Here is a 123,727-nt window from a genome sequence, read left to right as displayed (position 1 = left end):
CGATGTGAAATACAGGAACCATAGCCCTGGCCTACCAGCAGTGTGGCTCAGTGGAAAGAGCACGGGCTTTGGAGTCAGAGGTCATGGGTTCAAATCCTGTCTCCTTCAACTGTCAGTTGTGTGACTTTGGGCAAGTCACTTAACTTCTCCGTGCCTCAGTTCCCTCATCTGTAAAATGGGGATTAAGACTGTGAACCCCCCGAGGGACAACCTGATCATCTTGTATCCTGCCCAGCACTTAGAACAGTGCTTTGCACATAGTAAGCGCTTAATAAATGCCATCATGATCATTATTATTATTCTTACCAGTCAGGGATGTTGTGTGGATGGATAGTGAATGGCCCCCATTAATCCTCCCATTTTAGAGCCCCCCCTGACTCTCCCTCATCCTCTGAGAGCGGGGAATAGAAGAGGATAGAGCTGAGACTGGAAGACTCAAAGGAGCATGGGAATGAACCCTGGGCCCCGAAGCCTCTGAGGGAAGGAGGTGGTAAGCACACTGGGAGTTCGTTCCTGGCTTAGATGGAGCTGGGGGCCTGGCCTGGCTTGTTGTCTTCCTGCCCATAGACAGTGTCCCACAGATGCCAACCCCTGGCCCCACTGCAGAGTACAAAGGGAGAGGCAGCATCCCAGAGGATGAGTGGTGCTCTGGTGGCAGCAGCAGCGGGCGGCAGGGATTGGCCATAGCCATTTCCACCCCTTGGCCGGGGTCCGGGAAAGATGGCCCTGGGCCGAGCTGTCAGAAAGGAAGGTTCTGGTCTCCTGGGGACGGCAGGTGCCTCTGGGGTGATGGGCCCCCTGGCCGGTGACTCAGGTCCCAGGCGTCAGCTAAGCCTGAGACCTGATCCCCGCCCGGGCTCACACCCTGATGCTTCAGCGATAAGTCACAGTGACCTTCAACCTGACTCAGCCCTTGGAAACGCTGGGGCAGACAGGAGGGGGTTGGGGGAGCTGGTCCCCCTGCCTGAGAGGGGCAGGTCCCCTTGAATACCCCCTCTGGAACTCCTTGATTCCCAGTTCCCTAGCTGAGCAGCAGTCACCTCCAACACCAGGAAAGGAGGGGCACTGATGCCAATAGTGTCTTTTGCCCATGATCCCCAATGCTTATACCCCTGATCCCCAGTGCTTATTTTTAGCAGCACTGCCCAGCTAAGGGGCAGCATCTCCAGAGAGAGGAGCTGACTGCCAGGGACTTCCAAGTCCTTAGCCACTGTGGGTGACCTCCCCTCTTCTTCCCTACCTCCTCACCCCCCTGCTTGCCCCCTGACTTCAGACACACCCAATGTGTCACCACCTGCATGGCATTCACTTCCCTGATCAAACAAAAGTCATGGTTCCACCATGGGACATCACAGACCCTCAAAGGTCAGGAGAAATCCTTGGCACCAGAGCCTGAGTCCTATCACATCCCCCTCCATGAGGCTTGGGGCCAAAATCCCAATTTCTCCAGGCCACCCCAGAACTGGGAAAAGCAGCTCCTTAATAATTAATAACAATTATGGTATTTAAGTGCTTACTATGTACCAAACACTGGGGTGGATACTAGGAAAGTGGGATAGGCACAGTCCCCGTCCCATGTGGGGCTCACAGTCTCGATCCCCATTTTACAGATGCGATAACTGAGGCACAGAGCAGTGAAATGACTTGCCCAAGATCACACGGCAGACAAGTGGAGGAACTGGGATTAGAACCCATGCATGACCTTCAGACTCTCAGGCCTGTGCTCTTTCCGCTAGACCAGGCTGCTTTTCAGCTCCTTCCCTGATAGACCTCAGGAGTCTTTAGATTTTGGGGAAGCAGCATGGCTCAGTGGAAAGAGCCCGGGCTCTGGAGTCAGAGGTTATGGGTTCAAATCCCAGTTCCGCCGCTTGTCAGCTGTGTGACTTCGGGCAAGTCACTTCACTTCTCTGGGCCTCAGTTCCCTCATCTGTAAAATGGGGATTAAGACTGTGAGCCCCACATGGGACAACCTGATCACCTTGCATCCTCCCCAGCGCTTAGAACAGTGCTTTGCATACAGTAAGCGCTTAACAAATACCAAAATTATTATTATTATTATTATTATTATTTATTGGGAATGGGAGGGTCTTCCCCCTCCTCTGGACCCCCCCTGACATTAACACAGGCATACACTAGTCCACCCCACCTTTGACCAGCTCGGCCCCTGCCCTGAGCCCTTGAAGTGAGCAGCCTTGTTCTATCCCAGTTGCTCATGGGTTACTACAAGAGAGTGACCAGGGGAGACTTTCATGCCCTCCCAGCTGATGGTGACCTGGGCAAGGGAAAGGAGGGTTTTTAGAACTGGCCTTCGCAGGAGAATGGCCTGAGTCCTCCCAGCTCCTCACCAAGTGATAGTCATCTCCCCGAGGGCTAGGTGCCTGGCCTCAACTTTGACCCTCTAACCCAAGCCAGCCCGGAAGGTGCCCTTGCTCTAGGTGAGCTCCACACCTTGGATTTGGGTGGGACTGGTCCCCGGATGGGGAAACGTACAACCCGCTCTTTTTCCTCAGATGTTTTCCTGTTGGGGGCTGCCCAGGAGCAGAGGAGGCTTTTCCTGCTCCAAATTCACACTGCTCCCGCTGCCCCCAGTAATGCTAGGAGATTTGGGGATGACCAGGTGCCAGGGTAGCTATAGCGGGGGGTAGGATGTGTGTGTGTTGGTGAGGGTTATGATGAGTTAGGCCTGGAAAAAGGATCCAGCTCTCCAGCTGAACTTGGGTGTGGCATCTGGGGCCCCCACCATGGCAGGGTCAGGCTGCATTGGACCCCTCCAGGCTCGGACTCAAACATTTTGACCAAGACAGTCCCTTCAAAGCCCTACTGAGAGCTCACCTCCTCCAGGAGGCCTTCCCAGACTGAGCCCCCTCCTTCCTCTCCCCCTCCTCCCCTTCCCACCCCCCCCCACCTTACCTCCTTCCCCTCCCCACAGCACCTGTATATATGTATATATGTTTGTAGGTATTTATTACTCTATTTTGTTTGTACATATTTATTCTATTTTATTTTGTTAATATGTTTTGTTGTCTGTCTCTCCCTTCTAGACTGTTAGTCCACTGTTGGGTAGGGACCATCTCTATATGTTGCCAGCTTGTACTTCCCAAGCGCTTAGTACAGTGCTCTGCACACAGTGAGTGTTCAATAAATACGATTGAATGAATGAATGAATGAATATTAACCCCCAGCAGGGCCTGGTCTGTAGGGCTCCCAGGGACTCACGGGGACTGCAGGGGATCAGTAAATTCTTCTCAGGGAGGAGGAAATTGACTCATTCTGAGAGGTCTGTGACTCTGTATCTTCAGCACTGAGATCGGGCCATGGGCTGTGCAGTCACTCCTATCCAGGCCCTAGGACCCCATTAATGCCAGGGTGTTAGTCTGAATTGGCCAATCCTGTCAACCTTCCAGAAAGACAGGTTATGGGGCTGGAGGCCCACCAGAGGCAAACTTGGGAATTCATCCAATTAATCTGGGATTAAACTTCCCAGATGTCCTGTCGCTGTCTCAGGACAAACAAAGCCTTCCCCACTGCCCCGACATTGGGCAGGGAGGAACAAACCTTGGGGATCGGGCAGACTCAGTCACGGGGAGAGTGTATCTACAACCCCGGAGCAGAGGCTGGGATAGATGGGAGAGAAGGACAGATGAAAAACTGGGACGAGAAGTCTGACCAATGGTTCCTTTATTGTTCATTAGAGGCGGGTACCCGAAGGATGCTTGCAGTTGGCATTCAGGGAGGTCGAAAGTGCTTTCCAAGGGGACTGAGGGAGAAAGGAGGAAGTCCTGGACATCCTAGGTCCCTCTCTGTCCCTCCGAAGACAGGCCAGGAGGCCCAGCCATATTGTGGAAGATTGGGGTTTCAGCCCGGAGCGGGCCACAACCAGCATTAGATTGGAAGAGAAGTCAGCAGGCCCACTTCCATGGCAGACTGTGAAGCCAGCCTGTACCCTGAGCAGAAGCAGGAAGTTGGGAAAGGGAGGGACAGCCCCCGGAAGTGTTAGGCTGAGCGCAGTGTGTCTCGGATGGTCCTGATGAGTGGATATGGCTTCTGGCCACAGAACTCTCCACGGAAGTCATCCAAGTCCAGGGCCCAGACCATGGCACCGGCCAGGCCCTTATCCTTCAGAAACTCAGCCTGAGAAGAAAAGAGAACAATCCCCACCCCGATCAAGAATGAGATGGATCGACTCCTTACGGGATACCCAAGGGGAGTAGGAGAGGCAGCTGACAGTCTGGGAGTCCCAGGACACTGCCTGTCTGATCATATTTCCAGAATAGGTGAGGCAGAGGTGGGCCAGAGGGGCAGGTGAAGTGAAGAGGGGCAGTCTGGGTAAATGAAGATGAGGTTGACATGGATGTGGGTAGGGGCCACCAATAATAATGATAATGATGGTATTTTATAAGCTCTTACTAAGTGCCAAACACCGTTCTAAGTGCTGGGGTAGATACAAGGCAATCAGGTTGTCCCACATGGGGCTCACAATCCTAATCCTCATTTTTACAGATGAGGTATCTGAGGCACAGAGAAGTTAAGTGACTTGCCCAAAGTCACACAGCTGGCAAGTGGAGGAGTCAAAATTAGAATCCATGACCTCTGACTCCCAAGACCATGGTCTTTCCACTAAGCCATGCTTTTTAAAGATTTCTGACTGTGGCCTCGTCTTCTTTGACTTGGTTTATCCTAGCCCAATTACCACAGCCCACGGCCTCTCTGCTCACCCTCCCGCCCCTTTGGGTCATTCCCAGGAGCACTGACCTTTGCTTTGACACTCTTTGGGTCATCGTACCCCACCCACTGGTTGCCCTTGGTGGCATAGGGGACTCCTTGCCCTGGGATCACAGAGGTGGTGGCTCCCTGGAGGAAGGTGCAGATCTGAAATAGAAAGATGGAGAAGTAGGGCAAGGCCTTACAAACCATTCCTCTTCTCCTCTCCAGCTACCATTGCTCCCTTGGAGAACTCTTTTACTCCCATGGCTTCAACTCCCATTTCTACTTGGATGATTCCCAAATCAACTTCTCCAGCCCTGCCCTCTCTCCTGTGTGGTCTCACATTTCCTTTTACCTTCAGGATGTCTCTGCTTGATTGTCCCACAGACATCTCAAACTAAACATCCAAAACAGAACTCATCTTTCCACCTAACCTCCTCCTCCTCCTTTAGGCTTTTCCATCACTATCCAAAACAGAACTCCTCATCTTTCCACCTAACCTCCTCCTCCTCCTTTAAGCTTTTCCATCACTGTCAAAACCACAATACTCCCTGTCTTCCAAGCCTGCAAACTTGGTATTATCCTCAACTCATTTCTGTCATTTAACCTGCATATGCAGTCAGTCGCAAAAACTCTAGAATCTGCCCCTTTCTCTCCATCCAAACTGCTACCATACTGATCCATGCACTTCTCATAACTTGCCTCTACTACTGCATTATCCTCCTTGCTGACCTCCCTGTCTCCTGTCTCTTCCTACTCCAGTCCATACTTCAATAAACTATCCAGATTATTTTTCTAAAAAAATTCAGTCAACATCTTCCCACTCCTCAAAACCTCCAGTTGTTGCCCATCCGCCTCCACATGAAACAAAACATACTCCCCACCGGCTTTGTAGCACTCTCATTCAGCTCTCTCCCTCCTACCTATCCTGGCTCAACCCAGCCTGCACACTTGGCTCTTCTAATGACAACCTACTCGCTGTGCCTCTATTTCATCTCTCTTTCTGCCGATCCCTTGCCCATATATTCCCTCCTGCCTGGACCACCCTCCCCTTTAGATCTGACAAAACACCACTCTCCCTTTCTTCAAAACCATCCTAAAATCATTTCTGCTTCAGGAAGCCTTCCCTCTCCTCCCCTTCTCTCTCTCCATCCTGAGTTGCCTATGCACTTTCCCCTACCCTCAAAGCACTTTGATACTTGCCCCCACCCTTATACTCTGTTGCTTCCTTTAAATGTAATTTGTTTTAGTGTCTGCCTGCCATATCAGACTGTAAATTCCTCCAGTGCAGGGATCATGTCTACCAACCCTATTGTGCTCTACATGACTGAGTGCTCAATAAATACCATTGATTGATTGATTTGAATGATAGGTCATTTGGCTATTAAGGTCCTATTCAGGCTCTCAGGTTGGGCCCAGAAGTCCCTCAGTGACTGTGGAAAGATCCTCCTATTGTCATCATCATCATCAATCGTATTTATTGAGCGCTTACTGTGTGCAGAGCACTGTACTAAGCGCTTGGGAAGTACAATTTGGCAACATATAGAGACAGTCCCCAGTGGTTAAGCAGCTTTCAGCTAATCAACTGCTTTCATTCCTGGCCAATTCCATCTTTTTGAAGACTCCTCCAGACAGGTGAAGCCTAAGCCATACAGGATAATTGTCTCCCTGATCTTCAAGGATCTCCAACCTTTAAGGGTCCCCTGTAAACTCTAAAGTCATCCTTAAGCCTAATTATCTGGGCCTCAGTTGCCTCATCTTTAAAATAGGGATTCAGTCCCTCCTATTTAGACTGTGAACCCCATGTGGGACAGGGATGTGTCCATCCTAATGATCTTGTACCTATCCTAGCATTTTGAACACTGCTTAGCACATAGTGAATGCTTAACAGGTACATCATTATTGTTCTCTTCTTCAGGCCTCTGTGGGCTTGAAGAAGAACTGGTCAGCATATGTTCCATAAACGCCTGAAGGTCTGAAGACAGTTATTAAATCCTCCTTCAGCAATCTCCTCTCCAGACTCAACCACCTCATAAATCACTTTCTATCACTCTCTATGGAAACCTGTCCTGTTTTCTGCCCCTTTTAAAAATACGGTGATGAAAAGTAGACACGATTTACTATATTAACAGCCAGGAGTTGTGTGGTTGTGGGAAATTTATGTGCAGGCATCAGCAGTGTCTGACCAATCAACATCTATCAGTAGAAAGGGCAGGAGACAGCTGGTTGGGGAAGAAGTTTTGGGAGGATTAAAGAGAAACCAGTCAGATGGAACAGAAGGAAACCTGTGCCAGCTTTTTCATGCAGTTCCTATCAATCAATGGTATTTACTGAATGCTTACTGTGTACAGAGCATGGTACTAAGCACTTAGGAGAGTACAGTACAACAGAATTAGCAGACACGTGTTCCCTGCCCACAGTGAGCCTCTTCCCTCCTTTTTCACCTCTTTCCAGCTCCTTTACACCCTGCCCCGCCTGTTCTCTGGCTGCCTCTTCTGCTGCCAATGCCCTGGCTCCCGCTGCCCATGCCCTGACTCCTGCCATCTAATGCCCTGGCTTCTCTTCTCTGCCCATTCCCTAGCTCCTGCTTCCCAAACCCTGGTTCCTCCTATCAGCACAGTTTCCCCCATCATTTTCTTCCACCTCCCCACCACTGCCCACATATCTGCCATCTTTTCTCCCACCATTCTTTGGGGTCTTTTGCCCGGTACTCTAAGGGTCTGACCAGTGCAGAGTAGAACGGAAGGATTTTTCCTAGCCCAGTTTACACATTCCAGTATTATGTTGGCTTTTCAAATAACTGCAAGCTCAGCATCCTTGTGGTTCACTATGACCCTTAGATCATTTTCTGTTGAACTTATGTTTGGGCAGGTTTTCCACATCATGTATTTATGGTGTTTGCTTGACGGGGTCGGGGGTGGGGGGTTTGGTCTCTTGGGCATGTCCCATTGAAGCTTATACTACTGTCTCCTGCTCCCATTTCAATGGGCTCAGAGAGCACAGCTAACCCTATTAGAGATCCTCTCTGCTCAGCAGCCCATGGAAACCCAACCCTGGGGGATTAGAGAGGCAGGAAGATTCCATTTCAAGAAGGCAGGGAATACTTGGGGAGGGTGTGGGGAGGGAAGGAGCAGGTGGGGAGAATTTATGGGTATTTTGACATTAAATAAAGAACAGACAAATATTACAGAAATTGAGCTGTTGGGGAGACTCTGGCATTATCCTAGACTTTTCTCTTTTATTCAACCCACGTCCTCCATCTGTCACCAAATCCTGTTGGTTCTAACCTTCATAACATCTCTAGAATCCACCCTTTCCTCTCCATCCAAACTGCTACTTCGCTGGTCCAAGCATTTATATCCCACCTTGACCTCCCTGTCTCCTTTCTTTCCCCTCTCCTCTCCTGACTTCATTCTGCTGCCCAGATCATTGTTCAGTTCACGTCTCCCCACCCCTCAAAAACTTTAAATGGTTTTCCATCCACCTCCACATCAAACAGAAACTCCTCACCACCAGTTTTAACACAATCATCTCTCCTCCTCTTATCTTGTTGATCTCCTACTGCAACTCAGCTCACACTCTTCATTCCTCTAATGCCAACCTACTCTCTGTTCCTTGATATCATCTATACCACCGCCAACCAATTGCCCATGTTTTCCCTTCTGGAACTGCCTCCACTGGCAGACCATCACTCTCCGACCTTCAAAGCCCTCCCGAAGTCACACCTCCTCTCCAAGAGGCCTTCCCTGACTAAGCCCTCATTTCCCCTATTTGCTCTTCCTTCTGCGTCACCTATGCAATTGGATCAATCAGTTGATCGATGGTATTTGATTGAACACTTCTGTGTGCAGAACACTGCACTAAGTGCTTGGGATAATACAACATAACAGAGCTGTTATATATATAACTGTTATATATAACAATAGAACAGAGCTGTTGGACACATTCCCTTCCCACAAGGAGCTTACAGACTAGATGGGGAAGCAGACATTGATATAAATAAAGAAATTACAGATATGTATAAAAGTGCTGTGGGGGTGAGGGTGGGGTGAATGAAGTGTGCAAATCCAAGGCAAGAGTGATTCAGAAGGGGCTTAAGAATTGATACTCAATCCCACCCCCAGCCCCACAGCATTTATGTGCATATCTTCATACTCTCCCATTCCCCTATCAGTAATTTATTTTAATCTGCCTCCTCCTCTAGACTGTGGGCAGGGATTGTGTCTACCAACTTAGTTGTACTGTATTCTCCCAAGCTCTCAGTCGAGTGCCCCACACACTTGTTGTTACGGTACTTGTTAAGTGCTTACCATGTGCCAAGCACTGTTCTAAGCACTGGGGTAGATACAGGTTAATCAGGTTGGACACAGTTCCTGTCCCATTTGGGGCTCACGGTCTAAGTAGGAGGGAGTAGGATATAATCACCATTTTACAGATGAGGGAACTGAGACTCAAGGAAGTTAAGTGACTTGCCACAGGTCACAAAGCAGACATGTGTTGGAGCTAGAATTAGAACCCAGATGCTCTGATTCCCAAGCCCATGCTCTTTCCACTAGGTCTCATTGCTTGCTGCTTAGCATTCAATAAATACCACTGATTAATGGATTTATTGACTTTGGGACAGTAGCAGCAGCCTGCTCTCTCTTCCCCTCCCCCCATGAACCAGTTAAGATCCAGTCAGTCAATCAATGGTATTTATTGAGCTCTTACAGTGTGCAGAGCACTGTACTAAATGCTCCCTTTCCTGGCACAACTTCCTCCCTGGAGACTCCCTCCATTTTCCATCTTCCTGTGCTTGGCAGGTGCAGAGGGTGAGCCTTATTTCAGCAGGATCCTGGGGGCCTTCCCTCGGGTTCTTCTTACACTCCCTTCCCTCACCCCTCACTGGTACTTGCTTCTGCTATGGGTTGGCTGGCATTCCCCAGGTGAGGCCCTCTCCCCCCCGACCCTCCCGAGCAGGGCCCGGAGACAGACTGCTTCCAGTGGGGGAGATGGCCTCCCAGTCCCAACTTACCTCGTAGTAGGCCAGCTTCCCTTTCTCTGTGGTGAAGGGTCCGGGCAACCCTGGGCCCAAGGCCTGGGCCCCGACGCCAGAGTCTGAAGAGGCCAGGGTGAAGGTCCGTCCAAATGTAGGGATCCCCATGAGAAGCTTACTGGCTGGGGCTCCTTTGCTCAGCACGTAGCCCACCGCATATTCCTGGAGGGAGGAACGGCAGCCCTGACTTGGGGCTGGGAGGCAGGGCGAGGGGCCGGCAGCCAGGGAAGAAATCTCCCAACCCAGAGGAGCTGGGTGGATGCTGGGAATGTGCCTGCTTATTACTATATTGGACTCTCCCAAGCTCTTAGAACAGTGCTCTGCACATAGTAAGCGCTCAATAAATACGATTGAATGAATAAATGAATGAATTCCGGGTTGCTGGCAGGGCTGTTAGTGCACATGTGACCCAGATCCCCAGGGGAGGCTGAAGGATGTTTGGGTGTGGGCTCCCAAGGGCAAGTTCCTTTCATTCCATGGGACAGGGACTGTGTCCAACCTGATGACCTTCCCTCTATCCCGGCACCTAGTACAATACTTGGCACATAGTGAGCACTTAAATACCCCCATGATTGTTATTATTATTAATGTTAATGTGCTGGGCTCCTTCGGGAAGAGGGCAGACTTGCAGAACATACATCTGCAGCAAGAGAACACACATCTTGAACTGATTCATCTCTAGCGTATTATTCTTTTCCCTCCCCTTTCTTAGAGAAACCCTCTCAAGAGGGTTTTTTGTTTTCTTTTCTTTCATTCATTCATTCAATTGTATTTATTGAGCGCTTACTGTGTGCAGAGCACCGTACTAAGTGCTTGGGAAGTACAAGTCGGCAACTATATAGAGATGGTCCCTACCCAACAATGGGCTTACATCTACCCCCGCCTTAGAAGAGTGCCTGGTACATAGTAAGTGCTTAACAAATGCCCATAGAAAAGCCAACAAACAAAAAAGAGAGAGCTCATTAGGCAGCAGGGAATGTATCTACCAACTCTATTTTACAGCCCCAAGGGCTCAGTGCAGTGTTCTACACACAGTGAGTACTCAATAAATACCACTGATTGAGAGCCCTTGAAGTAATATGTACCATCCCCTTTGTCTTTCAACTCAGTAGTATTTTAGTGTTAACACCTTAAGCCCCACAGTGCTTATGAACTGTGAACAGACTGACCCCCCATTTCCTCTCCTCCTCCCCATCCCCTCCCGCCCTACCTCCTTCCCCTCCCCACAGCACCTGTATATATGTTTGTACAGATTTATTACTCTATTTTACTTGTACATATTTACTATTCTATTTATTTTGTTAATGATGTGCATTTCGTTTTCATTCTATTTATTCTGATGACTTGACACCTGTCCACATGTTTTGTTTTGTTGTCCCAGCTTCTCCTCTAGCCAACCCAGGAAGCCTGAGCTGGTCTTCCTCACCTGTTTCTCTGGAATCCCAGACTCCTTATGGGCAGGGATCGGGTTTTGTGCTTCTGCCATATTCTGCCAAGCACCCAGTGCAGTGCATCCGGTAGTTCCAATAAGTACCCTATCAATCAAAGGTATTTGTTGAGGACTTTGACTACTATTGAAAGGGGCCTCTAAAGGTCAACTGATCCTGTCCCCTCCTCGAATGGAAGGGGACTGTGCTGACAATGCCAGTAGGAGAGAGAGAGTGTGTATGTGTGTGTGAGAGAGAGTGTGTGTGTGTTCTGTGATTGACTAGCTGCCCACCACCTTCCTACCCCAGATGTCCATCGACACGAGCTCAGGAAAACAGCTAGAAAGGCAGGATGGGTAATATTCATCTCCTCCTTCAGCTGTGCAAATTGGCAGGAGGCCCAGAGTCTAAAAGAAACCAGGCAGGGGCCTAAAAAGAAATCAGACTAATGATTGAGTAGGCTTTTCTAGTCCCTCTTCTTCTGTCTGGGCTAGGTGGACTTTGGTTCTGCCTATCCCGATCTCCCCTCCTAACCCCAAAGGACCAGGGGACCATTCATCCAGTTTTACCCTGACTTGCCAGTATTCAGCTGGTGGGTCCCATGCCTAGTATGGTAGGGGAGCCAGCAAAGGGGTGTCTGGTATTCTTGAGTGCTGTCAATGGCCACTCTACTAAGGTACTAGTGCCCAGCTTGAGAACCACGGTGCTAGGAGTACAGGGAGCATGGCAGGGAGACAGCTGGGATCTGATGGGCTGGAGGATTAAGCAGTAGCTCGTGACCTTTCTGAGGAGATATGAAAGTAATAATAATGATGGTATTCGTTAAGCACTTACTATGTGCCAAGATCCTCTCTGCTCTTTCCCAGCCCGTAATGTAATTACCCAGATGGAGCAGGTACCCAGGTAAGTCCTTCAGCAGGTGCTTACGGTATTGCTGGATCTGGAGGCCCCTTTATCCTGTCCTCGGAAGAGGGGGCTGTTGTGGCCTGTGACCTTTTCCCAGTCGCCGTGGAAGTCAAACGCCAACAGGCTGATCAAATCCAGGTACCTGTGGTGGGAGGGTGGGGGCAGAGAGAAGGGCATGGAGACATGAAAATGTGGTTTGGGGCAGAGAATGGCGAGCTGATAATCCAGAGTGCTAAAGGATTGAGGGCAAAGGCTTCTGGGAAATGAGAGGAAATATATAGAATATGGATGATTTTACAAGGAGAGGAAGAACAGGAGACTCACTTGGAGATTTTAGGGATGTCATAGCCATTGTCTAGGTTGACCCGTCCTGCAGGCAAAGGTGCACTAAGCAAGAGTCTCTCCTTCTCTGTTATTTTAGCTTCCTGGGTGAAAGCAGCAGTTATTTCCTGGGGGGAGGGAAGGAGGAGGGAGAGTCAGATGACCATATTTGGGGACCCTCAAAGAGAGTCCTAGGCAGGTCCAGAAGAAGAACAAGGGAAAGGGGAGAGGGATAAAGGGGAAAATAGGGAAAGGGACAAGGAAAGCAATGGAAGGATGGCATGGGGACACACTTGGCTCCTCTCCCATTCCCCTCTGACCTCCTCACTAACCTCTCTACTGATCTCCTCGCTGACTTCCCCCTGCTGACCTGCCCAGTTTCTGACAGAATTCTGTCAGAGGTCACCCACGGTGGCCCTGGGGGGACCAGGGGCTGGGAACTGGAGACAATCATGGCTACTTGGCCACATCAAAGCCAGCTCTCTGGACGGTAAATAGGAGTGTCTGGCATACACTCCATGATCCTAATGCCAGGACCTCGAATTGTCAGACCTGAGCCAGTTTGGCCATGGTGACAAAGGTGGTGGAAGCAGGGAGGAATGTCCTCCTCACTTCCAGCAGGGGCCATGGGCAGCCCCTGCCCCAGTCACGCTCCCTACTTCCCATGAGGGGGCCATCCAGCTGCCCCACCAGCCCTGAATGTCCCCTGCCTTAAGCCTATTGGGGCTGGAAGAGACCTTGGACATCCATTCAGTCCCACATAAAGTGGAACATCTGGTCTTGGGGAGGAGAAGCCCAGGAGAGTGACTCTCGGGGCTGGTTTGGGCTTTTACTGGAACTCTGTCACGGGAAGGAAACTGAGCAATCCTGGCCAGGGCTCAAGGTACAGAGGCCCCTGCCTCTCCTCACACTGTCTCAGCCCAAACCAGGTCCTGCTGATACACAGTCCTATGGTATTTCTATTCCTACCCTCCGTGGTGGGTCCTAGATTCAGGCTGCAGGGCACTGAGAGGTCATCATCATCATTCCCCTGCCTCTAGGTTGGGCCCCCAGGGAAGCAGATATCACTTCCTCCTTCATGGATCTTCTCCAGTGTCTACCAACCCTCACTGCCAATAATTTTTTCCTTAAATCTAACCATAGTCCCATGTGCTTCAGTGTTAGCTCATTCTGCCTTGCCTGTCCCCAGAGGAAGTGGACAGCTACAGAGCCCTGTCCATCTCAAGAGGAAGCTTGTTACATTTAATCATTGAAAAAGCCTCCCCGCCCCTCCCTAGCCCTTCCCACCCCTCTCCGCCCCTCCCCTCTCCTCTCCATCCTTCCCCACCCCTCCACACTCCTTCCCACCCCTCACCACCCCTCCATGCCCCTCCCCATCCCTCTTGGCCTCCTTTTTGCCCACCCTGGCTTAGGCTGTACCTGCAACAGAGTGACGTAGTGCTGCTTGTCTCTAATTCCCGGGTAGTGCCAGGCCAGGTCCAACCCATCGAAACCAAACCTTCGCAGGAACGGGGCCACCGACTGGACAAACGTGCTGCGGCTACTGGGACTGGATGCCATGCTGGAAAACCTAGAATCCAAAGCCGGTGCCAACCGTGCCCGGTCCCGGCCTTGGGATCCACCCCTGGCTTTGGGATCCAGTCCCAGGCCTGGGATTCAGCCCCGGGATCCACTCCTGGCCCTGGTATTTGGTCCCAGGGTCTAGGCCCAGCCCTGGGATCCAGCCTGGGCACCCCTTTGCCACCAGAGGACTTGAGCAAGTGCTAACTGATAGGACAGCTGGCTGTCTCATAGTCTCTTGGGCCAGATTCAACCCTGGCTGTGCCTTCCCTCAGTCCCGGTGCAGGCAGTTGGGTGGCACGCTCCTCTCTGGAGAAGCATGCAAGTGTTCCTTGCTGGGGCTTTTAAAATGTGTCCTACTTTTTCTATTACCAGTTATATCTCTTTTCCTCATGTTCCCTCTATATATTCCCATAGCTTACCTCTTCCAGGAGGCCTTCCCAGACTGAAACCCCCTTTTCCTCTGCTCCTCCTCCTCTTCCCATCACCCCTACTCCCTCCCTCTGCTCTACCCCCTTCCCCGCCCCACAGAACTTGTGTATATTTGTACATATTTATTATTCCATTTATTTTATTATTGATGTGTGTATAAATTCTAGACTGTGAGCCCACTGTTGGGTAGTGACCGTCTCTATATGTTGCCAACTTGTACTTCCCAAGCGCTTAGTACAGTGCTCTGCACACAGTAAATGCTCAATAAATACGATTGAATGAATGAATATCTATAATTCCATTTATCCATTTTGATGCTACTGATGCCTGTCCATTTGTTTTGTTTTGTTGTCTGTCTCCCGCTTCTGGACTGTGAGCCCGTTGTTGGATAGGGATTGTCTCTGTTGTTGAATTGTACTTTCCAAGTGCTTAGGACAGTGCTCTGCACACAGTAAGCACTCAATAAATGTGATTGAATGAATGAAAAAATGAATGGAGCTCTGGCAGGCTTGGAACCAGGAAGGAGGGCTGTGCCCTGCACTGGGCTGAACCACCCTTGCCCTGTTCCCCATTGGTCCTTGGCCTCGGGGTGCTCCCCGATGATCAGGAAAGCAGGATGGATCCATGGCAGAGTGTGGGATGGGGCAGCAGAATAACTCCCCTAGGTACCAGCAGGTATGGGGGTACAGAGAGCCCCCAACTTCAGCTAACAGCTCCTCTACTCCATTTCCTGTCCCTTCTGCTCCCTGCTGGGCTAGGGCAATTTCAGCCTGAACTGCAGGCTCAGCTTTCTTTCCCTCCCTCTTTTCCTTAGTGGTGTTTATTAAGTGCTTACTCTGTGCCGGGCTGGGGTAGATACAAGATAATCAGGTTGGACACGGTTCTTGTCTCTCACAGTCTTAATCTCCATTTTACAGATGAGGTAACTGAGGCACAGAAAAGTTAAGTGACTTGCCCAAGGTCATACAACAGGCAAGTGGTGGAGCAGGTTTAGAACCCATGTCCTTCTGACTCCCAGGCATGTGCTCTTTCCATTAGGCCACACTGCTTCTCAGTGGACCCCCTTCCTCTCTTTGGGCTGCCAAACACGGTGAAAGGGCGAGGCTCTGGGAAGGCTATTGCCCTCCTTCTTCTCCCTACAGGGCCACCCTCCTGACCCGAGGGCAGCAAATGACCAGTAGCCCTTGGGGACCCTTGAATTCATTTATTCATTCATTCAATCGTATTTATTGAGCACTTACTGTGTGCAGAGCACTGTACTAAGCGCTTGGGAAGTACAAGTTGGCAACATATAGAGACGGTCCCTACTCAACAGTGGGCTCACAGTCTAGAATTTGATCCATTACATTGCATCAGCCAAACCTTTGCTCTTTCCCCCTCTCCTCACACTAGAGTGGGGCGGCTCATAGTCAGAGCCTCTGCCCTGGATACAAAAATCCTGTTATTCTACTGAAACACACATACACACACACACACTGTCACTCTCTCTTCCTCTCTCTCTCTCTCCATTGGGAGTTGATGGGGAGGAGTAGGTCATAGGCTGTGAAAGACTGGTCAATAAGTGGATTGCAGAGCCCTTAGAGTCCCCTAAAGATCACTGAACTATCACCCTGCCTCAAGGCAGGGCCAAAGTGCTTCCAGCTGAATTACAGCTAGATCACTTTGGAAATCCCCTGGGGGTCTCTGGTGCTGGACTCTGGCCCTGGATTAAGCTACCCATGAGCCCTCAGTCTGGCCAGGCATCTGGAAAAGAAAGTCCCCTCCCCTACTGTCATGGTCCCCCCCGATGGGCCCTGGTGCACAGAACCATCCTCCGTTAGTGCTCCCTGGGGCTGGACACCTTACCTTTGAGTTCCAAATGCCCACCCACCAATGGACAGCAGTGTCTTCAACTTGGCATTCCTGTGGAGTGGAGGGAGAGCAGTTGAGAAAGTTGAGTTTCCCCCCTAAGAAGCCCCAGTGGCTCAGTTACAGCAAGGCTCACTTGCAGGCCTCTGCACAGCTGAGGCACAGGAAGCCAGGGCCACAAGCTGGGCAATCTCAATCCCTGAAAGCTCGAGATTCTTCTTGCCCCCTGCTCCCCAAAAGTCCAGGGACCTAGGAGAAGAGGGCTGTTTATTGAGTCCAGGTTAGCATCTCCTTGGGTACCCTGAGTCCACTGGAAAGAACTCCCGCATCAGTCTATACTTCATTCTGCTGCCCAGATTATCTCTGTACAGAAACAATCTGGGCATGTCACTCCCCTCCTCAAAAATCTCCTGTGGTTACCTGTAAACCTATGAATCAAGCAAAAACTCCTCACTCTCGGCTTCAAGGCTCTCCATCACCTCTCCTCCTCCTACCTCACCTCCCTTCTCCAGCCCAGCCCTCACCCTCCGCTCCTCTGCCGCTAACCTCCTCACTGTGCCTCATTCTCGGCTGTCCCGCTCCTCACTGTGCTTCATTCTCGGCTGTCCCGCCATTGACCCCTGGCCCGGAATGCCCTCCCTCCACACATCCACCGAGCTAGCTCTCTTCTTCCCTTCAAAGCCCTATTGAGAGCTCACCTCCTCCACGATGCCTTCCCAGACTGAGCCCCCTTTTTCCTCTCCTCCTCCCCATCCCCCCCACTTTACCTCCTTCCCCTCCCCACAGCACTTGTATATATTTATACAGATTTATTACTCTATTTTACTTGTGCATATTTACTATTCTATTTATTTTGTTAATGATATGCATAGAGCTATAATTTTATTTATTCTGACGATTTTGACACCTGTCTACATGTTTGTTTTGTTGTCTGTCTCCCCCTTCCTAGACTGTGAGCCCGTTGTTGGGTAGAGACCGTCTCTATATGTTGCCGACTTGCACTTCCCAAGTGGTTAGTACAGTGCTCTGCACACAGTAAGCACTCAATAAATACAATTGAATGAAATGAACTCCAAACCCCTAGAGCCCTCAACTCCCAAAATATCTGGAACTGAGGAAGTCACAGATATGTCCAGATCCCCAGGGTTTGGAGTCACAGACTGATCACCAGGACCTTTGGATTCAGAACCCAGTTAGATCTCATTCAGGACTTCAGGGAGAGACACAGCCCCAGAATGTCATTCTAATGCCTTTCCCTGTGGTTTCTTCTGAAGAACACGGGTGAATGACGAGATCCCCGATTCCCAGCACTGGAAGTTATTTTAGGAGGTCATACGGCCCAGCCCCCTGCCTCTGACCAATCAGGTTCATAAAATCCTCCAGGGTCCTGGAGAAGACCTAGCTTCTGTCTCAAACCTAAGCTCCAGGGTCACATCCTATTCCCCTTCTATTCCCGGGTTCCCCAAGTTACAAGTCCAGGCGGGTCTGTAGAAATCCAGGGTCCTTACTTTGTTTTGAGATCATTGAAGGTTTCATAGAGGGTGACATCGTTCCACTCCAAGGTGTCAATTTCTCCATTTGTTCCCAAACCAGCAAAGCTGTAGATGATGTGAGTGCACAGAGAAGCGTCGATGTCTTCCGGGAGGAAGGCCCCATCCCCAGGCCGATACTGGGACCAGTTGGTGTAATAGCAAACCAGTTTGAAGGCACAGCCTGCGGAGGGGAGGGAAGGTAAAAGGTGGGGTGGGAATAGTCGAACTCAGGGATGTGTCCAGTTATCTGGTCCTTTGTTGGCTCTGTATTCCAGCTTCTGTACCTCCTCCTAGCTCTTTTAGTTCAAGGAAGCAGTGGGCCACATGTCATACTAATGGGGTCTGCAGTGTTTAGCTCCCTCCTTCCTAATCCCTATATCCTTGAGAAACAAACGATCACAAGATTGGTCCAGAGGTCCTATAGAGGTCCAGAGATCTGGAAAAGGGCTTCCAGGTCATCTTGTCTATTCCCCTGTCTCAGGCAGGGCTTATCAATCAATCGATCAATCAATCATATTTTTTGAGCACTTTGTGCAGAGCCCTGTTCTAAGCATTTGGGAGAGTACAATACAACAGGATTAGCAGACACATTCCCTGCCATAATGAATTTATAGTCTAGAGGGGGAGACAGATATTAATATGAATAAATAGTAATTTATAACATATTATTTAAAGATATGTACATAAGTGCTGTGGGGTTGGGGGTGTGGTGAATATCAAGTGTCCAAAGGTCACACATTGAGGTGTATAGATGACGCAAAAGGGAGAGCAAGCAGGGGGAAAGAGGGCTTAATTGGGAAGGCCTCTTGGAGATGTGACCTAATAATGCTTTGAAGGTGGAGAGAGTGGGGATTTGGCATATATGGAGGGGAAGGGAGGTCCAGGCTAATGGGAGGATTTGGGGAAGAGGCTAGTGGCGAGATAGACAACACTGGGGAACAGGGAGTAGGCTGGTGCTAGAGGAGCAGAGTCTGCGGGCTGGGTTGTAGTAGGAGATTAGTGAGGTGAGTTAGGACAAGGTGAGCTGATTGTGTGCTTTAAAGCCAATGGTAAGAAGTTTCTGTTTGATGCAGAGGTGGAAGGGCAGCGTTTGGAGGTTCTTGAGGAGTGGGGAGACATAACTGATCGTTTTTGTCAATAAATGATTCATGCAGCAAAGTATGGATTGGAGAGGGGAGAGAGGAGGCTAGGAGGTCAGTGAGGAGGCAGGTGCAGTAGTCAAAGTGAGAGAGGATAAGTGATGATAGCATGATAGCAGTTTGGATGGAGAGGCAAGAGGCAGATTGAACAGTGTTGTGAAGCCACTCTGGACCATCTTCCTTAATTCTGAAAGATCTCCTGGGAAAGCAAACCCATAGCCTCCCTAAGTTATCTGTTTCAGGAATTTGCTGAGAGAAGGTTCTTCCTTCTGTCTAACCTCTCTCTAGTTTCCTGGAGCTTCAGCCCGTATACTTTCACTTGGTTCTCAGTGGAGGCAGAGACAACTTAGTTCCCCAACCTCCTGCTCTTTCTCTTGGACTCATTTTATTGGCTTTGCAATGGGACAGTGTGCTTGAAGAAAAAAGAAACTAAACTCAAATCTTGAGTCACCATTGAGGGGAGTGGATGCCTTGTTATACCACCCCCAATGCTTTCCCTTCTTCTCCCTCCCTCTCCCTCCCTCTCCCTCCCTCAATCCTCTGCCCGCCTTTTACCCAGGCATAAGAGGTTAGTTACTTACTGCACTGAAGAAGCACCAAAATGGCAAAACCTAGAGCAAAATCCAAACCAAGTGTCAGTGATGGAGTTCCCTGGCCCCACATACCTCCTCTCTGTTGACTTTATTTCAGTCTTCAATCAGGCTCCTTTTTTGCAAATTCAAGTCACTTTTTAAATTTCCCTTGGGACGCTTAAAGCACTTTCCCACCCCTGATTTCACCCCTCTTCCAGTTACTCTTGGAAGGGGCAAGGGGCAGGATTTCCATGTTACAGAAGAAAAAGTTCAAAGCAGTAGGTGGCTTGCCCAAGTTCACACCTAAAGGCCAGGACTCAAACCCAGGTGTCCCAACTCCCATCCACCAAGCCACCATATAAAGCATTTTGAAACTCCCGCTCCCATTCCCCCCCTCCTCTCCCCTTAGACCAATGGGGTTCAGGTTTCTCTCCCAAGCCACTGTACATGTCTCCAGCCTAGGCCTACCAAACCAAACAGTTCATCAAGAGATCCCAGGAAGCTGTTTAGCTGCTCTTTGTTCAGGAAAACCCTGTTGGTCGGAATACGTGATGACTCCAGATTAGAGTGACCCCAGACATGGTTCGCAGGGGCAGATGGGAGGTGGCGCCAGCCTGGAGAAAGCTCATCTGACATTCCAAGGACTGGTATCCTCCAAGAGAGAAAAGAAATCCCAACCCACAGGATTTATGGGCAGAAGGGAGTTGTGGGTTCTCGGGTCCAGAGGGAAGGACCCTGACTCTGACCCTTAAAGAAACAGCATGGCCTAGTGGACACAGCACAGGCTGGGAGTCAAAAGGACCTGGGTTCTAATCCCAGCTGCGCCACTTGTCTGTTGGGTGACCTTGGTCAAGTCACTTACCTTCTCTGTGCCTCTGTTCCTTCATCTATAAGCTGGGGATTAAGACTGTGAGTCCCATGTGAGACAGGGATGGTGTCCAACCTGATTGGCTTGTAACCAAGCCAGTGCTTAGTGCGGTACCTGACACATAATAAGCACTTAACACATATCACAATTAGTATTAATTATTAGAGAGGAGGAGAAAGGGGCTCTTACCCCTTCCCTTCTCTCCCCTGCCTCGCCTCCCTTTCACTAGAACCTGTCGAAGGCTGAGCAAGCTTATGCATCCTGCAAGCCCAAATCCCGGCTCTGCCAATTGTCAGCTGGGTGACTTTCGGCAAGTCACTTCACTTCTCTGTGCCTCAGTTACCTCATCTGTAAAATGAGGATTAAGACTGTGAGCCCCCCGTGGGACAACCTGATCACCTTGTAACCTCCCCAGCGCTTTGCACATAGTAAGCACTTAATAAATGCCATTATTATTATTATTATTCTTGTTATTATTACACCCTTAAGCACTTTAATATTCAGCCTTTCCTGGCCCCCAATCAGGCAATCAATCAGTGGCATTTATTGAGTGCTTACTGTGTGCAGAGCACTGTACTAAGCTCTTGGAAGAGTACAGCATATCAGAGTTGGTATACTTATTGTCTGCTCACAAAATATACTTAAACTCTGCTGTTTCCCTTAGCTGTAATTTGTTTTAATGTTTGTCTCTCCCATTAGATTGTAAACTACTTGATAGCAGGGATCCTGTCTACTGGCGCTGTTGTAGTATTCTCTCCCAATCGCTTAGTACAGCGCTTTGCACATGATTGATTGATTGAGCTCCAGGGTCCAAGGAGGCTTTTACCAAGGCAGAAGTGGTCCAAGCTGGGCACTGAATCCCCAGTCCAAAGGAGGCCTGGGCCATGGCCTGTGGGGCTCAGTCCCAGGACCCTCGCCATTCATTCATTCATTCATTCAATTGTATTTATTGAGCACTTACTGTGTGCAGAGCACTGTACTAAGCGCTTGGGAAGTACAAGTTGGCAACATATAGAGATGGTCCCTACCCAACAGTGGGCTCACCAGTCCAGCCCCAGATGGTAGCCCCAGCTGGGCACCTCTTCCCACCACCAGTGTAAGGCCCTTCCATCCTTAGTCTTTGACAAGTGGAGAATGCTTATTCATTTTCAAGTATTTGCCCTGCTCTGCCAATTGTCAGCCGTGTGACTTTGGGCAAGTCACTTAACTTCTCTGTGCCTGTTACCTCATCTGTAAAATGGGGATTAAGACTGTGAGCCCCCCGTGGGACAACCTGATCACCTTGTATCCTCCCCAGCGCTTAGAACAGTGTTTTGCACATAGTAAGTGCTTAACAAATGCCATTATTATTGTTAATATTTGCAAAGCATTTTCCTGAACTAAATGGGCTGAAAAGGACCTAAAGAGGTCATCTTGTCCATACCCCTGTCTATAGACAGGCCCACATTCAACTTTCCCAGACAGATGAGAATCTCTCCCAATTTTTTAGAGAATCAGACTCCTCAACTTCTCCTGGTCACATCTGTCCCTTGTCTAACACCCTAGCAGACAAAAAATAACTCCTGCTATGTAAAATCCCTCCTCCTGCCTTTTAATAATAATTGTGGTATTTGTTAAGGGCTTACTATGTGCCAAGCCCTGGGGAAGTTACAGCATAAACAAATTAGACCAAGTCTCTGTCCCACATGGAACTCACAGAACAGGTACCCCAATTTCAACAGGTGAGAAAACCCAAGCCTGGAGAAGTTGTGACTTGTCCAAGATCACATACCAGACAAATGGCAGGGCTGGGATAAGAACCCAGGTCTCCTGACTCTCAGGCTGGTGTTTTTTCTACCAAATCATACTGCTTCTCAGCAGATATTTAAGCCCAGATCAGGACAGATGACCTCAGTGGAAGTGGCAAACAGCTGGACTTCCTTCAGAGCTGAGGGCCCTTTTAGACTTGAAGGTCAATCAATCAATTATATTTATTGAGCACTTTGTGCGGAGCACTGTACTAAGCACTTGGGAAAATACAATAAAACAGAGTTATAAAATGCCTCATCACTCTCTTTGGACAGCTGTGGGGAGCATAAGCTTGAGGTCGGGATTCCTGGATTCTCTCCTAGGACTACCTAATATGTTCCCAGCCCATCTTCTCCCACAGAAGGGATTCAGGTATGAGTCTGACAAAAATGAGCCTTAATCCCCCTTACGTGATATAAATTTTCCCTCCAGTCTAGCACAGGAAGGGGAGCTATGGTCTGTGTTCTGCTCAGAGTCAGTGGTCAATAAATGCCATAATAACTGTGGTATTTATTAAACACTTACTATGTGTTGAGCCCAGTGCTAAACACTGGGGCAGATACAAGATCATCGGGGCAGACACAGTGCCTCCTCCCAGTCTAAGTAGGAGGAAGAATAGGTATTGAATCTCCATTTGACAGATGAGGAAACTGAGGCCCAGAGAAGTTAAGAGACTTGCCCAAGGTCATTTAGTTGGTAAGTGGCAGAGCTGGGATTACAACCCTGGTCTTCTGATTCCCAGATCACTGCCAGTGCTTCCCTGATAGTTGAGAATGACATCTCCGTGCCTCTGTTTGGGTAACCCTCTAGTCATTCCCCTAGAGGCTACAGGCACCCCCACAATGGAGAAACCCCCTTCTCCAAGCCCTTCCAAGCAAGCATCCCTTGTACCTGTCCTCATGGCTTGGAGATTCATGTCGTCGCAGCCTGGGGGAAATCTCTCTGCTCGGAGGAGGCTGGCTGGGTCTGCCTTTTGGGATCCCAGGCTTCCCCTTTTATATCTGCCCTTACCCCTCACCCCCCTCACCCCCCTCCCCAACTGAATTTACAGGAATTAAGAAGCGAAGAATAAAGGGAACTAAAGTCTAGTTATCTGAAAGAGAAGGAGTCCCTTGACTGAAGAGAGCTGGTTGGGAAATCCTCTTGAGTTTTGCAATCTGCCAAGTCTCATTTGGATAAGAACAAGGCTGTTTGGAAGGGTAGATTGTTTTTGGAAGCCAGTGACTACTTGCCCTCATCTCAGATGATGCCCAGGGTTGTGAGGAGTCGGGGAGGGTTGGGGGAGTCTGGCCTCAGAAAGTCCCTCAGTGGTTATTTTGTAATTCTCCATTTTGGCTGCCTTATCTCTGCACTCCTAACCTGGCAGGAGGTGGGGTGAGGGAAAGGAGGAGGGTGAAGGGCGTGGGGGCTACTGTGCGGGAATTCTCTGCCTAGGAAAATACTTCTCCTCTCCCAGAGGCCCCAGTGCCTGCAGGAATGAATGTCAATAAACAGGAGGCTGTTGTGCAACGCAAATTGGAGACTCACCCGCCCTTTTAACAAACAGCATTTTCTCCCTGTTCACCTGCTTCTCTTGGGCTGACGTTTTCCTGACCACTTCCTTCCCGGAGTTGTTGAGACAGCCCCATCCAAATGTGAAGCAGCTTCTAGAGAAATGCCTGGAATGGGAGGGCTTGATTCCCATCCAGAAGGGCGGGCAGGGAAGGAGGGGAAAGATCCCCAAGCTAATGCTTGCTTATTCCTTCTTGGTCTTTTATTTCTTCTCCTTTTGACCATTTAAGCCACAAAATAAAGTTGTAAGGCATCCTGTCGGCATCTTGGGAAAACCCATTAACCTCAATGTTGAAAGCAGATGTCAGTCTCCTGTCTGTTCTGAGTATTTGTGAGCATGCCCCTATACTGAGTACTAAGGGGAATGACAGAGGATGGAGAAGGCATTGTCCTTATCCTTGATGAAGTGGTAAGAGTCTCATAATTATTCTAACGTAGAAACACAATACTGAATTGGGAACTGATACATAAGAATGCAAGCACTAGAAAATGCCCAACATTTTACAGGGGAAAACAGAAAAGTGGGGATTAATCTGGGCCAACTTCCTGGAGAAAGTGGTTTTTAGAAGGAAAGGAGGGAGATGGGGCGGCAAAGAGATTGCTGCTACCTACTGTTGATTTTTCTATTGCAAAAAGAAGTTGGAATCCATTTCTTCACTAGACCTTCCATTCAACAGAACTGAAGTTGATCCCAGAGTCACAAACTGGAGAGGTCAACTGGTCCAGCCCCCTGCTTCCAAGCAGATATTACCTTATATTATCCAAGACAGATGGTATCTGCTGGATCCTCAAAGGAGAGAGAGTGAGGCAGCCAGAACACTAGATTGCCAGGACTTGCTAAGCATCTCTTTGTGAGTTAACCCTAGGAGATCAATCTGTCTCTACCCCAGTGCTTAGTACAGTGCCTGGAACATAGTCAGTGTTTAACAAAAACCATAAAAAACAAACAAAAAAGAACAAATGAAATCTCTTGACTGTAAGCTCACTGTAGGCAGGGAATGTGTCTACCATCTCTGATGAATTATACTCTCCCCAGTGCTTCGTACTCTGCTCTGCACAATCAATCATATTTATTGAACACATACTCTGTGCAGAGCACTGTACTAAACACTTGGGAGAGTACAACAGAGTTGGTAGGCACATTCTCTGCTCATAATGAACTGGCACACAGTAAGTACTCAATAAATGCAATTTATTGAAATGAAGTGAGGGCTTTTTAGTAGGTCTGTGGTCACCCATAAGTTGAGCTGGGAGGAGGACTTGAGAGGAGCTACTCTGGTAGAAATTTTTACACCTCTTCCACTCTCTGACCCTAAAGCTGACTGATGCCCAAGGCAGTGTCCTCTTTTCTCTCCCTTCTCCCACATCACAGGAGCCAAGTCTCATCCTTCAGAGGACCTAAGGGCAGGCAGAAACTACCTTCCTAACCAATCAATCATAAATCAATCAATCGATCATATTTATCGAGTACTTACTGTACGCAGAGCAAGTGATTGGGAGAGTACAACCCAGTAAGAGATAATGTCCTTGTCCTCAAAAAGCTTACAAACTAATGAAAGAGACTGAAAGGTACAGGGAATTCACAACACACTGATGAAAACAAAAATATTAATCAATTTGCAGTGTTTATTGAGCATTTATTGTTTGTGCAGAGCACCATACTAAGCACTTGGGAAAGTACAATACAACAGAGCTGGTAGACATATTCCCTACCCACAGTGAGCTTGCAATTTATTCATTCATTCATTCAATTGTATTTATTGAGCGCTTACTGTGTGCAGTGCACTGTACTAAGTGCTTGGGAAGTACAAGTTGGCAACATATAGAGACAGTCCTACCCAGCAGCGGGCTCACAGTCTATAGGGGGGAGACAGACAACAAAACAAGACATATTAACAAAATAAAGTAAATAGAATAGTAAATATGTAAAAGTAAAATAGAGTAATAAATCTGTACAAACATATATACAGGTGCTGTGGGGAGGGGAAGGAGGTAGGGCGGGTGGATGGGGAGGGGGAGAGGAAGAAGGGGACTCAGTCTCAGAAGGCATCCTGGAGGAGTTTAGAGGAAGGATCAATAGATAAATGCAAATTGGTAAGAGTCGATGTAACATAAAATATAAGTTGATATATTGAAAATATGCTCAAGTACTGAGGGGCTTAATGAATGTGCTGAGGACAGAAGTTGGATTGATGGAACTTGGAGAAGGAGAACTTTAATCAGGGATTGGCTCTTAGAACAGGAGGCTTTTCAGGAGGACTTTGAAGGGAAGGAGAGCTGTGGTCTGGCAGATTGACCGTGGTCAGGGAGAAGGGAGGGAGGGCATTCTCGGCAGGAGGCAGGGCGTGCGTAAGGGGCCAGTACTGGGAATCAGGCATCATGAGAGGATTAACCTTGGAAGAACCATAAGTTTGAGCCGGCATATAGGGAGAACAGTGAGTTGATTAGAGAGTGTTAATTGAAGTGCTTTGAATTATGCAATTAATCAATCATATTTATTGAGCACTTACTGTACTACATGCTTGGGAGAGTACAATATAACAGAATTGGTAGACAGATTCCCTGCCCACAAGGAGCTTACAGTCTAGAGAGGGAGACAGACATTTAAATGACTGGCGGATGTGCACAGAAGTGCTGTGGGACTGAAGGAGGGGTGAAAAAAGGGTACAGATCCCAGTGTGAGGGTGATGCAGAAGGAAGAGGGAGAAAGGGAAATATGTTTCTACTTGATGCATAGAGGAATGTGCTACCATTGAATGTTTATGGGTAGTGGAGAGAAATGGGCACAGCAGCATTTAAAAAAATGATCTGGGCAGCGATGGGAAGCACAGGCTGGAGTGGGAAGAGGTTGGAGGTAGGGAGACCAGTGAGGGGACTGATTCAGTATCAGAATTTTGGGTAAGATGTCTCTAGGGAGGTCAATGGTCCAGCAACCAATCTGGTTTTCAAGCCCTGTCTGGCCTGGCTGCATCTGGTCTTTTTTATCTTTGAGCATCCAGTCTCCCTCCACCTGAGCTCCTGCCCCCGATTTCCATGGCTTGGAAGCGATGCCCAAGTCCTGTGGACCTGGGCAGGGATGAGCTAGTCTATTCCGAGCAGAGGGCAGGGGCAAGGGCTCCCCTAGAGAGGCACTCTGGGTTCAGGTGAACTCCTTGCACTTTCACAAAAATCACACCGTGCTGCCCAACCAGCAAAACGCATTGGGTGTGTCACATGAGTCTCCATGTTGGCTCTTCCCGAGTGCCCTTGGGGCAGTGTCACCCACAGGCCTGGCAGGGTGAGGAACCCAGAGGTGCCCCCGTCCTACCCCTACTAACTGAAATGTCTTACAGGTTTTTTTTTTTTTTTACTGATTTTTTGCTGGTTTTCACTATGGTTTGTATTACTTTATTTCGTTACTGTATCCAGCCTTCCACATTTAGAATAGAGAAGCAGCTTGGCTCAGTGGATGGCTCAGTGGAAAGAGCCCAGGCTTTGGAGTCAGAGGTCATGGGTTCAAATCCCAGCTCCACCAATTGTCAGCTGTGTGACTTTGGCCAAGTCACTTCACTTCTCTGGGCTTCAGTTCCCTCATCTGGAAAATGGGGTTGAAGATTGTGAACCCCCCGTGGGACAACTTCATCACCTTGTAACCTCCCCAGTGCTTAGAACTGTGCTTTGCACATAGTAAGCGCTTAATAAATGCCATCATCATCATCATCATCATTATTATTATTATTTAGATTATCAGCCTTATGGAGGCCCAGGAGAGAGTCTTGATTAATTTTCCTGTAATTGCCCCCAGCACTTAGTCTTGTGTTTAATGCACTAAAGGAGCTTAATAGATGTTAGTAAAAATAAGGCCCAGTAAGGTGTCCCATACCATTCTGCACTTTGGCACCTTGGATCAGAACCCAAGAAGCAGCAAGTCAGAAACTGGTTAAGGGCCAGGATACATATTGTATTCAAGGGCAGGAAAAGAGAGACAGTAAGGGAATCGGGGGTGGCGGGGGGGGGGCGGGGGTTGGTAAAACAGGCTACTCACCACACAAATTCTTTCTGAGGGTTTGTCTTGGAGAGGAGAAGCCTGGTTATTTGTGCTCAGGAACTAAACTAGTGCTGAGGGGCGGGAGGCTATGGGAAAGGGTAGAGTGTTTGTGACATAGGAAGAGGTGGGGGGAATGTCAAGCCCAAGGAATAGACAAGGAGGCTGGCCCTCTTATCTGGCCTCTATTCCAGTACTATCACGTGCCCAGTTTTTAGGGTTGGCAAAGTCAGTCCTTGTATTTCTCTCAGATTCTTTGAGTCTGTTCCAGCCAAGAAAACCCCACCATCAAATGATTTGGACAGATCTCCCCAACCTGGACCTCTGAACAACTAGGATCACTTGATCTAGCTCTTTCCTGCTCGGGTCTTCTGTTTTATTTACGGAGTTTTCTTCTAATCCTCTGTGTATCTCCTTGCAACAGCAGTTAGCTCAGCCCCAGAGCATCTTGATTTTGGTCTCTCAGTCACCCCTCTTCACCCCTAGCTAACTTCACCATTAGACGGAATCGATCAATTTATTGAGTGTTTACTGTGTGAAGGGCACTGTACTAAGTGCTTGGGAGAGTATGCTATGACAATATAACAGACTTGGTACACATTCCCTGTCCCTCTCAGGGTCGCACTTGGAGAATTTCCAGTACTCTAGCAGTCTTGACTACGGGAGGGAGAGTCAAGCAGAGGCATATCCATTCCATTCTTAGCTTGGGCAGTAGCTAGTAAGTGGAAGGCAATTGGCTGCAAGACAAAACTCTCCTGTGCTGGGCAGCAGAGATGCTCATTCATTCATTCAATTGTATTTATTGAGCGCTTACTGTGTGCAGAGCACTGTACTAAGCACTTGGGAAGTACAATTTGGCAACAGATAGAGACAATCCCTACCCAACAATAGGCTCACATTCTAGAAGGGGGAGACAGACAACAAAACAAAACAAATAGATGGATATCAATACCATCAAAATAGATAAATAGAATTATAGATCTATACACATCATTAAGAAAATAGAGTAATAAATATGTACAAATATACACAAGTGCTGTGGGGCGGGGAAGGGGGTAGAGCAGAGGGAGGGAGTAGGGGCGATGGGGAGGGGAGGAGGAGCAGAGGAAAAGGGGGGCTCAGTATGGGAAGGCCTTCTGGAGAAGGTGAGTTCTCAGTAGGGTTTTGAAGAGGGGAAGAGAGCTAGTTTGGCAGATGTGAGGAGGGAGGGCATTCCAGGCCAGGGGAAGGATGTGGGCCAGTGGTCGGCGGCGGGACAGGCGAAAACGAGGCCCAGTGAGGAGGTTAGCAGCAGAAGAGCAGAGTGTGCGGTCTGGGCTGGAAAAGGAGAGAAGGGAGGTGAGGTAAGAGGGAGCAATGTGATGGAAAACTTTGAAGCCAATAATGAGGAGTTTTTGTTTCAAGCAAAGGTTGATAGGCAACCACTGAAGATTTTTGAAGAGGGGAGTGATATGCCCAGAGCGTTTCTGTAGAAAGATAATCTGGGCAGCAGAGTGAAGTATAGACTGAAGCAGGGAGAAACGGGGATGGGACATCAGAAAGGAGGCTGATACAGTAATCTAGTCGGGATATGAGAGATTGTACCAACAAGGTAGTGGTTTGGATGGAGAGGAAAGGGCAGATCTTGGCATGGGAGAGTTGAGGATCGGGGCCTCGAGTTTACTGAGCAGAAGGAGGCAACGGTAAACCACTTCCATATTTTACAAAGAAAACTCTATGGCTACACAACCAGAATGATTGCAGATGTAGGTGGGCATTCTGGGAGAGATGCATCCATGGCGTCACTATGGGTCGGAGACAACTTGACAGCATAAGACAAGGCACATTCCCTGCCCATAGAGAATGAAAAGGGAAATCCCAGTTCTCTAATGGGGAATGTATTCTTGCAAAGCCTAGAATTAATGAAAACTCAGGGCTCACCTCCTCCAGGAGGCCTTCCCAGACTGAGCCCCCATTTTCCTCTCCTCCTCTTCCCCTCCCCATCGCTCCCCCTCCCTCCTCCTGCCCAACCCCTTTCCTCTCCCCACAGCACTTGTGTATATTTGTACATATTTATTACTCTATTTATTTTGTTAATAATGATGTGTATATAGCTATAATTCTATTGATTCTGATGGCATTGACACCTGTCTACTTGTTTTGTTTTGTTGACTGTCTCCCCCTTCTAGATTCTGAACCCGTTGTTGAGTAGGGACCGTCTATATGTTGCCGATTTGTACTTCCCAAGCGCATGGTACAGTGTTCTGCACACAGTAAGCGCTCAATAAATACGATTGAATGAATGAATGAATGGTAGACACACCTAATTCTCTAACAGTGTTTTAATTGAAACAAGGAATGAATGCCCACATCATGGGAGAGCCGCGCGCACTTTGGGGAAGCTCTCCTCAACCCCTTTGCCCTGCTCCCCAGCTCCTTATTCTTTTCCGCCATATGGGCACAAAAGAATCCTCTCATATCCTGCTTTGCCCTGAACTCTAGAATAACACCCAGGCCAAATGGGAACGTATCTAAGATGCATATAAGATTTTAACCTACTTATCTAATAATAATAATGGTTATGGTACTCGTTAAGTGCTTGCTATGTGCCGAGCACTGTTCTAAGCACTGGTGTAGATTCATTCATTCAATCGTATTTATTGAGCACTTACTGTGTGCAGAGGACTGTACTAAGCACTTGGGAGGTACAAGTTTGCAACTTATAGATACGGTCCCTACTCAACAGCGGGCTTACAGTCTAGAAGGGGGAGACAGACAACAAAACAAAACATATTAACAAAATAAAATAAATAGAATAAATATGTACAAGTAAAATAGAGTAATAAATCTGTACAAACGTATATACAGGTGCTGTGGGGAAGGGAAGGAGATAAGGCGGAGGGGTTGGGGGGAGAGGAAGGAGGGGGCTCACTCTGGGAAGGCCTCCTGGAGGAGGTGAGCTCTTGTAATAATAATAATGATGGCTACAAGTTAATCAGGTTGAACACAATCCCTGTCCCATATGAGGTTCACACTCTTAATCCCCATTTTACAAGTGAGGTAACCGAGGCCCAGAGAAGGGAAGCGATTTGTCCAAGGTCACACAACAGACACGTGGTGGAGCTAGGATTAGAACCCAGGTCCTTCTGATTTGCAGGCCATTGCTCTATCCACTAAGCCAGGCTGCTTCCTTGAACTATCTAATTAGGTAGCTATCTAATTAGAAATGACCGTGCTGCCTAGCTGGCAGAATTTTTTTGTGGTATTTGTTAAGCACTTACTGTGTGCCAAGCACTGTACTACGAGTGCTGGGATAGATGCAAGATAATAAGTTGGTCAAAGTGCATGTCCCTTGTGAGGCTTACAGTCTTAACCCCATTTTACCAATGAGGTAACTGAGGCATAGAAAAGCTAAATGATTTGCCCAAGGTCACACAGCAGACAAGTGGCAGAGCCCAGTCCCAGTCCCATGCTTTATCAGTGGCCATGCTCCTTCTCGAAACTTAACACTGCTTCTCGCGCTCAACTGGAAACTTATTAAAAGCTTTCACGGTCCTATTTTGGGATCTTGGCATGTGGCCTCAGTTCAGCCCAATGGGCCCAATCTGAATGTAGAAAGAAGAAAACAGACACAACTTGAGTTTGCACCACTTCCTTTTCTAAAGAGGGAAGGGGCTCAGCACCCCTGGGCAGTAGCTGTCAATTATGCAAACTCCCAGGAGGCAATCCCATAGGCCAAAAAAAAAAATAAAATCTGTCTCGGCAGCTTCAAGCAGATGACTTTCTGGCTCTCTCCCATTCACGGTGTGGAAAATGAGGTCCAACATGTTTCTGCTGTTAAGAAACATGTGGATTTTAGGGTCTCAGATTTCAAATGGAAGCTAGTTTTGCCCCAAGATGGCTTAGCCAGTTAGTGGGTGAAAAATACCTGAAAATGACACCAATATGGGTAAAAACTCTGAGAGAGCTCCCTTGCCCTTGATACCTGCATTAATTAAATCCTTAGGGTAGGCTGTTTCTGTGATAGGGTTGGCTTAACTTCACTCCTTCACAGGTCTTTGAAGCTTGGGACATCATGTGCTGCTAAGCAACCGTTGGTAAGGTGATGTAGGGTAGAGAGCCATGGGGCTATATGGTGAAGTGGAAAGAGCACAGAGTCCAAACCCAGATTTTAGGGCCATATCTGTTACTGCCTTCCTTTGTGACCTCATGTAAGTCACTTAACCCCTTTGTGCCCCAACTTTATCATCTATAAAATGGGGATAGTATTATCTGACTCTTCTTACCTCAGTGACCTCCTGTGTGACCGCAGGCCAGATACTTAACCTCTCTGTGCCTATTTTATCACCAATAAACCATCTCTTTGAATTCTTGGTCACCCTCTCCCTTCTGTCTGGGACTCTCTTCCCCCCTCACATCCTGCAGACCACTGCTCTCCTCTTCTGCGAAGTCTTTATGAAATTATATCTTCTCCAGATATTAATCTTCCCCGATTAGTCTTTCATCTCCACACTCTATATTCTCTCGCTAATGGCCATTTCAGCATTTCTGCATCACCTAAGCACTTGGTTACCCATACACCTCTTGAAGCACTTACATACATACCCTTATAGTCTTTTGCTTCCTTTGACCTGTAATTTATTTTAATGTCTGTCTCCCCAGATCCCTTGAGGCCAGGGATCATGTCAACTCATTTTCTTGTACTCTCCCAAGCACTTAGTACAGTGTTCTGTACCCAAAGGGGCTCTATAAGTACAATTGATTGATTGAATAATAACGCTCGCCTCTCCCTACGTTTCAGAGATGTGGAGATAAAATAAAATAATAAGAAAGTATTTTGGAAAAAATATAAGCACTCAACAAAATAAAATCATTTTCTTAGGAAATTCTCCTGAACTTCCCTGCTGTTCCCGGCATTCATCTGGCTGGGTTTAGATTGGAATTCACATTTCGAAAAGGATGTGGAAAGCTTGGAGAGGGTCCAGAGAGGAGCAACCTACATGATGAAAGGATGGGAAAATAGGACTCATGAGGAAAGCCTAGAGGAATTGGAATTATTTTGTCTGGAGAAGAGAATGTTGAGGAGGTTATTAATGGGCTTTGAGCCCCTGAACAATTGTTAAAGGATGGGGAATGACCAGCTGTTTTCTATCTTCAATGAGGAGAGATGAAAAGGGATTGAGCTTTGACTGAACAGCAGTGTGAGGGTGGGAGGAGAGGAGGAGAGGTTAGGAAGGGAGGGGAGAGGAAGAGAGAGTAATACTTATCGTACTTAATAATAATAATAATGGTATTTAAGTGCTTACTATGTACCAAGCTCTGTTCTAAGCGCTGGGGTAGATACAAAGTAATCAGGTTGTCCCACCTGGGGCTCACAATCTTAATACCCATTTTACAGATGCGATAACTGAAGTGCAGAGAAGTTAAGTGGCTTGCTCAAGGTCACATAGCAGACAAGTGGTGGAGGCAAGATTAGAACCCATGTCCTCTGATTTCCAAACCCGTGCTCTTTTCATTGTCATGCTGCTCCTACTTGTTAAGCTCTTACTATGTGCCAAGCACTGTTCATTTATTCATTCATTCATTAAATCATATTTATTGAGTGCTTACTGTGTGCAGAGCACTGTACTAAGCACTTGGGAAGTACAAGCTGGCAACATATAGAGACGGTCCCTACCCAGCAACAGGCTCACATTCTAGAGCACTGGGGTAGATTCAAGGTAATCAGGTTGGACACATAGGGATCACACTCTTAATCCCCATTCTCCAGATGAGGTAACTGAGGCACAGAGAAGTGAAGTGACTTGCCCAAGGTCACACAGCAGAACTGGTGGAGCTGGGATTAGAACCCATGACCGTCTGATTCCCAGGCCCATGATCTATCCACTACAGCACACTTCTTGGAAGAGGGGAGAATAGGAGGGAAGGGACTGGAAGACTAGGATAGGATGGGAGGGGGGAATAAGATTGGATGGGAGGGAAGGATACGATTGGAGGGGAGGGAAAGAATAAGATGGGAGAGGAAGGAAGATTAGGATGAGCAAAGGGAGAGGAAGAGAGGATGGGATGGGAAGGGAGGGGGGAGAGGAGAGGGAAAGGGAAGAGAAGAAGGAAGAGGGAGGCGAGACAGGCAAGCCAGGTGAGGCTGTATGCAAGCCAAACTCTTTGGATGGATTTCTATCCTTAGGATAGGTTGTGCTCTCTTCTTCCATGAGCATTTGGAAGAGGATTGACCTGCTCTGGATTTAGTCCTGAGGGGATGTAGGAGTGGACAAGAGAGGCAAACCTTAGCTCTCTGTAGCACTTTTCTTTCTCTTGCTTTCCAGCCAAGTGCTTTATCCAAAAGGCCATATTGAACATAGCTCAGCACAGAGTGCCCAATACATCAATTCTACTGACTGATTGAACTCAGTTGTAACCTTGTTGTTGTTGTTGTCGTCTTATGCTGTCATTGTGTCCAACCCCTAGTGAAGCCGTAGACACATCTCTCCCAGAGCACCCCACTTCCATCTGCAATTGTTCTGGTAGAATATCTGTAGAGTTTTCTTGGTAAAAACAAGGAAGTCATTTACCATTGCTTCCTTCCACGTAGTAAATGAGTCCCTGTGCTCTACTCTCTCCCACGCTACTGCTGCCAAGCACAGGTGAGTTTTGACTTGTAGCAGATTGCCTTCCACTCACTAGTCACTGCCCAAGCTAGGAATGAAATGGGTGTGCCTCTGCTTGACTCTCCTTCCTATAGTCGTGACTGGTAGAGTACTGGAAACTCTCCAGGTGCAGCCCTGAGAGAGACAGTTGTAACCCCAGGCTGATATAAACCCCCCTCTACCTAAATGTTTCTCTGGGGAAAAGTCTAAAGTCTTATTGAGGAGAAGTGTGGCCTAGCGGGAAGAGACTAGGAGCCAGGAGACCTGGGTTCTCAGCCCAGTTCCTCTGCTTCTCTGCTGTGAGACCTTGGACAAATTGTTTTACTTTTCCGTTCCCCACTTTTCTCATCTGTAAAACAGAGATAAAATGCCTGTTCTCTCTCCCCCTTAGAGTGTGAGCCCCTTAAGGGACAGGGACCATATCCTATATCAATCCCAGAACTAAGTATAGTGCATGGCCCATTGTAAGTGCTTAATAAATTATTCCATCCTCCCACTGCTCATTAACCTTGGCAATCTTCCCACACTGGAGGGAAGGAGAGGAGGGAAAAGGAAGGGAGAGAAGAGAAAGCCAGTCACTGGATGGACGGTAGACAGAGTGGAAGAGGGGGGATAAGGTTGAAGAGAGGGATGGAGGTTGACTCCTCAAGGGGATTGTGGGAGGAGCAGCCCTGCTCATGTCCCTCCTCTCACCCAGAACATTCCTGCCTCCATTTTCCCAACCAGGACTGGCCACTCTTCCTCCTTCCAAACTCTTCAGAAGACTGTTTTTCAGGAAGTCTTCTTGGATTCACCTCATCTGGCTCTGCACGCTTCCATTATTCATGCTTACTTTTTGTGTCTCTAGGCCTATCCCGCTTCCTCACTGGACCGTCAGCTCCCTGAGGGCAGAGGCAGTATCTTGCCTTCGTCTGCACCCCTCACGGCTCCCATTACAGGACTCTGCACCCATAAAGCACACAGGGCAAACTGAAGACTGACTGCCCAGGCCACTCTCTAACTGGATGAACCCATTTTTCGTTCTCTGTTCCCAGGCTTAGGGGCAGAGACAACTATCTCTCATAGCAGGAGAGATGTGTCAACCACATCCTTTTGGGTGTGGACACCCTTCCCCCCCACCACACACACTCTTGGCAAGGAAAATTCAGAAGATAGGGAAATGACTTTCTTGTGGAGTCAGATGGTGTCTAAAATCTTTGCTTCATTTCCTGCTATGGAGAAATTGCCCCAACTCATCCAGGTTCTATTTCATACACGATGTAGAAAATCCAAATATTGGCTCTTCTAAGAGATCTGACTAATGCAGAAGAAAACAGACTACCCAGGTCCTTCCTGCAAAAGAAGCAGCAGGCTGTAGTGGAAAGTGCATGGGCCTTGGAACCAGAGGATCTGGGTTCTAATCCCGGATCCACCACTGTCTGCTGTGTGACCTTGGGCAAATCACTTAACTTCTCTGCGCTTCAGTTACCACATCTGTCAAATAGAAATTAAGACTGTGAGCCCCACGTGGGACAAGGACTGTGTCCAAACTGATTAGCTTCTATCTACCCCAGTGCTTAGTTCAGTGCCTGGCATTGCCCACTCCTACCTCACCTTACTACTCTCCTGTTACCATCCAGCCTGTTCACTTCACCCCCATAATACCACCTACTCACTGTTCCTTGATCCCATCTATCTCTCTACTGATCTCTTCCTCATGTCCTGCCTCTGGCCTGGTATGCCCTCCCTCTTCACACCTGCAGAAAATCACTCTCCCCACCTGCAAAGCCTTATTGAAGGCACATCGTCTCCAAGAAGCCTTCCCGAAGTCCTCATTTCCTTTTCCTTCCCTCCTTTTTGCATCACCCTGACTTGTTCCCTTTATTCACCACCTCCTCTGCTCCACAGCACTTGTGTACATGTCTGTAATTTACTTATCTATATTAATGTCTGCCTTCACCTCTAGACTGTAAGCTTGTTGTGGGGAGGAAATATACTTGTAATATTGTTATATTCTCCCAAAATGCTTAGTAAGGCGCTCTGCATACAGTAAGCTCTCAATAAATATGTTTGATTGATTGGCACTTAGTAGGTGTTTAATTCAATTCAATTCAATTGTATTTATTGAGCGCTTACTTATGCAAAGCATAGTACTAAGCACTTGGGAAAGTACAATATAACAATAAATAGACACAGTCCTCTCCCACAGTGAGTTTAACAAATACTTGTCTATGCCTTCAAGTCGTCACCGACCCATAGCGACGCCACGGATACATCTCTCCCAGAACATGCCACTTTCATCTGCAATCTTTCTGGTAGGGTGTCCATACAGTTTTCTTGGTAAAAATACAGAAGTGGTTTTCCATTGCCTCCTTTCGCACAGTAAACTTGAGTCTCTGCCCTCGATTCTCTCCCTGCTGCTGCTGCCCAGCACAGGGGAGTTTTGACTTTTAGCGGATTGCCTTCCACTCACTAACCACTGCCCAAGCTAGGAATGGAATGGGTATGCCTCTGACTCTCCTTCCCTTAGTCGAGACTGGTAGAGTATTGGAAACTCTCCAGGTGCAACCCTGAGAGGGGTTAACAAATACTATTTAAATAAAAAAAGGGAAAGCTTCACACTGAGGAAGGGAGTCACTTTCTAGTTTGCTGCCAGCCCAACAGTGTCCACGTCTTTGTGGGACGCCCAGGGCTTGAGCCCTAAAGCGAGTGTTTTGGGGACCTGTCCTCTCCCTGACTTTCCCAACACTGTAGACAGCACCACATCCTCTCTGTCTCACGAGCCTGTAACCTTGGTGTCATCCTCAACTCCTAACTCTCATTCAACCCACATATGCAATCTGTCACCAAGTTCTGTTGGTTCAACCTTCACAACATCACTGAAATCTGCCCTTTCCTCTTCATCCAATCTGCTACCATGTTAATTCAAGCACTTATCCTATCCTGCCTTGACTGCTATATCGGCCTCCTTGCAGACCTCCTAGCCTTCTGCCTCTCCCCACTCCAGTGCATACTTCACTCTGCTGCCCGGATCATTGAACTTCCAAACCTTCAGTCCATGTTTCCCAATAATGATAATAATAATAATGATGGTATTTGTTAAGTGCTTACTATATGACAAGCACCGTTCTAAGCTCTGGGGTAGATATAAGGTAACCAGGTTGTCCCATGTGGGGCTCACAGTCTTAATCCCCATTTTCCAGATGAGAGAACAGAGAAGTTAAGTGACTTGCCCAAGATCACACAACAGACAAGTAGCAGAGCTGGGATTAGAACCCATGACCTCTGACTCCCAAGCCCGTGATCTTTCCACTAAGCCGTGCTGCTTCCCAACTCTTCAAGCGGTTGCTCATCCATTTCAGCACTTAGAACAGTGCTTTGGACATAATAAGCGCTTAATAAATGCCATCATTATTATTCTGCATCCAACAGAAACTCCTTACCATCAAGTTTAGAGCACACAATCGCCATGACCCTCCACTACCTCACCTCGCTGCCCACCTACTACAACCCAGATGGCACACTTCACTCCTCTAATAATAATAATGATGGCATTTATTAAGCGTTTACTCTTTGCAAAGTACTGTTCTAAGTACTGGGGAGGCTACAAGGTAATCAGGTTGTCTCATGGGGGGCTCACAGTCTTAATCCCCATTTTACAGACGAGGGAACTGAGGCCCAGAGAAGTGAAGTGACTTGCCCAAAGTCCCCCAGCTGACAATTGGCAGAGCCGGGGTTTGAACCCATGACCTCTGACTCCAAAGCCCGGGCTCTTTCCACTGAGCCACACTGCTTCTCATGTCTTCTAAGTACCTCAGTCTTATCTATCTCACGACTGACATCTCCCCCACCTCCTGTCTTTGGCCTGGGACACCTTCCCTCTTCATATCTGCCAGGAAATCACTCTCACCACCTTCAAAACCTTATTAAAAGCACATCTCCTCCAAGAGGCCTTCCCTCACTAAGCCTTTGTTTCCTCTTCTCCCACTCCCTTTTGTGTTGTTGCACTTGAATTTGCAGCCTTTATTCACCCTTCCCTCAGTCCCACAGCACTTAGGTACATATTCATAATTTATTTATTTATATTCATGTCTTTATCCCCTTCTAGACTGTAAGCTCTTTGTGGGTCGGGAATGCCTCTACCCACTCTGTTATATTGTACTCTCCCAAGCACTTGGTACCGTATTCTGCCCACAGTAAGTGCTCAATAAATATGATTGATTGATTGGTTGACTGATTCTGGTTCTGCCACTTTGCCTGCCTTAGACGAGACACTAACATCTTTGGGCCTCAGTTTCCACATCTGTAAAATGAAGATTCTATAGACTGTGAGCCCGTTGTTGGGAAGAGACCATCTCTATATGTTGCCAACTTGTACTTTCCAAGTGCTTAGTACAGTGCTTTGCACACAGTAAGTGCTCAATAAATACTATTAAATGAATGAATGAATACCCATTTCCTTCTCTACTATTTATAAAGTAAACCCCTTGTTGGACAGGGACTGTGTCCAACCTGATTAGCTTGTTCAACTCCAGTGCTTTGTAGAGTGCTTGGCACCCAGTAAGAGTTTAAGAAATACTACAATAGTTATGATCATTATTATTATTGTTATTAGTCCAGAGGCTCTAGAAAATAGAGGTCTCTGAGAAGAGAGGACAGTTTTGTCAGGAGTGGAGATTCATTCATTCAATCATATTTATTGAGTGCTTACTGTGTGCAGAGCACTGTACTAAGCACTTGGGAAGTACAAGTTGGCAACATATAGAGACGGTCCCTACCCAGCAGCGGGCTCACAGGCTAGAAGGGGGAGACAGACAACAAAACAAAACATATTAACAAAATAAAATAAATAGAATAAATATGTACAAGTAAAATAAATAAGTAGAGTAATAAATATGTACAAACATATATACAGATGTATACATATAAATATGTATATGTATGTATGTATGTATGGATGGATATGTATATATATATACGGATGGAGATGTGAGAGAGAGGACATTTTAGGAGAGTGGGGTCAGAGAATGGGACTTCAGAGTTGACAGGGTTAGAAATGCTACCATAACTAATGATGATAAGATCCTGCCAGCCACGAATCATGAGAAGCAGTGTTGCCTAATGGAAAGAGCACAGACTTGGTAGCCAGAGGACTTGCATTCTAATCCCGGTTTGGCCACTTGCCTGCTGTGTGACCTTGGGCAAATCACTTTTAATTTCTCTGTGGCTCAGATACCACATCCGTAAAATGGGGATAAAGACCGAGACCCATATGGGATAAGGGCTGTGTCTGACTTGATTAGCTTGTATCTACCCCAGTGATTAGTGCATTGCCTGGCTCATAGTAAATGCTTAACAAATACCAGAAAACAATCCATACCTTCTCTCCTTCCCATCTTAGAGGGAGTTGTCTAAGCACTGAGCAGCGTGGCTCAGTGAGAAGCAGTGTGGCTCAGTGGAAAGAGCCCGGGCTTTGGAGTCAAAGGTCATGGGTTCAAATCCTGGCTCCGCCAATTGTCAGCTGGGTGACTTTGGGCAAGTCACTTAACTTCTCTGTGCCTCAGTTCCCTCATCTGTAAAATGGGAATTAAGACTGTGAGCCCCCTGTGGGACAACCTGATCACCTTGTTACCTCCCCAGCGCTTAGAACAGTGCTTTGCACATAGTAAATGCTTAACAAATGCCATCATTATTATTATTATTATTCTCCAAAGGGGATGGTAAAGGCAGCCTACTGGGCTCCCACGGGGAGAGAAAGTGTGCAGTGTCCCTGCCAGGCCCTCACACCGACAGATGCAATCTAACGGGTGGCAGCTTCGTCTTTGAATCAGACACATACCTCCTCCCACATACCCACCCTGCCGAAACCCTAGAGAAGGAGTATGGCCTGGGAGTCAGAAGGTCATGAGTTCTAATCCCAGCTCTGCCACTTGTCTGTTGTGTGACCTTGAGGAAGTCACTTCAATTCTCTGGGCCTCAGTTACCAACCTCCTGTAAAATTCATTCATTCGTTTATTCAGTCGTATTTATTAAGCGCTTACTGTGTGCAGAGCACTGTACTAAGCGCTTGGGAAGTACAAATTGGCAACACATAGAGACGGTCCCTACCCAACAGCGGGCTCACAGTCTAGAGGGGGGAGAATGGAGATTGAGACTGTGAGCTCCAAGTGGGACAGGAACTGTGTCCAACCCGATTTTCTTGTATCTACCCTAGCGCTTAGTACAGTGATTGGCACATAGTAAGTGCATAAAAAAGCCATATAATTTATAAATAAATAAATAATATTAATAATCTGAGCTCGTTTAGAAAAGGCGAGCACGGCTGCCACCTGCTGGAAATGATAGGAAGCACACCAAGGGCAGAGTGGGAAAACCATCAGAGGAGGGCGCTTCCCTACAGGGTTATTATTATTATTATTATTATTATTATTATTATTATTATTATTATTATTATTATTATTATATTTAATAATAATGGCACTTAGTAAGCGCTTACTATGTGCAAAGCACTGTTCTAAATGCTGGGGAGGTTACAAGGTGATCAGGTTGCCCCGGGGGGGCCTCACAGTCTTAATCCCCATTTTACAGATGAGGTAACTGAGGCCCAGAGAAGTGAAGTGACTTGCCCAAAGTCACACAGCTGACAATTGGCGGAGTTGGGATTTGAACCCATGACCTCTGACTCCAAAGCCCGGGCTCTTTCCACTGAGCCACGCTGCTTGTTAAGCACTTACTATGTGCCAAGCCCTCGGACGCTTTCCACCAGGGTGGGCCTCAGTGCCGATCACAGTTCTATGGTGGCACCCAGCACATTTGAATTTCCTGTTGGATTGCCGACTTACTCTATCTCTTTTTTATGGTATTTTTTAAGTGTTTACTCTGTGTCAAACACTGTTCTAAGCGCTGGGATAGTTACAAGTGAATTAGGTTCTACACAGTCCCTGTCCGCCATGGGGCTCACAGTCTAAGCAGGAGGGAGAACAGGAGATCTGAGGCATGGAGAAGTGAAATGATTCGCCCAAGATGACACAGAAAGCATTTGGCAGAGCAGGGAGTAGGACCCAAGTCTTCCATCTCCCAGGTCCATGGGCTTTCCACTAGGCCATGTTGCTTCTCTTGGGTAAGTGTCTCTCCTTTACAGATAATGATAATGATATTTGTTATTAATAATAATATTAATATACTATGTGCCAGACACTGTACTAAGCCCTAGGGTGGATACAAGCTAACCAGGTATAAGCTATAAGCTTGTTGTGGGCAGGAAACGTGTCTACTAACTCTGTTGTATAGAGTGCTCTGCATATGGTAAGTGCTCAATAAATATCATTGATTAATTGAATGATACAATCATCATCATCATAATATTTCCTAAGTGGTTCACCATGTGCCAAGCATTGATCTAAATACTGGGGTAGATTCAGTTGGATCAGGTTGGATACAATCCCCGTCCCACATGAAGCCCATAGTCTAATTAGGTAAGAGAACAGAAGTAGTAGTAGTAATAGTGTTTATTAATAATGAAGGTATTTGTTAAGCGCTTACTATGTGCCAAGCACTGTTCTAAGCGCTAGTAGATACAAGGTTAACAGGTTGTCCCACGTGGGACTCACAGTTTTAATCCCCATTTTCCAGATGAAAATTTTTCCAGATTTATTCAGCACTTACTGTGTACTGTACCAAGCCTTAGGAGAGAATATACAGGGGGGAATTAGACACAATCCCTATCCCTCCTATGTGGGGTATAAATAAAAGAAAGAGTTCCAGGCGAGAGGAAGGACATAGGCAAGGGATAGATAGTGAGAAAGATGAGATTGTGGTATTTATGGTATTTATTGAGCACTTACTATATGCAGAGCACTGTACTAAGTGCTTGGGAGTGTACAATACAACAGAGTTAGCAAACATGTTCCCTGCCCATAACAAACACATTCTAGAGGGGGAGACAGGCATTAACATGAATAAATAATTTATAATATATAATTTAAAGATATGTACACATATGTACAGTGAGCAGATTGACATTATAGGAGCCAAGTCTGTAGTCTGGGTCGTAGTAGATCAGTGAGATAAATTAGGAGGGGAACAGCTGATTTAATACCTTTTATAGTATTCAAAGCATTTTCCTGGCTCCCCCACCTTCTCTTTCTGATCCTGGCCCCCTCATCTTCTCTTTTTTCTCCTGACCGCTCTGGCCTTCTCTTCCTTTTCCTGGCTCCCCCCTCGCCATCTCTTTCTGGGCCATTTTTCTGAGCCATTCAATGTCATTTTATAGCACCAGGGTAGATACAAGTTAATCAGGTAATATATAGGCCCTATCCCACCTGGGGCTCACAGTCAAAGTAGGAGGGAGAAGAGGAATTGAATCCCCATTTTCCAGGTGAGAGCCCTGCGGCCCTGAGAAGTGAAATGACTTGCCCAAAGTAACACAGCAGGCAAGTGGTGGAGGCAGGATTAGAACCCAAGTCCTCGATTCCTAGGTCTATGCTTTTTCCACTAGTTTACACTGCTTAAATGCGCTGCCTGCCTCTGTAGAACAGAGAGGTGGGGCCGAGGGCATAATCCCAGCTCCATCCTGGCTTCCGGGTGGGAGCGGAGAGGTGTTGAACTGAAGTTCTTGAAAAAGCCAGAGTCCTGTGCATGGGTGGCATGGTGGGGAGGAAGGCCTCAGAACAAGAAGGAAGCAGTTGTCCGTCTCCCCACGGGACCTCATTTTAGAGGTCTTGAGATCGGACCGTGTCCGACCTGGTATCTTCACTCTACCCCAGCATTCAGCTTAGGGGTTGACACTTAAGAAATACTCAATCAGTAGAATAATTAATGAAATAAGTTAAAACATCTGAGAATCTCCCAAACTCCCATACCATCAGACTCCCACTGGCCCCAGCTCCAGCCCTGGAAGGACTCAAACCCAATTCAAATAAAACTCAAACCAAACTCAGACCATGCGGCCTCTTCAATTGTTAGAACATGGGGAAGACCACTGCTGTGGATGTGACCCGTGACCTTTGCGTCTGTGGGGCTGAACCACGAGGGGACCGAAACGCTGCTCCTCCAGCTACAGTGCGTGAACTGCTCTTGTCTTATTAGTGTCTTTCTCGTCTCCTATATTTTCATGTTTACATCTTTCTTCATGTGTCAGTCAGCAACCAACCCATGCCACTCATTCTTAGATGTCTAATTCTCCTCCAAACCATCACACACCCCCGGCCCCAGCAACACCCATCTGGATGTGAGGGGGAGGAGGAGCTGGCTGTCTTGGGGCAGCACTCCTCAGGGATTCGGGGCTGTCCCCAGCTCCAATCCACGGGCCTCATCGGTTCCCCGGAGGAAGATAATAATAATAATAATAATGGCATTTAGTAAGTTCTTACTATGTGCAAAGCACTGTTCTAAGCGCTGGGGAGGTTATAAGGTGATCAGGTTGTCCCATGGGGGGCTCACAGTCTTCATCCCCATTTTACAGATGAGGGAACTGAGGCCCAGAGAAGCTAAGTGACTTGCCCAAAGTCACACAGCTGACAGTTGGCAGAGCTGGGATTTGAACCCATGACCTCTGACTCCAAAGCCTGGGCTCTTTCCACTGAGCCACGCTGCTTCTCCCAGTGGCAGTGCATGCCGGAGCGCCCCTGATTTCGGCTTGTTCCCACTTGGCTTGTCCCAACTCTCGGTTCCCATCTCGAGATGTCTGTTTCTCCTTTGACCCTCCCCACAACTTCTGGATACCCGACTCCCCCCAAAATCAATCAGTCAATCAATCAAACAATCAATCAATCAATCATATTTATTGAGTGCTTACTGTGTGCAGAGCACTGTACTAAGCACTTGGGAAGTACAAGTTGGCAGGTCCTTCGTATTCCCAAAAGCCAGGTGAGGCCACCGGCACCACCACTTCTCCCTCTGGGGTCCTTCTGCTGGCCCGCTCCCTTGGCTTCTGCCCCCCAAAGGAATTTTTTTTTAAATGGCATTTGTTAAGCGCTTAGAGGTCGTGGGTTCTAATTCCGGCTTCACCGCTGATCAGTTGTGTCACTTTGAGCAGGTCACTTGACTTCTCTGTGCCTCAGTTACTTCATCTGTAAAATGGGGATTAAGACCCTGAGCCCCACGTGGGACAACCTGATTAGCTTTGTATCTACCCCAGTGCTTAGAACAGTGCTCGGCACATAGTAAGCGCTTAACAAATGCCATCATTATTATCATTATTATTTTTATTCCCAGTGCTGAGTACAGGGCTGAGAATACTATAGGCACTTAATAAATGCAATTACTATTGCTACTATAACTAATAACAATTGAGGTATTTGTTCATTCATTCAGTCGTATTTATTGAGTGCTTACTGTGTGCAGAGCACTGTACTAAGCGCTTGGGAAGTACAAGTTGGTAACATATAGAGACGGTCCCTACCCAACAGTGGGCTCACAGTCTAGAAGAGGGAGACAGAGAACAAAACAAAACATATTAACAGAATAAAATAAATATAATAAATATGTACAAGTAAAATACATAAATAAATAGAGTAATAAGTACATACAAACATATATACATATATATGGGTGCTGTGGGGAAGGGAAGGAGGTAAGGTGGGGGGGATGGAGGGGGGAGGAGGGGCTTACTAGGGGCTTAAGTTAAGCACTTACTAGGTGCCAGGCTCTGTACTAAGCACTGGGATAGATACAAGGTAATTGAGTTGGACAGTCTACATAGGGCTCACAGTTTTAATCCCCATTTTACAGACAAGGTAACAGAGGCACAGAGAAATTAATTGACTTGACCAAGGTCACACAGAAGGTATGTAGTGGAGCAGGATTAGAATTCAGGTCCTTCGTATTCCCAGGCCCATGCTCTATCCGTGGGTTCTAATCCCAGCTGTGTGACTTTGGGCACATCACTTAACTTCTTTGTGACTCAGTTGCCTCATCTGTAAAATGGGGTTTAAGACTGTGAGCCCCATGTGGGACAACCTGATTCCCCTAAATCTAGCCCAGTGTTAAGAACAGTGCTCGGCACATAGTAAGCGCTTAACAAATACCATCATCATCATCATCATCCACTAGACCATGATGCTAGAGGTGAGGATAGAATCATTATAGGGAAGCAGCATTGCCTAGTGGAAAGAGCACAGGCCTGGGAATAAGAGGACCTGCATTATAATTCCAACTCGGCAGCTGCCTGCTGTGTAACCTTGGCCAAGTCACTTAACTTCTCTGTGCCTCACTTTCCTCAACTGTAAAATGAGGATTCAATATCTGCTCTCTTTCCTACTAAGATTGTGAGGCCCTTGTGGGATAGGGATTGTGTCCACCCTGAATAACCCCAGTTCTTAAATCCCAGTGCTTTATACTTAGTTTGTGTGTAACAATTATTATTATTATTATTATTATTATCATAATGTTATTATTACCATCAGGGTTATTATTATCATAGCTGTGACGATGCTTCCATGGAAAAGGGTTGTTCTCTCTGTTATGTCACTGTGCTGTTTTGATTCAATCACTCAATCAGTAATAATAATAATGATGGTATTTGTTAAGCGCTTACTATGTGCAAAGCACTGTTCTCAATAAGCCCTCAATAAATATGATTGATGGATGGAGGACTGAATCAATCGATTAATAATATTTATTTAGTGGTTACTGTGTGCAGAGAATGGGATTTACTAAACACTTGGGAATGCAATAGAAATTAGAAGACATGATCTTGTCCCCAAGGAATTTACAGTTTGTGGCTGGAGGGCGGACACTGAAATACGTTACAGATAGGAGGAAGTGATAGATAATCTAAACTATGAACTAAAGAGCTATGAGAGGTTATGAACACATAAGGTTTTTTTATTGGTATATGTTAAGAGCCTACTATGTCCCGGGAACTGTACTAAGCATTGGGGTGGGTACAAACAAATCGGGTTGGACACAGTCCCTGTCCCATGTGGGGCTTACAGTCTCCATCCCCGTTTTACAGATGAGGTAACGGAGACTCAGAGATGTGAAGTGATTTTCCCAAGGCCGCACAGCAGACAAATGGCAGGTATTAGAACCCATGACCTTCTAATTCCCAGGCCCATGCTCTTTCCATGATGCCATGCTGCTTCATAAGTGGTACAACAATGCTGAAGTGGAAGTTGTGGGGATATAAAATGAGGAAATTAGGAATCAACTGGGGAGGCTTCCTGGAGGAGTTGTAATTTCAGAAGCACTTTGAAGATGGGGACAGCAGTGATTCCTCAGATGTTAAGGGGGAGGGAATTCCAGACCAAAGGGAAGGTGTGAAACAGCCTGGCCTAGTAGAGTCAAAGGACTTGGGTTCTAATCCCCACTCCACCACTTACCCACTTACTGTGTGACCTTGGGAAAATCGCTTTCCTTCTTAGTCCCTCATTTTCAAAACGGAGATTCAATACTTGGGTTCCCTCCTGCTCAGACTGTGAGCCCCAGGTGGGGCCTGATTATCATGTATCAAACGCAGCACAAAGTACAGTGCTTGGCACACAGTAGGCACTTGACAAATGCCGCAGTAATTGTTATTGTGTGTGAGCAAAATGTCAGCAGCAGAAGGAGAATAAGGCACGTTGATAAGTTAGCTTGAGAGGAATGAAGAGTGAGAGCCGGGATGTAATGGGAGAAGAGAGTGGATAAGTAGAAGGGAAAGAGATGCATAAATTCCTTGAAGTGAATGGTAAGGAATTTCTGCTTGTAGCAAGAGGACTGGGCAACAATTAGAAGTCTTTGTGGAGTGAAGAGATGTGTGAAAAGTGACCATTTAGGCAAATGATCTATGCAGCAGAGTGAAGTATGGACTGGAGAGAGGAGAGCCTTGAAGGCAGGGAGATTTGCGAGGAGACCAATGCAGTAATCAAGCTGGGATATGACCTGTGAAATGGTCGTTTGGGTAGAGAGGTGGGTTGGATCTTGGAAATCTTGTGGAGGAAAATCTCACAAGATTTGACAAGGACTGAATGTGTGGCTTAAAAGACGGGGAGGAGTCAAAGTTAATGCCAAGGTGGCAGGCCTTGGACAGGAAGGATGGTGGTGGTGATGATGATGATGACGGTATTTGTTAAGCTCTTACTATGTGCTGAGCACTGTTCTAAGTGCTGAGCATTGTTCTAAGCGCTGAGCACTGTTCTTAGTGCTGGTGGTGTCTTCTATGATGGGAAAGTTAGGTGAAGGAGAGGATGAAGATGAGTAGTTTGGATTGGGATATGTTAAGCTTGAGGTGACCACTCTACCCTACCCCTTGATTCCCTTACTTCAGTTCATCCGGGCAGTAGAGAGGAAGAGGTAAAAGTCTCCAAACCCCTTGAAAGAAGTGGGATGGTGCCCCAACCCGGTGCCACAGGATGAGGGCTGAGCATCCCCCGGCCAGTGCCTCCAGCCAGACAGAGAGCTTCTTCTCTGCTCAGAGTGACCTGCTGGACTCCTGTTTCTGGCCTATGGGAAGTCAGGGCAGAGCAGGGTGTGAGGGTGGAATGCTAGAAAACGGAGCTTATCGATCAGAACCCTATGATCCTACAATCCTGGTCCCCATGACCCACTAAAGCATCTCCAGTGGGAATCCCAACAAGCTGGGGAAAATAAACAGCATCACTCAGAGAGAAGATGATATTTATTTTGAGACCAAAGTCAGAGAGCCAAGGACTAGAGGTGGGTTGTAGAGGCGGGGAAGTGGACCAGAGCAAGTCTTCCAGCTGAGAACAGGAGATGGAGAGGGAAAACAGCCCATCTGCTGGCTGGGCTGGCTCTCCAGGCTCTACTCTGCTCATGGGATGGGGGGAGGCACCCGGGGGCTGACTCAGGGCCAGTTGCAGCAGGAGCAGGAAGCGTCATAGATGAGGCCGGGTGGGCACTTCTGCTCAAACGTCTCCCCATTGGCACAGATGTAGAAGCTGGTTTTGTCATTAGGGTCGGGGTAGTGGCCGTCGGGTTTGCCGGCGCAGAAGCCTTCCCCAGGGCCCGGTGGACGTGCTGTGGGCCCCTGGGTGGGAGGTTGGGTGGGCTTCGGGGGCTCAGTGGGCACTTCCGGAGGTAGTGGAAGATCTGTGGGGAGAGTGTGTGAGTGAGTCCCGGGGATTGCAGGGATGCCTTGGTGCAGCGGGAATGGTTGGGACACTCTTGGTGGCCAGTGATGAGGCTATCTGCTCTGCATCATCTGGGGCAGCAGGGACCTGGGCTGTCTCCTCTGAGCTCGTTTATATGTCTTTCTCCTGATCCTCATCCCTTTTGTCCACAGCGGGGTCATTCGAGAAGTGGCCAAACAAATCCTTGTGAGCCTCAAGGTTGCCCAGAGGGACTTCATTGCCCCACCAGTCCAGAGAAGCAGCTTGGTAAAACCAACCCCGGCTGGGTCTTTCAGGATATCCAAACCCATGACAGACCTTCCCAAGGACTCTATGTGGAAAAGCTGCTTGGGGACAATAGGCATGATGCTCCCAGAATGTCTTGCCTGTTTCTGCTCCTTTTCCCCTGAGGGCCTCTCGGTCCTCCTTGCCCCCAGGGCTACCCCACAACCTCCGCCAGAGCACTCAGTTTTCATAATAATAATGATAATAATGGTATTTGTTAGACGCTTACTATGTGTCAAGCACTGAACTAAATGCTGGGGTAGATACAATGTAGCCACATGGGACTCACTGTCTAAGCAGGAGGGTGAACAAGTGTTAAAACCCCATTTTGCAGATGAGAGAACTGGGGCCCAGAGAAGTGACTTGCCCAAGGTCATACAGCAGATTAATAATAATCTGCAAAGCACTGTTCTATGGGCTGTGAAGGTTACAGGGTGATCAGGTTGTCCCGGGGGGACTCACAGTCTTAATCCCCATTTTACAGATGAGGTAACAGAGGCACAGAAAAGTTAAGCGACTTGCCCAAAGTCACACAGCTGACAGTTGGCGGAGCCAGAATTTGAACCTATGACCACTGACTCCAAAGCCTGGGCTCTTTTCCACTGAGCCACGCTGCTTCTCTGTGGCAGAATCATAATTGGAACCCAGGTTCTCTGAGTCCCGGGTCTGTGCTCTTTCCACTAGGCTACACTACTTCTTGAGGCTCCACCAGCTGGTGATGGTGCTCTGCTCTGCACATAGTAAGTGCTCAATAAATACGATTGAATGAATGAATGATGGGAGGGTTTGGCTCATTGCTTCCCATTTGGTGGATTGGTGGTCCCCTCTGACCCACTGTGCCTGGAGAAACTGTCCAGTGGCATTGCCTTTGTTGGACCCCCACCCCGGGGGTAGCCACTCTGCCAGTCTGAAGGGGCGAGGACTTAACTGCGATTGTAGGAGTCTGTGCCACCACCCCGTGGTCCTGAATGGAGTTGGGAATGGACAACATTCCCCAGTGGGGGCCTGGAGAGGGGACAGGGATCTTCCCTGGGCTGGCTAGATTCTGCCAGCCATCCTTGGGCCCTTATTTACCCAGTTCCTTCCTCAGTGTCCGGATGAGTGGGTATTTGCCCTGGTTGCAGAAGGAGCCCACGAAGTCATCCAAGTCAAGGGCCCACACCATGGCACCCCCCAGGCCCATCTGCTTCAGGTACTGGACCTGGAAGAGGGAAAAGAGCAGGCTGAAACAGGGCCTCATCCACTCTGGTCCTCAGTTTCACCTTTGGGAGGGAGGGAGTGGGTCAGGCCAGCCAGCCTCCTGGGCTTCAGGGAGGAAAGGAAGTTGCTTGGAAGGCCTCTGCTCCCTGACAGATCCAGGCCCGAAACAGGAATCCAGACAACCAGGTCCAAGATCTGTTTCTACTCCTGAACCCTGTGGAGTTCCCCCGGGTAAGCTCCAGCCAAGTCCCTAGGTTCCCTAACAGCCGTTCCCGAGTAGACTTCCTCCCAAGCTCTGATCCCCAGGAAGAGCCAGAAACAAATGGCCAGGAGCAGAAGTAAAGCCCACCCTCCCGTCCGCTCCACTATCACCCGTACAGCGGGTCTCCGTGCGCTCACCTTGGTTGTGAAACTCTCGATGTTGTCAAAGCCCACCCACTGGTTGTTCAGGACCGCGTAAGGAACCTTCTGGTCCTCAATCATTTGGATGGTGGCTCCTTTCCAGGTGCAGACCTGAAAGAGCAGAGCCGAGACTGTGGCAGTGCAGTTCTGACAACTTGACACCTGTCCACATGTTTTGTTTTGTTGTCTGTCTCCGCTTCTAGACTGTGAGTCCGTTGTTGGGTAGGGACCGTCTCTATTATGTTCCAACTTGTACTTCCCAAGTGCTTAGTCCAGTGTTCTGCACACAGTAAGTGCTCAATAAATACAATTGAATGAATGAATGCAGCCACCCCTGCCTTCTGAGGCCAGGGGAATCGTGGGGAGCGCTCACTTCTCCGCTGAAAAGCCAGCATACCCCTCATCAGCTACCCAGGAGCCAAGACAGGCTCGGTTAAGGTAAGCCTCACCCATCTGGCCCAGGTTAAGACCACCGCCCCCAGGAAGCCTTCCCAGATTGTCCCCCACCCAGCCATCCTCACTCCAAGCACCGCCCCCCACCGCCCCCCACCACCCCGAGCTCTTGTGCAGCTCTTGTGTGGATATTTTCTGATACTGGCCCTGTTTCTCTGTGTCTAGCCTGCCTTGCCCACCCCCATTAGGCTGTGAGCTAGTACAGGGTTGGTGATGATTCCTTTCTCTAGCGCACACACACACACACACACACACACACACACACACACACACACACACACAAACACATATATGTATATGTATAGATATCCCACTGCCCCCGTCAGCAGTACACAGATCTGTCTGCCCTGGGCACTGGTGGCTGATAGACTGTTGCTGTGCCCTGGAGAGTCTGGGGCAGATTCAGGGCTGATATGCGACCTCAGTCTACTCCAGGTGGAGTCAGCCCATGAACCCCAGGCTACCTGGCAGGCAAATCCATCCCCTGGGAGGGCGGGACAGGGCTGCAAGTGTCAGTCATTCTCGCTTGAAGCAGCCCTCAGCAGCACCGGGGCCCCAGGGTCGCAGGAGGTGACTTGTCAGTCCTTGGGCTGAACCCCGAGCCACTTCCTTCCCATCTTACCTCATAGTAGCTCAGCATGCCACCCTCTCTCGTGTAGGTGCCAGGAGTCCCACCCCCAGAGATTGGGGCACCCACGCCCGTGTTGGAGGACGAGAGTGTGAAGCTGCGGCCGTAGGTGGGCATACCCATGATCAGCTTGCTAGCTGGAGTTCCCTTCTCGAGCCAGTACCTCACTGCAAAATCCTGCGGGAAAGACAGGGCAGAGGTCAGGGGGCAGGGAGGGCCATCTAAGCCCTTCGGGGTGGTTGGGCAGGAGGCCCCAGTGAGATGGCAAGGAAGCCGACTTCTAATTTCTGACCAACCACTGACATCCTGGGTGGATCGGAATGGGCTACGTAACCTCTCTGGGTCTCTGTTACTCCAACTGTAAAAGGGGGGCCCTCATCCCACTTTTCTTTATTCCCCCCAATTTAGGGGAGTTGCTTGAGAATTTCCAAGACCCACTTCTTTCCACACCCACCTCCCTTTCTGCCTCAGCCCCGTTCCCTTGTTATCTGGGTAGGCGGACCAGTGCTCCCCCACGTACAACATTGAGTTCGGCAGCGAATCCAGTCTCCTCCTTCCTCTTGTACAGGGGGCTGTTGTGGCCGGTTACACTATCCCAGGTGCCGTGGAAGTCATAGGACATGAGACTGACAAAATCCAGGTACCTGTGGGAGATGGATGAGGGAGAGTGGATTCAGAGGGAGGAATCAAACAGTAGTATTCATTTAGTTCTTACTGGGTGCAGACATTGTACTAAGCCTGCAGTACAATAGAGTTGGTGGACATGATCCCTGCCTTCAAGGAGTTTGCAGTCAAAGAAGGGGGAGGAGGAAGGGAAGAGTGGGAGAGAGAAGAGGATGATAAAGGGATGATCAAAGGGGTTGTGGAACCTTGTTGTGGAGAATCTCTCCAAATCTCATATGTCAGCCTGGGAGAAGTCCAGTCATTCACGGAGGTGGAGAGGTGGATGGAATATCCTCTGGGAGATAGGATGTGTGGAATATTCCTTCCCCCACTCCTCTGACCCAACCCCAGCCAGGGCTAATAGGATACCCTGCCACACTGTCCCCCACACCCTTACAACTACCCACCCTTCCCTGCCAAAGACTCACTTGGAGATTTTATCAATTTCATAGCCACCGTCGATGTTGCTTTTTCCTGCAGCCACTGCAGCACTCAGAAGCAGCCTCTCTCTCCCGGTCGACTTCCCTTCTTGCTCAAAGGCACTGAGCAGTTCCTGGAGGAAGCAATCCCCAGACCGACCGCAGACATTATGGGGTGAGCACAACCCCAGGGTATGGCTTGTAATTTCTAATCCAGTACCTCTTGGGCCCATTCTCTCCCTCCCCAAAGGGAAGCTCAGGTCTGAATGCTCCACTGGAAATTAGTGTGGAGCCAAAGAGACAATGGCCTTTATATGAATTATTATGGTCACAAGGAGGCAGTTCGCTCAGGAGGCCGGGCCATGTTGAAGCCCAGTTTCTGCTTCTCTCTGAAGCTGCTAAATCCAGTTAGTCCCTGTGGGTTGGTTCCTGGAATAGGCTGAGCTAGGGGGCCGGACTGGGCACTGTGTGTGTCAGGGAGGGCTGTGGCCACCCAACTGTACCTGCACCAGGGTGGTGAAGCGGGCTTTGTCTTCAGGAGGGCTGCCCCGGTTCCCTGGGTACTCCCAATCCAGGTCCAGACCGTCGAAACCATGTTGACGCAGAAAAGAGATGGATGACTGGATGAAGGTCTGGCGGTTGGTGGCGGTGGACACCATGGTGGTAAACCTGAGGGGATAGAGGACAGTTGCAGGGGGCAACAACTGCCCTGACCTCTCTCCTATCCTGCCCAGGGGCTTTGGGAATCCCCCGTGGGCAGATGAGGGTGCCCCTGTTTCCATTAGCTTCACCATTCTCCACCTCTGGAGCAAGGACCACAGATGGCTATCTGACTCTCGACTTGGGAAGGCCAAAGAGAGGCAGGGGACTCAGGATGAGAAGATGAAGAATGAACCTGCTTGTGCCAGCATGAGAACGAAAGGTGGAAACCGAGGTTCTCAGAGGAGCCTTGTAGGCGAAAGCAGTTGGATGAGTCTGTCATGTTCCTTTGACCTAAATATCACACTTATGTTTCTCTCTGCTACCTAGCTTATACATCCCAGAGCACTTTCAGATGGGACTGAATCTCAAAGAAGAGGGGCTGATCCCAAGTCAGGAGGCAAGCACAGCCCAGGTCACAGCCCCCACCCCCCGACTCCATGCTTCAGTCACTAGCCAGTGACTAGACAGCTCGGACAGTCTTCTCTCCTCTTCTTCTCCACTCCACATCCCCAACCATGGCCCAGCCCCGGCCCCAGGCCCGGCCTTACTTCTGAGTTCCAAAGTTCCATCCTCCAATGGCCAGAAGGGTCTTCAATTCAGGATTCCTAGGAAAGTCAAGAGGAAGGTCAGGTGGGGCTGGGTTAATGGATGTGTCCCCAACTCAGACCCCCCAAATGTGACCCTCCCAATGTTCCTCCTGTGGGGGCAGAGGGTTAACTAGCACAATCATGAGTCAGATGAGCTTTTTATGCTGGGGACCTGGAGAAATGAAAGCAACGGTAGGGAAGGAGTAGAGTCTGTTTCTCTGACTGTGCCGTGTCCCGAATGCAGGCTGAAATCCCAGCTTCAGGCCAGGCACCATGGGGATGGCAGAGAAATGAGAAGACTAGGGCCTCACCCTCAATTTTCCTCTGGCACCTTGCTCTCTAGATCTCAAAACTCTTTATAGAACCTCCCGCCCCCCAACATTGACCTGGGGAAAGATACTAAAGTAAGACATGTCATAGGCTTGTAGGCACCTAGACAATAATTGGGAAGGTAGAAAAAGAGTTATTAGCATCAAGGTGGAAATGAGAGCCATTTGGGGAAGTCGGGGAAAGATTCCTGGAAGAGGGGGGAGGTTTGGGGAGAGAAAGAGAAAAAGAGGGAAAAATAGAGAGAAAAGGAGAAAAGAATTCCAAGTGAGGCGCACGACAGAGGTGATGGTTCAGAGGCCATTAATTGCTCTTGTGACACTTTACCTGCAAAGCTCATTGTCCTAGGACATCTCCTATGCTCAGTTAAATGCAAATTTCTGCCCAAATCCCATACCTAATGCACATGTTTGCAATTTACTGAACCCGATCAGGGATCATTAGCAAGGAATGGCTGCCACTGCCTCTTCCCCTTCCCATTCTGAAGCTGAGAAACAGCACTGCTTAGTGGTAAGAATACAGACCTGAGTTCTAATCCTGATACTGCCACTTACTGGCTGTGTGACCAGGGGCAAGTCATACAACTTCTCCTGGCCTCAGTTTCTTCATCTATAAAATAGCAACTTAATACCTGTTCTCCCTCTCCTCTAGACTGAGCCCCATGTGGGACAGGGACTACATCTCATCTGTCCTGTTTATACCCCACTGTTCAGCACAATACTTGGCACATAGCATGCACTTAAATGCCCTAATCATTATTTTATTTCCTGCTGGTTCATTTGCTCCTAGTTTCAAGGAGAATCCTGGCTTTAGGCTTCACCAAATCTAATGGTTTTCCTTCCTTTCTATAAGCAACTTTCCATATCTTTCCCCCAGGATATCTGACTCTGCTCCAGAAAGATGCCCCTGACATTCCCCTTTTCCTCTGCTGATCCTTGTTCCCTACTAGGGAAACCCTCTTTGCTCAACCTGACCAGTTTTGAGAGCTGAGCATTTTTGTCTGCCTCATCTGCCTTGTTGAGGGCAGAATCAAAATCAGCCAATCCATCAGTAGATGGTATTTACTGAGCCCACCCTGTGGACAGAGCACTGTATTAAGTGCTTGGGAGGCTACTGTAGAGTTGGTAGAGTTGTCTTCTCTTGCCTCTGTAACCCTCCATAATGTATTAACTTTGGGGATGGGCAGAGTGGGATGGGGATCCAGATATGCTGATGAGTCAATAGACACTGTTCACCAGCTTCAGAATGGGAAGGGGCAGGGGCAGCCATTCCTTGCTAATGATCCCTAATTGGGTTCAGTGAATTGCAAACAGGTGCATTTGGTATGGGATTTGGGCAGAAATTTGCATTTAACTGAGCATAGGAGATGTCCCAGGACAATGCGCTTTAGAGGTAAAGTGTCACAAGAGCAATTAATTGCCTCTGAACGTCACCTCTGTCGTGCACCTCACTTGGAATTCTCTTTTCTCCTCTGTCTGGTGGCCATGGAGCTTTCCCAGCTATGGTACCCGTGCCGCCTGTGCCCTCAGGGTGATGACCATCCTCGGGGTTCCCTGTGGTTGGCCACTCACCGGCTTTTCAGCCCGTTGAAGGACTTGTAGAGCACGTCATCGTTCCATTCGTAGGTGGTCAGCTGGTTGTTGTTCATGTTGGCGAAGGCGTAGATGAGGTGGGTGCACAGACCTGGGTCGACATTCTCTGGGAGGTAGCGCCCCGCGTCTGGACGGTACTGAGACCAATTGGTGAAGTAGCAAACCAGCTTGGCAGCAGCACCTGGATTAGCAGGGAAATGGGGGATCGCGGAAGGAAGTCATGGGGGAGGACACTGAGCCATGTCCACCCTGCATTTCCTGCAGCAGTCAGTGGCCTCAGTGGGAGAGGGCATACAGAGAAGATGGCAGGAGAAGGAAGCAGAGCATCAGGGAGGAGACTTTTATCTGAGCGTTGAATGACGCTGGGGATCAAAGTTTCATTCATTCTTTCAATTATATTTATTGAGCGCTTACTGTGTGCAGAGCACTGTATTAAGTACTTGGGAAGTACAAGTCGGCAACATATAGAGACGGTCCCTACCCAACAACGGGCTCACAGTCTAGAAGGGGGAGGTTGTGACCCTTAGGGGAGACTGGTGTTTACAAAAACTCTTAAAATAGGCTAATGCATATTAATTGCTTTGAAAGGTAACAAACATGAGTGTTGATTGTTATTATTTAATGGTGTCTATCAAATCCCCTTCCTTCTGGTCCTCCCAGTTACCCTAATACAGAAGCTGGTAGTCTAGCGGAAGGACACCAAGCCTGGGAATTGGGAAACCTGGTTTCTAACCCCAGTTGGGCTGCTTGAGTGCTGCGAAACCTTGGGCAGTCACTTAACGTCTCTGAACTTCAGTTTCTTCATCTGTTAAATTGAGATTCAGTCCCTGTTCTCCCTTCTCCTTAGATTGTGAGCCCAATTAGGGGCAGTAGAAGTGACAGTATTCATTCATTCAATCATATTTGAGTGCTTACTGTGTGCAGAGCACTGTACTAAGCACTTGGGAAGTACAAGTTGGCAACATATAGGGACGGTCTCTACCCAACAACGGGAATATTTATTAGCGCTTACTGTGTGCAGATGAGCCCAGGAGTCAAAGGACTCAGAGGACTAGGATTCAAATCCAGACTCTGCCACTTCCCTGCTGTGTGACCTTGGGTAGTTACTTAACTTTTCTGTGCCTCAGTTTCCTCATCTGTCAAATGGAGATTCAATACTATGACTGTGAGCCCCATGTGGAACAGGGACTGTGTCTGACCTGATTAACTTGTAATACCCCAGTTCTTAGACGGGTGCTTGAAACATAGTAAGCTCTTAACAAATACCACTTTTTTTAAGAGAAAGAGTGCTAGACTAAGCACTGGCCAGAAAACCCAGGTAGGAATTATTCATTCATTCACTAATTTGACCATATTTATTGAGCACTTACTGTGTGCAAAGCACTGTACTAAGCACTTGGGAGAGTGCAATACAACAATAAACAGACACATTCCCTACTCATACTGAGCTTACGATTTAGCGGGCGAGGCAGACATTAATTAAATAAATAAATTACAGATATGTATGTAAATTCTGTGGGACTGGGAGAGGGGATGAACAAAGGTGGCAAGACAGGATAATGCAGAAGGGAGTGGGAGAAGAGATAAGGAAGGCTTAGTCAGGAAAGGCCTCTTGGAGGAGATGTGCCTTCAAAAAGACTTTGAAGCAGGGTAGAGTAATTGTCTGTCGGACTTGAGGAGGGAGGGCATTCCAGGCCTGAGGAAGGATGTGGGAAAGGGGTCAACAGCGAGATAGATGAGAAGGTTAACATTGGAGGAGTGAAGTGTGCAGGCTGTGTTGTAATAGGAGAGTAGTGAGGTGAGGTAATAATAATAATGATGATGGCATTTATTAAGTGCTTACTTTGTACAGATCACTTTTCTAAAGCTGAGGAGGTTACAAGGTGATCAGTTTGTCCCATGGGGGCTCACAGTCTTGATCCCCATTTTACAGATGAGGGAACTGAGGCGCGGAGAAGTGAAGTGACTTGCCCAAAGTCACACAGCTGACAATTGGCAGAGCCAGGATTTGAACCCACGACCTCTGACTCCAAAGCCTGTGCTTTTCCACTGAGCCACGTTGCTTCTCACAAGCAGGTAGGAGGGGGCAAGTTGATTGAATGCCTTAAAGCCAATGGTGAGGAGTTTTTATATGAAGTAGAGGTGGATGGGCAACCACTGAAGTTTTCTGAGGAGTGGGGAAATATGTCCTGAACTTTTCTGTAGAAAAATGATCCCGGCAGCAGAATGGAGTATGGACTGGAGTGGGAGGAGACAGAAGGCTGGGAGGTCAGCAAGGAGGCTGATGTAGTATTCCAGGTGGGATAGGGTGAGTGATTGAATTAACGTGGTACCAGTTGGGATGGAGAGGAAAGGACAGATTTTAGTGATGTTGTGAAGGTGGAACTGAAAGGATTTAGTTATGGATTGACTATATGGGCTGAATGAGAGACAGGAGTCAAGAATAACATCAAGGTTATGGGCTTGCGAGACAGGAAGGATGACGGTGCCACCTACAGTGATGGGAAAGTTGGGGGAGGACAGGGTTTGGGTGGGAAGATAAGGAGTTCTGTTTTGGACATGTTAAACTTGAGGTGATGGGCAGACATCCAAATAGAGATGTCTTGAAGGAAGGAGGAAATGCAAGACTGCAGAGAGGGAGAGAGATCAGGACTGGTGGTATAGATTTGGATATCATGATGTAGATTTGGATATCATCTGCATAGAGGTGATAGTTGAAGCCATAGGAGTGAATGAGTTCTCCACGGGAGTGGGTGTAGATGGAGAATAGAAGGGGACCCAGAACTGAACCTTGAGGGACCACCACAGTTGGGGGGGTGGGAGGCAGAGGGGGAGTCCACAAAAGAGACTGAGAATGAGCAGCCTGAGAGATGAGGAAAATCAGGAGGGGACAGTGACAGTGAAGTGGAGGTTGGGTAATGTGTCCAGAAGGGGGTGGTTGACAGTGTCGAAGGCAGCTCGGGGAGGATTAGGATGAAGTAAAGGCCACTGGATTTGGCAAGAAGGAGATCACTGGTGACCTTTGTGAGGGCGATTTCTGGGGAGTGAAGGGGACAGAAGCCAGATTGGAGGGGGTCAGGGAGAGAATTGGAGGAGAGGAATGATAATAGTAATGATAGTAAAGATAATAATGATAATAATAAATAACAACAATCGTGGTATTAAAAAGCACTAACCATGTGCCAAGTACAATACTGAGTGCTGGGATAGAAACAAGAAAATCACGTCCCAGAAGGCTCTCACAGTTTAAGGAGCGGAGAGAAGTATTGAGCTCCCATTTTGCAGATGAGGGAACTGAGGCAGAGAAATTAAGTGATTTACCCTAGGTCACAAAACAAGTAGTGGAGTCAGGATTAGAATCCAGGTCTTTTTACTCCCAAGACCATTCTCTTTCCACTAGTCATGCTGTTTCCCATTTAATTCCCTAGGTTCCATTTGTCCTTCACTCCTACCTGACTCTCCTTCTTTCTGAGAGGTGTCCAATTAATTCATTCAATCATATTTATTGAGTGCTTACTGTGTGCAGAGCACTGTACTAAGCGCTTGGGAAGTTTAACTAGCAACATACAGAGACGGTCCCTATGCAACAACGGGCTCACAGTTTAGAAGGAGGAGACAGACAACAAAACCTGTAGACAGGTGTCAAGTCATCACAATAAATAGAAATAAAGCTAGGTGCACATCATTAACAACATGAATAGAATAGTAAATATATGAAGGAGATAAGAAAGCACATTAGAAGAAAAGACCCAACATCCTGTTGCTATTTACATTTATAAATTATAAAGTGCTTGGAGATCTTTCACAGAGGAAGACTATGGGTCAGCTGAAAGCGGTAGGGGAGGGAAACATGTACTTACTGCACTGAACCAGCAGCAGGAAGGCCACACCTAAGAGAGTGGGGAGGGGCATGTGTTAGGATGATAATAATAATAATAATAATAATAATAATAATAATAATAATAATAATACGCAGTCAGTTGATCATGACTCGCCCTACCCAGGGGGTCTCCAGGAAAGGATAAGGTGCTGGGACCAGGGGTGGAGTTGGGGTGAAAGGAGCAGCTATGGAAGGTGATCTCATGGGAACTCCCATTCCGACTTATTAGGGCTGAACCTGACATGTGGGGTCTTTTGGGGAAACCCGCCGAACTCCATGCACCCCATCGCTTGTTCTCGAAATCCAACTGCTTCCTGGAAATTTAACCCCAAAGTGTACAGCCCCAGCAGCTGAACTTGTATTCTCTCTCCCGTGCCCAACAAAGCTGGGACCAGAGCCTGGGGAGCACTGAGTGTCAACCTCCCTGAGCAGGAATGCCTTGGGATTGTCCCAGGGTCGAAAGTGACCTATAGGTCTGCCTTTGTGCCCTCCTGCAATCCACCTGCCAGAGGCCTCCAACATTCTCAATCAATCAATCAATTGTATTTATTGAGCGCTTACTGTGTGCAGAGCACTGTACTAAGCGCTTGGGAAGTACAAGTTGGGAACACATAGAGATGCTCCCTACCCAACAGTGGGCTCACAGTCTAGAAGGGGGAGACAGAGAACAAAACCAAACATATTAACAAAATGAAATAAATAGAATAGATATGTACAAGTAAAATAAATAAATATTCTCCACCTCTCTCCACCCCTATGCTCCCAGTTGACTCCCACCCCTATTTCTGCCATTTCCCTTGCAACCAACTCACCTGCCCAAAGCCCCGCAGACCTCATGTTGGTCTTGAGTCTCTGAATCCTCCTGGCAAAGACTGCCCATCCAACCTCTCCTGCCTCTTTTATATCCGTGCCTGTGCCACCCCCCCGCCCTTCAGGTGTGTTGAAATCCCATGCCAGTGGCCAGGGATTGGAGGGGCCAGGGAGGTTTGAATGGGAACAATTGTGCAAAGCTTGACACAATGAGTGAGGCTTTGGCAATCCCTGTGTCTCAGAAAGGATCACAAGATGCGAGCCGTCCGCAGCCTGGGCGCACGCCAACTGTGGCTGGCATTTCCAAATGCAGAACTGCCAAATTTGCAGCCTTGTTGGGTGATTCTGATTTTATTCTTTTGTAAAGTGGAGCACTTGTAAGTTCATGGTCCATGAAGAAATGGTGACTTGCACTGGATCTGGGATGGAGGCCGGAGGCGTTGACATGTTAGGAGGAGAAAGTGTTTTTCTTGACAAAAATGATGCCTTGAGTCCTCTGTGATCAACAAGACACCCATTCTGGGAGGGTGGTGAAGTGGAAACTGTGAAGGGTCTGGACGGACTGAGGTTTTGATAGTCACAGGACCGGTTTCCTCAAAGCCCACCCACACTAACCCCTCAAGGGACTCCTTCACATGCCTGTGTCCTTCTTGACAGCAACCAATCAATGGTATTTACTGAACATTTAGTTCATTCATTCATTCATTCAATCATATTTATTGAGCGCTTACTGTGTGCAGAACACTGTACTAAGCACTTGGGAAGTCCAAGTTGGCAACATGTAGAGATGGTCCCTACCCAACGATGGACTCACAGTCTAGAAGGGGGAGACAGACAACAAAACAAAACATGTGGACAGGTGTCAAGTCATCAAAATACTGCATTAAGTGCTTGGGAGAGTACAATATTAATAATGATGGTATTTGTTAAGCACTTACTATGTGCCAAACACTGTTCTAAGTGCTGGGAGAGATAAAAGGTTATCAGGTTGTCCCATGTGGGGCTCACAGTCTTAATCCCCATTTTACAGATGAGGTAACTGAGGCACAGAGAAGTTGTGACTTGCCCAAGGTCACATAGCTGACAAGTGGCAGAGCTGGGATTAGAACCCACATCCTCTGACTTCCAAGACCACGCTCTTTCCACTAAGCCAGACTCGTTCATTCATTCATTCATTCAATCATATTTACTGAGCACTTACTGTGTGCAGGGCACTGTACTAAGCACTTGGAAAGTACAATTCAGCAACGTAGAGACAATCCGTGCCCACAACAGGCTCACAGTCTAGAAGGGGGGAGACAGGCATCAAAACAAGTAAACAGGCATCAACAGCATCAATATATATTAATAGAATTATAGATATATACACATCGCTAATATGAACAAATAGAATTTTAAGTATGTACATATATACACAAGAGCTGTGGGGCGGGGAGGAGAGTAGAGCAAAGGGAGCAAGTCAGAGCAATGGGTAGGGGAGGGGGAGCTGAGGAAAAGGGAGGCTTAGTCTGGGAAGGCCTCCTGGAGGAGGTGAGCTTTCAGTAATAATAATAATAACAATAATAATAATGGCATTTATTAAGTGCTTACTATGTACAAAGCACTGTTCTAAGCACTGGGGAGTTTACAAGGTGATCAGGTTGTCCCACGTGGGGCTCACAGTCTTAATCCCCCTTTTACAGATGAGGGAACTGAGGCCCAGAGAAGTGAAGTGACTTGCCCAAAGTCACACAGCTGACAAGTAGGGCTTTGAAGGGGGGGAAGTGTGATTATTTGGCGGATTTGAGGAGGGAGGGCATTCCAAGCTAGAGATAGGATGTGGGCCGGGGGTTGATGTGAGAACGGAGGCACAGTGAGAAGGTTAGCACCAGACTCGTTAAACATGTTCCTTGCCCACAAGGCTCTCACAGTCTACAGGAGGCAGGGGTCATTCATTCATTCAATCGTATTTATTGAGCGCTTACTGTGTGCAGAGCACTGTACTAAGTGCTTGGGAAGTACAGGTTGGCAACATATAGAGACGGTCCCTACCCAACAGTGGGCTCATAGTCAAGAAGGATCATGACTTCTCGCTATGGGACTCTCCCAGGAGCTCAGTTCAGCGGGCTCACAATAAATCAGGAGCTTGCCATGTTGTGATTCTGTAACCCATGATGCCCTCTGGGCAAAGTTGTGTGGATCATCACTTTCCATAAAGTTGCATTGGCTTTGGAACCTCACAGTGCTCAAGGAGGACTTTTGATTGACTGGCTGATTGATAGCTTGATAGAGCACAGGCCTGGAAATCAGCAGGGCCTGGGTTCTAATCCCGGCTCTGCCACTTAATAATAATAATAATGATGGCATTTATTAAGCGCTTACTATGTGCAAAGCACTGTTCTAAGCACTTGTCTGCTGTGTGACTTTGGGTAAGTCACTTCATTTCTCTGAGTCTGTTACCTCATCTGGAAAATGGGGATTAAGACAGTGAGCCCCATGTAGGACAGGGACTGTGTCCAACCTTGTTAGCTTATTTCTACCTCAGCACTTAGTACAGTGCCTGTTACAAAGTAAATGCTTAACCAATACCACAATTATTATTATTGTCATTATTATTATTATGTTGTCAGTCATTTGAGGAAAGGTAGCCCCTGCCATCTATCCCCACCGCCCTCTCTGCCCTGCGGTATTTGGGGGGTGGTGGGGGGAAATGCTGAGTTGGGAAGGTCTTACTTCACATTCTCCTTCTATCGGCTGGGGCTCGGCCTGCAGGAGGGGGAAAGCTGGAACACAATCCCCATCTTAAGGGGGTGTGAAGAGGGGCTGTTGGGTTGGCAACATAATATTTGAAAAGAAAGGTCACTTCCCTATTCCTTTCCCTTCACAAGTTAGGCTGGGTTCTCAGCAGGAGTTTTGAGTACAATCATTCAGCCTCTTCAAAGCTTCTGCAGGTGGGCATGGAGACTCAACTTTAGATTAAAATAGTGCGAGGCAAGCCCAAAAAGGAAACCTCTTAAGAGTTATGTAAACCTTCTTGCCCTGTTTCCATTCTTCCCAGATTTACCTCACATTATTCCAAGAGATCACTTGGAAGGGATCTAGCACACTTCCCCCCCCCAACTTCAAAGCCCTACTGAAAGCTCACCTCCTCCAAGAGGCCTTCCCAGATGGAGTCCCCCTTTTCCTCTGCTCCTCCTCCCCTCCCCATCTCCCCTATTCCTCCCTCTGTTCTACCCCCGGCTCCACAGCACTTGTGCATATATGTACATATTTATGATTCTAATTAATGATGTGTATATATCTATAATTCTATTTATATTGATGCTATTGATGCCTGTCCACTTGTTTTGTTTCGTTGTCTGTCTCCCGCCTTCTAGACTGTGAGCCCGTTGGGTAGGGATTGTCTCTGTTGCTGAATTGTACTTTCCAAGCACTTGGTACAGTGCTCTCCACACTGTAAGCACTCAATAAATACGATTGAATGAATGAATGAATGAATGAATGAATGAATGAATGAATGAATGAATGAATGAATGAAGAGATCCAGTGTTTCCAGGCTGGAGGAGAATGGAGGGGATCCCACCCTAGTCTTTCCTGGAAAGAGTTTACTCAGGAGTTCAAAGCCCTTCTTTCATGATTAATCAATCAATCCATCAGTGTTTTATTTTGTTCCCACTATGGGCCATTTCATAAGCACTAACACATAAAAGTATTTACCCATTCTTCCACTTTTCCTTCCTCCTCCACCTGTGCTTTACTTTGTCTGACTCCCTGCTAGTCTGAAATATCCTTGAAGATTATATCTGGTAATTCTTTTGTACTCTAATCCCATCTTGGCCACTTGTCTGCTGTGTGACCTTGGGCAAATCACTTCACTTCTCTGGATTTCAGTTACTTCATCTGTAAAGTGGGGATTGAGACTGTGAGCCCCACATGGGACAGGGATTGTGTCCAACTCGATTTGCCTGTATCCACCCCAGTGCTTAGTACAGTGCCTGCCACATAGTAAGTTCTTAATAAATGCCATCATTACCAGAGAAACAGCGTGGCTTAGAGGAAAGCGCACGGGCTTGAGAGTCAGAGGTCGTGGGTTTTAATCCCTGCTCCGCCATGTCAGCTGCTTGATTTTGGGCAAACTTGTCTGCTGTGCAGAGCACTGAGCCTGCTCACTGCTCCCTGGGCCATGAGAAGCAGGTGGCTCAGTGGAAAGAGCACGGGCCTTGGAGTCAGAAGGTCATGGGTTCAAATCCCAGCTCCGCCACTTGTCAGCTATGTGACTTTGGGGAAGTCTCTTCATTTCTCTGGGCTTCAGTTACCTCATCTGTAAAATGGGGATTAAGATTGTGAGCCCCACATGGGACAACCTGATCACCTTGTATCCTCCCCAGTGCTTAGAACAGTGCTTTGCACATAGTAAGCCCTTAACAAACACCAAAATTATTAGAGAAGCAGCGTGGCTCAGTGGAAAGAGCATGGGCTTTGGAGTCAGAGGTCATGGGTTCAAATCCCACTCTGCCACATGTCTGCTGTGTGACCTTGGGCAAGTCACTTAACTTCTCTGAGCCTCAGTTCCCTCATCTGTAAAATGAGGATGAAGACTGTGAGCCCCACGTGGGACAACCTGATCACCTTGTATCCCCCCTTCAGCGCTTAGAACAGTGCTCTGCACATAGTAAGTGCTTAACAAATGCTGTCATCATTATTATTAAGTCACTTATCTTCTAGGTGCCTCAGTTACCTCATCTGTAAAATGGAGATCACAACTGTGAGCCCCAAGTGGGACAACCTAATAAGCTTATAGTTATCCCAGGGCTTAGAACAGTGCTTGGCACATAGTAAGCACTTAAATACCATAATTATTATTATTATAATATGCATGACAATGGGAAAGGATTTGAGTAATGAAGCTCCTCCATTTCCACCCCATGAAACCCATGTGGGATAACCTGATAATCTTGTATCTTCCCCAGTGCTAAGAATAGTGCTTGGCACATAGTAAGTGTTTAATAAATATCATTATTATTATTATTACTCACCCAAGCACCACAGTGCTCTGCAAATGGTAAGTGCTCAATATATACCATTAATTGTGGTATTTGTTAGGCACTTTACTTTGTGCCAAGCACTGTGGTAGATAAAAGATCATTAGGACCCACATGGAGTTTGCAGTCTAAATAGGAGGGAGAACAAGCATTGAATACCCATTTTGCAGATGAGGGAACTGAGGCACAGGGAAGCCAAGTCACTTGCCCAAGGTCATACAGCAGGTAAATGGCAGGGCCAGGATTAGAACTGGTCCCCTTCCTCTCAGATCCATGCTTTTCCATTAAGCCATACTATTTCTCTTGATACAAAATGCTCGGGGGAGTACAAGACACAAGACACATATTCCCTGCTGTGAGGGAACTGGAATTTAATGGGGGAGACCGACAGCAAAAATGAATTGAAAATAATGAGAGCAGGAGGAAGGACAGACAATCAATCAATCAATCAGTGGCATTTATTGAGTGCTTACTTTGTGCAGAGCACTGTACTAAGCACTTTGGGGAGTGCAACTCAGAGTCAATAGTCAGGTTAATAATAATAATAATAATGGATTTTTTTAAGTACAATGTGCCAAGCACTTTTCTAAGCTCAATGGATAGATACAAGTTGATCAGGTTGGACATAATCCCTGTCCTACATGGTGTTCACACTCTTAATCCCCATTTTACAGATGAGGTAAACTGAGTCCCAGAGAAGTTAAGTAACTTGCCCAGGGTCACACAGTAGGCATGTTGCGGAGCTGGGATTAGGACCTTCTGACTCCCAGGGTCGTGCTCTACCCACCAAGCCATGCTGCTTCTCAGGTTCTCTGCCTACAATGAGCTTACAGTTTAGAGGGGGAGACAGACATTAAAATAAACAAATAAATTAATAATTTGTAATACATAATTTAAAGATATGAGTTGGAGTATAGCAGAAAGGGTAGCTGTGCCAGAGGCAGCCTGCTTGTAGAGATCTGGGGTCAGCATCTGTTGTTGGAGGGGCCTGGTGGGGGGTTTTGAGGAGGGAAGAGGTGTCCTCCTATTGGTGTTTTGGGATTGTGTCTCACACAGTGATTCGTAAAATAGACTAGAGTAGACGGTCAGTTCCTTGAGGGCAGGGATCATGTCTACCAACTCTGTTGTATTGTACTTTCCCAAGTGCTTAGTGTTGTGGAGGTAAGAAATGAAATGGACACCCCGGAAGAGTGAGGGTGAAAAGAACACTGTGGCTCAATATTGCTAAAACTGCTAAGCGCTTCCATTATCCCAGTATCAGGGAGCAACATTCCGGCCATAATAGGATCTCAGGCTGAAAACCATTTCTCCTGAACCAGCTGAAATTATCCCCCACCTGACCCTAATGACCCCCAAATTTCCCACCTGTCTGCCAAAGCCTGAGCACAAAAACCACCACGGAGACTGTTTATAAGTTTCAAGCATGAGTTCCTCAGCACGATCTTTCATCACTGCCAAATTTGAGCTATCGTGGGTCTTCCCAATCCTCCCGGCAGTACCACAGATGCAAGTGTCACTCAAGGCCCCGAGATCCACCAGCATCAAGTGTTTGAGATTGGAGATGCACCACGGCCTAACTGGAGACTTGAGAAGACTGTCTCTGTCTTCGCCTTGGGCCTGCTCTGTATTTCTAGCATCTGTAGCCTTTGTAATCCTTGCAGAAGCAGCATGGCATAGTGGCTAGAGCACAGGCTTGGGACTCAGAAGGTCATGGGTTCTAATCCCGGCTCCGCCACTTGTCTTCTGAGTGACCAGTTCAATTCTCTAGGCCTCAGTTCCCTCATCTGTAAAATGGGGACAAAGACTGCAAGCCCTTTGTGGGACAGGGATTGTGTCCTATCCGATTATCTTGTATGTACCTCAGAGCTTAAAACACTGACTGGCACATAGTAAGCTCTTAACAAATACCATAATTATTAGGTTGTCAGGGTTGGCTCCTTGGTGCATGCATGCAGTTGCTGTTTGCACTTCTGCAGGTTGTATCCTTTGTGCTAAGCGCAGCTGCTCTCTTGCACAGAAGTAAAGAACTGGTTCTCAGCTTGAAACCCAGAGTTTGTCTCCTGGTCCTGTGGGCGCTCAATGGTAAGTTGCACCTGAGACCCACTTAGGTGCCTTCGGGGAAAACCAACTCATGGTTCGACCAAGAGGCGAAGTGCCGGTCTGATGGAGAGCGCCCATGCCTGGAGACCTCTCTGTGCCTGAAAACATTTAGTACAATGCTCTGCACAAAGTAAGTACTCATTAAATATCACTGATTTATTGTCAGCTCTTTGTGTTCAGGGAACATGTCACTTTGTTACTCTGGCCCTCCCAGACACATAGTGCAATGCACCGTATCAAGTGGTTACTCAATATATACTAATATTTCTACAACTACTACTACTACTAATAATAATAATAATGGCATTTATTAAGCACTTACTATGTGCAAAGCACTGTTCTAAGCACTGGGGAAGTTACAAGGTGATCAGGTGGTCCCATGTGGGGCTCACAGTCTTAATCCCCATTTTACAGATGAGGGAACTGGGGCACAGAGAAGTTAAATGACTTGCCCAAAGCCACACAGCTGACAAGTGGTGGAGCCGGGGTTTGAACCCATGACCTCTGACTCTAAAGCCCGGGCTCTTTCCACTGAGCCATGCTGCTACTACTAATTCTGCTGCTACTACTACTACCACTAAGAGGAAGAGGGGAGAAACTAGAGATAGGAAAATAAATAAAGAAGCTGTTTCAGCCAGGAGGTAACTAAGGTGTTGGTGATAGAGGAGCACATTAATAATAATAATAATGATGATAATGATAATGCTATTTGTTAAATGCTTGTTTCTTCTCTTATGCCGTTGAGTCATTTCCGACCCATAGCAAAGCCATGGACACATCTCTCCCAGATTGCCTCACCTCCACCTGCAATTGTTCTGGTAGTGGATCCATAGAGTTTTCTTGGTGAAAGTACGGAAGTGGTTTACAGTTTACCGTTGCGCAGTAAACTTTAGTCTCCACCCTCGACTCTCTCCCATGCTGCTGCTGCCCTGCACAGGTGAGTTTTGACTTGTAGCAGATCTCCTTCCACTTGCTAGCCACTGCCCAAGGTAGGAATGGCATGGATATGACTCTTCTTCACTCTCCCTCCTTTTGTCAAAACTGGTAGATTACGGAAACTCTCCAGGGGCAACCCTGAGAGGGAGTGAACTGCTCACTATGGACCAAATATTTTTTTTAATGGTATTTGTTAAGCCCTTACTATATGCCAGGCACTGTTCTAAGTACTGGGGTAGATACAAGCTAATCGGGTTTGGGACAATTTCTGTCCCATGAGGTAGGTGAGTCATAGAAAAGTTAAGTGACTTGCTCAAGGACACAGCAGTAAATCAAGTACTATGAACTGAAGTGGATGCAATACAATCAGACACAGTCTCTGCCCCACATGCGGTTCACAGCCTAAGGGGAAGAGAGAACAAGCATTCAATCCCATTTGGTATCTGGGGAAACTGAGGCACAGTGAAGTGAAGTGATTTGCCCAAGATCACACAGCAGACAAGTACTCAGGTCTCCTGACCGCCAGCCCCGTGGTGTTTCCACCAGGTCATGCTGCTTCTCATGAAATATTCCAAAAAGACACACTGGCAGAACTTGGAAACAGATGGAATGTGGGACGTAAATGACAGAAAGGGAGAGAGACCTCAAAGACGAGGCCAAGACTGCAAATTTATGGAATAGGAAAATAGATGGTGTTGCCGGGAGTGATGGGAAAGCTAGAGAGAAGAGCTTGTTTAGGCAGGAAGATCATTTTTGGTGATGTCAAGTTTAATTGTGTCTGACCTAAATTGTATCTACCCCAGTGCTTAGAACAGTGCTGGAGATATAATAAGCACTTAACAAATGCCATAAAAAAAAGAAAAATGCTGGTGGATCACCCGGGGGGGGAGAGGTCTGATGGCAGGAAGGCAGGTGAGACCAGAAAATGGATAAGGGGCTTGGGCTAGGGCAGCAGACTTGGTTGTCATCTGCAAAAGAGTGGAAGCTGGGAAACTGGGGTGTTTTCCAGGGAATGAATGTAGCCTGAAAAGTGTAAAGAGCCTAGAGCTGAGCCTTGCAGGGCCCCTGCAGATAGAGGGGGAGTGGGAATCTGGTTGCAACGTGGGAAAGGAGAGGGTCTCAAGCCTCCCTGTTGATTAGGCTTACGACTTGGGCAGTTCTTGTTCTGGGGCAGCCTGTGTTTTGCAGGCTCAAGGTTGTCTGTGGAGGGTACGTTTCCTGCCTAAGGACTCCTGAGAGATGTGGTACGGTCTGTGGAGCCCTTGGCAGGAGATACTTCAGAGCATCACGTTTGGGGGCATAGGAATCACCCTCCAGTCCTGAAACCAGTGGATGCCCAGAAAGGTATATTTCTAGTGAGTCCTAGGGTCAGGCGGCCCACCGGGCTTATGTTAGCTGCTAATGCAAACCAGTCGAGGCCTTCCCCGTAGGGCTGGTGGCATTTCCGTCCTGGCACGGGTTTGGGTCCTGTGGCTTGAGGAAAAAAAGCAGGGAGGCAGGGCAGAACAGGTCCGGAGGTTGTCACACTGCAGATGGAGCGAGGGGTCAACCTAGAACCTTAATGACCTCTTTGTCCTGGGATTTCTAGAAAGGAAAGATCTCGGGAGGTGGGCTGGGATTGGAGTGTGGGGTGTTCCTTCAGCTGGGGCCAGGCTTTCAACATCACTGGAGCACACCCTTCCCTGGGGGAGAAAGAGCCAAGGTACACAAACATCCATTGCCATCTGATAACCCTCAGTGATTTCAGACCTCACATCAAACCTTGTTTCCGTTCCTGGAACCAGAGGGACAAGCACACCGGATAGGCCCCGCCTCATGTGAGCCCATTGTTGGGTAGGGACCATCTCTATATGTTGCCAACTTGCACTTCCCAAGCACTTAGTACAGTGCTCTGCTCAAAGTAAGCGCTCAATAAATACGATTGAGTGAATAGAACTGAGCTAGGTAAGGCTAAGCCTCAGCCATAAAGAAATGACACTTAAAAGTCCATAATTCCAATCCTCACTCTGGTCACCCTCTTGAACTCTGTCCCTGCAGCTGAAAGATCAGTGTACACAAATCCTGTCCCACATGGGGCTCACAATCTCAATCCCCATTTTACAGATGAGGTAACTGAGGCCTAGAGAAGTTAAGTGAAGTTTAAATTAAGTGACCAAAACGTGCTTACAGTCTGGAAGGGGAGAAGCATCCTGTGGCCAACCCTGAAGACAAAATACTGGGCTGGATGGACTATTGGTTTGAACCAGCCAGTAATGGCATACTCTCTGAAGGCAGAGATGAAGTACTCTACTTCTTACATAAGTTCCTTGTGAAGATTGTTCTGATGCAGGGCCGGGCAGCTGGAAGCAATTGAAGTAAGCCTTTTTTTTTTTTGTCTTTGACCTCCAAACCCCCTCCTCTGGCTTAGCCCTTTTCTCTTTGCATGTGCTCAGCTGATGGCAGGACAGACCTTTCCCGTCTTAACCGATGTTCAGACACAGAATACAAGGATGAACAAGTATCAGTAGTTCTCTCAAAGACACCCAAACCCTAAAGGCCAGCAGAGCCATCTTTGAAACTAAGGACACTTTTACCGTTACAGAATGGGTTCAATCAATGAATCAGTTCTGTTTATTGAACACTCACGGTGTACAAGGTATTGTACTAAGTGCTTGGGAGAGCCCAATACAATAGAATGAAGCAATGTGGCTTAGCAGCTAGACTGTGAGCCCACTGTTGGGTAGGGACCGTCTCTATATGTTCCCAACTTGTACTTCCCAAGCGCTTAGTACAGTGCTCTGCATGCAGTAAGCACTCAATAAATACAATTGATTGATTAGTGAGAAGCAGCATGGCTTAGTGGGAAGAGCACGGGTCTGGGAGCCGGAGGACATGGGTTCTAATCCCCGCTCTGCCACTTGTCTGCTGTGTGACCTTGGGCAAGCCACTTAACTTCTCTGGGCCTCAGTTCCCACATCTGTAAAATGGGGATTAGGATGGTGAGCCCCACGTGGGACAACCTGATTACTTTGTATCTACCACAGTGCTTAGAATAGTGCTTGGCACATAGTAAGTGCTTTAACAAGTACCATAGTCATTATTATTATAATTATTATAGACACCATCCCTGCACTCAAGGAGCTTACAATCTAGTGGGAAATACAGACATTAAGCCAAATATTTTATAAAAAAAAATTCAGTCCATGTCTCCCGACTCCTCAAAAACCTTCAATGGTTGTCCATCCACCTCCACATCAAACTGGAACTCCTTCCTATGCTCTTTATAACCCTGTCAGCTTGTCCCATACTACCTCGTCCCATCCCACCTCACCTCACTGATAATAATAAGAAGAATAATGATGGCATTTATTAAGCGCTTCCTATGTGCAAAGCACTGTTCTAAGTGCTGGTCTCTGGCACACTTCACTCCTCTAGCATCAGTTTACTCAATGTGTCCAGATCTCATCTCTCTCACCACTGACCCCTTTCCCACATTCTCTCCCAGCTTCTCTGTTTCTCCATATACGCCAGATCCCTGTCTTCCCCCTTCCAGCCGAAACCCCATAGCACTTATGTACATATCTTTGAATTATATATTATAAATTCCTTATTTATATTATTGTCTGTCTCCCATTCTAGACTGTGAGCTCGTTGTGGCCAGGGAACGTGCCTGCTAACTCTGTTATATTGTACTCTCTCAAGTGTTTAGTCGAGTGCTCTGCATGTAGTAAGTGCTCAATTAATAATGACTGTGGTATTTATTAAGCACTTACTATGTGTCAGGCACTGTTCTAAGCACGGGGGTACATACAAGCTAATCAGATTCAACACATTTCCTGCCCACATGGAGCCCACAGTCTTAATCCTCATCTTACAACTGAGGCAACTGAAGCACAGAGAAGTGAAGTGTCTTGCCAAAGGTCACCCAACAGACAAGTGGCAGAGCAGAGATTAGAACCCATGACCTCCTGGCTCTTAGACCTGTCTCTATCCACTATGCCATACTGCTTCTTGCCATTGATTGATTGATTAATAAATAACAGATAGGTAAACTTGGTATTAGAGGAGTAGGTAGGCTCTCAATGAATACTGTTGCTAATTATTATTTCTCTGTCCACCAATTTTCTATTTCATTCATCCATTCATTCAATAATATATACCAAGCCTCTACCGGATGCAAAGTTCTGTACTAGGACCTGGGAAAAAAATACACAGATGAGGATTAGACATGACCCTCTGTCCTCCCACCAAATAACTCACGAGCTAAGAATAACGTTGAGTCAGACTTCAGTAGACTACCCTGGAAAATCAAACAATTGTATTAAGTGTCTTTTGGATGCAGAGCACTGTAAAAAGAAATCACTTAGACGACTACAGCAGAACCAATAGATCAGGACCCTGCCCGTAAGGAACTACACAGTTCCGATTGAATTATACCTACCCCAGTACTTAGTACATTATTTGGCATATAGTAAAGCTCTTAACAAATCCCACATCACAGCCTCTCATCTCATTCCATTAGCTGGCTGCTCCTTCAGATCCTTCACCTCAAATTCTAGACTGTGAGCCCGTTGTTGGGTAGGGATTTTCTCTATCTGTTGCCTAATTGTACTTTCCAAGTGCTTAGTACAGTGCTCTGTACACAATAAGTGCTCAATAAATACACCTGAATGAATGAATGAATGAATTCTCAGGGCCTGAAATGACATTTGCCTGGCAGGCCTATATCTGCTGTTTTCTATAACCCATCAATCAGTGGTATTTATTGAGCACTTACTGTGTGTAGAGCACTGTACTAAGCTCTTGGGAGAGTACAATACAACAGAGTTGGCAGACATGTTCCTTTCCCCCAAGCAGTTTACAGTTTAGAGAGTGAGATAGACATTAGTGTGGCTCAGTGAATAGACCATGGACATCAGACTCTCTAGACTGTGAGCCCGTTGTTGGGTAGGGACCATCTCTATATGTTGCCAACTTGTACTTCCCAAGCACTTAGTACAGTGCCCTGCACACAGTAAGAGCTCAATAAATATGAATGAATGAATGAATGAATCAGAAGGACCTGGGTCCTAATCCCGGCTCTGCCACATGCCTGCTGTGTGACCTTGGGCAAGTTACTGAACTTCTCTGGGCCTCAGTTACCTCCTCTGTAAAATGGGGATTAAGAGCATGAGCCCAGTGAGGGCCTGGGTCTGTGTCCAACCTGATTAACTTGCTTCTACCCCAGTGTTTGGCTCATAGTAAGCATTTAACAAATACAAAAATAATAATAATATAAAATGAATTACTAATATGTAGCACTGAGGGTCAGAGGGTGGGGTGAATACCAAATTATTAAAAGGTACAGACTCAAGTACTAGGGTGATGCAGAAGGGAGAGGGAGGAGGGAGAAAGAGAAGGGAAAACAACCTGAAACCTCATGTTCTCCAGGAAGCCTTCCTAAACACAAGGGTAGGTTACAAACTACTCTGAGGCACAGTGACCTTCAAGAGCCTAAACTGGACCAACCTTGTTCTGACAGCTCATTTTTTGAAAATCAAATCTACCCTTGCAAACATTTTTATATTTGCCTCTTCGTCAGAGTGCGCAGGGAATGCATAGCTTGCTCATTTTGTTATTTCTCAAGCTGTCAGTACAGTGCACTGCACCCAGTTGGTGCTCAATAAACACAATTACTGCTCCTTGTCCTATGACTAGTGATGTTTTTCATTTTTGGTTTTTAAAGAATGTTTTGGCCCAGGATCAGCTGCTGCCTCCGGGGTCAAGGACTCAGGATTCAGCTGCATGCATGGTTGCTGATCCTTGGGGCCGAGAGAAGGCTTCACACCCAGGAAAGACCTTGCATTATTAATCTCCTGAGCCCTGCCCAGGGCGACAGTGATGACTGCATCAACCAGGGGATTAAGAACCAGGAAGCTGGTTTCCAGTTTCCACAGTTTCTTTGTGCAAGCAAAGTCAGGCTTGGACTACTCTCCTTCTGGTCTGATAATAATAATAATAACGATAGCATTTATTAAGTGCTTACTATGTGCAAAGCACTGTTCTAAGTGCTGGGGAGGTTACAAATGATCAGGTTGTCCCAAGGGGGGCTCACAGTCTTAATGCTCATTTTACAGATGAGGTCACTGAGGCACAGAGAAGTTAAGTGACTTGCCCAAAGTCACACAGCTGAGCAGGGATTTGAACCCAAGAACTCTGACTCCAAAGCCCGTGCTCTTTCCACTGAACCATGCTGCGTCTGATGTCTCCTATATTCCCAGTTTTGTTTTGTGGAACTCCACTCACTTGCTGTGTGACTTCAGGAAAACCACTTCCCCTCTCTGATCTTCCTTAGGCACCTCATTTGGCATATATCAAGAGTTTCCAGTCATTTAATTAATCAGTTGTTTTTATTGGGTATCTATTGTGTGTGGACACTAAACTAAGTGCTTAGGAGGGTGCAGTAGAATTAGTAGACATGATCCTTTCCCTCAAGGAGATTACAGAAGGTCATCCCTACTCCGCCACTTGTCTGCTATGTGACCTTGGGCGAGTCACTTCATTTCTCTGGACCTCAGTTACCTCATCTATAAAATGGGAATTGAGTCTGTGAGCCCCATGTGGGACAGGGACTGCGCCCAAACTAATTGAGAAGCAGTGTGGCTTAGTGGAAAGAGCACGGGCTTGGAAGTCAGAGGTCGTGGGTTCTTATCTCGGCTCCACCACTTGTCAGCTGTGTGGCTTTGGGCAAGTCACTTCACTTCTCTGTGCCTCAGTTCCCTCATCTGTAAAATGGGGATTAAAACTGTGATCCCCATGTGGGACAACCTGATTACCTTGTATCTACCCCAGTGCTTAGAACAGTGCTTGGCACATAGTAAACACTTACCAAATACCATCACTTATTATTCTTTGCTTGTATTCATCCCAGCACTTAGTACAGTGCCTGGTACTTATTAAGTGCTTAACAAATACCATTATTATTACTACCATTATTATTACAGTCTGGGGGGACAGTGATGGCCGCTTCAGATCCAGGATTAAGAACAGGAAGCTAATTTCTAGTTTCCACAGAGTTTTATTGTGCAAGCAAAATCAGTCTTCCAGTCTCCTTCTGACCTGATTTCTCCCATGTTCCCTGTTTTATTTTGGGGGCTCCACCCACTTGCTGTGTGATTTCAAAAAAGCCACTTCCCCTCCCTGGTCTTCCTTAAGCATGTCATTTGTCATTTATCAAAAGATTGCAGTCAATCAATCAGTAGTATTTATTGAGGATCTATTGTATGTGGACTCTAAACTAAAAGAAGTGCCTGGGAAAGTGCTGAAGGATTAGAAGACTTGCTTCAGAGAAGCAGCATGGCTCAGTGGATAGAGCACGGGCTTTGGAGTCAAAGGTCATGGGTTCAAATCCTGGCTCCGCCAATTGTCAGCTGTGTGACCTTGGGCAAGTCACTTAACTTCTCTGGGCCTCAGTTACCTCATCTGGAAAATGGGGATTAAGACTGTGAGCCCCACATGGGACAACCTGATCACCTTGTAACCTCCCCAGCGCTTAGAACAGTGCTTTGCACATAGTAAGCGCTTAATAAATGCCATTATTATTATTATTATTACTTCCCTCAAGGAGCTTATAGTCTAGGAGGACAGTGATGGCTGTCTAAAATGCAGGATTAAGAACCAGGAAGCTTATTTCTAGTTTCCACAGAGATTTATTGTGCAAACGAAGTCAGCCTCCAACCCTTGTTCTGGCCTGATTTCTCCCATGATCCCTGTTTTATTTTGGGCGAGTCCACTCACTGTGAGACTTGAGGGAAGCCACTTCCCTTTTCTGGGCTTCTTTAGGCACATCATTTATTATTAGTAGTAGTATCAGTACTACTACTAATACTATAATAATAGCTATTAGTATAGAATTTGTTAAGTGTTTACTAAGGCCTAAGCACTGTACTATGTGCTGAGGTAGAAATAAGATCATCAGGTCCCACATGTGGGCAGGGAATGTGTCTGTTTATTGTTACATTGTACTCTCCCAAGCGCTTAGCACAGTGCTCTGCACACAGTAAGTGTTCAATAAATACAACTGAATGACTGACTGAGATGGGCCTTACATTCTAAGTAGGAGGGAAAACCTGCATTGAATCCTCATTTTGCAGATGAGGGAACTGAGACACAGAGAAATTAAGTGACTTTCCCACAGCAGGTAGCTGGCAGATCTAGGATTGGGCCCATTTTGTCAGCTGTGTGACTTTGGGCAAGTCACTTAACTTCTCTGTGCCTCAATTTCCTCATCTGTAAAATGGGGATGAAGCCCGTGAGCCCCACGCGGGACAACCCGGTTAATTTGTATCTACCCCAGTGCTAAAAACAGTGCTTGGCATGTAGTAAGTGCTTAACAAATACTATTATTATTATTATTATTGTTGTTATGTCCTCTGACTCACAGTCCCAAGCTCTTTCCACTAAGCCACACTGCTTCAGTGCACTACTTGCCTCTGTAGAACAGCAAGGAGGGGCCAAGGGCATAATCCCAGTTCCATTCTGGCTCTAAGTGGAAACAGAGAGGTGTTGAACTAGAGTCCTTGTAAAAGGCTGAGCTTCTCAGTGAGGGGCTCTGTGGAGCCTTGGTGGGGAAGAAGGCTACAGGCCCTTAAGTAAGAACCAGAAGGAAGCAGACACCTGTTTCCCCGGTGAACTTCATTTTGTAAGTCTTGAGATCAGACTGTGTCTGACCTGATAAACTTCACTGTACTGTAGCATTTAGCATAGAGCTTTATCACTTAGGAGTGCTTGATCAATGGAATAATTAAATAAGAACAGTGGAGAATCCCCCAACCCCCCATACCACCAGACTGCCACTGGCCCTGGCTCCAGCTCTAGAAGGACTCAAACATGGGGAGCACGAATCCTCTTCGATTGTTAGAACGTGGGGAAGACCATAGCTGTGATCATGACCGTGACCTCTGTGTCTGTGGGACTGAGCCCCAGGGGGCCCGAAACACTGCTTCTCCAGCCACAATGTGTGACTGCTCTTGTCTTACTTTGCATCTTCCTTGTTTCCTACATTTTCATGTTTATGTCTTTCCTTATGTGTCTGTCACCAACCTCCCCGTGCCACTCACTCTTAGATGTCTAATTCTCCTCCATGTTCTTTCTTCCCAGCGTGCAGTACAGTGTTTTGCATATTATAGGCATGTAATAAATGCAATTACAACTACTACTAGCAGGTGGAAGTAAGCATATAACAGGGTTGATGCTTAGCCCAAGTACCTTTGATAAACCATGATAGGGAAGCAGAGTGGTCCAGTGGAAAGAGCATTGATCTGGAAAACAGAGGACCAGCTCCTCCAGCTGCCTGTTTTGTAACCTGGAGCAAGTCATTTCACTGTTCTGTGCCTGTTCTGTGCCTCAGTTTCCTCAACTGTAAATTGGGGATTCAGTGCCCGTTCTCCCTCTTACTTAGACTGTGAGCCCCCTGTGGGACAAGGACTATGTCCATCCTGATTAACTTGTACATTCCCCATTTCTTAGAAGAGTGTTTGGCACATAGTACATACCCCAGCATATAGTAAGTGCTTAAAAAATATCACTCATTCTTAGTAGTAGTAGTAGTAACAGTAGTAGTACTTTAGTATGTGCTTAATGAGGGGAGGATGAGAGTGACCTGTGTGTTAACTTGCTGGCATAGGTAACTGTGACGATTCTTCCATAATAATAATAATGATGATGGCATATTTTAAGCACTTACTATGTGCAAAGCACTGTTCTAAGCACTGGGGAGGTTACAAGGTGATCGGGTTGCCCTACGGGGGACTCACAGTCTTAATCCTCATTTTACAGATGAGGGAACTGAGGCACGGAGAAGTGAAGTGACTTACCCAAAGTCACACACCTGGAAGTTGGCGGAGCTGGGATTTGAACTCATGACCTCCGACTTCAAAGCCCAGGCTCTTTCCACTGAGCCATGCTGCTTCCATGAAATGGAGTTGTTTTCTTTGTGTGCTTGCTGTGCCCTTGTCCTTAGTTTAGTCAATCAGTCAATCAATCTTACTGAGTGCCTACTGTGTGCAAAGAACAGGAATTACTAAACCCCTGGAGAGTACAATAGAATTAGAAGACATGATCCTTGTCCTCAGGAATTTACAGTTAGATGGCTGGAGGTCAGACACCAAAATGAATTGCAGATAGGAGGAAGTCATAGTTTATGTAAGCTATGTCATTAGGCCTACAGATTCGTGCTTGTATTTGCATTTGGTTTTGTACTGTTTATTCACTCTCCCACCCCTCAGCTCCACAGCACTTAGGTACAGATCTGTAATTTATTTTAATGTCTTCCTCCTCCTCTAGACTTGCGGGCAGGGAATGTGTCTACCAACTCTGTTACATTGTACTCACTCAAGGTATGTATAGTGCTCTGAACACAGCATTCTATTAATACAATTAATTGAGATTAGGAGCACTTACGTGGCACAGAAATAACAAAGTGGCAGTTGTGGGGGTTATCAAATGGGGAGATTAGAAATTAATTGGGGAAGCTTCCAGGAGGAGTTGTCATTTCAGAAGGTCTTCGAAGGTTGGGGGGCGGGGGGGGAGTGATTCATCAGATGTGAAGGGAGAGGGAATTCCAGGCAGAAGGGAAGGTATGAGCAAAATGTTGGAGAGAGGACAGAAAGGAAAATGAAGCAGGGAGAAGCCATTAACTTGAGAGGAATGAAGAGTGTGAGCTGGGCTGTAGTGGGAGAAGAGAGTGGATGTGTAAGAGGAAGAGAGCTACATGAATACCTTGAAGTCAATAGTAAGGAGTTTCTCCTTGAAACAAGAGGACTGGGCACCAATTGGGAGTTTTTGAGGAGTGAAGAGATGTGTGAAGAATGACATTTGAGGCAAATGATCTATGCAGCAGAGTGAAGTCTGGACTGGAGACAGGAGAGGCTGAAGGCATGGAGATCTGCAAGGAGTTGTCAGGCCGGGATATGACCAGTGTAGTGGTCATTTGGATAGCTAGATGGGGATGGATCTTGGAAATGTGAAGGAAAATCCAAATGCGTTGGTTAAAAGAGGGGAAGGAGTTGAGGTTAATATGGAGAGGGCAGCCTCACACAGGAAGGATGATGGTGGTGTTGTCTGTCCTCTGTGAGGTGAAGATGAAGATGAGGCATTCAGTTTGGGATATGTTGAGTTTGAGGTGAGCACTCCATCCCTCTGTTCCCTCCTGTGTCTTATTTTGGTTAGTCCGGACAGTGGAGAGGGAGAGGGAAAACCCTTAAAGCCCCCCTGAAAGAAGCAGGATGGTGCCCAAACCCTTGCCAACAGGACAGGGCTGAGCACCCCCTGGCCGGTGCCCCCAGGCCTGCTAAGACATCTCTGGTGGGAACGCTGAGGGTCTGAGGTAAGTAAATGTCATCACTCAGGGAGAAAATACAATTTATTTTTGACCAAAGTCAGAGAGCCAAGGATTGAGGTGGGTTGGGGAGAAGGGGAAGTGGGCCAGATCAAGTCTCCAGCTGAGAACAGGAGATGAAGAGGGAAAAAAGGGCACTTGCTAGCTGAGCTGGTTCTCCAGCTTCTGCTCTGCTCATGGGAGAAGAGGAGCTCAGAGCCCGGGGCGGGGACCGGGGATCCACAGAGGGCTAAGTGTCAGGAGCAGGAAGAGTAGGAGACCAGGCTGGGTGGGCATTTCTGCTTGATCATCTGCCCTTGGGTGTGATGTAGAAGCTGTTCTTGTCCTGGGGCTCGGGAAGTTGCTGTAAGCTTTGCCCTCACAGAAGCTTCTCCCAGGGCCCGGTGGGCACTTAGGGCTTGACTGGGAGACCTGAGGGGAAAGTATGTGAGTCATCCTCAGCTCCTGCAGTAGCGTAGCGGAAGCAGTTCAGACACTCTTGGTGGCCAGTGACAAGATTATCTGCTCTGTGCATCATCCATGGCCATTCCAAGCCCATTCACCTTCTAGCCCGGCCCCAACCTGAGCACCCGAGTTCATCGATTAGTGAGGTGCTCTCTGACCTCCACAGACTGGGGCTGGCTCCCCTCACCCCCCCAACCACCCCCAGGGCTGCCCCCCATCCCCCAGGAGGGACCCTGGCTGCCTGCTCTGGGCTAGTGAGAATGTAGTTTGCTTGATCCCCACCCCTTCTGTCCAGCAGAGAAGCATTTGAGGACTGCCCACATAAGCCCTTGTAAGAGACAAGGTTAGCGAGCCCAGAGATGGTCCAGGATCCGAGATCGGCATCACCAACTCCAAGGACCTCATTGCCTTTCCTGTCCAGAGCAGGAGCTTGATAAAGCCAACCCCGGCCAGGTTCTTCTGGACATACAAACCCATGACTGACCTTCCCAGGGACTATGTATGGATTAGCTGCCTGGGGACAATGGCCATGGTGTTCCCAGAAACTCTTGCCTGCTTCTGATCTCTCTCCCCATGCCCCCTCATCTTCTCTCCCCACAAGGTCTACAGCCAACCCCCAACCTAGGCATTCAATTCTCCTGGTGCATCCCCCAGCTGATGACTGGCCGCTTTTGGCTCATTCTTTCCCGTCTGGTGCTTTGGTGGTACCTCCTACTATATTGTGCCTGGAGGAGCTGCCCAACTGCTCTGCCTTAGCCAGGCCCCTGCTCAAGGGGCAGCTACCCTGGCAGTCAGGAGGGAAGAGGACATGGCTACAAATACAGGTGTCTGTGCTGCCCCCCGCCCCCCACCCCTGAATGGAGTAGGAACCGGACAAATCAATGTCTTGGGGTGAACAATTCCCCAGTGGGTACCTGAAGCAGGGACTGGGAATCTTCCCTAGGCCGGCCACATTATTCCAGAAGCCCTCAGACTTTATTTACCCAGTTCCTTCCTTAGTGTCTGGATGAGTGGGTATTTGCCCTGGTTGCAGAAGGTGCCTCCGAAGTCATCCAAATCAAGGGTCCACACCATGGCACCACCCAGGCCCTGCTGCTTCAGGTACTGGGCCTGTAAAAGAGAAAAGGGTGGGCTGCAGCAGGACCTCATCTGCTCTGGTCCTCAGTTTCCTTTTGGAGGGAAGCAGCGGGCCAGGCCGGTCGGCCCCTGGGCCTCAGGGAGGAAAGAAGGCACATGGACAACCGTTGCTCCCTGGCAGATCCAGTCCCAAACCAAGTATCCGGACAACCAAGTCCAAAACCCAGTTCCGCTTCTGAGCCTTGGTGGGTTCCCCTGGGCAGCCAATGGCCAAGCTCCTTGGGTCCCCAACTACTGTCCCCAAGCACCTCTCCTCCCAGGCTCAGATCCCCAGGAAAAACTAGGAACAAGGGACCAGCTTGATGGCTGGGCAGAAGCCAAGAGGCCTCCACCGCTTTGGGTCAACCAAAAGTTGTAAAGCCCACCCTCCACCCTTGTGCCAAGAAAGGAGACCGGCCTGTGTGCCCACCTTGGTCTTGAGACTCTCGACGTTGTCAAAGCCCACCCACTGGTTGTTCAGGACCGTGTAAGGAACCTTCTGGTCCTCGATCTTGTGTTCGGTGGCTCCTTTCATGGAGCAGACCTGAAAGAACAGAGCTGGAACTGTGGCAGTGCAGTTACTCCCACCTTTGGAGGCCAGAAGAATCATGAGGAGCGCTCACTTCTCCACTGGACAGTCAGCATACCTCCCCTTGGCTGCTCAGGGGCCAGGACGGGCCTGGTTAAGTAAGCCTGAACTGGCTGGCCCAGATTAAGCCCATCTCCCCCAGGAAGCCTTCCCAGGTTGCCCCCACCCAGAAGCAGCATGGCTCAGTGGAAAGAGCCACTGGCTTTGAAGTCAGAGGTCGTGGGTTCAAATCCCGGCTCCACCAATTGTCAGCTGTATGACTTTGGCCAAGTCACGTCACTTCTTTGTGCCTCAGTTTCCTCATCTGTAAAATGGGGATGAAGGCTGTGAGCCCCATGTGGGACAACCTGATCAACTTGTAACCTCCCCAGTGCTTAGAACAGTGCTTTGCACATAACAAGCGCTTAATAAATGCCATTATTATTTATTATTATGGCATCGCTCCAAGCACTCTCCTGAGCTCTCGAGCGGGACGCGACCCACTTGGGTGGATGGTTTCTGACACTGGCCCTGTTTCTCGGCATCTAGCCTGCTTTCCCAACTCCCACTAGGCTGTAAGCTACTAGAGGGTTGGTGATATTTCCTTCCTCTACCCTCCATGTGTTCTGTGCCCCCCCCACCACACCTTTCATTATAGAGATCTGTCTGTCCTGGGCACTGATGGCTGGTTGACTGGTACAGTGCCCTGGGGAGGCTGGGACAGATTCAGGGCTGATGTGAGGGCCCAGTCTACTCCAGGTGGAATCAGTCCAGGGCCCTCTGGGACGATGGGGACAGGGCTGCATGTGCCATTTGTTCCCCACCTGGATGAGGGACTCTTGTGCGAAGCAGCCCTGATCTGGGGATGGTGAGGGTGGCCCCGTCCTGACCTCCGGATCAGCCCTCGGGTTAAGGTCCAAGTCCCTTCCTTCCCAGCTAACCTCATAGTAGCTCAGCACGCCAGCCTCTTTGGTGTAGGTACCAGGAGTTCCAGCCCCAGAGACAGGGGCACCCACACCCGTTGGAGGATGAGAGTGTGAAGCTGTGGCCGTAGGTGGGCACACCCAAGATCAGCTTGTTAGCTGGGGCTCCTTTCTGTATCCAGTACTTCACTGCGAAGTCCTGTGGGAAAGACAGGGTGGAGGGCAGGTGTCAGGGAGGGCCATCCAGTCCCTTTCATCTGGATGGGCAGGAGGCCACAGTGAAATGGCAAGGAAGCCGAGTTCTAATCTCTGACGGGCTGGGTGAATTAAAATGGATCTCCTAACCTCTCTGGGTCTCTCTACTCCAGCTGTAAAAGATGATTGTTCCACCCCATCCAATTCTTCTTTATTCTGCCCACTGGTGGAGAGTTGTCTGACCATTACCCGGACCTCCTCTTTGCTCCCCACCTGCCCCACTCCCGTTTCCCCCGTTAACTGGCTTGGAGAGCCAGGGCTCCCCCAACATACAACATTTCGTTCCGCAGCAGATCCGCTCTCCTCCTTCCTCTTGTACAGGGGGCTGTTGTGGCCAGTTACTTTTTCCCAGGTGCCATGGAAGTCATAGGACATGAGGCAGATGAAATCCAGGTATCTGTAGGAGTGGATGATGGAGAATGGATTTTGAGGAAGGAGTCTTTCAATCAGTAGTATTTATTGAACTCTTACCTAGTGCAGAGCATCATAATAAGCATACAGTATAGTAGAGTTGATAGACAGGAACCCTGCCCTCAAGGGGCTTTCAGTCTTGGAAAGGGGAGGGGGAGAGGAGGGAGATGGCTGGAGAGAGGAAGGATGATAGGGGGTGATTACAGAGTTGTGGAAAATCGCTGTTTCTCATATGTCTGGCCTGGAACAGGTGCAGTTAGACACGGAGGCAGGGGGATGTATCCATTACCCTCTAGGAGATAAGGATGTTTGGAATGTAGATTTGGGCTTTTCCCCTACTCCTCTGGCCCAACCCAATCCAAGGTTAAGAGGATGCCTTCCCTCCACCCCTCCACCTGCTCCTGTGAAAGACTCACTGGGAGATTTTATTGATTTCATAACCACCATCGATTTCAGTTTTCCCTGAAGCCACTGCAGCAGACAGAAGGAGTCTCTCTTTCCCGGTCGACTTGGCTTCTTGTTGGAAGGCACTGAGCAGTTCCTGGAGGAATCAAATCCCAGACCAATCACAGACATTGTGGGGTGAGCACAGCCCCAGAGCATGGCCCTTAATTTCTCATTCAGTACCTCTAAGGCCCATTCTCCCTTTCCCCCCAAAGGGAAGTTCAGGTCTAAAGTGTCCACTGGATTATTAGTGCGGGCCTGAGGTGACAAGGGTCTTTATACGATTAAATATGGTAGCAGCAAGACAGGACACTCAGGAGGCTGGGCCATCTTGAATCCCAGACTCTGGCTCTCTCTGAAGCTGCTCAAACCCGCCTGTCCTTCCCGCCTTCTATGCACAGTTCTGGCATCTGTGCCGGGCAGTGTCCCCTTCCTGTAGGTTGGCTCCTGGAAAGAGATTAGTTGGGGAGCCTGGAATGGGAGCTCCAGGGCTGGTGGGGGAGAAGACTCTGATCACCTAGCTGTACCTGCAGCAGGACGGTGAAGCGTGCTTTGTCCTCAGGAGGGCTGCCCCGGCTCCCCGGATACTCCCAGTCTATGTCCAGACCATTGAACCCATGTTTGCGCAGAAAAGAGATGGACGATTGGATGAAGGCCTGACGGTTGGCAGCAGTGGACACCATGGTGGTGAACCTGAGGGGGCAGAGGACAGTTGTGGGGGGGATAACACCTGCCCTGGCCCCCCTCCCATCTTGCCTTGAAGTAGCTAAGGATGGCCCTGCCTGAGGGCTTGGGGAAACTCTTCCCCAGTTGAGGGTGTTCTGTTACCGTGCCTTCACCAATCTCCACCTCTGGAGCAAGGATCAGGGAGGTCAGAGATGGGTAAGGGACTCAGGGTGGGAAGGTGAATAGAAAATGAACCTGCCTGGGCCAACATGAGAATGAAAGGTAGAAACTGAGGACAGTTGGGTGGGTCTGCCATGTTTCTTGGATCTAAATATCATTCCTATGTTTCTGCTACCTACCTCATACATCCCAGAGCGCTTTAAGAGGGGAAACTGAATCTCGAGGAAGAGAGTCTGACCTCAAGTCAGGGGGTAAGCACAGACAAGGTCCCAGGCCTCCCCATCCAATGGTTCGGTCATTAGCCTAGCACCCGGACAGGTCAGACAGTCTTCTCTCCTCTTCCCACCTCCCACCCTCAACCATGCCCCAGTCCCTGCCCCAGCCTTACTTTTGAATTTCAAAGGTCCATCCTCCAATGGACAGAAGGGTCTTCAATTTAGGATTCCTAGGAAAGTCAAGCGGGGCTGGGTTAGTGGATGTCGCCTCCCCACCCAGACCCCAAATGGTGTCCCTCCTGATGTCCCTCGAGTAGGGGAAAAGGGTTAATTAGCATAATCATGAGCTCTTTAACCTTATAGCCTGGAAGACCTGGAGAAATGAGAACAGTGGAGGGGAAGGAGTAGAGTCTGTTGCTCCGTCTATGGCATGCCCTGAGTTCAGGCTGAGAACCCAGTTTTGGGCTGGGCACCATGGGTGAGGGGTGCGAGCAACACGAAGATCAGGACTTTGCCCTCAATTATCCTCCAGTACCTTGCTTCCCAGATCTCAAGACACTATGTGGACCCCAATACTGACCAGGGGACAGATACAAATGTAAGGCACAATATGGACTTATGGCCATATATGCCTAATTACTAAGGAATCAGGAAGGCAAAAAAGGCAGAAATAAGAGCCATTTGGGGAAGTCTGAGAACGTTTCTGGAGGAAGTGGGTGTTGGGAAGAATTTTGAGAGAGAGAGAGACAAGAGGGGGAATTCCAAGTAAGGCACATGACAGGGGTGATGGTCCAGAGCAATTAATTGCTCTTGTGAAACTTTTCCCCTAAAGCTCATTGTCCAGAGACATCACCTTTGCTCAGCTAAATGCAAATGCAAATTGCTGCCCAAATCCTTCATCTACTGCACCAATATGCAATTACTAATGGGACCACCGTACCTGATTAGGGTTGGTTAGCAAGGAACAGCTGTCCCTTCCTCCTTCCCATCCTGCAGCTGAGATTCAGAGGACCTGAGACCTAATCGCAGCTCTGCCACTTGTCTACTGTGTGACCAGGGGCAAGTCACATAACTTCTCCTGGCCTCAGTTTCCTCTTCTGCAAAATGGGGATTACATATCTATTCTCCATCTCCCCTAGACTGTGAGCACCATGTGGGACAGGGATGATGTCTAACCTGATTGTCTTATATTTACCATAGTGCTTGGCACATAGCACTTAAATGGCATAATTATTACTGTTTTATTTTCCTCCAGATCCTTGACTCCTAGCTTCTAGGAAAATCTGTGAATCCCCAGCTTTAGCTCCTGACTTTAGGCGTCACCAAATCCAATGGCTTCCCCCCTTTGCTATGCAGAACTTTCCCTAAATTCCATATCTGAATTTGGACTCTGCTCCAGAGAGATGTCCCCAATATTTAACTTTCCTACCTCTGACCCTCATGCCTGCTAGGGAAGTCCTCTTTGCTCAACCTGACCAGTTTAGATAGCTGAGTGTTGGCATCTGCCTTGTCTAGAAGACATACTAAGAGAGGGCAGGGTCAACGAATCAATCATTCGATGGTATTCATTGAGCCCACCCTGTGGGTGGAGCACTGTAATAAGTGCTTTGGAGACTACTGTAGAAATTGGTAGAGTTGCCCTGCCTTGCCTCTGTAACCCTCCATAATGAATTAGGGCTGGGGGACAGGGGAGGGAGATGGGGATCTACATACAGTGATGGGTCCATGAATGCTATTAACTGGCCGGCCAGCTGACCGGCTGGCTGGTGGCCTTGGAGTGTTCCCAGCTACCACACCTGTGCCAACTGTGCCCTCAGGGTGATGCCCATCCTCGGGGTCCTCTGTGGCTGGCCACTCACCGGCTCTTCAGCTCGTTGAAGGACTTGTAGAGCATCTCGTCATTCTCTTCACGTTTGGTCAGGTGATTGTTGTTCATGTTGGCAAAGGCGTAGATGAGGTGGGTGCACAGACCTGGGTCGATATTCTCGGGGAGGAAGCGACCCGCGCCAGTCCGGTACTGGGCCCAATTGGTGAAGTAGCAAACCAGAGTGGTAGCAGCACCTGGGGTTGACAGGGAAACGGGAGGTCAGGGAAGGAAGCCATGGGTGAGGACAGACAGATCCACGTCCATCTGGCAACCTCCTGAAGCATTCTATGTGCCTCAGAGGGAGAGAGGTTGTGTAGAGAAGAGGGCAGGAGAAGGAAGCAGAGTGGCAGGGAGGGGATTTTTATCTAATCATTGAACAATGCAGGGATCAAATATTGTGACCTTTATTGGGCACTGGTTTTTATAAATACTAGTAGCCTATGCTAATGAGTGTTAATATTATATAGTTTTGACAGGTAACAAGCATGATCACTGACTTTACACAGAGTTTACCCATTACTGTTTCTACCTACCATTCCTCTCCAAACTCCTAGGGCGAGTTGACTCTGCACTCCCTCTTCATATCTGACAATTACTCCCCCCACCTTCAAAGCCTTATGTGAAGGCATATCTCTTCCAAAAGGCCTTCCCTAAGTCCTCATGTCCTTTTCTCCTACTCCCTTCTGCATCACCCTAATTTGCTTCCTTTATTCACCCCCACCCCCTCGCTTATGTACATATCTGTAATTTATTTATTTATACTAATGTCTTTCTCCCACTCTAGACTGAAAGCTCACTGTAGGCAGGGGATGTGTCTGTTATATCATATTCTGCCAGGTGCTTAGTACAGGGCTCTGCACACAGTAAGCACTCAATAAATATGATTAATTGATGCTGTATTCAACAATGACTATCAATTCCCTTTCACTTAGTCTTCTCAATTACCCCAGTACAGGACCTCGTGGTCTAGTCTAGAGAAGCAGCGTGGCATAGTGGATAGAACATGGGGCCGGGAGTCAGAAGGTCATGGGTTCTAATCCCAGCTCTGCCACTTGTCTGCTGTGTGACCTTGGGCAAGTCACTTCACTTCTCTGAGCCGTAGTTCCCTTTTCTATAAAATGGGGATTGAGACTGGGAGCCCCATATGAGGCAGGGACTATGCCCAACCCAATTTGCTTGTACCCACCCCAGCACTTAGTACAGCGCTGGCACATAGAAGTGCTTAACAAATGCCATTCCTATTATTAATATTGTTATTATTGTTAATATTGTTATTAGTGGAAGGATGCCAGGCCAAGGAATTGGGAGGTATGGGTTATAATTCCAGTTCCTCTCTTTGCATGTTTAGAAACCTTGGGCAATCACATAACTTCTCTGTGCTTCAGTTTCCTCATCCATAAAACTGAGCATCAATCCATGTTCTACTTCCTTCTTAAATTGTAAACCCGGAGGGAAAGTAGCAGCAATAGTATTTATGAAGGGCTTACTGTGTGCGGAGTACTAAACTAAGCAGAAAACACAGATGAGAATTAGACCCGGTCCCTGCCCCTTGAGGGACTCAAAATCTAAAAACAAGGCGGAAGAAGGGGGCCTGGTGACTGATATAAGGAGAGTTGACACAAAACACTAAGACAAGCACAAAGACAAAAGTCAGGTTGATTTAATCATATTATATCTAGCACAATACTTGGTAAGGGCTTAATGAAGACCACTATTTCTATTATTATTATTAATAATAATAATAATAATAATAATAATAACAATTTACAGGTAAGATTATGGCAGCAGCAGCATCTGGCTCAGCTTCCTGGGAGAGGGTGAGGGAGAGGGAGAAAACCTGGAGCAGGTGAGAAGTGACCTATTCTGTTTTGGGCAAGGGAGAAGCACCGTCTCTAGTCTCACCTACTCAGGCTGTTGCTTCTCAGTTTCTGTTGCTCTGGGAAAGAATTCTTCTTGGTGTGTGAGTGGAGAGTGGGTGTGATGGGAGTGGTTAGTACAGTGCACTGCACATGGTAATTGCTTAATAAATATGACTCAGTGATTACTTGGGAGGAGTTGGGGGGGCATAGAAGAAAGTAGGTGCTTGAGGTGAAATTTTGAGATGGCAGGGGTGCGGCCCAGTTTCTTAAAAACGTTGAAAACTCCTGCTGCAGGGGGTTGAGAAGCTTCATCTGCTCTTGCGGGTGAAGCTCCTGTCAGAGGTGGTTGAACTTCAGGCTATCATAATAATAATAATTGTGGTATCTCCTAAGTGCACACTATATGCCAAACACTATACTAAGTTCTGGGGCAAATGCAAGATAAACAAGTCCTCCATGGGGCTAACAATCTAAGTAGGAGGAAGAACTAATCCCAATTTTGCAGTTGAGGGAACTGAGGCACAGAGAATAATAGGAATAACAGTAACAATAATAATGAAATGATATAATTGTTGTTATCATTATTTTTATGATGCCTGAGGTTCCACCATACCTGACAGGAGCAGGTAAAGCTTCTTATCTCCTGATGGCAGGAGTCTTCAACCTTTTTTAGAAACTGTCCCCAAAGTCACACTGTAGTAAGCAGCAGAGCCAGGAATAGAACCCAGGTCCTCTGATTCCCAGGTCCAAGCTCTTTCTACTAGGCCACACGGCTGTCCATTTAATTATTTGCATCTCCATTAGTCCTTCACTCCCACCTGCCCCTCTTTCCTTCCCAGAGGCAACAGATGAGATGAAGGAGAGAGGCAAGAGCCGGTTGTTGGGTAGGGACCGTCTCTATGTGTTGCTGACTTGTACTTCCCAAGCGCTTGGTACAGTGCTCTGCACACAGTAAGTGCTCAATAAATACGATTGAGTGAATGAATTAGAAGAAAGGATCCAATATCCTGTTACTATTTACATTTACGATTTATAAAGTGCTTGGAGATCTTTCAGAGAGAAAGACTTTGGGACAGCTGAAAGTAGGCGGGAGGAAAATATGTACTTACTGTACTGAACCAGCAGCAGGATGGCCACACCTAAAAGAGCCGGGAGGGGGTTGCGTTAAGATACAATCGATTGATGTCACTCACCCTACCCAGAGGGACTCCGGGAAACTAGCAGCTGCTGGGACCAGGCGCAGGATTGGGGTCAAAGGAACAGCTGTGGAAGGTGGTCCCAGGGGGCCTCCCATTCTGACTTCTTGGGGCCGAACCTGACATTGGGGGTTCTCTGGGGGGAAGCCCTCACCTCCAGATTCCCCACCACTTTTTCACAAGATCCAACCGCTTCCTGGAAATTCAACCCCAAAGTATAGATCCCCAGTGACTGAACTTGCAATCTCTCTCCTGAATCCAGTGAATCCGGGACCAGAGTCTGGGGAACACTAAGGTCAGTTGACTGATGACCCCTTCCCCTTAGGATAGACTGAACTCCAAAAATCCTGGGCTGCTGGAGGGGCAATCTTGCCTGGAGACAGGGGGTGGGTTTAGATGATCCTGATCCTCAGGAATACCTGGGATTGTCTTAATGGCATTGATTATTAAAGTGTCTGCTGTTGTGCCTTCACATAACCCTGCTTCCTGTGGCACCCATCCTTCTTAGCCTCTCTCCCCACGCCCCATACTCCCACCCCTGCTTCCTCCCTCTCCCTTGCATTCAACTCACCTGCCCAAAGCCCTGCAGATCTCATGTTGACCTCAAGTCTCTGAGTCCACCTGGCAAAGGCTGCCTGTCCAATCTCTCCTGCCCCTTTTATCCCTATGCCCGTTCCACCCATTTCCAGGTGTGTTGAAATCCCATGCCAGTGGCTAGGGCTGGAGGGCTGGGGAGGTCTGAATGGGAATGATTGACACATGGAGGGAGGCTTTGGCAATCCCTCTACCTAAGAAAGGATCACAAGGTATGAGCAGTCCCTAGCCTGGTGACATGCCAACTGTGGCTGGCATTTCCAACCTCCCAATTGTTAAATTTGTGACCTTGTTGGGTGGTTCTGATTTTGCTCTTGTGAAATGGAGTACCTCTAGGTTCATAGGGATGAGACCCATGAAGAAATGGTGACCTGTACTAGATCTGCGATTGGGGGAAGATTTGGGTGGTGTTTCTCTAGGCATAATGGTGCCCTGATCCTCTGTGACCAAAAAGACACCCATCTCGGGAGGGTGATGAGCACTTGAAGTTCCAAAGGGTCTGGATGGGCTGAGGCTTTGACAGTCACAAGACCAGTATCCTCAAAGCACACCAATGCTAACTCCACAAGAGGCTCCTTTACTTGCTTGTGTTCTCCTTGACAGCAATCAAATGTATTTATTGAGCAGTTACTGAGTTCAGAGTACTGGTCTAAGTGATTGGGAGAATATAATACCACAGGTTTAGTAGATGCAATCCCTGTACACAAGATACTCAGTCTACAGGAGGCAACAATCATGACTTCTCACTATGGAACTCTCCCAAGAGCTCAGCACAGCCAGGTCACAATGCATTGTTGGCCTCCCATGCTATGACTCCATAACCCTCGATGGCCTTCAGGGCAAAGTTGTGTGGATCATCACTGTCCAGAAAGTTGCACTGGCTTTGTGGAACCTCACAGTGCTCAAGGAGGACTTTAGATTGATTGGCTGATTGATAGCTTGATCGATTGATTTGAGATCATCAATCATTTTGGGAAAGGTGGCATTAGACATCCATCCCAGCCACCCTCTCTGCTCTGTGGTATCTGGGGAGAGGGGTGCAGGGTGGGTGAGAAGGTCTTTCCTCACACTCTCCTTCCATCAGCTGAGGCTCAGTCTACGGGAGAGGGAAAGCTGGAACTCCATCCCCATCTTAAGGGGGTGTGAAGAGGGGCTGTTGGGATGGCAATGTAATATTTGAAAAGAAGGGTCACTTCCCTCTACACTGGAGGCTCATTGTGGGCAGGGAATGTGTTTCCCAACTCTGTTGAATTGTTTTCTCCTAGGTGTACTCTCCCAAGAGCTGAGTACAGTGCTATGCACACAGTAAGGGCTCAATAAATGCCGATGATGATGATAATCTGATTCCTTGTGGACAGCAAGCATGTCACTTCCCTGTTTTGGAGTTCTCAAGCACTTGCTATAATGCACTGAACCCAATGGGTGCTACTCTGCTACCCTTCCCAAATTCACCCAAACAATCAGCCCCCTTTCTACCCCCACTCAGTGGAGGGTTTACATGCACTCCCACCTGCCTGTCCCGACTAAGCCAAGACAAGAGCCCTGGGCACTGGGTTCATCAGTATCCTCCTCCTTCCCATCCCCAGATGCTTTTTCATCTCTCTGGCAGGTGGGCCCCTTCACGAGTCCTCTGTCCTCTTCAGCTCAGCGGTTGTAGCATCCTGAGCCACCTAAAGACTATTGAATTATAAATTCCTGTGGGCAGAAGGTTTGCTCAAGGCTTCAAGAAGCAGCGTGGCATAGTGGATAGAGCACAGGCCTGGGAGTGAGAAGGTCATGGGTTCTAATCCAGTCTCCTTGGGCAAGTCACTTTACTTCTCTGTGTCTGTTACCTCATCTGTAAAATGGGGATTGAAACTGTGAGCCCCACATGGGACAGGGACTGTGTCCTACCCAATTTCCTTGTGCCCAGTGCTTAGTACAGTGTCTGGCACATAGAAAGTGCTTAACATATACCACAATTATTATTTTCTCAAGCACTTTGTGGAGTGTGTCACTCTCAGTAAAAGGAGCCATTCTACTGCTGTTAGGGGATGCTAAGAGGGAGAGGATTCTCCCTGAACCTGGCATGGTTTTAGTGAACATTAGATAATTAGCATGGCCTAGGGGAAAGAACACAGGCCTGGAAACTAGAGGGCCTGGGTTCCAAGCCCAGCCTTTCCAGTTGCCTGCTGGGTGACCTTAGGTAAGTCATTTACCTTCTCTGTGCCTCTGGGCCTCATCTGTAAAATGGGGATTCAATACCTATTCTCTGTCTTACTGAGATTTTGAGCCCCATGTGGGACAGGGACTGTGTCTAACCTGATTACCTTGAAACTACCCCAACACTTAGGACAGTGCTTGTTAAATAATAAACACTTAGCAAATACCATAAAAATAGTATCTGTGCTTCTGCATGTAGCTCATCCAAACCCCATCTGCCTGCCATTCACTCCAGTGGCTTCAGAAACTTTTTAATCCTGAGGGATGGAGTAGAGGGATCTTTTGGTTCAAAGATGATAATAATAATAATGATTATGGTATCTGTTAAGCACTTACTATGTGCCAAACACTGTTTTAAGCACTGGGGTTGATTCAAGGTAATCAGGTTGTCCCACGTGGGGCTCACCATCTTAATCCCCATTTTACAGATGAGAGAACTGAGACACAGAGAAGTGAAGTGACTTGCCCAAGGTCATGCAGCTGACAAGTGGCAGAGCTGGGATCAGAACCCATGACCTCTGACTCCCAAGCCCGGGCTCTTTCCACTAAGCTACGCACTGTATCTACTCCAGTGCTTAGCACACAGCAAGCACTTAACAAATGGCACCATAACAATACTAACAAATTATACAATCATATGTGGTAGATTTACTGATGCATTATATAACCGTATTAATTATTATTACTCGAGATGAGCTCTTGCACACTGGCACACTTTGTCCTTGAAAATATAAAATAGTTATTATTATCTTATTATTATTATTAAGTGTTTATTATGTGTGGAGCTCTGTTCTAAGGGCTAGGGTAAATACAAGTTAAGAAGTTCCCTTCCCTATTTGGGAATTTATATAATTTCCATAGGAGAGAGAGAACATGTATTGAATCTACATTTAACTCATGAGGAAATTGAGGTACAGAGAAGTTAAATGACTTGCTCAGAGTCACCGAGGAGGCAATTGGTAGAGGGGATTGGAACCTAGGTCAGGCGACTCCTGGTCCCATTTTACAGATGAGGAAAAAGAGGGTCAGAGAAGTTAAGGGGCTTCCCTATGGTCGCACAGCAGGGAAGAAGCAGATCCAGGATTAGATCCCAGGTTCTCTGCCTCTGAAGTCCATGCTCTTTCTACTTGGGTAAGCTGCTTCTCTCAGCCTCTATACCGTCTATGAGGGATACAAGTTTACATAAATTGATGAATAGTTACAGTGTGAGAATACGTTAAAAAAACAAATGCACATGTGTGAATAAATAAGTAATAAATCAATGGGTAAGTACACAAAGTAATTAAGAGTGCTAAAGCTGGCTGATGGATAATAGGGAGTGGGGGTTAGTCATGGAATGCATCCTGGAGGAGGCTTCTAATCAGTCGATGGTATTTATTGAGCACTTATTGTGGGCAAAGTAATAATAATAATAAGGATGGAATTTATTAAGTGCTTACTATGTGCCAAGCACTGTTCTAAGCCCTGGGGAGGTTACAAGGTAATCAGGTTGTCCCACGGGGGACTCACAGTCTTTAATCTCCATTTTACAGATGAGGTAACTGAGGCCCAGAGAAGTGAAGTGACTTGCCCAAAGTCGCACAGCTGGCAATTGGCGGAGCCGGGATTTGAACCCATGACCTCTGACTCCAAAGTCCATGCTCTTTCCACTGAGCCACGCTGCTTTTCTAGTACTGTACTAAGCTCTTTGAAGAAGGGCTTTGAATGAGGGAATTCTGAGACTGAGCTGGGTGGAGACCTGGGATCAGGATCTGTTGTCTGATGGGGGCCCAGTTGGGGGGTCTTGAGGAGCAGAGTTCCACCCACCAACTGTTTTTTTTAAGAATGTGTCTCATACAGTGATTCCTAAAGTAGACTATAATAGATTTTAAGCTCTTCATGGGCAGAGTTTAAGCCTACCAACTCTCTTGGTGCTTAGTGTTGTGGAGATAAGAAATGAAATGGTTTCTCCAGGATAGCGAGTATTAAAAAGCGTACTGTGGCTTAATAGTCCTGAAACTACAGTGCATTTTCAGTGTCCCAGTATCAGAGTGCAACATCCTGGCCAAATAGGATGTCTGAACACTGTGGCTCAATATTGCTGAAACTATAAAACATTTCCAGTTTAACAGCACTGGGGAACAACTCCCTGGCCAAGCAGGTTCCCTGAGCATTGTGCCTTAATATTGCTGAAACTACTAAACGCTTCCAGTAATACGGCATTGTGGAGCAACTCCCTGGCCAAACAGGATGCCTGAATATTGAGCCTCAATATTCCTGAAGCTATTAAACACTTCCCGTTTCCGAGTACCTGGGAGCAATGCCCCAGACAAACAGGATGCTTGAATGCTGTGGCTCAATAATCCTGAAGTTGCTAAACGTTTCCAGGGTCCCAATCCCGGGGAGCAACATCCCAGACAAACAGGATGCAAGGCTGAGAACCGTTTGCCCCGGACCAAGAATAGCCACCGGGTAAAATTGCAACTAGCCGGACTTTAACAACTCCAACACTCCCCACCAGCCCGCCAAAGCCTCAGTACAACCACGACCGTGGGGACGTTATGAAAGACCCAAACATGAGGTTCTCGATTTGATCGTCCATCGCTGCCACCCGTGAGCTGGCATAGGCCCGCCCTTCCCTGCCAGCTGCACCAGGGATACACATGTCACCAAAGGCCTCAAAATCCACCATCATCAAGGGTTTGAGCTCTGAGAGCCACCACAGCCTGCCCGGAGACCTGAGCGGACTGTCTTTGTCCTTGCCTTCGGCCTGCTCTACATAGGGGTAGCCTTTTTCCTTTGTAATCCCTGCAGGTTGTAAGGAGTGATTTTTGGCTCCTCTCCTTATATATACTGTTTCTGCATTTCTTCAGTTTGTATCCTTTGTGGTAAGCACAACAGTTCTCATGAGGTTTTCTTTTTTCTTTTTTTGGTATTTGTTAAGCACTTACTATATGCCAGCGCTGTTTCTCAGTGCTGGGTAGATCCAAAGTAATCAGGTTGGGCACAATCCATGTCCCCAGTGGGGCTCATAATCTTAATCCCAATTTTACAGATGAGGTAATGAGGCACGGGGAAGTGAAGAGACTTTCCCAGACAAGTGGCGGAGCCAGGATTAGAGTAAAAGTAAAGAGCTGGTTTTCAGCTTGAAGCCCGGACTGTGTCTTGTGGTCACTGTGTGCGCTCACTACACAGTTGCACCCGAAATCCAGTCTGATGCCTCTCCAGGGAAGACCAACTCCTGGGTGGACCAGATGGCTTGATCACTGGGCCAATGGAGAGTACTCCCACCTGGAGACCTCAGCATAATAATAATAATAATGATGATGGCATTCATTAAGCACTTACTATGTGCAAAGCACTGTTCTAAGCGCTGGGGAGGTGACAAGGTGATCAGATTGTCCCACGGGGGGCTCACAGTTTTAATCCCCACTTTACATTTGAGGTAACTGAGGCACAGAGAAGTTAAGTGACTTACCCAAAGTCACACAGCTGACAATTGGCAGAGCTGGGATTTGAACCCATAACTCCAAAGCCCGGGCTCTTTCCATTGAGCCACGCTGCTTCGTTCGGTGCTCTGCACAAAATAAACACACAATAAATACTATTTATTGATTGACAGTCAGCTCTTTGTGGGCAGGGAACATGCCACTTTGTTATTCTGTACCTCCCAAGCACAAAGTGCAGGGCATTACATCAAGTGGGTACTCAATAAATACTAGTATTACTACTACTTCTGCTGCTACTACTAGTACAAAAGGAAGAGGGAGAAACTGGAGACCGGAAAATCATTAAGGAAAGTGCAGAGGAAAGGGTGATCAATAATATTAATATTTATATTAATAATAATATGTTAATGTTATTAATAATAATCACTAATAATAATAAATAATGGTATTTGTTAAGCATTTACTAAGGCCAAATACTTTTTAATGGCATTTGGTAAGCGTTTACAATGTGCCAGGCAGTGTTCTAAGCATTGGGATAAATACAAGATAATCATGTTGAACACATTTTCTGTCTCACATGGGGTTTACAATATTAATCCCCAATTTACATATGAAATAAATCAATCAATCGTATTTATTGAGCGCTTACTATGTGCAGAGCACACAGAGAAGTTATGTGACTTGCCTAGGGTTACACAGCAGACAAATACTAAACACTGGGATAAATACGGTACAATCAGACACAGTACCTGCCCCACATGGGTCTCACCATCTGAAGAGAAGAGATAATTTAATCCCTATTTGGTATCTGATAAAACTGAAGCAAAGAGAAGTGAAGTGATTTGCCCAAGGTCACACAGGAGGCAAGGACTCAGGATTTATGACTCCCAATTCTGCTCTATTTCCACCAGGCCATGCTGCTTCTCCTGAAATATCCCAAAAGGACATACTGCAGGATTTAGAAACAGATGGAATGTGGGAGGTAAATGAGAGAGGGAGCCCTCAAAGACGATGTATGATGAACTTTGGTAAGTACAGAATTAAGAAGTGGCACGTTTTCTGTCTTTAAGGAGTTTACACTCTAATGGGGAAGACAAACATGGTAATCTATATGGGTGAGTCAGGGTAAACAGAAGAGTATAAATAAGATGATCATAAATAAGTTCGTGGCTCAATGGAAAGAGCACGGGCTTGGGAGTCAGAGGTTGTGGGTTCTGATCCCGGCTCCGCCACTTGTCTGCTGTGTGACCTTGGGCAAGTCACTTAACTTCACTGCGCCTCAGTTACCTCATCTGGAAAATGGGGATGAAGACGTGGGACAATGTGATTACCTTGTATCTACCCCAGCACTTACGACAGTGCTTGGCACATAGTAAGCATTTAACAAATACTAACATTATTATTATTATAAGTTATTATTAATGATAATAATAATAATTGTGGTATTTGTTAAGCACTTACTTCCAGGCACTGTAATAAGTGCTGGAGTAGATAAAAGTTAATCAGTTGGACACAATCCCTATCCCACATGGGGCTCACAGCCTTAATCCCCATTTTGCAGAACAGGTAACTGAGGCAAAGAGAAGTGAGGTGACTTGCCCAAAGTCACACACACAAGTGGCTTAGAACAGTGCTTGGCACATAGTAAGCACTTAACAAATACCATCATTATTATTTTAAAGAGGCGGAGCCAGAATTAGAACTCTGACTCCTAGGCTTGTGCTCTTTCCACTAAGCCATGCTGCTTTTCTGTTCTTGTGGACAGGGGATGTGTCTACCAACTCTGTTGTACTCTTCCGAGGGTCTAATGCAGTGCCCTGCATACAGTAAGCCCTCAGTAAATACTATTGATTGACTGACTGAGTCGGGGAAAGGATCCCAGGGGCTGTAAATTGTTGATTCTTAAGATCTTAAGGCTGGGATGTGACTGATAGGTTTCTACTGCTCAGGATGCTGGGCAGTCCATCGGGGAGAGCTTGTTGGAGGAAGTGGGATTAGAGGAGGGATTTGAATGTGAAGAGAGTTGAGGCCTGTCGGATTCTAGAAGGGAAGGAGTTCCAAGCTGGGGGAACTGCAGGAGTGAAGGGATGGAGGAGTGAGACTTTAGAGTGAGGAGCTTGGAGATGGAGATGGAGCCACCAAGAGGGTGGCTGGTCTATGGTCAGGGTCAGGATAAGAACCCATAACTTCTGGGAGCTGTGACAGAGAAGCAGCATGGCTCAGTGAGAAGAGCACGGGCTTGGGAGTCAGAGGTCATGGGTTCTAATCCTGACTCTGCCACTTGTCAGCTGTGTGACTTTGGGCAAGTCACTTAATTTCTCTGTGCCTCAGTTACCTCATTTGTAAAATGGGGATTACAAGTGTGAGCCCCACATGGGACAACCTGACTACCTTGTACAATGTTGGCATTTATTAAGCGCTTACTATGTGCCAAGCACTGTTCTAAGCACTGGGGTAGATACAAGGTAATCAGGTTGTCCCACGTGGGGCTCACAGTCTTCATCCCCATTTTACAGAGGAGGGAACTGAGGCCCAGAGAAGTGAAGCGACTTGCCCAAAGTCACACAGCTGACAAGTGGCGGAGTCGGAATTTGAACCCATGACCTCTGACTCCAAAGCCCGGCCTCTTTCCACTGAGCCACACTGCTTCCCCCCTCCCCCCCCCCAGCGCTTAGAACAGTGCTTGGCACGTAGTAAGTACTTAACAAATGCCATCATTATTATTATTATATCTGGAGGAAAGTTTATTACAGTCTCCTAGAGATCCTCGGTTTTGTTTTTTTAATGGCATTTATGAAACACTCGCTATGTGTCAAACACTGTTCTAAGCTCTTGAAATCCTCAGCATGGACTTTATTGTTCATAACTCTCATCTTCATTCAAGTCATTCATTTAAATTTTTGTTTTGGGTGGGTTTGTCAGCAGTCGGTCCTGAGCACCACGTTATTTGAAGGGAGAGATCTCAGCCCTGTGGGGAATGACAGTGGAACGAGGAGGTGCCTTCTAGGGGGATTCTATCTAATGGGGAGAGTGGGCAGATGCAGAAAAACCAAATTCAAGGCATATGAGGCATAAATAACAGAAACCAGCTTGCATATGAAAAAGAGATGGGAGAGATGGGAGAGAAGGGCATTCATTCATTTCATTCAATCATATTTATTAAGCACTTACTGTGTACAGAACACTCTACTAAGCACTTGGGAAAGTACAATACTACAATAAAGAATGACAATCCCTGCCCACAACAAGCTCACAGTCTAGAGCAGGGGAGACAGACACTGATACAAATAAACAGACATCAATACAAATAAACAAAATTACAGCTATATGTACAAGTGCTGAGGGGCTGGGGGAGGGGAGAGCAAAGGAAGCGAGTCAGGGTGATGCAGAAGGGAGTGGGAGATGAGGAAAAGTGGGGCTTAGTCTGGGGAGGCCTCTTGAAGGAGATGTACCTTCAGTAAGGCTTTGAAGTGGGGGAGAGTAATTATCTGGGGGATTTGAGGAGGGAGGGCATTCCAAACCAGAGGTAGCACATGGGCCAGGGATTGGTGATGAGACAGGCGAGATGGAGGCATAGTGAGAATTAGCACCAGAGGAGTGAAGTATGTGGGCTGGCTTGTAGAAGGAGAGAAGCCAGGTGAGTTAGGAGAGGGCAAGGTGATGGAGTGCTTTGAAGCCAATGGTGAGGAGTTTTTGTTTGTTATGGAGGTGGATAGGCAACCACTGAAGATTTTTGAGGAAGGGGGGTGACATGTCCTGAATGTTTCTGTAGAAAGATAATCTGGGCAGCGGAGTGAAGTATGGACTGAAGTGGGGAGAGGCAGCAGATTGGGAGGTCCACAAGTAATCTAGATGGGAAAGGATGGGTGATTGTATTAACGTGGTAACAGTTTGGATGGAGAGGAAAGGGCAGATTTTAGTGATGATGTGAAGGTGGGACTGACAGGATTTGGTGACGGATTGAATATGACAGATACCTACTCATGTGTGAAAGTGAAGGAACAGAAGACAGCTACCAGGGAAAGTAATATTTACCCAACTGTGAACTAACAGATATTAGGTTCACAGAATCCCTCTCTCTCTTGACTCTGTCACTCTCTTCCTGCCAATCCCCAGCCCTGAATCACCCCTGGGGTTTCCTGCACTGCCCCCACAGCTCCCTGAATCAGCCCTGCAACTCCCTGGATAACCCTCATGGCTCTTTGCACTGCCCCAGGGTCTTCTGGAACTGTCCCTGAAGCTCCCTGGACCAGCTCTGCATCTCCCTGACCATCCCTGCAGTTCCATGAATCACCCGTGCAGCTTTCCTTCTCTGCCCCTGCATTGACGCAGCCGAGAAATCTTGGCAGAAATCCAAAACCACTGCCAACACCTTCCATGACAAACTTACCCTTTGAGGTATAATTCTGCCTCTTCATTTGCACAATATCACTACTTTCTCTACTACTGTGTAAGTCTGGCTGGATGCTCAGATGGCACCTTAAACTCACTGTGGCCAAAACTCAACTCCTCCCTGTTCCTCCAAAACCCCTCCTATTTCTGACTTCCCCTCACTGCTGATAACACCATCTTCTCTGTCTCCAGAGCTCACAATCTTGGTGTCCTCTTTGACTCCTTCTTACTCCCACATTCAGTCTTTCACTAAATCCTGCCCATTCTTCCCCTATAGTAGTTCCTTAATATGCCACTTCCTCTCCACTCTCATGTCCATCATCCCAGTCTTTGTCATCTCTCAGCTGAATTACTCACCACTTCATTCCTTTTCCTTCTTTAGCCTGTTATACCCAGCCTCTTACATCATCTTTTAAAAATCCTTCCCCATTGAAGCCCTCTTTTCCCCACTTCCCTCTCCCTTCTGTGTTGTCTGTGCATTTGGATCTGTGACTTTTGGGCATTTGATAGCCAACCCCAAAGCACTAATGTGCATATTTTCATAGTATGTTATAAATTACATCTTTTTATTCAAGTCTGTTTCCCCCTCTAGATTGTAAGCTCATTGTGGGAAGGGAATATTCAACTCATTCTGTTGCTTTGTACAGTGCTCTGCACTTAGCAAGTGCTCAATAAAGTCCACTGATGGATAAATTATAGACAGTGGACATTGCAGAATATAAGGATAGGTGCCTAAATTCTGTGGGGTTGGGGTGGAATGAGTATCAAAGTACTTCGAGGGCACTTACCCAAGTTCATAGGTGAAGCTAAAGGAAAGATAAATAGGATGGGAAAATGAGAAGTTAATCAGGGAAGGCTTCTTAGAGGATATGATAATTTCGGAGGGCTTTGACCGTGAGGAAAGTGGTGGTCTGTCAGAAATGAAGGGTGTGGGAGTTTCAGGCTGGAGGGGGCTGTGTTAACAAGGGTCAGCGGTTAGAGAGACGAGATGGAGGTTCAGCTAGCAGGTTGGCGTTAGAGGAGTAGGTAGGTTGTCGGCAAATATTGTTGTTAATAATTACTTCCCTATCCACCAGTTTTCTAGTTCTTCCTTTCATTCATTCATAAATTTATTCAATCAATAATATTTATCAAGCCAATTCTGCATACAAAGCATTGTACTAGGCACTGGGATAAATACCCAGTGAAGCAGCGAGAAGCAGTGTGGCTCAGTAGAAAGAGCCCGGGCTTGGGAGTCAGAGATCATGGGTTCTAATCCCAGCTCCACCACTAGTCAGCTATGTGACTCCGGGCAAGTCACTTAACTTCTTTGTACTTCAGTTACCTCATCTGTAAAATGGAGATTAAGACTGTGAGCCCCATGTGGGACAACCTGATGACCTTGTATCCCTCCCAGTGCTTAGAACAGTGCTTGGCACATATTAAGCGCTTAACAAATGCCATTATTATTGTTATTACCCAGATGAGAGTTAGACATGATCCTCTCCCCGCCTCCCCCACCGCCACCTCTAAGTAACTCACAAGCAAAGAATAAGATTGGGGAAGTATTTATCAGACTACCCTGGACAATCAAACAATTATAGTTTTTGTGTGCAGAACACTGTACAAAGAAATCACTTGGAAGACTTTAACAAAACCAAGAGATCTGGTCCCTGCACTTAAGGAGAAACATAATTCTGATTGAATTATACCTACCCCAGCACTTAGTATAGTATTTGAATTATGGTAAGCCCTTAACAAATCCCACATCACAGCCTCTCATCACATTCCATCAGCTTCTTCAGATTCTTCACCTCAAGTTTTCATTTCAGATCCAGGATCTTTTTCTGTGTCTGAAATGACATTCACCTAGCAGGCCTATATTTGCTGTGCTCTGTAACTCATCAATCAGTCAATAGTATTTATTGAGCACTTACTGTGTGCAGAACACTAGGGAAGAAGGAGAAGGAATAGTGACAGTGTCCTGAAACCCTACTTCCTCCAGCAAGCCTTCCTGAACAGCCAGATAGGTTACAACCTACTCTGAGGTACAATGACCTTCAAGAGCCTAAAGAGGACCAAACTTGTCCTGACCGTTCATTTTTGAAAATCAAGTTTACCCTGTTTGTAAATACTTTTAGGTTTGCCTCTGCATCAGAGTGTAAACTCCCCATGGGCAGGGAATGCATCATTTGCTCATTTCGTTATTTCCCAAGCTCTCAGTACAGTGCACTGCACCCAGTGGGTGCTTAATAAAATGGCTGCTCCTTGTCCTACGACTAGTGATGTTTTTCGTTTTTGTTTTTTGAAGAACATTTTGGTCCAGGATTGGCCGCTGCCTCCGGGGACAGGACTTCGGTTCCAGCTGCATGCACGACCGCTGATCCTTTGGGACAAGAGAAGTCTTCACACCCAGGACAGACCCTGCATTATCAGTCTCATGAGCCCTGGCCAGAGTGACAGTGATGACTGCCTCAACTGCAGGATTAAGAACCAGGAAGCCTGTTTCCAGTTTCCACAGTTTCTTTGTGCAAAGTCAGCCTTCGACTCTCCTTCTGGCCTGATTCCTCCAGTGTTCCCTGTTCTATTTTTTGGGGTGGGGGTCCTCTACCACTTGCTGTGTGACTTCAGGGAAGCCACTTCCCTGCTCTGGTTTTCCTTAGGCACCTCATTTATCATTATTAATAATATAAATGATATGATAATAGTGTTTAAGTGTAATGATAATATATAATGATAAGTATAAGTATAATGATAATAGTATTTAAGTGCTTATTATTTGGTAAGCACTGTACAAAAACTCTGGGATAAATAAGAAATCATCTGATCCCACATTCTAAGTAGGAGGAAGCACAAGTATTAAATCCCCATTTTGCAGAAGAGGGAAGTGAGGCACAGAGAAGTTAAGTGACTTTCCCAAGGTCACAGAGCAGGTAAATAGCAGAACTGAGATTAGAACCTGGGTCCTCTGTCTCCCAGGCCCATCCTCTTTCCACTAGTCCATGCTGCTTCAGTGCACTGCTTGTCTCTGAAGAACAGAGAGATGGGGCCAAGGGCATAATCCCAGCTCTATCCTGGCTTCCTAGTGGGAGTAGAGAGGTGTTGAACTGTAGTCCTTTAAAAAGCCTGAGCTCCTCAGTGAAGGCTGCAGGGGAGGCATGGAGGGGAGGAAGGCCAAAGACCCTTAAGAATGAGTCCAAAGGAAGCAGATGACTGTTTCCCCACTAGACCTCATTTTGAAGGTCAGATTGTGTCTAACCTGATAATCTTGACTCTACCCCAGCAATTAGCTTAGGGGTTTTATCACTTTGGAATACTTAATTGGTAGACTAATTAATGAAATAAATTCGAACAGCAGATAACTCCCCAACGCCCCCATGCCATCAGACTCCCACTGGCCCTGGCTCCAGCCCTGGAAAGACTCAAACACGGGGAGCACAAGGCCTCTTCAATTGTTTGAATGTGGGGGAGACCGTGGCTTTGGCTGTGGCTGTGACCTTTCGTGTCTGTGGGACTGAGCCAGGAGAGGCCCAAAAGGCTGCTCCTCCAATCACAGTGCCCGACTACTCTTGTCTTACCTTCTTTCTCATCTCCTACATTTTCATGTTTATGTCTTTCCTTATGTGTCTGTCACCAAAGACCCATGCAATTCACTCTAAGATGTCTAATTCTCCTCCATATTCTTTCTTCCTAGTACTGAGTACAGTGCTTTGAACACTGATGGCAGTTTATTCACCCCAGCTTCAGGCCCACATCACTTATGTACTTACCTGTAATTCATTTTAAAGGTCTGTCTTCTCCTCTAGACTGTACATTCACTGTGGGAAGGAAACGTGACTACTAACTCTATAGTATTGTAATCTCCCAAGCTTAGTATAGTGCTCTGAATACAGTAAGTGCTCAATAAGTATGGCTGATTGATTGACTGAGGTAGTGAACATTTAAATGGAACTGAAATGCTCAAGTGGCAGTTTGGGGGGATATAAAATGGGGAGATTATAAATTAACTGGGGGGGGGGGGCTTTCTGGAGGCGTTGTAATTTCAGAAGACCTTTGAAGATGGGGTGAGCAGTGATTTATCAGGTGTAAAGAGAGAAGGGATTCCAGGCAGAAGGGACAGTGTGAGCAAACGGCAGCGAGAAAAGAAAATGTGGCACAGAGGATAGGTTATCTAGAGAGGAATGGAGACTGTGAGCTGGAATGTAGTGGGAGAAGAAAGTAGATGAGTAGGAGGGAGAGCACTGTATGAATGCCTTGAAGTCAATACTAAAGAGTTTCTGCTTGAAGCAAGAGGTCTGAACACTAGTTGGAAGTTTTTGAGATGTGAAGAGATGTGTGAAGAATGACATTTCAGGCAAATGACCTATGCAGCTGAATAAAGTATGGACTGGAGAGGCAGGGAGATCTGTGAGGAGACGGTTGCAGGAGTCAGACTGGGATATGACCAGTGTATTGGTCATTTGGATAGAGAGATGGGGATGGATCTTGAAAACCTTGAGGAGGAAAACCCACCAGATTTGCCAAGGACTGAATGTGTGGGTTAAAAGATGGGGAGAAATCAATGAGGGGTCAAGGTTAATGCCAAGGTGGCAGGCCTCAGACAGGAAGGATGATGGTGGTGGTTGTGTCCTTTTTTATGGGAAAGTTAGGTGAAGGCGAGGGTGAAAATGAGAAGTTCAGTTTGGAATATGTTGAGTTTGAAGGAAGCACCCCACCGCTGGGTCTCCTCCTGTCCCTTAATTCTGTTTTTCTGGACAGTGGAGAGGAAGAGGGAAAACCCCTAGAGCCCCTCCGAAAGAGATGAGTTGGTGCCCCACCCCATTGCAAACGGGTCAGGAGTGAGCACTGCTTGGCCGGTGTCGCCAGACGGATAGAGAGCTTCTCCTCTGCTCAGACTGACCTGCCGGGCTCCTGTTTCTGACCGGCAGGTAGACAGGGCAGAGCAAGGTGTGAGGGTGCAATGCTGGAAAGCTGAGTTCATTTATCAAAACCCTACGATCCTAGGATCCTGGTCCCCATGACCCATGTGACCAGTTAAAGCATCTCTGGTGGGAATCCTGAGGGGCTGGGGTAAATAAATGTCATCACTCGAGGAGAAACTGAAATTTATTTTGTGACCAAAGTCAAAGAGCTAAGAACTGGGGTCAGGTTGGTGAGGAGGGAAGGTGGGCCAGAGAAAGTCCCTTCTAGACTAGGAGCCCGTTGTTGGGTAGGGACTGTCTCTGTTGCTGAATTGTACTTTCCAAGTGCTTAGTATGGTGCTCTGTACAAAGTAAGCACTCAATAAATATGAATGAATGAATGAATGAATGACAAGTCTTCCAGCTGAGAACAGGGGATGAAGAGAGAAAACAGCCCACCAGTTAACTGAGGTGGCTTTCCAGTTTCTGCTCTGCTCATGGGAGGGGGGGAGCTTAGAGCCTGGGGCAGGGATCAGCTGATTCAGGGCCAATGGCAGGAGCAGGGAAAGTAGGAGATAAGGTCTGTTGGGCACCTTTGCTTCAACGTCTGCCCTTGGGTGTGATGTAGAACCTGATCTTGTCCTCGGGGCTGGTGTACAGAAGCTCACAGAAGCTTCTCCCAGGGTCCGGTGGACACTTAGGGCTTGAGCGGAAGACCTGTGGAGAGAGTTTGTGAGTCAGCATATGCAGGGGTGGGGCAGTGTAGTGGGAGTAGCTTGGACACTCGTGGTGGCTGGCGATGAGACCATCTGCTCTGTGAATCATCCGTGGCTATTCCAAGCCCATCCACCCTCTAGCCCTGCCCAAACCTGACCATCCAAGTTCATCCATCAATGGGGCTCTCTCCAACCTCTGAAGACTTGGGGTTGCTCCCCTTATCCCCCCAACCACTCCTAGAGCTGCCCCCCTCCCCCACAATCCAGGTGGGGCCTTGGCTGCTTGCCCTGGGCCTGAATACATGTGGTTTGCATGATCCCAACTCCTTCTATCCAGCGGCGAGGTTATTTCAGGGCTTCCCACACAAGCCCTTATAGGTGGCAACGTTGGTGAGTCCAAAGGTGGCCCAGAGCCCCAGATATCCATCGCCATCTCCAAGGACCTTGTTGCCGCTCCCATCCAGAACAGCCAATCCCACCCGGGTCCCTCTGGACACCCCAATCCATAGCTGATCTTCACAGGAAGTCTACGAGGATGAGCCGTCTGGGGGTAATGGCCATGATAGTCTCAGAATGCCTTGTCTGCTTTTGATCCCTCTCTCTAGGCCCACTCAACTCCCCTGGTGACTCCCCCCACTGATAACTGGCTGGTTTGGCTCACTAGTTCTCCTTTGGTAGATTGGCGGTCCCTCCTGCCACACTGTGCCTGGGGGAGCTGCCCAACTCCTCTGCCTCGGTTCCCAGGGGACAGACACCCTGGAAGTCAGGAGGGGAAAGGACACGGCTATATGCCACCACCACCCACAACCCCTGGCTCTGAATAGAGTTGGAGCTAGACAAATCAATTTCTTGGGTGAACAAAGTTCCCCAGTGGGTGTTCAAAGCAGGGATAAGGATCTTCCCCAAGCTGGCCACCCTCTTCCAGCCTCCTTCAGGCCCTTACTTACCCAGTTCCTTCCTCAGTGCCCGGATGAGCGGATATTTGCCCTGGTTGCAGAAGGTGCCTCCAAAGTCATCCAAGTCAAGGGTCCACACCATGGCACCCCCCAGACCTTGCTGCTTCAAGTACTGGACCTGCAAGATAGAAAGGGATGGGCTGGAGCAGGGCCTCATCCACTCTGGTCCTCGGTTTCTCCTTCTGGAGAGGGAGAGAGTCAGTATGATCAGCCTCCTGGGCTTCAAGGGGGAATGAAGGCACTTGGATGGCCTCTGCTCCATGGCAGATAATAATAATGATAATTATGGTGTCTGTTAAGTGCTTACTATGTGCCAAGCACTGATCTAAGTACCGAGGACTGTTCATTCAATTGTATTTATTCATTCATTCAATCATATTTATTGAGCACTTACTGTGTGCAGAGCACTGTACTAAGCACTTGGGAAGTACAAGTTGGCAACATATAGAGATGGTCCCTACCCAACAACGGGCTCGCAGTCTAGAAGGGGGAGACAGACAAAACATATTAACAAAATAAAATAAATAGAATAGTAAATATGTACAAGTAAAATAGAGTAATATATCTGTACAAACGTATATACAGCTGCTGTGGGGAGGGGAAGGAGGTAGGGCGGGGGATGAGGAGGGGGAGAGGAAGGAGGGGGCTCAGTCTGGGAAGGCCTCTTGGAGGAGGTAAGCTCTCAGTAGGGCTTTGAAGGGAGGAAGAGAGCTAGCTTGGTGGATATACGGAGGAAGCGCGTTCCAGGCCATTGGAGAGGACGTGGGCCGGGGGTCGACGGCGGGACAGGCAAGAACGAGGCACAGTGAGGAGGTTAGCGGCAGAGTAGCGGAGGGTGCGGGCTGAGCTGTAGAAGGAAAGAAGGGAGGTGAGGTAAGAGGGGTCGAGGTGATGGAGAGCCTTGAAGCCGAGAGTGAGGAGTTTTTGCCTGATGTGTAAGTTGACTGGTAGCTACTGGAGATTTTTGAGGAGAGCAACATGCCCAGAGCATTTCTGCACAAAGATGAGCCAGGCAGCAGCATGAAGTATAGACTGAAGTGGGGAGAAACAGGAGGATGGGAGATCAGAGAGGAGGCTGATGCAGTAATCCAGTCAGGATAGGATGAGAGATTGAACCAGCAGGGTAGCAGTTTGGATGGAGAGGAAAGGGCGGATCTTGGCAATGTTGTGGAGGTGAGACCGGTAGGTTTTGATGACAGATTGGACGTGAGGGGTGAACGAGAGAGCGGAGTCGAGGATGACACCAAGGTTGCGGGCTTGTGAGACGGGAAGGATGGTAGTGCCATCTACAGTGATGGGAATGTCAGGGAGAGGGCATGCTTTGGGAGGGAAGATAAGGAGTTCAGTCTTGGACATAATGAGTTTTAGATGATGGGCAGACATCCAGATGGAGATGTCCTGAAGGCAGGAGGAGACATGAGCCTGAAGGGAGGAAGAGAGAGCAGGGTCAGAGATGTAGATTTGGGTGTCATCAGCGTAGAGATGTTAGTTGAAGCCATGAGAGCGAATGAGTTCACCAACGGAGTGAGTGTAGATAGAGAACAGAAGGGGACCAAGAACTGACCCTTGAGGAACCCCTACAGTAAGGGGATGGGAGGAGGAGGAGGAGCCCGCAAAGGAGACTGAGAATGAACGGCCAGAGAGATAAGAGGAGAACCAGGAGAGGACGGAGTCTGTGAAGCCAAGGTCGGATAGCGTGTTGAGGAAAAGGGGGTGGCCCACAGTGTCAAAGGCAGCTGAGAGGTCAAGGAGGATTAGGATAGAGTAGGAGCCATTGGATTTGGCAAGCAGGAGGTCACTGGTGACCTTTGAGAGGGCAATTCTGGTGGAATGTAGGGGACGGAAGCCAGATTGGAGGGGGTCGAGGAGAGAGTTGGCGTTGAGGAATTCGAGGCAGTGGGTGTAGATGACTCGTTCAAGAGCACTGTGCTAAGCACTGTTCTAAGCGCTGATCTGGCCATGCGGAACCTTTTTTTTTTCCTTTTTGGTATTCGTTAAGCACTTATTGTGTGCCAGGCACTGCTGTAAATGCTAGGGTAAGTACAAGCTAATCAGTTTGAACAGGGTCCCTGTCTCATGTGGGGCTCACAGTCTTAATCCCCATTTTACAGATGAGGTAAATGAGGCACTGAGAAGTGAAGTGACCTCCCCAAGATCACAAAGAAGAAAAGTGGTGAAGCTGAGATTAGACCCTGGATCCTTCTGACTCTATCCACTGGGCCACACTGCTTCTCTTCTCTTCCCTTCTGTGTTCCACTGGGCCAGCCACCAGCCAAGCCACTCAGGTCCCAAATGATTATTCCCAAACACCCCTCCTCCCAAGTCCCAATCCCCAGGAAGAGCCAGGAACAAGGGACCAGAAGCAGAATCAGAGAGGTTCCCACCATCTTGGGACAACCAAGAGTTGTAAAATCAACCCTCCCGTCCTCTCCACTATCACCCGTAGAGCAGGTCATGTGCTCACCTTGGTTGTGAGGCTCTCAATGTTGTCAAAACCCACCCACTGGTTGTTCAGAACCGCATAAGGAACCTTCTGGTCCTCAATCATTTGGATGTTGGTTCCTTTCCAGGAGCAGACCTGAAAGAGCAGAGCCGGGACTGTGGCAGTGCAGCCATCCCTGCCTTCCGAGGCCAGGGGAATCGTGGGGAGCGCTCACTTCTCCACTGGACCATCAGAATGCCTCCCCTCATTCACCCAGAACCAGGATGGGTGGTCAAGGTAAGCCTAACCCACCTGGCCCAGATTAAGCCCACCTCCCCCAGGTAGCCTTCTCAGGCTGCCCCTGTCCTGCTGTCCTTACTCCAAACATTCTCCTGAGTTCTCGGGCAGGATGCTACCCACTTGTGCAGATATTTTCGGACGCTGGACCTGTTTCTCAATGTGTAGAGTCTGCCTTCCCCATCCCAATTAGGCTGTGAGCTATTACAGGATTGGTGATGATTCCTTTTTCTACACAACACCCCCCTCTCCCCCCACCCCCACACGCCTCTCCCGCCCTCCCAGTCTGTCTGCTCTGGGCATTGACAGCTGATTGACTGATGCGGTGCCCTGGGGAGACTGGGGCAGATTCAGGGCTGATGTGAGAGTCCATTCTACACCAGGAGGAGCCAGCCCAGGGCCCTCCGGGGATGGGGATGGGGCTGCATGTGCTGATTATTCCCTGCCAGCATGGGGGACTATTGCGTGAAGCAGCCCTCCTCTGAGGGTGGTGGGGGTGACTCCAGTGGGACCTCCAAGTCACAATAGATGACTGATCAGTCCTTGGGCTAAGCTCCAAGTCTCTTCCTCCCCAATTTACCTCGTAGTAGCTCAGCATGCCGACCTCTCCGCTGTAGGTGCCAGGAGTCCCACCCCCAGAGACCGGGGCACCCACGCCGGTGTTGGAGGACGAAAGTGAGAAGCTGCGGCCATAGGCGGGCATACCCAAGATCAGCTTGTTAGCCGGAGCTCCCTTCTGTATCCAGTACTTCACTCCAAAGTCCTACGGGAAAGACAGGGCAGAGGTCAAGGGCTGGGGAAGGCTGCCCAACCCTTTCAGGATGGATGGGCAGGAGGTCACAGTGAGATGGCAAGGTTATAATCTCTGACCAATCACTGAAGTGCTAAGTGACCCGGAACAGGTCCATAACCTCTCTGAGTCTCCGTTACTCCAACTGTAAAAGATGAGTGTTCAATCCCCATTCCAATCTTCCTTATTCTCCCCACTGGAGAAGAGGTGCCTGACAATTATTCATTCATCCATTCATTGAATTGTATTTATTGAGTGCTTATTGTGTGCAGAGCACTGTACTAAATGCTTGGGAAGTACAAATCGGCAACATATAGAGACGGTCCCTACCCAACAACGTGCTCACAGTCTAGAAGGGGGAGACAGACAACAAAGCAAAACATGTAGACAGGCTTCAATGTCATCAGAATAAATAGAATTATAGCTATATACCCATCATTAATAAAATAGAGTAATAAGTATGTACAAATAAGTAAATAGAGTAATAAGTATGTACAAATATATACAAGTGCTGTCTTTGTTCCACACCCACTTCCCCTCCTGACCCACCCCGGTCCCCCTGTTAACTGAGTCGTTGGATCAGCGTGGCTTAGTGGAAAGAGCCCGAGCTTTGGAGTCAGAGGTCAGGGGTTCAAATCCCGGCTCTGCCAATTGTCAGCTGTGTGACCTTGGGCAAGTCACTCAACTTCTCTGGGCCTCAGTTACCTCATCTGTAAAATGGGGATTAAGACTGTGAGCCCCCCGTGGGACTTCTAGACTGTGAACCCATTGTTGGGTAGGGACCGTCTCTATATGTTGCCGACTTGTACTTCCCAAGCGCTTAGTACAGTGCTCTGCACAGAGTAAGCACTCAATAAATACGATTGAATGAATGAATGACAGGGACTGTGTCCAGTTTGATTTGCTTGTATCTACCCCAGTGCTTAGTACAGTGCCTGGCACACGGAAAGCACTTAACCATATGTATATAGGTTTGTACATATTTATTACTCTATTTATTTTGCTTGTACATATTTATTCTATTTATCTTATTTTGTTAATATGTTTTGTTTTGTTGTCTGTCTCCCCCTTCTAGACTGTGAGCCCGCTGTTGGTTAGGGACCGTCTCTATATGTTGCCGACTTGTACTTCCCAAGCACTCAGGACAGTGCTCTGCACACAATAAGTGCTCAATAAATATGACTGAATGAATGAATGAATGACAACCTGATCACCTTGTAACCTCCCCAGCGCTTAGAACAGTGCTTTGCACATAGTAAGTGCTTAATAAATGCCATTATTATTATTATTATTATTATTATTATCAGGGCTCCCCTCACGTACAACATTGAGTTCGGCAGCAGATCCAGTCTCCTCCTTCCTCTTGTACAGGGGGCTGTTGTGGCCGGTTACACTATCCCAGGTGCCGTGGAAGTCATAGGACATTAGACTGATGAAATCCAGGTACCTGTGGGAGATGGATGAAGGAGAATAGTTTCCGAGGAAGGAGTCTATCAATCAATAGGATTTATTGAGCTCTTAGTGTATGTGGAGCACCACACTAAGATATAATACAATGAGCCCGCTGTTGGGTAGGGACCATCTTTATATGTTGCCAACCTGTACTTCCCAAGCGCTTAGTACAGTGCTCTGCACACAGTAAGCGCTCAATAAATATGATTGAATGAATGAATAGAATTGGTAGATATGAGCCCTGCCCTTAAGCATCTTGCAGTCTAGGAAAAGGGTGGGAGATGGCTGGAGAGAGGAGGGATGATAAGAGGGTGATTAAAGAGTTGTGAAATCTCACTGTGGAGAATCTCTCTCTAAGTCTCATATGTCTGACTGGGAGAGATCCAGTCAGACAATCGTATTTATTGAACACCTACTAGTCCTGCATGGAGGCAGAGAGATGGATGGATCCACTGGGAGATAAGGATGTGTGAAATGGGATTTGTGCCCTTCCCCCAGTTCCCTGGACCAACCCCGCCTAGGGCTAACAGGATGCCTGTGGTCCCCTCACCCCCATTCACCTGCCCCCTGTTCTCCACCCTCCTCCACCCCCCACCCACCCCCTGCGGAAGACTCACTTAGAGATTTTATCGACTTCATAGCCATTGTCAACTTTGCTTTTCCCTATAGCTACTGCAGCAGACAGAAGGAGCCTCTCTTTCCCAGTCGACTTGGCTTCTTGTTGGAAGGCACTGATCAGTTCCTGGAGGGAACAATTCCCAGACCCACCTCAGGCATTGTGGGGTGAGCACAGCCCATAATTTGTCACCCAGAACCTCTAAGGCCCACTCTCTCCCACACCAAAGGGAAGCTCAGGACTAAACATTCCACTGGATTATTAGTGTGGGCCTGAGGTGACAGTGACCACAAGTAAATATGGTAGCAGGGAGGCAGGTTGAAGCCCAGATTCTGGCTCCCTCTGAAGTCGCTCATTCCCTCCTGGGCCCTCCTGCCTTCTACACTTGGTTCTGGAATCTGTGCCTGGAAGTGTCACCTCCCTGCGGGTTGGGTCCTGGAAAGGGTTGAGCTGAGGCGATGGGCTGGGGGCTGTAGGAGCAGGGGGGAGGGTCTGTGGCCATCCAGCTGTACCTGCACCAGGACAGTGAAGAGTGCTTTGTCTGCAGTCCCCGGATACTCCCAGTCTAGGTCTAGACCATCGAACCCATGTTTGCGCAGAAAGGAGATGGACGATTGGATGAAGATCTGGCGGTTGGTGGCAGTGGACACCATGGTGGTAAACCTGAGTGGAACGAAGACAGTTATGGTGGGAGGCTACATTTGCCTTGGCTCCTCTCCCATCCTGCCCTGAGGTAGTTAAGGATGGCCCTGCCTGGGGCTTGGGGAAACCCTCCTCCACCAGGTAGGGATGCCCCTGTTGCTATTGACTTCACCAATCTCCACCTCTGAGGCAAGGACCAGGGATGGATATATGGTACCCAGCTTGGGGAGGCCAGAAGAGAGGCAAGGGATTCAGCGTGACTGAAGCAGCATTGCTCAGTGGAAAGAGCCCGGGCTTGGGAGTCAGAGGTCATGGGTTCTAATCCTGGCTCCGCCACTTGTCAGGTGTGTGACTTTGGGCAAGTCACTTCACTTCTCTGGGCCTCAGTTACCTCCTCTGTAAAATGGGGATTAAGATTGTGAGCCCCACATGGGACAACCTGATCACCTTGTATCCCCTCAGCACTTGGAACAGTGCTTTGCACATATTAAGCGCTTAACAAATGCCATTATTATTATTATTATTCAGGGTGGGAAAACGAATAGAGAATGAACCTGCCTTGGCCAACATGAGAACGAAAGGTAAAAATTGAAGGTCTCAGAGGAGCCTCATGGGAGAAAGCAGTTGGGTGGTCTGCCACGTTCCTTTAACCTTTGTCTCTCTCCATTACCTAGTTCATAGATCCCAGATCACTCTCAGAAGGGAAACTGAACCTCAAAGATGAGGGGCTGATTCCAAGTCAGGGGGCTGGTCCCAGGTCCCCCCATCCAATGCTTCAGTCATTAGCCAGCACCTAGACAACTTCTCTCCTCTTCTTTCTCCCTCCCCCTACCATGTCCCAGCCCCAGCTCTAGCCTTACTTCTGAGTTCCAAAGTTCCATCCTCCAATGGCCAGAAGGGTCTTCAATTCAGGATTCCTAGGAAAATCAAGAGGAAAGTCAAGTGGAGCTGGATTGTTGGATGTGACCTCCACCTAGACCCCAAAAGGTGTCCCACACTGTGTCCCTCTTTCTGGGGAATAGGGTTAATTAGCAGAATCATGAGCCCTTGTGGCTTATAAGCTGGGAGACCTGAGAAATGAGAGCAGTGGAGAGGAAGAAGAAGAGCCTATGCCATGTCTTGAGTGCAGGCTGAAAGCTCAGCTTTAGGCAGGGCACTGTGGGGGTGGCAGAGCAACCAGAAAACCAGGGACTTGCCCTTAATTTTTCTCTGGTACCTTGCTCCCTAGATCTCAAGACACTACCTTGCTCCCTAGATCTCAAGACAATTTGTGTACTGTACCCCCAAATTGATCTGGGACAGATACTAAAGTAAAACATGGCATAGGCTTATACACACACAGAAACAAATAAACCTACACATTGCCAGACAGATGTGCCTTACTAAGGAATCAGGAAGGCAGAAAAGGCAGAAATAAGAGTCATTTGGGGAAGTCAGGGAAAGTTTTCTGGAGGAGGTGGGTGTTGGGGAGGAGAGAAAGAGAGATAGGGAGAGAGAGAGAGAGAAAGAAAGGAAATTCCAAATGAGGGATATGACAGGGGTGATGGTTCAGATGCAATTAATTCCTCTTGTGAAACTATCTCTAAAGCTCATTGCGCAACTCCTATGAACCGCTAAATGTAAATGCAAATTTCTGCCCAAATCCATCACCTAATGCACCTATTTGCAAGTATAAGTGGGGCCATGATACACGGTACCTGTCTAGGAGTTGTTAACAGGTAACGAAAGGGCTGCCCAAACCCCTTCTCATCCTGAAGCTGAGAAGCAATGTGGCCTAGAGGAAGGACTGGGGCTCAGAGGACCTGAGTTCAAAGCCCAACTCTGCCATTTGCCTGCAAGGACAAGTCACATAACTTCTTCTGGTCTCAGTTTCCTCATCTGCAAAATGGAGGCCAAATACCCATTCTTCCTCTCCTCTAAACTGTGAGCACCATGTGAGACAGGCACAACGTCTGACCTGATTAACTTGTATCTATCTCAGTGCTTAGTACAGTGCTTTGTACCTAATAAGTGCTTAAATGCCATAATCATTATCATTTTCCCCCAGTTTATTTGTTCCTAACTTCTAGGGGAATCCATGAAGCCTACAGCTTTAGCTCCTGGCTTTAGACTTCACCACATCCAATGGCTTTCCCTTCTTTCTACACAACTTTCCCTATCTTTTCCCAGGATATCTGAGTCTGGACTCTGCTCCAGAGAGCTGTCCCCGACATTAACCTTTCCTGACGCTGACCTTTGCTTCCCTCTGGGGAAGCCCTCTTTGCTCAACCTGATCAGTTTAGATTGCTGAGTATTTGCATCTGCCTTGTCTGGAAGACATGCTCACAGAGGGCAGGATCAGTGAATCAGTCAATCAATCAATGACATTTATTGAACCCACACTGTGGGCAGAGCACTGGCATTAAGTAGTTGGGTACTGTAGATTTGGTAGAGCTGTCTATTCTTGCCTCTATAATCCTCAATAATGCATTAAGATTTAAAGAGGAGAACGTGGAAGGGAGATGGACCTAAATACAGTGATGGGTCTGTGGACACTGTTCCCTGACTGGCTGTCTGGCTGCCATGGAGCATTCCCAACTACTGTGCCTGTGCCAGCGGCGCCCTCAGGGTTGTGCCCCTCCTCGGGGTCCCCTGCGGTTGGACACTTACTGACTCTTCAGCCCGTTGAAGGTCTTGTAGAGCATCTCATCGTTCCATTCGTAGGTTGTCAGCTGGTTGTTGTTCATGTTGGCGAAGGCGTAGATGAGATGGGTGCACAGATTCGGGTCGACATTCTCGGGGAGGAAGCGCCCCGCGCCCGAACGGTACTGGGCCCAATTGGTGAAGTAGCAAACTAGCTTGGTAGCAGCACCTGGGGTTGGCAGAGGAATGGGGGATCGGGGAAGAAATCACAGGTGAGGACAGACTGACCCATATCTATCCGGCAACCTCCTGAAGCAGTCCATGGGACCCCAGGGAGAGGACGTAAAGAAGAAGGAAGAAGAGTGGCAGAGTGGCGACTTTTATCTGAGCGTTGAAAGGTGCTAGGAATCAAAGGTTGTGACCTTCAGGTGAGGCTAGAGTTTACAAATACTATTGATCTATGTGAGCCCGCTGTTGGGTAGAGACCGTCTCTATATGTTGCCAACTTGTACTTCCCAAGAGCTCTGCACACAGTAAGCGCTTAAAAAATACGATTGAATGAATGAATGAAATGAATCTATGAAATGAATATTAATATTATACAGTTTAGACAGGTAAGAAACATGAGTGTTGACAACACAGAGTTAACCTTTGCTATATTTAACGATGACTATTAATCCCCTTCCACCTGGTCCTCCCAGTTACCGCAGTTCAGGACCTGGTGGTCTAATGGAAGGACCCAAACTGGGAAATTGGAGGATCTTGTGTGTTAAGAAACCTTGAGCAATCATTTATCTTCTCTGAGCTTCAGTTGCCTCATCTGAAAAATTTGGAGTCAATCCATGTTCTCCTTCCTCCTTATATTGTGAGCCCCAGGAGAGAAAGTAACAACAAGAGTATGTATTAAGTGCTACCTGTGTGCAGAACTCTGGACTAAGCTCTAGTACAGAAAACAGATGAGAATTAGACCCAATCCCTGTCCACTGGGGGAATTTACAATCTGAAAACAAGAAGGGAGAGGTGAGCCTGATGACAGACACAGAAGGAGAGATGAAACAAAATACTAAGACAACATAAAGACAAAATCAAGTTGATCAAATCAAATCACATTAGAGAAACAGCATGGCTCAGTGGAAAGAGCACGGCTTAGAAGTCAGAGGTCATGGGTTCAAATCCTGGCTCCACTGCTTATCAGCTGTGTGACTTTGGGCAAAGTCACTTAACTTCTCTGTGCCTCAGTTACCTCATCTGTAAAATGGGGATTAAGATTGTGAGTCCCACATGGGACAACCTGATCACCTTGTATCTACCCCAGTCCTTAGAATAGTGCTTTGCACATAGTACGTGCTTAACAAACACCAAAATTATTATTATTATTATTGTATCTAGCACATTGCTTGGTTTGAGGTTAGCGCTTAACAAAGGCCTCTATTTCTATTATTTTTATCATTAAATTAGGGATAAGATCATTATTGCAGTGTTTTGCACATAGTAAGCGCTTAACAAATGCCATCATTATTATTATTATGACAGCAGCAGCAACTGGCTCAGCTTCCTGGGAGGGGGTGTAAGAGCATCAGGGAACAGAGCCTGGAGCCTGTGAGAAGAGAACTATACTGTTATGTACAAGGGAGAAGCAATACCAGGAGCGGTCTCTGGTCTCACTTATTCTGGCTGCTGCTGCTTCTCTGCTTCCTTAGTTCCAGGAGATAATTCTTCTGGGCATGTGAGTGGAGAGTGGGAGTGATGGGAGGGGTGGGATGGGGAATGGAAGAAAGAAGGCCGTTCAGGTGAAACTTTGAGATGGCAGGGTCCTATAAAAGGGGGAAAGCTGTCTTAAGAGGTTGATAAGCTTCAACAGCTCCTGCAGATAAAGCTCCTGTCAGGGGTGGGGGAACCTCAGGTCATCATAATAATAAAAATCGTGGAATTTGGTAAGCGCTGACCAAGTGCCAAGCAGTGTAGTAAGTGCTGGGGTAGATACAAGATAATCATGTCCCCCATGGGGCTAATAGTCTAAAAAGGAGAGAGAACAGGCATTGAAGCCCCATTTTTCAGAGGAAAGAACTGAGACACAGAAAATATTAATAATAGTAGCTATAATATAAAATGTTATTGTTATAATGACTTGTGGTTCCACCACACCTGGCAGGAGCTGATGTAGCTACCTAAGCCCTTATGGCAGGAGTTTTCGACCTTTTCTAGAAACCATGGTCCTCCTTCCTTCCCAGAGGTGTCACATCAGATGAAGGAGATAGTAAAGTTCATTAGAAGAAAGGATTCAATACCCTTTTATTATTTACATTTATGATTTATAAAGCGCTTGGAAATCTTTCAGGGAGGAAGACTCTGGGACAGATGAAAGTAAGCGAGGAGGGAAACGGACTTACTGCACTGAACCAGCAGTACTTACTGCATTGAACCAGCAGCAGGATGGCCATTCCTATGAGAGTGGGGAGGGGGATGTGTTAGAATGCAATCAATTGATTGTTGGTCAGCCCGCCTGGGTGTCTACAGGAAACTAACAGCCACTGGGAGGAAAGGCCCCTCAGGAGAGGCAGGGTTGTGGGGAGAGGAACAGCTATGGAAAGTGGTCCCAGGGGACCTCCCATTCCAACTTCTTGGGGCTGAACCTGACATCGGGAGTCTTTGGGGGAAGTCCCCTCATTTAGATCCAACCGCTTCCTGGAAATTCAATTTGTAATCTCTCTACTCTGTCCAGCGAAGCTGGGACCAGAGCCTGGGGAACACTGAGCTCAGTTGACTGAACTGATGACCTCTTCCCTGTAGGATAGGCTGATCCCTAATGCCCCCTGGGATGCTGGTTGGGCAGCCTTGCCTGGAGGCGGGGGGTGAGCTGAGATGACCCTGATGAGCAGGAATGCCTTGGGATTGCCCCAGTGTCAAAAATTACTGATATATCTGCCCTTGTGCCCTCCTATTACCCGCCTGCTGGAGGCCCCCAGTGTTCTCCGCCTCGCGGCATCTCTCCCCCCAGTGCCCCCATCTGACTCCTACTCCTGCTTCCTCCCTCTCCCTTGCATCCAACTCACCTGCCCAAAGCCCTGCAGACCTCATGTTGGTCTTGAGTCTCTGAGTCTACCTGGCAAAGACTGCCTGTCCAATCTCTCCTGCACTTTTATCCCTGTGCCTGTTCCCCTCCTTCCAGCTGTGTTGAAATCCCATGCCAGTGGCCAGGGAAGGGGATGATTTGGGGAGGTTTGAATGGGAACAATTGTACCAAACCCGACACAGTGAGGGAGGCTTTGGCAATCCCCGTAATTCAGAAAGAATCACAAAGTGTGAGCTGTGCCCAGTCTGGTGGAATGCCAGCTGTGGCTAGCATTTTCAAACTCAGAATTGCTAAATTTGGGGCCTAGTTGGGTGTTTCTGACTTTACTTTTTTGGGAAATGAAGCACCTCCAGGTTCGTTTATCCATAGGGATAAATGGTAACCTGTGCTGGATCTGGGATTGTGGGAGGGCTTGACATGTGGGTAGGGGTTGGTTTTTCTTTTGACAAAATGATGTCCCGAACCCTCTGTGACCAACAACATACTCATCCTGGGCGTGTGGTGAAGTGGAAGTTTCTGGGTTTTTATAGTCACAGGACTGGTTTCCTCAAAGCCCATGGATACCAAACCCTCAAGGGGCTCCTTCACGTTCCTGTGTCCTCCTTGACAGGAGCCAATCAACAATAAATTTGAGGCCTTCCTGTGTACAGAGCACTGCACTAAGCATTTGGGAGAGTACACTATAACAGAATTGTTAGGCGTGTTCCCTGCCCATAAGACTCTCACAGTCTACGGGGGCAGCAATCATTCATTCATTCACTTATTCATTCAATTCAATCAAATTTATTGAGTGCTTACTGTGTGCAAAGCACATACCATGACATCTCTATGGGACTCTCCCAAGAGTTCAATAAAGTGGAGTACCCCATCACTTAGTACAGTGTCTTGTACCTAAAAAGCACTTAACAAATGTCAGAAAAAGGCAGTGGGTGCTCAATAAATACTAGTAATACTACTAAGACAACAACGATGATACTACTACTACTTCCGCTATGCTACTACTACTAAGAGGTAGAGGGGAGAAACCGGAGGCAGAAAAATCAACAAAGAAACTGTTTAGGCCGGAAGTTAACTAGGTTATTGGTGATAAAGGTGGGGAGGAAAGGGTGATCAATAATAATGGTGATGATGATGATAGTAAGAATGTTATCTGATGAGTATTTACTATAGCCAAATATTAATTTGATTTGTTAAGCATTTAAAAGGATTAGGCACTATTCTAAGCATTGGGATAGATAACAGCTAATCGTGTTGCACAGAGTCCCTGGCCAACATGGAGCTCACAGTCCTAATCATCATTTTACATATGAGGTAACCGAGGCACTGAGAAGCTAAGTGACTTGCCCAAGGTTACACAGCATACAAGTTCTAAGCGCTGGGGTAGATACAATACAATCAGGCACAGTCCTACTCCATTTGGGGCTCACCATCTAAAGGGAAGAGAGAACAGGTATTTAATCCCTGTTTGGCATCTGGGAAAACTGAAGCACGGAGTGATTTGCCCAAGGTCACACAGCAGACAAGAACTCAGGTCTCCTGATCCCCAGTTCTGTGATCTTTCCATCAGGCCTTTCTGTTTCTGATGAAATATTCTAAAAAGACATCCTGGCAGAATTTAGAAACAGATGGAATGTGGGAGGTAAATGAGACAGAGAGAGGCCTCAAAGATGAGGCCAAGATTGCAAATTTATGGAACAGGAAGAAAGGTGGGGTGGCTAGCAGTGATGGAAAAGTTAGGGAGAGGACAGTGTTTAGGTGGGAAGATGAGGAGTTCATTTTTGGTGATGTCAAATTTAAGATGGTGTTGGATCACCCAGGGGGAGAAGTCTGAAGTCAGGTGGTGAGGTGAGACCAGAAAGTGGGTGAGGGGCTGGGGCTAGGGCAGCAGCCTTGGGTGGCATCCACAAAGGGGTGGAAGCAGGAAACAGTAGAAATGGGGTGCTCCCCAAGGAAGGAGTGCAGCGTGAAAATTGTAGGGAAATTTGTAGCTGAGCTTGGCAGGGCCCCTTCGGATAGAGGGGGAGGTGGAACCTGGTAAGGAAAGTGTACAGTAAGTGCTTAACCAGGAAAGGAGAGGACCACGTTCCAGCCTGGTGGCACCCTGAGGGAAGGGCCTTGGTTATCTTCTGACATGACCCCCGCTATGGCTATTAGTTCAGGCCTCACACCAAGAAGCCTCAAGTCTCCCTGGTGATCACGCTTATGACTGGGGCAGTTCTTGCTCTGAGGCAGCTGTGTTTTGCAGGCTGCATGTTGTTTGTGGCGGGCAAGGGTGATGCCCATGGACTCCTGAAAGATGTGGTGACATGTCCCCTAAAGCCCCTAGAAGGAAAGACCTCAGAACACCAGGTTGAGGTGTAGGAGCCTCCTTCAGGTCCTGAAGCCACTGGGTGCCCAGAGAGGCTTATTTCTAGTGAGTCCTGGGCTCAGACAGCCCACCGGGCCTGTGTCAGCTGCTCGTCTAAACCAAATGAGATCTTCCTTCCAGGGCTGGAGGCATTTCTGTTCTGGCATGGTTTTGGGCCCTGTGGATTGAGAAAACAAGCAGGGAGGCAGAGCAGAACAGGCCCAGAGGTTGTCACACTGCACCTGGAATGGGGGGGTCCACCTAGAGCCTTAATGGTTATTTGTCCTGGGATTGCTAGAAAGGAAAGATCATGGGGTGTGGGCTGGGATTTGGGTGGGGGGAATGTTCTCTCAACCGGGAGCTAGGCTTTCGGCATCACTGGAGCATGTCCTTTGCTGGGGGAGAAAGAGCCAAGGTCCACAAGCATCCACTGCCATCTGCTAGCCCTCAGTAATATCAGGGGCTATTGAGAAGCAATGTGGTTCAGTGGAAAGACTACTGTCTTGGGAGTCAGAGGTCATGGGTTCTAATCCCAGCTCTGTCACTTGTCAGTTGTGTGACTTTGGGCAAGTCACAACTTCTCTGTGCCTCAGTTACCTCATCTGTATAATGGGAGTTAAGACTGTGGGCACCACGTGGGACAGTCTGATTACCTTGTATCTCCCCTAGTGCTTAGAACAGTGCTTGGCACATAGTAAGTGCTTAACTAATGCCCTCATTATTATTAATATCAGACACCACATCTAGCTTTGTTTTTCTCCCTGGAACCAGAGGGACCAGCACTCCGGTTGGTCCCTGCCTTGCCTGGCAAGAACCAAGTTAGTTAAAGCCAGGCCTCAGCCATGCAAACAACCCAGTCCCTCCAGTGTCTCTGAACTAACCCTCAAAAAGCCATAATTCCAATCCTAGCTCTGGGCACCCTCCTGACATTTGTCTCCCAGATGAAAGACCAGGCTAACAAATCCTCCCAGTTTTCCCATGAGGAGGGGAGGGACAAAGGTTGTTTAAGTAGCGGTTGTAGCAGTAACAACAGCAGTAGTCATAGACGCATTTATTGAGCAACCACTTGGATCAGTGAATCATGGGAAGTACAAAATAAAGAAGTGCCACATTCCCTGCCCTCAAGGAGCTTACATTTTTGTGGGAGAAATGACCATGGTAAGTAATATGTTTGGGTATAGTCAGAATAAACATCGATGAGTATAAATGAGTTCTTATGACTTGGCGTTTCTTAAGGCTGATGGGTTTCTACAGCTCAGGACCCTGGGCAGTCAATCAGGGAGAGCTTATTGGAGGAGGTGGGATTTGAGGAGGGATTTGAGGAAGGATTTGAATGAGAGGAGAGCTGAAGTCAGTTGGATTCTGGAAGGGGAGGGGTTCCAAGCCGGAGAAACTGTATGAGCGAGGAGTTGGAGGCAAGGGATTGGAGAGCAAGGAACTTGGAGATGGAGAAATAAAGGCCAAGAGGGCCATTGGCCTATGGTCAGAGTCAGGATCAGAACCCATAACTTCTGGGTCTCAGTACTGTGAGGTATTTGGAAGAATTAGAGTCTCTTAGAGATCCTCAGTTTTTTTTAACAATATTTGTTAAGAGCTTACTATGTGTCAAACACTGTTCTAAGCACTTGAGATCCTCAGCATTGACTTTATGGTTCCTAAAAACTCTCATCTTCAAGTAACTCAAGGCTTCGTTTTCAGTGGGTTTGTCAGCAGTCATCCCTGAACACCAATTTGGATATTGAGAAAGAGGAAAGAGGGAGTGTTCTATGGGGATCCTATCTAATGGGGAGATTTGACAAGTAGAGACACATGACATAAATTCAAGACATATAGGGCATAAATGACAGAAACCTATTCACTTATGAAAAAGAGATAGAAGAAAAGACAGTCACCAGAAAAACAAATATTTATCCAACTGTGAACAAGCAGGTACTAGATTTATAGACTCCCTCTGTCTCTCGATTCTCTGTCACTCTCTTCTTGCCAACCCTCAGCCCTTGCAACAGCCCCACGGCTCTCTACACCACTCCCACAACTCCATGGACTTGGACTCCATGGACATGGACTCCACAACTCCACAACTGCATCTCGCTTCCTCTGCCCCAATACAGTTGAGCTGAGCAATTTTTACAGAAATCCAAACCCCTTCCAACCGCTGCCATGACAAACTTTCTCTCTTGGGTTGTTATTCTGCCCCTTCATCTCCAAAATATCACTACCTTCTCTATACCACCTCGTAAGTCTGCTGAATGCTCAGATGACCCAGTGTGGCAAAAACTCAACTCCTCATCATCCCTCCTAAACCTCTCCGACTTCCCATCACTGCTGATACCACCATCCTCTCTGTCCCCAAAGCCCACAATCTTAGTGTCCTCTTTGATACCTCCTCATGCCCACATTCAGTCTTTCACTAAATTCTGCACATTATTC

General features: G+C 47.6%; 3 protein-coding genes, 1 non-coding gene and 1 pseudogene across 4 annotated transcripts; all 5 read right to left on the bottom strand.

Annotated features, from left to right (window-relative positions):
- Window positions 1-3,663: 3,663 nt before the first annotated feature.
- On the bottom strand, window positions 3,664-23,097 carry CHI3L1 (chitinase 3 like 1). The gene is made up of 10 exons (XM_038749055.1): window positions 23,024-23,097; window positions 19,486-19,515; window positions 17,742-17,946; window positions 16,231-16,287; window positions 13,813-13,963; window positions 12,397-12,521; window positions 12,094-12,214; window positions 9,719-9,901; window positions 4,753-4,869; window positions 3,664-4,131 (listed from the first exon to the last, which is right to left on the bottom strand). The coding sequence occupies exons 1-10, from the start codon at window positions 23,046-23,048 to the stop codon at window positions 3,994-3,996; spliced, it is 1,152 nt and encodes a 383-aa protein (XP_038604983.1). The 5' UTR covers window positions 23,049-23,097; the 3' UTR covers window positions 3,664-3,993.
- An 11,243-nt stretch (window positions 23,098-34,340) lies between these two features.
- On the bottom strand, window positions 34,341-34,478 carry LOC119931179. Its single transcript, XR_005452036.1, has one exon. It is a non-coding gene; the product is annotated as a small nucleolar RNA SNORA7 (small nucleolar RNA).
- A 13,416-nt stretch (window positions 34,479-47,894) lies between these two features.
- On the bottom strand, window positions 47,895-60,434 carry CHIT1 (chitinase 1). Its single transcript, XM_038748982.1, has 11 exons — window positions 60,314-60,434; window positions 59,482-59,511; window positions 55,601-55,802; window positions 53,664-53,720; window positions 52,917-53,082; window positions 52,423-52,547; window positions 51,852-51,975; window positions 51,326-51,508; window positions 50,248-50,361; window positions 49,723-49,849; window positions 47,895-48,343 (listed from the first exon to the last, which is right to left on the bottom strand). The coding sequence occupies exons 1-11, from the start codon at window positions 60,336-60,338 to the stop codon at window positions 48,099-48,101; spliced, it is 1,398 nt and encodes a 465-aa protein (XP_038604910.1). The 5' UTR covers window positions 60,339-60,434; the 3' UTR covers window positions 47,895-48,098.
- Window positions 60,435-80,115: 19,681 nt separating this feature from the next.
- On the bottom strand, window positions 80,116-90,464 carry LOC119930535 (annotated as a pseudogene).
- A 15,392-nt stretch (window positions 90,465-105,856) lies between these two features.
- LOC119930764 (chitotriosidase-1-like) lies at window positions 105,857-118,955 on the bottom strand. The gene is made up of 11 exons (XM_038749410.1): window positions 118,931-118,955; window positions 118,291-118,320; window positions 115,905-116,106; window positions 114,116-114,172; window positions 113,126-113,276; window positions 112,615-112,739; window positions 111,869-111,992; window positions 110,336-110,518; window positions 109,501-109,614; window positions 107,028-107,154; window positions 105,857-106,081 (listed from the first exon to the last, which is right to left on the bottom strand). Exons 1-11 carry the CDS (start codon window positions 118,953-118,955, stop codon window positions 106,062-106,064), a joined length of 1,158 nt encoding a protein of 385 aa, XP_038605338.1. The 3' UTR covers window positions 105,857-106,061.
- Window positions 118,956-123,727: the final 4,772 nt, after the last annotated feature.

This window comes from Tachyglossus aculeatus, chromosome 7, assembly GCF_015852505.1.
Source record: "Tachyglossus aculeatus isolate mTacAcu1 chromosome 7, mTacAcu1.pri, whole genome shotgun sequence".
NCBI classification, from domain to species: Eukaryota; Metazoa; Chordata; class Mammalia; order Monotremata; family Tachyglossidae; genus Tachyglossus; species Tachyglossus aculeatus.
The sequence above is the reverse complement of the archived record's forward strand: the minus strand, read 5'-3'. Positions and strand labels throughout refer to the sequence as shown.

What these genes read in the sequence shown, in the direction of transcription:
- CHI3L1 (XM_038749055.1), bottom strand. Translation starts at nt 23,048, where the DNA reads ATGAATCTCCAAGCCATGAGGACAG. An exon ending in TTTGGTGCTTCTTCAGTGCA is followed by an intron (nt 17,947 to 19,485) that starts GTAAGTAACTAA and finishes TCCCCTCCGCAG; the next exon opens with GCTGTGCCTTCAAACTGGTT. An exon ending in ACTACGTCACTCTGTTGCAG is followed by an intron (nt 12,522 to 13,812) that starts GTACAGCCTAAG and finishes CCCTCCCCCCAG; the next exon opens with GAAATAACTGCTGCTTTCAC.
- CHIT1 (XM_038748982.1), bottom strand. Translation starts at nt 60,338, where the DNA reads ATGAGGTCTGCGGGGCTTTGGGCAG. An exon ending in GAAATTGATAAAATCTCCAA is followed by an intron (nt 51,976 to 52,422) that starts GTGAGTCTTTGG and finishes CATCTCCCACAG; the next exon opens with GTACCTGGATTTTGTCAGTC. An exon ending in TCGAGAGTTTCACAACCAAG is followed by an intron (nt 49,850 to 50,247) that starts GTGAGCGCACGG and finishes TCCCTCTTCCAG; the next exon opens with GTCCAGTACCTGAAGCAGAT.
- LOC119930764 (XM_038749410.1), bottom strand. Translation starts at nt 118,955, where the DNA reads ATGAGGTCTGCAGGGCTTTGGGCAG. An exon ending in TCTTCACTGTCCTGGTGCAG is followed by an intron (nt 112,740 to 113,125) that starts GTACAGCTGGAT and finishes TGTTCCCTCCAG; the next exon opens with GAACTGATCAGTGCCTTCCA. An exon ending in GCATGCTGAGCTACTACGAG is followed by an intron (nt 109,615 to 110,335) that starts GTAAATTGGGGA and finishes CTGCTCTTTCAG; the next exon opens with GTCTGCTCCTGGAAAGGAAC.